This window comes from Notechis scutatus, chromosome 2 (genome assembly GCF_049901735.1).
Source record: "Notechis scutatus isolate UNSWTSFEM ecotype Mainland chromosome 2, rNotScu1.2, whole genome shotgun sequence".
Classification (NCBI taxonomy): Eukaryota; Metazoa; Chordata; class Lepidosauria; order Squamata; family Elapidae; genus Notechis; species Notechis scutatus.
The window spans coordinates 101,516,263-101,629,725 of record NC_142010.1 but is presented as its reverse complement, the minus strand read 5'-3'; the positions used below and the strand labels follow the sequence as shown (position 1 = coordinate 101,629,725).

The 113,463-nt window shown below is 38.9% G+C and overlaps 1 protein-coding gene across 4 annotated transcripts; it reads left to right on the top strand.

The window, feature by feature from the left end:
* The first annotated feature begins 18,859 nt into the window (after positions 1 to 18,859).
* Positions 18,860 to 102,852, top strand: PKN1 (protein kinase N1). Of its 4 annotated transcripts, none has more exons than XM_087955603.1 (22): positions 18,860 to 19,451; positions 66,689 to 66,989; positions 81,055 to 81,200; positions 83,101 to 83,230; positions 83,876 to 84,021; positions 85,005 to 85,218; positions 85,580 to 85,780; positions 85,956 to 86,065; positions 86,464 to 86,607; positions 89,377 to 89,452; positions 90,312 to 90,468; positions 91,267 to 91,363; positions 91,449 to 91,531; positions 92,444 to 92,519; positions 94,845 to 94,936; positions 95,165 to 95,341; positions 95,616 to 95,678; positions 96,361 to 96,437; positions 97,015 to 97,157; positions 97,744 to 97,851; positions 98,136 to 98,216; positions 98,913 to 102,852. In XM_087955603.1, exons 1-22 carry the CDS (start codon positions 19,431 to 19,433, stop codon positions 99,114 to 99,116), a joined length of 2,847 nt encoding a protein of 948 aa, XP_087811729.1. In that variant the 5' UTR covers positions 18,860 to 19,430; the 3' UTR covers positions 99,117 to 102,852. The 4 variants fall into 4 exon arrangements, with proteins under 4 accessions (XP_087811729.1, XP_026532716.2, XP_026532713.2 ...); XM_026676931.2 differs by having other exon boundaries at positions 18,863 to 19,451; positions 92,441 to 92,519; XM_026676928.2 differs by lacking the exon at positions 18,860 to 19,451 and adding an exon at positions 61,633 to 61,771 and having other exon boundaries at positions 92,441 to 92,519.
* The last annotated feature ends 10,611 nt before the right edge of the window (positions 102,853 to 113,463 follow it).

The window sequence follows — 113,463 nt, the reverse complement described above, 5'->3', positions numbered from 1 at the left end:
TCGCCCCTTGAGAGCCCATACAGTGCAGAAGACACATTTATATTTATTAGTTTAATTAAAGATGTACATTTAGTAATGGCCCATCAAAATTGAACACCTATAGAGTCACCGAATAGGTAATTCTAAATTTCTTGTACAGGTAGTTTTTTTTTTTTTTTAATTTAATTGGTTTTTAAAAACAAACATAAACAAACAAAACATAAAAACATCAAGCTATCTTCCATATGTGTACATACAGTGTGCCGGTTGGTTTACAAATTGTTTTGTGCTTCCATTTCGTAGTCTTCAATTATAATTACATTGCATATAATGTCATATTTTCAATCAAAAATTAAATACCTTAGTATTATTATTAATCATTTGACTATACTTTTATTCATTCATGTTTTACAAGATAATCATATTTTACTTAGTTTATTTTATAACAGTTCATATTATCATCCCAAATCTATCCTAAAATCATTTTGTAGATATAATAAGAAAAAAGTACATCTTTATATATTTATTATTTTCTAAAAGTCTACATATTTCATTACTGTATTTTATTGTCTAACCATTGATAGAAAAGATCCCGAAGTTTATAAAATTGTTTATCCTCTTGTTCTCTAATTTCAAATGTCAATCTACTCATTTCAGCACATTCCAATATTTTCTCAGTGATTTCCTCCTGTGATGGTATTTTCTCATTTTTCCAGTTTTTAGCAAATACAATCCTAGCCGCTGTTAATACATTTACAATCAGGTATTTCAAGTCTTTACTATATATTTCAGGTAAAATTCCCAATAAAAATATTTCTGGTTTCAAGTCTATATGTTTTTTTGTCATTTTTTCCAACCACATGTGGATTTTAGTCCAGTATTTTTTAGCATCCGCACAAGTCCACCACAAATGGTAATATGAGCCAGGTGTCTGATGACATTTCCAACATTTTTCGGATTTATTCTTGAACATTCTTGCTATTCTTGTCGGGGGGAAATGCCACCTGTAAAACATCTTATACAAATTTTCTTTATATGCTGTTGACATTGTCTTTTTATAATTTTGAGACCACAATTTTTGCCATTTCTCTAAATCAATCCCATATCCAAAATTCTTTCCCCAAGCAATCATAGTTTCTTTAACTTGTTCTTCTTCTAATTTAATTTCTAATAAATATCCATACAGTTTTTTAATCACCTTTTCATCAGTACCTGTCAAAATCTTATCTAAGTCAATTTATCATAGAATCCTTCTGTTTTGAGATCTTTATCATACCTTGAATGTATTTGCGCATATGAAAACCAATTCATCTTTATACCTTGTTCCTCTAGATTTTGCATCGATTTAAGTTCACCCCTTTCATTCAATATTTCCCCATATCTAGCTGTTTGTTCCTTCTTGTATATTATAGGATAAGAAAATGCTTCAATGGTCGATAACCAGACTGGAATTTTCAAATAACATTGTCTTTTAGTCTTCTCCCAATTTAACCACAAAGACTCCCGTATATGGTGTCTTCTAAAATATCCCTGTATTTTAGTTCCCTTGTACCATAAAAAAGCGTGCCACCCCAACAACAAATCATGTCCTTCTAATGTCAACAATCTAGTATTTCTTAGTGTTATCCATTCCTTAACCCACATCAGATTTGTAGCTTGATAGTACAACTCCCAATTAGGCAAACCAAATCCTCCTCTAATTCTAGCATCTTGCAAAAGTTTTAACTTTATTCTCGCTTTCTTACCTTGCCATATATATTTCAACACAATTTTATTTAAATCTTCCAAGTAATCTTTTCCAAGCCTAATTGGAATTGTTTGAAACAAATATAAAATTCTGGGTAATATATTCATCTTGATTGTTGAAATTCTCCCTATTAGTGAGAGTTGTAAATTTTCCCATTTCGCCAGATCTAGCGCTATCTGCTGTTTAAGTTTGATATAATTATTCTCTTTTAATGTACTACATCTTGCTGTCAAATATCCCCAAGTACTTGATCTTATTCGTGACCTGAATTTTCAATAGGTCTGCCAGTTCTTCCTTTTGTCTTAATAGCATATTCTTTGTCAAGATCTTTGTCTTATCTTTATTTATTTTCAAACCAGCCACCTTTCCATTTGTCTCTATCTTTTCTATCAATTTTGATGCTGTTTCTAAAGGGTCTTCTAAGATGAAAACAAGATCATCTGCAAATGCTTGCAGCTTAAATTCTTCCTTTTTGATTTTCATTCCTTTTATATTCTTTTCATCTCTAATACTTCTGTTTAGCATTTCCAAAGTTAACACAAACAACAAAGGTGATAGTGGGCATCCTTGTCTTGTTCATTTTCTTATATTGATAGAGTCTGTCAGTTCTCCCTCTATCATTACCTTTGCCGTTTGCTTATAGTATATAGCTTCTATTGCTTGAATAAATTTTCTAGCAAAACCCATCTGTTCCAACAGTAATAACATGAATCGCCAATTCACATTATCAAATGCTTTCTGTGCATCTAGAAATATCAGAGCCATTTGTTTTTCAGGATGTGCCTCGTAGTATTCCAAGGTGTCCAAGATTACTCTCATATTGTCTTTAATTTGTCTCTTTGGCAGAAATCCATTTTGATCAGGATGGATAAAATTATTTAAATATTTTTTAAGTCTTTCTGCCAATATTGAAGCAAAAATTTTATAATCTGCATTTTGCAGAGAAATGGGTCTATAGTTCTTAATTTGTAATGGATCGGCCTCCTCTTTTGGAATAAATGTAATATAGGCTTCTGACCATGATTTAGGTATCTTCTTCTTTAACATAACTTCATTCATAACTTCTAGCAATGGAAGATTCAATGATTCTTGTAATGTTTTATAAAATTCTGCCGGAAGTCCATCTGGGCCTGGTGCCTTTCCATTATTTTGCTTCTTGAGTGCTTCAGTTAACTCCATCATAGTTATGTTGCTTTCTAACATTGTTTCAATCTCGAGACTTCTATGGGAAATTATATATGCAAGAGAATATTGATGAGGAAAGAGTTAAACAGTACTTACAGAATGCTAATTTACCTCAGATACCTAAAGAGATTGTACAGGTAGTTCTTGACTTATGACCCCAAATTGAGCCCCAAATTTTTGTTGCTAAGTTGAGACAGCTGTTACGTGAATTTTGCCCCATTTCACAACCTTTCTTGTCATAGTTGTTAAGTGAATCACTGTAGATGTTAAGTTAGTAACATGGTTGTTAAGTGAATCTGGCTTCCCCATTGACTTTGCTTGTCAGAAGGTTGCAAAAGGTGATCACATGACCCCAGGATACTGCAACCATCATAACTATGAGTCAGTTGCCAAGCATCTGAAATTTGATCACATGACCATAGGGATGTTGCAACAGTCGAAATGTGAAAAATAGACTGTTGAGGTAATTCCCCATTAGAAGAATGAGTGCACACAGGGAGATGTAGTGAGAGTAGTGAAGAATAACACACACACAGCACACAGCCACACTGTATAGTAAAATGTAGGTTTTTACTTCCAGTAAAACGGTTAAGCAAAGTTCAATAAAACAGTCCAAGTCATTCACGGTTAAAGCTGTCAGTTTTCAGTCCAGGGATAATCCAATAACAAAGTCCAATATCATAAACAGTTCAGTAACAGACTTACATTAAATCCAAGAATAACGATGATCAATAACAGTCAATAGGAACACTCAGCAACAACAGAACCGAACAAACCAGGTTTCTGGCTCCATCTTATGGCCGTTTGGGGAACCACACCCAATTATAATTTTAGCATTCCCTTAAAGAGACAGTATTACAGTGTCTATCCTGGTTTATATATTTTCCAACCCAACTGTTAGGTGACTTACATTCCTAACATTCTCCCCTTTGGGTAGGACAATATATACAACCTTACATTCTAAGTCTATAATCCTCACAGCAAGCCTTATGCTTTACAGAGCTTTGGGCTTTTCTAAAGTGATCTGTGATATTGTTTTCTGACATACAGTATTCTAGCTTAATCATCTTACTTTGCACACATTCTCTCACATTTAAATATCTTAAATCTGTGTGTTTTGATCTTGTCTTAACAGCAATATTTGAAGCCATTTGTATGGCTGATTGGTTGTCTTCATAAACAACAATAGAATCTGTTACATCAATTCCCATATCAATTAATAGTTGCTTATTACAAATTAAATCTGTACATAATAAAGATAAACATGAGAATTCAGCCTTCATTGTTGACAAACTTAAATGTTTCTGTCGAATAGACCTCCATCCAATCAACACTTTTCCTAATAATACTACAGTACCCGATGTAGATTTACGTGTATTTATGTCTGTAGCGAAACTTGCATCGGCATATGCAGTTAGACTTAGTTCATTTTTAGGCTCCAAATACAATTTATAATGCATTGTTTGTTTCAGATATCTTAACACGCTAAGCTGTCAGTTAAGCAGCTTGCCAGTGCCTTTCAGTCAGCTCAGCATCAAACCTCGCTAATGGGTTAACACTGTATGCTATATCTGGCCTTGACCAATTACTGAGATAAGATAAACTACCAATCAAGGACTGATAAATGTTCTTATCAAAAATAGGACTTTGAACATCACTGTGGTTAAACTCCTGGCTCATTGGTGTCTTAGCCAGCTTACAAAGTTCCATTTTAAAACTTTTTAGTAATTGGTTAATTTTATCTGCCTGTGAGATTTTGTATCCTCCCCTAGTTCTATCTATCTTTAATCCAAGATATTGTTTAATTTCTCCTAACTGTTTTATTTTAAATTTCTTCTCTAACAGTGACATTATGTTAATAGATTCTTGTTCAATTTTGGTGATTAATGCTATGTCATCAGTAAACAATAGCAACAATGACACTATACCATCACTTTCCTTTTTAAACAAACATGGATCAGCCATGCCAGCTACAAAACCTATCTTAGTTAATTCCTTAACTATACACTGGTTCCACTCATATCCTGATTGCTTTAAGCCATGAAGACTCTTTTTCAATCTCCATCAATCAGTTGTATTATCAGTTTTTATACCTAAAGTTTTCTTCAAATAAATAGTGTGTTGCAACAGTGCATGCAAATATGCTGTTTCTACATCCAAATGATTTATAATGTATTTCTCTTAGCTGCCCACACTAATGCTGCCCTTAATGTAGTAGCCTTCAGACTAGGTGCAAACACCTCATCATAGTCGTTTGCTGTCTGATTGAACCCTTGTTCTACTAACCTGGCTTTATAGGTAACAGTCCAATCCACACAAGTCTTTAGTTTATAAATCCATTTACACCCTATGGCATGTTTACCTGGTGGTAACCTGACATTTTCGTATACCTCCAACTTTTTTAATGATTCCAGTTCATTATCCATTGCTTCCTGCAAAGCAGCCTGATCCTTAGCAGGATACAGTTTCAGTTCATTATAGTTACCAGGAACTATATTCACTCGGCATACAACACTAGCCTGATATCTATCAGGTGGTCGTGTTACTCGGATTGAACGTCTTGGTAATACAGGGCTTACTGGTGGACTCACCTGTTCCACCTGCTCCTGTTTTTCTACCTCCTCCTGTGCCTGTTCTCCTACTTCCTCCTGTTCTTCCTCTTTTATGGCTATTCATGATTTACTTAATTCATCTTTAGGGACTATTTGGGTGTCAATAATAATATCATTGCTGGATTCCTGTTCCAGTTTATGCCACCCAATGTGCTCAAGAAATTTAGCTCTAGTGCTACAATAAACATGAGCTGTTCCTGGATCCCAGAATCTAAACAATCTATGGTTGGCCTCGTAACCTACGAAAAATAATTTCCTAGCTCTACGTTGCCCTTTCAATCTTACTTGTGAGGGAATATGCACCCATGCTGGAGCTCCAAATGTGTGTAAATAGCTTAAATTTGGTTTTCTGCCATGCCAACGAGTGAATGGCAATTCTCCAGTTGTTGTGTTCACTACATTGTTCAACACATGATTACTACGCATTATGGCCTCACCCCACAGTGTTTCAGGCAAACCTGAATCAGATAACATAGTGCGAGCCATGGCTTGTAATGTTTGCCCTCTTCATTCTACGAACGAGTTATGTTGTGGTCTGTAAGGTGCAGAACATTTATGCTCGACACCAGCCAATTTCAGCATTGTTTGGCATATCTTGTTAATAAACTCAGTCCCATTATCAGTAACTAAAGTAATTATTTTACTCCTCATTTTTCTTTCTGCAAACCTTAGCCAATTAAAGAAATGTTGGAATGTTTCTGTTTTGTTTTTCATGAGATAGCAGAAACCGTACCATGAGTAATGGTCCATTATACTCAAAACATAGCAGGCACCTCCCAAACTAGGTTTCTTAGGACCAATTATGTCAGCAAACACAACCTCTAAAGGTTCTTTGGTCTTAAACCCATTTAGTCTGTTTGCTGGAATAACCTTGCTCTTTTCTCGGCTACAGCCATTACAGTTTAAATACTTGCTACAGGGTTTCAATTTTACTCCCTCTGACAATTCAACAGTTTGTTTCAACTTTTTGAAATTAATGTGCCCCAGACGTCTATGTAGTAAATTCATCATGTGGCTTAACATTGTTATAAACCGAGTTAGCCATCTGCAACTGGTCATCATGTATCAGATATGAATCGTTCTCTAAATTAGCAGTAACACTTTTACCCTCTTTCTCTGTTATACAGTTATCTCCCCTAAAGGTTACTACATAACCAATATTAACTAAAGCCCTTACTGATAACAAATTAAATTTCAGTTTAGGTACATATAACATAAGTTAAATGCTCATTTACACAAGAACAATATGCAGTATCTTCACCAGATGCTTTCATTTTCCATCCATTTGCCAATGATACATGTTGCTTAATCATAGACATCTTTACAAACCTCTCTCTATCTTTAGTAATGCACTGCGATGCTCCACTATCAACAACCCATAAATCATGGTTTACAGTTGAATTGCTAGACATAGCTAAACTAACATTCTTCTTAGCCTTCTGATTATTACCAGTATTCTGTCGTTTTCCCTTCTTACAGAATCTAGCTATATGTCCCCTAGCCCCACAAGAAAAACATTTTCTAACAGTGTAGGCAATTGAACACAAATCCTCTTTTTGTGGTTGTTTCTTCCTCAGTTGGTCCCTATCCAGTTGTCTTCTTGCTTCTTCTAACAACCTTCCAGTTATGTCAGTCAATGTCAGTTTATCTCTGGGCAGGACTTCCAGTGAAGATACATAATCATCATAACTTTCATCCAATGAGGAAAGAATGATGTAAACTTGATGCAGCTCTGAAAATATCAGTTCCTTTTCATGTAGCTCTTGAAAAGTTATTTTCATGAAGTTCAAATGAGCTAACATATCTCCACCTTTCAGAACATGTGCTCTAAACAGTTTACGTGTAAGATGTATGTGTGCACCTACACTGTCACGAACATAAATCCTTTTCAAATTCTCCCAACACCTAGCAGCAGACTCTTCTCCATGGATATGGATTAGCTCCTGGTCACTCAGTGTTTGTCCAATTATACAAAGAGCTCGTTCGTTGTTCCGTTTAAAGTCAGCAAGCTTCTTGGCATCATCCTCATTATCTGGATTTACACTCGGTGGATTCTGAACTGCATTCCATAACCCTTCTCTATGCAGAAGTAGACTGCACTTCATAGACCAGGAAACATAGTTTGTTCCATCCAATCGGGTTATCAGTGATAGACTTGTTGACGTGTCTTGTGCCATCTTTACCAGGATAGTAACCCACAGTTAAACCATAAACAGCTGTCTGTATACAGTACTGTTTATTCACACCAACTCTCAGTTATCTGACCCTGGTATGGCCTGGGCCCATAACCAGTGTTGAGGTAATTCCCCGTTAGGAGAATAAGCGCACACAGGGAGACGTAGTGAGAGTAGTGAAGAATAACACACACACAGCACACAGCCACACTGTATAGTAAAATGTAGGTTTTTACTTCCAGTAAAACGGTTAAGCAAAGTTCAACAAAACAGTCCAAGTCATTCACGGTTAAAGCAGTCAGTTTTCAGTCCAGGGATAATCCAATAACAAAGTCCAGTATCATAACAGTTCAGTAACAGACTTACATCAAATCCAAGAATAACGATGATCAATAACAGTCAATAGAAACACTCTCAGCAACAACAGAACCGAACAAACCAGGTTTCTGGCTCCATCTTATGGCCGTTTGGGGAACCACACCCAATTATAATTTTAGCATTCCCTTAAAGAGACAGTATTAAAGTGTCTATCCTGGTTTATATATTTTCCAACCCAACTGTTTATATATTTTCCAACCCCGTTCCTAACATAGACACCTCACTTTTTTCAGTGCTTTTGTAACTTTGAACAGACATTAAACTAATGGTTGAAAATCAAGGACTACCTGCATAAGCAATACTAATTTGAATCTGGATCTATCGTGCTATCTTTGACATTGAGTCTACCATTTCTAACTGCCACTGTGTATAGGATTAGCAATATGCACTGTTGGAACTTAGATTTCTTCCAATTCTTTATGTACCGAAATCTAGGTCACTATTAAAATTGATTTTTTATCAATTGAGATTAAATGAGATTAAATGTGTCCTACATTTAAAATGAGATTAAATGTGTCCTACTTCATTTTGTACGCTGTTTTAGAATTCTAATAGATGACTTTTATTTTTAGTCTGATTTACATTACCATGTTTTTGGACACAGTTCTTTCTTTGATCCTCTTCTGCTTTCATTAATTGATTTCATTTTTAATGCAAATAATAGGCTACTGTTAGAATTAGCCTACCGTGTATGTTTTGAACTCATCCTTAAAGTAGAATTGCAGCTTTAAATTACAGGATGTAGCTCTTGCTTTCTGATTTAATTATAATAGCAAATGCAAGTTTTTACTAAAGAGGAGGCAAAATAATAAATTGAAATTGCAAAAGTTAAGGCTATTATGATTGATTTAAATATGACCTTTTCCTTATATTTTCACAGAGGTCATAGAGAAATGGAAATGGGAATCTCATTCCATTTCTATAAAATTTAAGCATTTTCTATTCTTCGAAGTCTATAGTAGGGTAATGTAGCCATTAGAGGGTGCCACCTAACAGGAAACAAAAGAAGCTGTAACAGTACATTTGGTTTTGGATTTTATCTAGCATTGCGAGAAAGTTTGCCTTTGTCATTTTCTAAGAATTCTTTCACGCTTTGATTGAATTCACATACCTCGTGAAGTCATTAAGATCCTTTGGCATTTTTTTTTACTGTGATATACAGGTAGTCTTTAACCATTCATTCAAAACTGTCTGAACAATGCTGAACGAGTGGTGGTTACAAGTGGTCCTTGAAGTTCTGGCTGTCTCTGTACTCCTGTAGGTTTTTTTCAATTGTTCTATTCTTTTAAATGTTTTAACAATTGCAAACTGCCCAGAGTCACTGGGAGTCGGGTGGCATATAAATTTTATAAAATATTGATCACAGTTAGCCAGATGTTTAGACTGGTTTTGGCATTTTAGTTCACCTATCAAGTCTTTGCCAGATGTTGTTTAATAATATTAAAGGTATTGCAGGATGTAAGCTATGCTAAGTATAACTACCTTTTGCAATTGACTGATGATTTTGTCAAGGCCAATGGTTTTTAAGTGGTGCTCCAGATGTTTTGGAATTGCATTGAAGACACCTATTACTATCAAAATTATCTTTGCTTCATTTTTATTTATTTTAATACTCAAACTGGAAAGGAACAAGGATTAAAAGGGTTTTTGTCCCTTAGACTTTCCCCAACTCTAAAAATTAGACAGAAAACGATCAAAATATACACATCCATTTACTCTGGAACGGATGTAGTGACTGCAAAAGGATACTAATGAGAGACATGAAGCTCTTAGGCTAGATTGCACTCCTCTCTTAAGCTATGGTTTGTTAAACATTGTTGGTTGACCAAGACACAATTGGATGCATTCACATACAAATGGTTATATATCCTAGTGATTAGGTTTGAACATTCTTCTACCAACAAAACACTTCATTGCTTAGTAAGATGTTTGAAACCAGCACATGTGAAACAAAGAGTGAAAAATGTAAAAGATGTAAATTTTATTGGAAATGTGAATTTTTCTTTGTTCTTCCTTGGCCCAATTTGTGCATTTTTATTGATAGGGCTAAAACACAGTGAGAATATTGCATTTATTACCATGGTCTGTTATTTCACTGATGTATACGGTATAAAATGAAAGTGTTTTGGGTTGGCTTTTTATTTCCCTAGGAATTGAACATAGAAAAACATATGTTTGCAACTTTGCATCTCTTAAATATGTTACTGATACTTCATGCTACTTAAGCTAAAATTATATATGACTGGATCAGCAATGAACTAAAGAAATTGTTTGAAACCGCATACTGTATTTTCAGTGGGACATGCATCTAAAATACACTGCTCAAAAAATAAAGGGGACACTTAAACAACACAATGTAACTCCAAGTCAATCACACTTCTGTGAAATCAAACTGTCCACTTAGGTAGCAACACTGATTGACAATCAATTTCACATGCTGTTGTGCAAATGGAATAGACAACAGATGGAAAGCATAGGCAGTTAGCAAGACATCCCCAATAAAGGAGTGGTTCTGCAGGTGATGACCACAGACCACTTCTCAGTTCCTATGCTTTCTGGCTGATGGTTTGGTCACTTTTGAATGTGGCGGTGCTTTCACTCTAGTGGTAGCATGAGACGGAGTCTACAACCCACACAAGTGTCTCAGGTAGTGCAGCTCATCCAGGATGGCACATCAATGCGAGCTGTGGCAAGAAGGTTTGCTGTGTCTGTCAGCGTAGTGTCCAGAGCACGGAGGTGCTACCAGGAGACAGGCCAATACATCAGAAGACGTGGAGGAGGCCGTAGGAGGGCAACAACCCAGCATCAGGACCACTACCATGCCTTTGTGCAAGGAGGGACAGGAGGACCACTGCCAGAGCCCTGCAAAATGACCTCCAGCAGGCCACAAATGTGCATGTGCTCAAATGTGCTCAAACGGTCAGAAACAGACTCCATGAGGGTGGTATGAGGGCTTGACGTCCACAGGTGGGGGTTGTGCTTACAGCCCAACACCGTGCAGGACATTAGGCATTTGCCAGAGAACACCAAGATTGGCAAATTCGCCACTGGCGCCCTGTGCTCTTCACAGATGAAAGCAGGTTCACACTGAGCACATGTGACAGTGACAGGGTCTGGAGACACCGTGGAGAACGTTCTGCTGCCTGCAACATCCTCCAGCATGACCGGTTTGGCAATGGGTCGGTAATGTTGTGGGGTGGCATTTCTTTAGGGGGCCGCACAGCCCTCCATATGCTTGCCAGAAGTAGCCTGACTGCCATTAGGTACTGAGATGAGATCCCTTGTGAGACCATATGCTGGTGTGGTTGGCCCTGGGTTCCTCCTAATGCATGACATTGCTCGACCTCATGCGGCTGGAGTGTGTCAGCAGTACCTGCAAGACGAAGGCATTGATGCTATGGACTGGCCCGCCTGTTCCCCAGACCTGAATCCAATTGAGCACATCTGGGACATCATGTCTTGCTCCATCCACCAAAGCCACGTTGCACCACAGACTGTCCAGGAGTTGGGGGATGCTTTAGTCCAGGTGTGGGAGGAGATCCCTCAGGAGACCATCCGCCACCTCATCAGGAGCATGCCCAGGTGTTGTAGGGAGGGCATACAGGCACATGGAGGCCACACACATAGCCGAGCCTCATTTTGACTTGTTTTAAGGACATTACATCAAAGTTGGATCAGCCTGTAGTGTTTTTTTTCCACTTTAATTTTGAGTGTAACTCCAAATCCAGGCCTTCATGGGTTGCTAAATTTGATTTCCATTGATAATTTTTGTGTGATTTTGTTGTCAGCACATTCAACTATGTAATGAACAAAGTATTTAATAAGAATATCATTCATTCAGATCTAGGATGTCTTTTTTTTGTGTTCCCTTTATTTTTTTGAGCAGTTTATATCCTGGAATTGGCCATGGGGGTCCTTGCCACATTCCTGATATGACAAATTTACTTTGTCACCACCACAACATTCCTGAATTCATACATCACATTAAATCATAAGGACTGGTTTGTGAACCACCATGGCTGGGTCCATACAGGTAGTCCTCAAGTCACAACTGTAATTAGACTGAAATGTCCATTGCTAAGCAATACAGCCATAACGCTTGTTGTCACATGACTACATCACAGGAGAGACACAGGTACAATAATGGCAAAGGAGAGCAGGCAGGCAGGCAGGCAGGCAGGCAGGCAGGCAGGCAGGAAGGAAGGAAGGAAGGAAGGAAGGAAAAGGGACATCAATCTTCCTCTCTAGAAGCCTGGATGAAGAACTAGATCTTTAAGGTGCTTTAAAATCTCAGTTAGGATAGGAGCCATTTGAATTTCACGAGTAATTCCAGAATGCGGCAGAGAAGGCACACTTCAGGGATCCCAGCAGGATGGCCTGGAATTGACTGGTGGAACCTGGATGGGCAGATTCTAGTTCTTGCCATGTCGTGCAAAGTCTGGCTTCCTGAACCCTTCACAGATCTGAATCTTTGTGCTATATAGGTGGTTCTCGACTTACAACCACAATGAGCCCGACATTTCCATTTCTAAGACAGTTGTTAAGTGAGTTTTGCTCCATTCTTGCCACAGTTGTTAAGTGAACCATTGCAGTTATTCAGTAACACAGTTGTTAAAGGGATCCCAGCTTCCCTATTGACTTTTGCTTGTCAGAAGGTCACAAAAGGTTATCACGTGACCCCGGGACATTGCAGCTGTCGTGAATACATGCCAGTTGCCAAGTGTCCGGATTTTGATCACATGACCATGGGGATGCTGCAAAAGGTGGTGTGAAAAGGGGTCTTAAGTCACTTTTTTTCAGTTCCATTACAACTTCAAATGGTCATCAGACAAATGGTTGCAAATTGAGGACTACTTGTACATGCCTAACAAGGTCTATTTATACCTTTATTTGATCACATATACAGATTTTGGGAGAAATGATTCTGAAGTAGCAGGACATAGATCCTTGTATTTCTATCTATATCTGCTTTATTTGATTCTAACATGCCTTGATGTGATTATTGGTAATATTTAATGAAAAGATAGATCGACCTTTGTGCCATTTAACCTACTTAGAGGTAAACTTGGTGTTACACTTATTAGATTGCTTTATAAAGAATGACTGCCTACAACCTTTTTATAAATAAAATGCTGAAAATATTTGGTACTTGGCAACTGAATGCAATAGATTAGTATCTATTAAAACTAACGTGTTAAAGTATGTAACATTAAAGGAAGGGAAATATGCAAATTATCTGCAAGGGAGGGCTTAAATAACGTATGATCTCTATCACCTGTTGATTGCTGTTGGCAATATTCTTCAAATCTAAAGTGAGAACTTGCTTTCACAAACGTAGTTATTCAGGGACATTATGAACAATCAAAACTATTTTTATAACGAAACAAGGGCAATATTCTAGCTACTTTTATCACAAAAGTGAGACTTTTAATCAATATTCTATTCTGAAATAATGTATCATCAAAAATATCACTTCAGATTAACTACTACATTTTATATATTCATTTTATTCAGAAATCGAATCTATTACATCCAGTTGTACTGTCCTCTCTCCCTTCCTAAAAGCCATTCAACTCAAAATTATTCTAGGTGGTACACTTTGAAGACTTATAATAAAAATAAAGGTGATAGCTAAGGAACCAACATACCTCAATAATCATAATATACATAACATTAAAGGGATACTTATTCTAGCTAAGTCAGTGTCTGGAGGAAACAGCCAAGTCTTTAAGATCTATTTAAGCAAATTTTAAGGGATAACAGAAAGGGACTCACCATGCTGGATGAGGATGGTGGGGGCATGTCATTCAACATACACAAAGACAGAAAAAAAAATCTTTAAATCTATGTCTGTTGCTATAACAATCATTTGCAGCTGTACCTATACTCTTTTGTCCCTTCCTAAGACACGTGCTGTCACTAATCTTCAAAGAGCAGAGAAATTTCAGATATTTTTTTTCCAGCACTTCTTTAGCTTTCCTATATTCTGGACTGTGGTAGTTTGCAAATAATTTGGATTGATTTTGAGTAAACAATTGAAATATTATTCTACATAAGAGGGCTACTATTGATTGGGACAATTGATTAACTGGGTGGAGGCATGTATTTTAATATATGTTCCACAATTGTTGTCTGTTGAGGTAATTCCGTTAGGAGAATGAGTGCACACAGGGAGACGTAGTGAGAGTGATGTTGAATAACACACGACCAGCACACATACACTGAATAGTAAAATGTAGGTTTTACTTCCAGTAAACGATGAAGCAAATTCCAACAACCAGTCCAAGTCATACAAGGTTAAAGTAGTCAGTTTTCAGTCCAGGGATAATCCAAATAACAAAGTCTAGTATCATACACAGTTCAGTAACAGATTTACAGCAATCCAAGAACGACGATCAGCAACAGTCAAAATGCAGGAACCAAGAACATTGACAATCAGAACATCTAGCAACTAGCAACTAACAACAACAGAACTATCAACCCAGGTTTCTGGCTCCATCTTATGGCCGTTTGAGGAACCACACCCAATTACAATTTTAGCATTCCCTTAGAGACAGTATTAAATGTCCATCCTGGGTTATATATTTCCAACCCAACTGTTAGGCGACTATCAATTCCTAACACTGTCTCCTTAAAGCAGTATGCTTGGAGTACAGCTTGAGATACGCCGGAATTTGGCTTCATTCTCTATACGTTATCAAGGGCCTCTGCTGTTTTTTTCTGACACAATTAAAACTGCAATAGAACATTATAGTTACCTTTCTCGGAGTTATTGTTATATTTCTAATGTGCTCCTGAACAGTTCAGAAATTTTGAGTCAGAACGCTATGCATACAGTTGTGTTTATTTTACACATTTCCCTTCCTGCTTTCAGTCCCAAGATAATTTGTAAAGAAATGGAAATTAAAGCAGCAAAATAAGACAGACAAAAAGAATTGGATTAGTTTAAAAAATACATCAGATCAGAAAGATTATAAAACAGTTTAAGATCAGGGAAATCATTTTATTTTGCCACTCGCAACAGGACGGAAGCAATTAAACTTTTGGAAGTGTTCCATGAACATACTACTGAGCAGTTTGCTTCTGTATCTCAAGTATACTTTCAGAGGTAAAAGAGAAAGACATAGTTGATGAATGAAATACATGTAGAAGAAAGTGAGATAAAATTATTTCAAGTGGCCTAGAACTTTCAAGGCAATTACTAGTTTTAATTGTAGGGATAAGAGCTGTTACTTAACCTGAAAACTATGTGAAGATAGCACAAAAGAGATGAGATATAAACACAATGAAATAAATGTATTTATTTATCCACACAATGTGGATGTGTTATTTCTGTCCATATTTGAAATGTTGATGTAAACAATTTTTCAGTAAGCCCTTTGAGATGTTGTATGTTATCGAACATCTTTACAGCTATTTTATTCTGCAGCTATTGCACTTATTTTTTGCTATAAAATAGTGCTATACTCTGCTTTACTGTAAGCTACAATACTGCATTTTACTACTTTACTACAAGTCAAATTGTGACCATACAGAAATATATCAAGATAAAAATAAATTTTACAAGTAGATATGATACAATGTGGATTTGATTTGTGGTAATGGATATATGACTGGTTCAGTATACTAAAATAACATATCTAGAAAAGTACATATTTTAGATTGTTTACATATATATAGTACGTTGCGGACTCCATATAATTCATTTGTTTTCTAATAGTTCAGATAAAATACAGTGTTGAAACTTCTACTGAAATGAGGGTGACTTTTCAAAAGTCTTGAAACCTTCATGGTATGCGTGTAGCAAAATAATTCATAGCAAATGTGTTGCCTCAGTTGTCTATTTATAGAAAATCCTGAAGATCAGCAGTTTTGAGACAGTGTAGTAAGAAACTTAGTTCTGTACTTATGACAAAGGTTTTGATAACTTCCTTATGCTTCTTTCAAGTTGAACTTAATGACTCAGTGGATACATCCATGCAGTTTTCTTGGCAACAGTATATTAGTAGTTTGCCATTACTTTCTGCTGGAAAGTTTTTCAATTTCTTAAGCTAGACCACAACCTTGGTAATTATCAACTTTCCTTTTAAAATGAGGAGGCCTTTATATACAATTATGAGTGAACTGATTTTGACAGTTAATAGCATATAAGAAATTATATAATCTTAAATATATTCTTGTATCATACACTACATTTCTATGACAATAAATATGGGCAAATACACTGATATAAATGCTTTTAGGCAAATCTTAGTTCAAATCTACATTAGTGGTTAATGTAGATTTGCCTCAGATTTTTGGATCAGCCCTCTTTCAAATGTTGAATCAATCAGTTCACCAAGGAGATAGAACAATGTATTCCCCCCAACTGTATTTTATATAGTTTTTTTTTTAATTGATGGTGACAAAGACAAGAGGTGATAAGAAATTACATTTTGCCATTTTCTTACCCACAAGATATTCATCCATAATAAAAGCCTCATCTGATTTAAGCAAAGACCCTCCTGTAACTGGTCATTGTAATTAAAAGAAGCAAACGAAAATTGTTAATCATCTGTTAATCACAGAGGTGGGAGCTATGGCCCCTTTATGACTTGTGGATTTCAACCTGAAGTCCACATGTCATAAAAGGGCCATAGTTCCCAACCCCTGATCTAACACATTAGCCTTGCATATATTTGTAAAGTGTTCAGTATGATTACTTTAAATATGAATCATAAAACCAGAATGCAAAATGAAGAATAAACTTGTTTGTGGATTAGGAATTTGTTTCCTGGCAGCCTGTCCTTTTGAGTCAAATATAACCTCTGCTTTTTGTTTTCAAGGTAGGATGTTGATTAATGAAAGGATCAGAATGTATAGTGTTATGCAGAAATTAAACATATTTATTATATGTGCAGGTTGTAATCCTACAAATATGTGTTGACTGAATGCAAGTTATTTTAATAGCTTGATTACAGTTCATGAACCCGTGTACTTGGCTAAATCATGCAATCAAAGTTGATTAGTTTTGCTTCATGTTAAACTGATTACTTTATATTTTAGAGCCTTTTCCCATTTAGGTTCTATTCCTGGAATCATCTCCTTTAAATAAGGGCTCATCCCTTGAAGTTTAATACACACATACCTCAATTTTTGCAGGAATTCTGTGAAGGTAGAAAAGCCTTCTTTTTTCCATTATACTCTATAATTTATAGCAAACCTCCCCCCCCAACCCCTGGGCTGCAGAATGGTACTGGCCTGTAGCCTGTAAGGAACTGGGCTGTGCAAATGCAAGTGAACCTTCATCTGCACATGCAAAGGATCTAGGTTGCACATGAAACCACCACCCCCTTCCCTCCCCAGTCTAAGGAAAAATTATCTTCCATGAAACTTCCCTGGTGCCAGAAAGACTGGGGACTACTGATTTATAATATAGATCATTAGGAACTATTTATAATGAAATACGTACATTATTGTGTTACTGTTTACTGTTGTACATAATTTTAATCTACCTTTACTGCACTTGTTATAAGCACACACTAAGTATAATTATCATTATTACTACCCCTAGGGGGAAAAAATGGACCTGGAGAAGTTTGAAAGATTTGGGATTATTTGGGCCAAGGATCCAATGTTTTGAAAGACAAGGAGACAATGGAGCACTTACTACAAATAGCCATGGCCTAGCCAGTTATTACTATTATTTAGTGTATGATGAGTACATGACAAAAGAAAAATAAACACATATACACAATCCACATAATTATAAGTAAAACTTCTATGGGGGTATGGCAGTGGCCTCATAAATGTTTGTCCAATTCAGCTATCTAGGCAATTGCCTCCGAGTTGCTTCATTGTAGATCTTCTAGAACTAGGGAACCAGAGAACACACTTCATGGCCAATCTTGCACAATATGTTTAATAGTTTGCATATCAATAGTTTGCAAACATTGGGGAGGGGAGCTGAGGTATGACTGGGCTAAAATTGGGAGAAATCAGGGGTGGCCTAATGGTTCAAATAAAACAGCACTCCAGGCACAATGTTATTTTCCAGCTGCATTTTGCACTACTGTATATATCCTTGAGTTACTCTGAGAGGCATTTGATTAATAAAGTGCAACCAAAGAATTCGATAAAGGAAGTGGAACGGTGTTCCAAAAAAAATGGGTGGCAACTCCTCTGTTATGGATCTGTAGAAAGAAGAAAAACTGTTAGGAGTAGCAGCGACATTGAAATGTAGCTCCCCAAATACTGCACCGCCGCCCACATCTAGCAGCACCTGATCCACCAGGGCTTCTCGCGTAAGAGAACTTTCTAGGGCAGAAAAGTCCGTAACTGCTTTTCTTACCAAAAAATACATTTAAACAGAATTTGAGGTATTTTTAAAATCACTCTTCAAATAGCTCTTTTATTCTTCTTCCTCCTAATGGTAGGTCCAGGTTTCAACTCTTGGGCTGGCGAGCAGGCAGCGGAGAGAAAAGGCGGCTTGCAGCGGGGAGGGGAGGGGGGGAGAGAGAGCCTCTAAACGGAAGCCCAGGCCTCCCTCTCCAAAACCCAATGTCCAAAGCAGCCTCGCCCTGTCCTTAGAGGAGAGAAAAGAGCTGCCCCCAGCCCAGTCTCTGCGAAGCACAAGCGAAGGAAAATAATGGGGTCCAGTTTCCTCCTTTTAGCCCTTCCTCCCTCTTGCTCTCCTTTCCGAAAAAGGAAAGAAGGCGGCCTAGAAAGCGCGCGGCTGCCGCTCTTGCAGCTGCGGCGCAAGCAAGCCGCAAAGCTGTAGCCCCCTGCAGCCGTCTAGGTCAGCTCCCACCCGAAGCTCGCCGCAGCCACAATCGCCTCTCCGCCTCGTCCTCGCCCCACCGCTTCTACCGACTCGACTCCGCTCGCAACTCCCCCGCTCACGTGACCAGCCCGGCAAGTTGGGCGCTGGGAGGGAGCGAGCCAGCGCGGCCGACGCCGCAGCAACAATAAGAGCGAGTGGCACATACTGTACTCGGGTCAGGAGAAGGGAGGGCATTTCTGTGCCACTCAAGCACTCCGGCCGAAGGGAGACGGAGCCTCTGCCGCTGCTGTTCCTGCAGCCATCGCCGCCACTGAAGACAGCTGCCCGCCCGCCGGAGCAAAAGCTGCAGCTTTAAGTGAAGCTTTCGTAGTCCTCCTTCCTTTGGTCCGCTCGGGCTCCGCTTGTTTGTGGGTGGGTGGACCGCCCCCTTGTGGGGCTCAACGGCTCCCTATACGCCCCGCCAACCAGCGGCGGAGGAGAGGATGGCGGATCGGCTGGAGCTGTAAGGGCGCTCCGGGGATCAGCCGCTTCCCCAGGAACAACGCGAAAGAGGAGGAAGCCAGCTGAGACTTGGCGGGAAACGAGAGGCGGAGATGGCTAACGAGTCGCTTCAGGTAAGAAGCCAGGCTCCTCGCCCCTGCCTGTATCTCGGCCGGAGAGCCGGCACACGGAGATTGTGAAGGAGTCGAAAAGGGCCGCCGACCTCATGCCTCCTTTGGAGCAGCAACAGATGCGAACGGCTGCGGGACGCCTTCTTGCACCCGGTTCGGACTTCGCTCGGTGCCCTTCTCGCTCCTCCTGCCAGCTGGCGGGAGCGGTGGCGAACGGGGGCTGCTGACCATTCCCCGCATTCGGGCTGGCTCTGCGCGAGCGGCCCGATCCTGGTACTGTCCTCACCCCGCGGCTTGCTTATGTTTATCCTTCCGTAACCAGGAGGAAACGGGGGTGGGGGGACTTATGGATTCAAAGACTTAGACTGCTTTTGCTGCTTGTTAGTGTGTGTGTGTGTGTGGGGGGTCTCTGTTTCATAAACACGAACATTTTGCTGTATTGATAAGGGAAACTGGTTAGTAGCATCTTTTGCCCGTGGAAGCCCATTAACAGATACATTATATCTGTGGGTATATGTGTCTATGTCCTCCTGACTTGGGTGGAAGATTGAGAGGAGACTGTGTAGAGAAGACAGTCAACTTACTGAGTGCCTGCCTGCTACCTCTGGCCCTCTGTTACTACTTTCTGTCAGAGGGACAGAAACAAGCCTGGTTTTAGATGGGATGATAGCAAATTAAAGACTTCATTTCTTTTGATCTGTTGAAGTAGACATTTCACAGGAGAGTAATCAAGTTCGCCAGGTTTTGTTAACTTGACTAACTTATTTTGGATAGTTAAACGAAAAAGAGACCCACCCACCCCAAAAAAAAGACCTTGGAAAGGAGAACAAGCAGGTTCTGTGTAAGTAAGAACACGTACAAGAGATTGGCCAAACCATTCGTGTTTCACTAGCTGGGGGGCAAGAATGTCCATCTGATCAGGAAGGAAATCTTGAGCCTGTGGCAAAAACATTGATCCAATGTATGGCTTCTGCGAAAGAGTGAATTCCCCACTATGTATGTAAGGATCGTTGGAAAAGGAACTGAAAATGCTGCAATGTCTTTGTCTACTCCTGTCGCTGTGACCATACTTGGAATGCTGCTTATACTTCTGGTCCTGACATTTAAGAGGATATTGTGGAATTAGAGCAGTCAAAAGGCTCAGTGATTGACCCCAGTGAAAAAAAGCTACACCATTTTAGATTTTAAGCAAAAGGAGACTTGATAGCACATATGAAGTTAGGCACGGTACAAAGAGATTTAATAGGGATTGTTGTTGTTCTCCTAATATTAGAATTCTCCCCACCCTGAAACTGAATACTTTGAGATTCAGACAGAAAAAGAAATTGCTTGAAGGAGTGTGCAGTTAAACTACAGAATTCTCTACCACAAACCGTGGGAGATGGGGGATCCCAGTTGGAAAAACTTTAAAAAAGAAAACCAATTAAAAAGGTCCATGGATAATGATGATGACTGTGTATTATGAGGCCCTGTGTCTCTCAATAGGTATCAATAGGTAGAAACCTCAATTGGAGGGTGCTAGCGCATCATAATCCTGTTGTGGATTTCCCTTTAGTATGGACCTGATTGGGAGGGTGGGCATATCAGAATGCTTGATCCGAAGGGCATTTGGCCTGATTCAGCCTGGCTATTCTTACCTGCTTCTGAGTCTGAATCTGTCAGTGCCATTAGCCTTGGGAATTCTATTCCTTCTTCCCCAGAATGGTAAAATTGAATGGGATCTTTCTTTAACTTCAGAAGTTCCACTTTAGGGCAGGCAAAGTAAGTGGAATAGAATATAATTCCCGTTGATTTTTGCTAGGATATATGATACATTTCCTTCCCTCTGAATAATATTGAAAGAGATATAATAACCTATCTTTACATATATGTTTGCTTTCTTTCTTATGATTGTTGCTGTCAGTTCAAGTTATTTTCCTGTCATAAAGCTATTTTCATTTGTTTGGATTTATTTTCTTTCTTTCTGTGGTATCTGGGGAGTTCTCTTGAAAAAGGAGTTTAAAGTGCTGATGTAAGATTTTTAATCAGGGAGACATGCACAGACCATTTCCTGAAATAAAGCATTTGCTAGGCAAATGTCATTGAGGCATTGTTATGTGGAATGGGCCTGCAATGGGGTTTTAAGGATTCAGCATATAAGGCTACCTGTTGATTGGAATATTTAAAGACTTTCTGGAACTGCTGGATGGAGATTTCTGCTTTGTGGCCAAGTTTTTTGGCCATTAGTCTGCTTTGGAAAGAATGGGCATCAGACCGTTCTCTTTACAGTAAACTGCAAGATAAGAATTATGGCTGGTATATGATTTGTTGCTTGCTTGTTTAAATGATCATTGCTAGCTTAAAAATCGATGTGCTAAAACCATTCTTACTTGTCTGTAGAGCTAACAACATTTCAATTATTAAAGATACGGTGCTGATAATCAAATCCATTACTGTCAGCCCTTACCTTGTACTGTCAACAGTCTATTGAGCTAAAAGGGACAAAACATCGGATTAAGCTTTATCCTGACATTGCATTTTATATTGTTTAGCTTGGATGTTTAAAATGAAGAACAATATTTTTAGACAAAGTACTTCAAAATATTGCAAAAATTACAACTATAAAACAAAGAGCGAGAGAACAGTTTTGAGCTGCGAACTGGATTTCAGTCTCTTCAGATTATGAATACATGCAAGGGTATATGAGAATGTGCTAAATTGAAGGCATTAAATTGAATGCATTCATATCTTTTTTTAAAAAAAAATAGACTTAGAATTGTGCAGTTGGCTGCAGAGGAATAGAAAGTAGAAGTACTTCAAAGAAGTTTTATAACGTTCTTTAAACTTTAAATGTACTTTTACTTTCTGAATGACAATACAGTTTTTCAGTAAAAGTTTACATGTTTAAATGTTTTTATATCTTTTATTGTCTGAAAGCTTTATTATTAAGGTTAGATCTTTGAAAAGTAGACTTTCAGTATATTGAATAAATTTAAAAATGTGATGTAAAATCTTGATATTTTATGAGTGAGACTGGGAAAAAACAAGCACTCACATTTCTTACCTCCAGATTGTGATATTTAAGATTTGTTTTTCATTTGGAAAAAAATAGCCATTTACTCATGAGGATGTGTAACATTTAGTTTAGATCTTTGTCTTTAAATGAGACAAATAGAAAAAAAAGGTAGCTCCCTTTTCACAGTTTGATACCAGTGCCTTCTAGACTTGTAAGTAAAAAATGTGAAAACCTAATCTAATTTTATTTTGTAGCAAATTTTTCCATTCTTCAGTTGGATAAAGTACTATTTCTTTCCTGCGGGTAGTTTGTCCAAGCATTTTTAATGTAATGATTGTGTTCACACGATACATTTACGAATGGCTTATTGAAACACTTCGTTTATTTCATTAACCCTATTTTCTATATTTGTATGATGTAATGGAACCATTAGCTAATCATATCAGCTGGGTTCACATGACAAATCAGGCTAAAATAAGATTGGTTACTTTGTGATTCAGAATACTGTAGAGCCATCTATTGTAAAGCATTATAGGTAAGATGTTACTATATTAGTTTACAACTAAGTTAGAATCAAATCAAGTTTTGTTTTTCTGCATTCATTTTTTCCCCTTCTTGTCTTAATTTAATGTATAAAAAATCCCAGGCTTAGGACAATTGCTAAAGGATTAATGTTTTAGGTATATTTGTAATAATTTAGCATTGCTTAACTTTATTTATAGAAATGTATATACAATTGGTTAAAGATAGATCAATATATGATTTAACAACAAGACAGCAAGACATAAGACTAAATTCACAAATCAGAGTAAAGGTTTGATAAAGTTGTAACTGGTCTGACTGATGTTGTCAATAGTCCGTGAAAAAGTAAAAACAGAGAAGCAGAAACACCTGGAATTTTTTAAAAATAGAATCTATATTTGCTTATTATCCACATTTGAGGAAGTTCTTCTGATTGACCCCCCTCATGTAAGTTAAGTTGGGAGACTTTGAATATCAGGTTTTGACTAACAGCTAAAAATCATGTCTTCTAATAGCCAGTTAAGGTATATATGGGGAAAATATCTATCAAACATAGAGGGCCACTGGGCAGTGTATAATATTAAAAATGGGAAATAATTTTAAAAAGTAGCCACATTGGTTCCAAAAGGAAATCCACTATCCACCCAAATCTAAGACATGGGAGGAAAACTGATTTTAAAGACTGATTAAAAAAAAACCAATATGGATTTCTTCAGGAATGCTCTTCCAGAGAGTAAACTTCCTAGATCAGAGGTCTCCAAACGTGGCAACTTTAAGACTTGTGGCTGGCTGGAGAATTCTGGGAGTTGAAGTCCACAAGTCTTAAAGTTGCCAAGTTTGGGGACCCCTGTCCTAGATGATCCTCAGATGACCTTGCTTAATTGATGGACCCAAAGCATGCCAATTTTGTCCAATCATACAAACGTAGAAATTATTGGAAATAGGCAATCCCTCAGATAGCCAGGCTCTAAGTCTTGAAGGATTTTTGTAAATGGTAACCAGCACATTGAATTGCCCTGAGAAGCTAATTGGCAACCAATGCATTTCATGGAATAGGGTATTACCTGGGCATATATTGTGACACTATTACTGTTTGCATTGCCACATTCTGGACTATAGATTCCAGGTGGTCTTGTAGAGCACATGGTTATTGTTCAAACATGAAGTGACTAGGGTGACTGACCATCGGGAGAGCCTCCCCAATCTAGAAGTGAGGACAACTGGTGCAACAGAAGAAACTGTGCAAAGACCTTCCTTCCCTTAAAGCTAAGGCTCTGACAATCCAGGAAAATTCCTAAGCTACATACACATCTCAAATGAGGAAATACTACTCATCTAGGACTAAAGATGAAAATTTCTGGGACAAGAAGTTAAAGTATCCCCATCCTCTCTCAGTCTTGCTGGGGTTGAATTTAAGTCTGTTCTGTATCATTCAGAGCCCTGAAGTCTCCAGATTCCAGAATCACTAGGATGGCCTGGAATTAAGACATAAAACTGGTATCACCAGCATATTATTGATATTTGATTCAGATTATTAGATGGCCTCACCCAATAGCTTCATGTAGAAATTAAATAGAAGTGATGACAGTATTGATGCTTGAGGCACATCACAGGTTAAGAGCCTTAGCTTTGATGTCTCCTTCACTGTTGATATCAGTTGGGTCTATCCACATAGAAAAGAGCAGAACTACCATGGAACAGTTCCCACCTTCACCCCTACTCCCAATAGGCAATCCAGATCAATAGTATCAAAAATCCCTGAGGCATCAAGGAGAACCAAGACAATAGCACTAACCCTATTCTAGTTCTGGCAGAAGTGTTCCACGAGAATGATCAATGCTACCTCTGTACTGTGTCCTAGCCTGAAACTCAACTGAAGAAGGTCTATATCAGGGGTGTCCAACCTTGACAACTTTAAGACTTGTGGACTTCAACTCCCAGAATTCTGGGAGTTGAAGTCCACAAGTCTTAAAGTTGCCAAGGTTGGACACTCCTGGTCTATATCATCTGTCTCCATCATGGCCACCTGGAGTAGCAGTTGAGTCACCTTCTGAATAACCTTTCCCATAAAGTCTGATATGAAATTAATAGCTAGAAGGTCCCTGTGTCTAGATTTCTTTAAACATTTCATCAAATGCTAGAGAAAAAGTTTAAGAGAGAGCAATACTTACTTTGTTTTCTTCAGTCTTACCTTTTTTGTAGAATTAATGTGTCATTATTGAACTGTAATGTACAGGTTACGCAGTGTGCAGCAGATGCAAAGAGCGATATATCTCACAGTGGGATGAACGGCATTCATTTTTCATTTTTTATGCAGTGTTATTCTCATGATAGGTGAATAGTTTTGTCTAAATCTTTGTATTGATTTTATGACTAGCAAAATTTGACAGAGGCAGTTTACATTTCTATCTATAATATCTATAATATGATGGTAAAATATTATCTATCATATAATGGTAAAATTCATGAATTTATTCTCTTTGCACAGAGCCATAAGAATAGAAGAGGCTGATGTCCAGCATTTTATTCCTAGAGCAGCCAGTAAATGCCTTTGAGATTTGCACAAGCAATACAAAAATGCGGTTGTACTAGGAATTAGGAATTAGAAATTAGGAATTTCTGCCTAAATTCTTTGTGCTGTCTCCAATCTTGGAAATAATGTGTAATCATCATGCTTAATAGCATACAGTACTCACTTTTATGGTACAGTAGTCATAATACTCTTTTAATACTCTTTAAATCCAAGCAATTTGGTGGCCATCTCTACATCTTGCAGCAATGAATTTCACAGTTTAGGTTTGTAAACTAGAATTCTCTATCACATACTGGCAATATGAACAGTGACAACTCTTCTGTCTTGAACCTCTCATTGTACAAGTTTATGTAATGATCTGGGATTTGGATATCAAATTGAATGAACTTTTCCCCACGTATTCAAGCACAATTTAACATAACATTTTTGAGATGCAACCAGAACTGTATTACTTATTCAAAGTGTGGTTGCATCTAGCACTTGTTTATAACATCACAATATGAACATTTTAATTTTTAATGGCCTTCTTTCCAACAGTTGTGCATTGAATGAGTATTTTATTGAGCTATCTATAGGAATGGCAAGATCTGAACAGTCACTACCAGGTTCAATCACAAGTTAGATTTTTTGTGCTTCCAATTGTACTTGTTTATATGTTTGCCATTTTATGCTTATTTATTTTAAATTCTTCCAATGTGGAGAGATCATTTGGGAATTGTTGTTGTCTCATTAATCATCCTACATTAATTGGTGTTAGAAAATATAGCTTCTGCTTACCTTGAATTGCAAATCATTTATGAACAATTAAGGAGCACTGGGGAACTCTATTGTCCATTTATTTTACACTTTGCATTCTTACTGGTTACTAATTATTGATCCAATTAAAAAATCTTTCATAATTGAAATAAGTTTGCTCAGGAGATTTTCATTTATTTTGTCAAAATGCTTGTAATGGCTGGCTAAGAGACTGTGAAAGAGGATAGGAAAAGAATATTACAAGTAGAAATTATCTGTATGTTCTTCCTGTATCACGAGCACAGGTAGATATTTTCCCAGTGCATAACAGGTCATCAAAGAGAATGTCAAGAAATGAATTTAAAGATAATTTGGGTGCTAAATAAATATATCCAGTTGCCAGTATTTCTGTAATCTAATTCCCTTTTCCACTTTAATAAATCTGGTAATAGTAGACTCTGAAAATTTTGATTTGTGGCTGTAAGTAGCTGTTAAGAGCTTTACATTCTTGGTAATTTGTCTGTTCTCCTTACAAGGGAAGCTGCCTAGTTCTGCCTTCTTGACCTAGATGGTGGCAACCCATCCAAAAAAAAGGTTGTTAACAACTGAAAGTTTCCCTTGTCTGTTTTTCACACGCCATTCAGATTTTCTGTCCTGGTCAATGGATTGCAAACCACCATCTTTTTTCTCATGCCTTGAAGATCCCTTTGCAATCATATTCATCAACCTCAAAATCAATTTGCCCCGTTTTCATATATAGTATTTCATTCCTGAAAATGTTTCCTAGTCTTCTGCACAAAGATACATTTGAGGCATTAACTTTTCATTTAAGCTATTTCTTAGATCTATTTTGAGTCTTATATCATCCAGCTTTCCAATGTTCTTAGTAATTTTTCTGTTAATTTATTTAAATAACTCATTGTTGATCTTAATGTTATTAATGTTAGGTTCCTTCAAAGCATCATTTGCATCCCTTATTGTTTGCTTTCATTTCTTTTCTGCAGTCTCATACAGTATTCTTTGCGGTGCCATTTCTGTATTCAGATGAAAGCTCTCTTTTAATAGCTTTAATGGTGCTGATCCTCTGGAGCCACTCCTATAGCATGTGGAAGCTGAAAAACAGAATTTGTCCAAAAGGAATATGCTGTTGCATCATGATCAGACTTACTGTTTCAATAGCAAAATAGAATATGTTTCTATGCTTTGAGTTCCCATATAATTCTGTACATTAGATGCTGCACAATAGCCAACTGGATAGTTGTATCTTTCAGAGGAATAGAATAGAATAAAATAGAATTCTTTATTGGCCAAGTGTGATTGGACACACAAGGAATTTGTCTTGGTGCAAATGCTCTCAGTATACATAAAAGAAAAGGTACATTCATCAAGAGTCAAAAGGTACAACACTTAATGATAGTCATAGGGTACAATAAGCAATCAAATCATATTAGGAAACAGTCAATATAAATCATAAGGATACAAGTGACAAAGTTACAGTCATACAGTCACAAGTGGGAGGGGATGGGTGATAAGGAGTGATGAAAAGATTAACAGTAATAGTAGTGCAGACTTTGTAAATAGTTGTACAGTGTTGAGGGAATTATTTGTTCAGCAGAGTGATGGCTTTCGGGAAAAAACTGTCCTTGTGTCTAGTTGTTCTGGTGTGCAATGCTCTATAGCGGGGTCGCCAACCTTTTGGACCTCAGGGACTATCAAACTCATAATTTTAAATCCCGCAGACCAGAGACCCTGGGAAAATCCCCAAAAAGTCTGCAGGAAAATTCCCCACTCCATTTTCCTACCAATCAATCATTCTTTATTTGGGATTGCAGGATACCGTCTCCAGCTTCATTCTCAGGGTAAGAGAGAGAGAGAGAGACTTTTGGCTTCATGCAAGGAAAGCAGCAGAAGCAGCAGAAGTCTTTCTTTCCCCCCCCCAAACTCTGCCAGAAATGAGTCTTTGTGAGACTTGTCACACTGGCGCAGCCTCTTGGAGCAGGATGCCTTGCAGGGTCCCAAAGACTCATTTCTGGCAAAGTTTGGAGGAGAGAAAGAAAGACTTTTATTGCTTTCCTTGTGTGCAGCCCAAAGCAGAACAAGAAAGAAGCAGCCTGGAGGCAAGTTCCCCCCCTCCGCCCTTTCGTCCCTCCCCTCACTACCTTGTGTTGTTCGCAATGCAAGTGATGCAAGACTTGTGTTCCCACGGGCCATGTGGGCGGCACAGCCTTGTCTTCCTGCGCAGCCTGGATTAATTGCTTTGGGGGGGGTGCTTTGGGGGTGACATTGCTCTGCACAGGCCACAGTGGTCCCTGGCTTACTAGTTGCCGACCACTGCTCTATAGCATCATTTTGAGGGAAGGAGTTGAAACATTTTATGTCCAGGATGTGAGGGGTCTGTAAATATTTTCACAGCCCTCTTTTTGTCTCATGCAGTATACAGGTCCTCGATTGAAGGCAGGTTGGTAGTAATTGTCTTTTCTGCAGTCCTAATTATCCTCTGAAGTCTGTGTCTGTTCTGTTGGGTTGCAGAACCAAACCAAACAGTTATAGAGGTGCAGATGATAGACTCAATAATTCCTCTGTAGAACTGTTATCAGCAGCCCCTTGGGCAGTTTGAGCTTTCTGAGTTGGTGCAGAAAGAACATTCTTTGTTGTGCTTTTTTGATGACATTTTTGGTGTTAGGTGCCATTTTAGGTCATGTGATATAATGGAACCTAGAAATTTAAAGGTCTCTATTGTTGATACTGTGTTGTCTAGTATTGTAAGAGGTGGTAGTATGGGAGGGTTTATTCTAAAGTCTAGCACCATTTTTACGGTTTTGAGTGTGTTCAGTTCCAGATTGTTCTGGTTACACCACAAGGCAAGTTGTACAACCTCCTGTCTGTATGCGGAATCGTTTTGTGTACCTCTGAACATTATGCTTCTCCCCTTCCCTCAAAGTGGTTAACTAATACTAAGAGAGTTCAGAGTTCTTATTTTCTTTATGTGAAAGATAAATGATTCCAACTCTTTGCATTCCTTGGATTTGCTACTTTAGGGCTTGTGTATATGTTTCTCCATATGAACTAAATGTAAGACTGTTGGCCTGGTTCACTGGAGCCAAACCTTTTCTTGATTTGGAGGGAAAGTCAAATTATTGCGTTCTTTATTTTGTTGGTTGAACAATCTGAAGTGATGACTACCAAGCGTGTACTAGTGTTACAGTTACATGGTGATTGTGCTATGGATGGAAGCTGTTCCTGTCTGGAACTTTCTCCAAAGGAGCCTGATAGCAGTAGTTTGTAACCGCTGGTTTGAACAAGGCTTGAATCTATTTTATTCATTGAGGAGAAAAGCTTTTCTTTTTATATAAACAACTCAGGTTAAGTTAATGGAAAGATTCAAATGTTCCTCTTTGGAGTTGCAAGGCTGTTGGCTTTTGCTTCTCCAAATCTGTTCCCCAAATTAGGAAAAAGAAAGTGCATGTGGAAAAAACTTATATGGCATAGAGAAAAAAAGTGCATGTGAAAATATTTGAAGCATCAGAATCAAAATGGGGAGGGAAAAGAGGGTGTTCTGTCGATAGTCAGAAAGTCTCTGACAGTCCATCTGAAAGGAGAAATCCTGCAAATGATGTTAATTTATCTCCTTTTCTGATCAAGTTCCCAGAGAAACCTTGAACAGCTCAGTTAATATGTTTCTATATCAATATTAAACTTGATTCTAAGTAGTTTCATTGTTTTAATTTCTGTCCAGCAACTCCCAGAAATTGTTATGATGGGGAAGAACTAAGAGTTCTTTGCTATGTTTATAGTTTATTCTATAGATGCCTAGGATCCCTTAGCTGAAAGCCATTACTTTTTGGCTGGCCAGCTTAGAAGCTGCCTTGTAGATATTGGCTGTGTCATGCATAAAAATAAGCCACAAAATGATTTGTTTGGCTTGGATAATATGATGTATGAAGCCCCTACTTTAATATAGATTTATATGGGAACCAAGTCATTACAGCTTGTTCAACAAATAATCGTTTTAAAGCCCTGTTCTGGGAGTATGTTGACTGTTGATTGCAGTTCTACCTTTAATTTACTGTTTACTGCTGTAAACATGATAGCCCTACCTTCGTTGAATTACCATTAATATCCAGGAAGTGCCTAGATTACACCAAGTTTCATTTGATTTTGTTTTCTTTTTAAAAAAACACTGCCTGGCATTAATGCCATTTCTTCTTTTTTAATTTAACGCCAAGGCTTAGGTTTGGAAACTATCTTAATATTTATATAGACAGGGATCTGCCATGCACTTTTCTTTTTGTCTGAATTAATAGTAAATAGTAAACTATTAAAGATATGTGCATATTGTATAAACATGTAAATCCGAAACATGGAATTGAACTATTGGCCAAAGCAGATAAGATGCATTTTATTTATTAGATTTATTTGCTGCCAATCTCATTTTGATGCTATCTGAAGGCTTAAGTCACTGTCTATAAATATTTTAGAGTAAGGTTTTCTGCGTGGTTATAAAGAACAGTGTCCCTTCTTCATCCTAGATTGATACTAAGTGTGGCTAGCAATTATCTGTTTATTTTCTATTCAAAATCAAAAGTATTTTGGAAACTTGGTAATGCATTGAACGGTAATGCATTTCCTTCACTTCAACAGTGGACTGCCTATCTGAACCAAGGATGTAAGTATTGAGATGGTCTGAAAATCCATGCAGTTATCACAATTCATGTGCTGTTTTTAATGAAATCATTCCATTCAATAAATTTTTAGTAGAATGACAAAGAACATCTAATGTTGCTTTTAACATTCAAATCATACTGCTTCATGGTGCTGTTAAGGATAATACATTTTTACTTTTAGACTTTTTTCTTCCTATAAATGAGGAGATTTTAAGTAGCATTGCTCAAAACTAAATTTCTAGTATTACAGCTGTTTTTTTAAAATAAATGACTTGTTGATCTCAGACCTTTTTAAGTTGACCTATACATCTAAGTGGCAGCAATTTTGGAGAAGTTAGTAGTAAATACCATAGAATTCAGTGAGAATTGTTTCAGCTCTTAAGTATAATTCCAAACAGAGACACTAGGATATATATTGATGTCATCTACATAGATGCTGGTGAGCCCAGAGGCAAAAGAACATTCAGTATTGCAAAGGTATATCTACTGCTGGTATATAGAATGTTAGAACCATAATGTCAGGGTTCCAGAAAAACCCAACTCCAATTAAAAACACAGAGACAAGCATTTTCTCAAAGTTTCTTTTTATTAGAGTAGTTATACTGGCACATCTGGGAAAACCAAAGCTGACACATGAATCAAGATTCAGAATCAATGTCAAGGGAATTAGTAAACTTAAATGGAGTAAAATGAGTCACAGAGGAGCTTCTTCTACTGAAAACAAAACAGAGTTGCCTTCATTATTTTAAAAAGGAATATCAAAGACAATGCTTAAAAATATCCCCAAAATGATGTAATCAAATTCAAGGCAAACCAATGAATATTAGTGTGACCCTAACCTATGTTTCAACAGCAGATACAGAGCATATACAGTTGGTACAGTTGTAACAATTTGCAGCATCTTGTAGATACAACACTGGAGAAATATATCTTACTAATTATAGGAGACTGGAATAATAAAATCGAAGTAAAGTAACATCTGAAATAATGAGAAAATGATGCCTTTATGGAATGAAGCAGGAAACAGATTAATAACAGTTCTGCCAGGCATATTAAATGTTTATAGCAATTACATTTTTTCAACCACCTAGAAGAGGACTCTACATGTGGACATTGACAGATGGAGATTACCAGAATGAAATCGACTACATACTTTATAAGCAAAGATGGAAATTCTTTTTTGTAGTGGTTTTTAAGTCAACAAGCAAATCAGGTGATACCTCAGCGAAACTAAAAATCCAAATGTTGTTAACCACCATTTCTGTAAAAATAATAGCAGGACCTGCTTGCTATAAAGAGTCTTTCCCTTTTTAAAAGAGTAGCTTTTAGTTTCCTGTACACATTTGACTGACAAATGATGGAACAACTCATTTGTCTTCTGTAGACTAAATTGTATCTAAATTTTAAAACCTCTGCACGTCATCAGGCTACACATGCACAAGGATTGTGGAATACACATAAGTTCCAAATGTTGAAATGTAGCCTATAAAGTAGAACAGTAGCCTGCATAAGAAGGAAATTATTGATAAGCCTGCTTGGTTATGTTGTGATAAATTATGGAATTAATACCAATCATGCTCGGTTTGGTCTGTAGCAGGTTTGATTTTACCATATAGTTTGAGGATTTATGATGCCTACCTAATTATATATAGTTAATCAATTTTGGATTAGTGTCTAGATTAATAACTACAAGACAACTAACAAAGGAAAATGACAGGATATTTGGCATCTATAGTTTGCAGTTAAAATAATTTCAGTATTTTGCCAAGGACAGTTGCTGAATGTGGACATTATTTTTCGGTTATAGACTTTGTTCTCCCTACAGTTACATCAGTAACAAAAAAACTACATGTAAAAGACACAAACCACAGGCAGACTCAGATGACAACTTTGCTCCTATCATAATTTATTTAATCAACAGTGCTTAATATTTTTCCCTTAATAGCACAGTTAGGTCAATTTCCACAAATCTGAGAAATCAATGTCAAAAATCTTGACAACTACTTAGGGAGTGAAACATACTTTAATTTTTGTACTTTTGGGCAACTAATGGCTGCAGCAAGTGAAGCAATGTCATTATATATATAAGTGGGACTAGGATTTTCAGAGATTGTGATTTGGGAAAAAAAACTTTTCATGTGTGATAAGCCTTTCTACTGACCTCTTTTTGCTTCTACCAAAATTATGTTTGTATTTTGGGGCATTAAATTTCACAGCAAAATTTCTGCAGGCTACCAAAAAGTGGTCAGGTTTGGACTATTGGTTATTTATCTTTATAGGAAAGGACTATTTCAATCTATTGAGTTATTGGCATCCCATGGGGGAGGGAGTGGGGAGAATTTTAGAAGGAAATTCAATCCTGAAATTATATATACTTTGTCAAGAAATTCAGGGACTTCTGGTTTGAGTTCCTTCGCCGACAGACCGAAACTGCGATCGTGCACAGTTTCGATCCTTGCTCGCCGCCGGAGCGCCCCGAGCCGGCTGGTTTTGGGGCTAAGCCACCCGTAGAGGTGGTGAAGAAGGGGGAGACTGCCAGCAGGGTTGAGGAGAGATGCATCTCTCCTCCTCAGCTGGCCATTACTCCCTTTCCTGAAGGCGGTTGCAGCGGTGGTCAGAAATGGCCACCTCAAAGAAGAACTCGACCGGAAAAAAATGTGCAGGAGGAAGATAAGAAGAGAAAGTTTTGGTTGACCGGGTTAAACTGCAAAAGCAACAACGTAAGGTACCCTGGAATTTAAACTATTAAAAAAAATAACATTGTTCCCAAAGAAGATTTTGAAGCAGAGAAGGAGAGAGGGAAGGGAAAGGATTTGGTTTTTTTTTATCCCCTTCCCTATACTGACAGCCAAGAGACTTGAGCAAGAAATTGGAAAAAAAAATCCACTTTGACATCAATAGGCATTTAAGCTGAAAATAAAATGTCAAAGGGATAATAAAGATTTCTGGATAGTTAAAAGCTTTTAAAAGCAGGAAAGGAGAGAAAAAGAATCAAAGGGCAGGATCTGGAAAAATGGAGGAGACTGCCTGGAACTAAAAGGAATTTACAGTGAAACCTCAACAAGATTCCTAAAAGATACATTTTAACTGAAACTTGGCAACAAAATATTAGAACCCCAGGAAGAGAAAGTGGAAAAAAGCAAGAAGAAACAGCTTTGGATTATTTGGTGATCTTTGGATTTTTGGTTATTGCATTTAAATGACTAAAATCAATTGGGTGGTTGTTTAAAAGTGTTTAAAATGGCACCACTTTTAGAAGAACTGAAAATGGAACTTAAAAAGTACAAAGAAGATGCACAAGAAGGGAGAGGTTCTTTTGGCTTCGTATTTCAACTCTTAGAAATGAAAATCTGGAACTATGAGAAACAACAAGAAACACTTGCAAAACAAGAAGATTGGGACAAAGAAGAAGCCATCTTTAATGATCAAGTAATTTTATGTTGAGGAAAAAAAGGAAAGGGGGGAAAGAGAATGAAAAGTTTAAGATTTGAATAAACAACCAAAAAAGAAGAAGAATAGTTTGAAAAATAAGTATAATATTAGAAAGCAACAGAAGAGGGGATTACAGAAGAGAGAATTAGAAGTAGAGAGACAAGGGGCTAAAAAGGGGAGGGAGAAGAAGAGGGGGAAGAAGGAAAGGAAAAGAAGTTATAAAGGACAGAAACAAGATATAGAGAAACAGGGAAAAGGTATAAGAATTGAAAGTATAAGCCTGTTTTGAGATAATGGGTGAAAACTTAATTGTAAAAGGGATTCTGCAAAGGTACATAAGATAGTATTGTTATATTACAAATAGATATTATTTTAGAAAATATGATTAAAATGATGGATACAATATTTATCGTAATCTAGTGGAATGTTTGTTAATAAATAAATGAAATAAAGTGAATGAGAGAATTAAATTAGGAAAGGATGGAAACATTTTAATTATTATGAATGATTTATAAAATATAAATGAAGAGAAATATGGGGGAAAAAATAATTAATTATGGAAAGTTTACAAGTGTTCCCAAGGAAGTATGATATTTAATTGAAAAGAAATGTTAAAGATGTTAAGATTTTAATGAATATTAATGATAGAATTGAATTGGAATTGAATGAGTGCTTCATTTACATATATATATAATCTTTTTTTAAGAATATAGTGTGTATTTTAAGAATGTACCAAGCAGAATTCAATTGGAAGTTATGTATTATATTGAATGTTATAATCTTAAAGGTATACATTGAAGCTTAAATAAGAGTTGAATGGATAAAATTAAAAGATATAAAGGTGTCATACTCCAGTTAGTAACTACAGGGGAAAATTTGCTTAATGAGACAAGATAATATGAAATTGAAACAGGACAGACAAAAGTATAAATATAATGATTTGAATTGAGATGAGATAATCAAAATGAAGTTGAGAAAATTCAAAGAGGGGGAAAACTATGTAGAAAATGTAAAATAGTAATAAGATATTGAATAGAACACAAAAATGAGCATGAAATTGAGTTTGTGTCTGTATGAAGAAGTGATAACCCGGGACCATGCTATTTTCAAAAAAAGATGTTTTATTTGTATTATGTTTTTTTTGGTGAAAAAATAAAAAGAAAAAAGAAAGAAATGCAGTATTGTCATTACCTGAATTGAAATCACGGGTGCTTTTTAAAATTAAGTGATACATATTCAGTAAAAGCCAGGATATTTGTATTATCACTTAACACTGCCTTTTAAATGACTGCTGCAAGTATTTTAACTGTATGTAATTTTCATTGCCTGATTTGTTTTATTTTCTTTCAATATCGCTGCCTGTATCATCCTCCCAAACAGATCTATCTATCTATCTATCTATCTATCTATCTATCTATCTATCTATCTATCTATCTATCTATCTTTTCATGGCTACTTTTGATTAATTTATTACATCCAGACTCTGGTTCAGCCATGATAAATTAGATTTTACAGATGCAATGTTATTTGACTTATTTTTTTCTCTAACAGAATAATGCAAATACTTCTTTGGAAATGTTTATGCAGTTCTTGCTGCTCATGTCCCAGGAGCCTCAAATTACTTCCTTAGTAACGGATTCAAGCTGTCTTTCTCTGTGTCTAAATAGAAGAAAATGAAGAGTTTTTAAAATGGAGCAAAACCTAAAATGCAATTTATCATAGGCACATTTACCTGATGTGAATAATTTTTAAATTACAAAGAGCCAGCCACAGATCCATCTAAGTTTATTACATTTGTTTTCATCTGAGAAAACCTACAAGACTCTAGACATATGTATACAGTTTTGCAAGGACATGTAGATTCACACAATGACATGTCTAGAATTGGGAGTTTCTGGTCACAGTGGCTACTGTCTAGATTGGGTTCATACATATTTATATTGTTAACTTCCTTTGATAAACTTCCAGTAGTACATCCCAGCCCGAACTGTGAGACACCTTGCCACTCAACAATTCGTGGACAGCATTAAGTGTATGAATGTATGTTTTATAGGTAGTGCTCAACTTATGACTGTAATGGAGCCTGTCCATCATGATTGTAAGTCATGACGGTTGTAAGTCGGATCATCCATGCAATTCACCCTTTTTACGACCTTTTTTGTGGTGATCACTTAGTGAAGACAGCCATCATAAAGCAAATGACACAGTTGTTAAGCGAACCAATGATTCCCTATGGGCCGGTTTTGCCAAAAACCAGAAATAAACATTGATTTTCAGCAAAACCATTATAAAATGTGGTCATATGACTGTGGCATGCTGCAGTCATAAGTGCGGGCCAGTTTCTGAGCAGCCACCATGTGGTCACATGACTGCACAGGTGGGGACTAGATGGACTTCAGAATTGGGTCATAGTTACCTCCAGAGGGATCCGTCATAACTTTGAACAGTTGCTAAAGAACCAAGAACTGCTTATATTTTGTTGTATTGGCTTGAAATTGTGGGGCACGACAATTTAATAGCTGTAGAATAGACAAATGTGACCTGCATTATTCTATATGTTTTTGAACTAGAACTCAAGGCATCCTTCATGATTTGTACAGTTATTAGGAGTTGCAATTCAGAAATGTAGGCTGCTTGGCTCTGCAAATATAAATTTTTTCAGCCTCTTGCCTGGGGATTGACTTGCTTTTCACAAAATGGAACTGAAACCAGAAACTGATGCCCTGTAATGCTATATTGATCAGGGTGGGGTGGGGAGGCAAAAAAGGGCTTCGTGTTGGGTGCTTGAGAAGCAAAAATGAGAGCTCGTGTGTCTGCCAAGGCTCTTGTGTGCCTGTTTACTATTTCCATATTCATCTGGGATACAGAATATTTTCTGGAAGAACATAGAAGAACCACTTGTATCTCTCAATGCTGAAAGCTTTGAATCCTTTCTGTGATGGAGGTGAGAGAAGCAATGGGATTGTTTTTGTGTGTGTGTGTGTGTGTGTGTGTGTGAGAGAGAGAGAGAGAGAGAGAGAGAGAGAGATTCTTCTTTGAATACAAAATGCCTCTGATTGTTACTACTGCCTGCTTTTGATTTTGAGAAGCTGTTCTAGTGGCTTCACTGCAAAACTTACGCTACAACTTTTCTGAATGGCTGCTGTTGTTCAAGCAGGCAGTTTGCTATGGATACTCATTTCTTCTAATATGTTTGCTATATATTGGCTCTGATTAGCAATTGGCTAATGATGACAATTGGCTAATGATTTATTTTCATAAGTTGTCCATTCTTGCAACTCTTTGTGTTTAAGTAGCTGCAAGTGAATGATGTATTGGGAGGTATGGGGAATCTACCGTTTTCCATTACACTTTAGGGATGCCACTTGGAACAAACAGTATGATTATAGTCCTTGGTCCCTGGATTTGGATTTGTCTGTACACATTTAGGAAATACTATTTCAGAATAGTACAAAATAATTAGAGACGTTCTATTTCAAGATATGCTGTTACTGGTATTAAAGAACAACAAAACAGTGAAGAAACCTGGAGGTACAACTTTGATATCCTTGGTTATCATAATGTAATAAATCAGTTATGAGGCCTGAATGAGCAAAAGTTCGCAAATTTTCAAACTAAATCAAAAGTACGTGGATTAAGAAAGCAATGGATTAGAAAACTGAGCAAAGTAAAACTGAGCAAATAAAAAAGACTGTTTGGAAATCTAGTTCATGTGTACTATCTTTCAATAGCTAATTCAAGAATAGAAATCTTTTATATTTTGAAGAAAGGTTGATATATTTAATCCTCTTTCCCTGAACAATAATCCCTTCTTATCTCTGGCTTCATATTATATTTCACTGTACTATGTTCAAAATACCTGTAAAATGCTTTGTGGATTCAGGCATATGACTCCTACAAAGAGGAGGAAGAGGCAAACAAGAAATCAGTGTTGTTCATAAATAAAATTAGGCTGGTCAAGCTAGTAAGGTCAGCCAACATTTGTGGCTTCCTAATGAAAAATAGTTTGAAAAGCGTGTCTTAAAATTTATTATATATGTGTTAGAATGGAATGATCTTATATTTTGAGAAGGGAAATAGACGTTTGTGGAGTGCATTAAGCAAAGCTGTGTGGAGATATCGGTAATGATCAATACTGTTTCTTCGATGTTACTGTCCAAAACTAGAACTTTGTATTTTTGTCAATTCATGTTCTATACAATTTTTTTTAAAGCCAAACTTCATTTCTCTTTAAATTTTTTTCTTGTGTAATTAATTGAGGTAGGAAATACTTCTCATTGCATATGTATTCTAAAATATCCCAGTTTCATTTCCTTGATAACATTTGCAATTTTCCAATCACTTTTCTTTCTTTGAAGGATTCATTCAAGTGATGATACTTTAAGTTATCTTTTGTAAATTCGCGTTTCAAAGGCTTCTGTTCTCCTGATTGCCACTGAGGTCATTGCCTGCTCTTCCACTTCATACAAAAGGAAGGACAAGACATACCAGCATACAAATTGCTAACCGAGTTCCAATTTTAGGTCTCAACAGCAAACAAGCTGACTGTTTTTTTTTGAAAAGCTACCTTCATCTGTTTAATCCTACCCCTTGCTAAAACAGGAGCAAACACCCTATTTAGATTCCCTTGGCTGCTATTATTTAATTTGGATGTGATAGGAGGGAATTTAAACGGGACGATTGAATGCAAATTAGTTTTCAACTAATTAGCAAATGCTTTATAATTTGTCTACCACATAGAAACATTGGTATGATTTCCTTAACTTTGCTTTAATGTGCTGTTTAGAATCTTAGGGCACATCTAGATACTACTAAAATTCTTGTTGTCATGATCTTTAACTGGATGAAATCATAGGCACAATTTTTGAACCAAGGTACTCCAAATGGGCTGATTTACAGAATGTATCCATGTGTCTGGGATCCATGACTCCCAAGGGATGAATTTTGGGAAAGTTGTGGGTGCTTCATTGTTACTGGTTGCTGTTGCTGTTGTCACCGCGTAATGTCCATTTTCAACATCATTTATTAAAAGTGCAGCAGGTGTTCATATTTTCACAGATTATATTTGATTTCCAACACTTATATTAGGTCAGGAAGCAGACTTGATAACTTTAAATTTACTTTTACCTCATAGCTACTATCAATGCCGCTCAAGTGCAACAGTGATGTAAATATCAAGCTGCTGCTACTGCAGCTGGGAACAGTGAAGCACAGCGATGAAGGCTTCCTTGTTTCTCTCGTTGTTATCTCAGACACCTCGTGACCTTAGCTATGTTTTGATTAAACAACCGTTTGTCTGCTGCTGTGTCAAGCAGTTCTAAAATGCACATTGTTTTCCGTACTTCCCCCTTAGCAAAGCAGTAGTGCATCCTTAAGCTTCTTTTATTTATTTATGAATTTTAGACCACTTTTACTTCAGAAAACTAAGTGATTTACAAAGCTTTCCCATAATTCTTTTCTCTAGACTTCTAGCTCTTTAGTTTAGAATGAGTGACTGGAGTATTTCTCCTTCTGTGACTAAATCAGATTGCATTCAAGAGATGCCATCCATTAATGCTGAAAAGTCAGAGGTGTCCTTGGCAGAAGCCAGCCCTGTTTGACCTAACAGAATTCAATACAGCGTAATGCACATGCAGCCCCAGACATCTAAGGGCATCACAGACCTGTTATTGCTCAATCTCAGGTGGCTAAACTCCTTTTGTCCCTCTAAGAAGTTGGACGCTGACCACTGGGGGGGTCGCATAACTACTTGTACATGGGGAATAAGTGCAATCCCGGTCCTCATCATGAATGGTGTTAGCTGCACCTGTTGGCGTAGGGTAGACACACTCTGAGCTGGACAGTATGTCCATAGGTGTAAAAAATTGCTAAACTGTTTTTTTTTTAAAAACCCAGGTCAGTATTCATATACTTTCCATCCCCTTTCTATTGTAAAATTGATACAGTACTGAAAAAATCGGCCACACAGTAATGGCAGGGTTTAATTAAATACAACGTAGGATTGCAAAATTGAGTATGTCCATATGGCCTACTTTGTGAAACAGTTTTTCTCTAGGGAGGACAACACTTATATTAGGATAGACATAGTCAAGAGAAATGACTACACTTCACTAATAGACAGGCTATTGTTACTCTTTGTCATAAAGCAAATATCTTGCAACCCCTAGCAAGCAGGACTCCCAAGTATGATGATTTCTGGAGAACTACCGTATGTTCCCAACTTATATGATTCACTTATATGATGTGATCTTGATCTAATGATGGGAAGAAGAATTTATTTTTATTTTTTCAATGACTTGTCCAATTTTATACCTTTCTTTTCTAAGCAAAGAAGCTTAAATTTGGCAATTTTTTTCCATAGGAAAATGACTTAATTACTTCTTTATTTTTGTTTGCTCAACATCACTCTCCATAGTATTCCAAATATGACATTTTTTAAAAGAAATATTTTCTCAAGATGAAAAGTGCCTTTACCAGAATAGCCTAATTAAAGTTTTCATCAAGCTTTCATCCCTACCCCAAGATCTCTTTCCTAGTCAGTCTCTCCCTAGACTATTTGCTATTAGTATAAGGGTGAATTTTGGCTTTTAAAAATTATGATTACTGTGCTATAATGTGCATCATTCAGTACTACCACTACTTTAAACCTTATCTAGAGTTGGAAGGAATTATCAAGATAATCTCCTGTGGAGTGCAGAAATCTAAATTGAAGCACTCCTGACACAGTATTATTAAGCCTATGCTTGAACACACCAAGCGGAAAAGAGTTGAGCACCTTATGCCTGATTCTCTTGTTTGGAGAAATCTATTTAAAGTTCTTTATAGTCCTTTTCCATCTTAAACCTCACTAAATAATTTGGTAGTGTCTTTCTAGTCTTCCATAATTAGATAATTTAAGGATGAGTTAAAAATCAGCTGGTTCTCTTCCATTCTTTGTAGAGGAAGAGCTCTTTCTATTACCCGCCATTCACAATTGTAACTGCTGATAATTATTGGGTGGGCATCCTATGTTCCAGAATTCAAATTATTATATTTGAATATAGTATCATATTGGAGATTGCTATAATTTCTGTAAAACAACCAAAGGGAGTAATCTACAAATGCAATCGAATCATGTACAAAAAAGCCATTTTACCTGTTAATTTTGTCTTGTTTTCCCCCCTTCGTCCATGAAGGCAGAATGAAGGACACCAAACCTCTCATTCATGTTGTAATCACTAGTTGACAACATGTTCCACAGATCACAGCTCATAGGTACTGTTCCAGGAACAATGTCTTGCATCAGAACATTTTTTTCCAGACAGCCCTGTATTATAAACTTTTTGTGCCTCATGTAATTGGCTTACTTTTCCCCAAAGAAACCTAGGAATTGTAGTTCGGCAGGAGTGCTGATCATTCATTTAGAAATTTATAATCTCATCTATCAGGATTCCCTAGAGAGGATGATGAAATGCCCAGAATCTCTAGTTCGAGAGATAATACCAGGCATTGCAAGCTGTGATGCTTGCTCTCATTTAACGAATGTGCTTTTAATTCATGCACTAATCCCTGTTCCAACCGTTGATAGATGTAATTCTAGTTCCACTAAGTGGTACTAAATGCATCCCACTATAATCAGTTCCACTAAATGGGTGGGTTGAGTGATGGGTTCAGATGGCCTAGTGGGAAATCTTCTCACTCATGCTTATCTTATTGTAACATGGACACAGCCTGCTTCATTTGCCTGTAATGTTTTTCATGTGCCAGTTAAGTTCCTGATACTTTGGCGTGGGTTCTTGGGAGGGATGAATCAACTGTATGACCAGTTCTCTTCTCCTACACAGTTGCAAATCTTTTGAAGGTCCCTTTGGACAAAAGGCAACAAATTCCCCTGGTTCCCAGCATCTGAGTCAGTTTCTCTCATCTGGCTTTTGTCCAAGACAAGAGTTGGAAAGAGGGGTGGAAGAAAGCACAGCCTGCTTCATTAACCTAAAATGAATTTGTTCAGGCAAATAACATTTCTTGGTTTTTCAAAATCAAGGCAGTTTTTGTTCAAGTGACATCCTCTCTCCCCCTTCCCCATTTTGCTTATGGACGGTAACAGAAACAATGTCTTCCTGCGAAGTTTCTCATAATCCGTACTAAACTCTAGCGACCTACACAAAGGGAGTTTGCTAGCAGGAAATTGAATGACTTGCTTACCATCACACCTTTGCTAAACTTCTAAATTCCACTGTGTTAGTAGGGCAGAACCTTCTCTAGCCACTTGTCCTTCAGCACATGGGATGGCTTTGGCTTTGATCTGCATCTCTGTGTCTTTTTCAGCAAATAGTTTAGGTTCCTTATGGCCCCATATGTTAGCTCCCCTGAATTATACACAAAAAGCAGGCTAACAGGGAGCTTTTATAGAGGAGCCAGGTAGGTCAAACAGAGAGGTTCTTATGTTTCTGTAGCAATCTTTGAGAGTCTGCTGAATAAGGTTGGTCCTCTGAGAGAATTTTCTCTAAACTGGCAGGTCAAATCTAAAGGCCCCTGAAAAAGAGGATGTGTGCTAAGGTAAGAAAAAGGTGCCAATTCCTCCATTTGTTGTTAACGTATCAGCCACTCTATCAGCCAACCAGAATTCTGAGTAAGCAATGATCAGTTAAGAATAAAAACTGTCTCACTATTTGGCTTAGCAGTTGGTTTTAACACTCTCCCTGCCATCACAGCACCTGAGCTATGAGTGGCAGAGAATTTTCTAGTATTTTTCCATATGTGATTTAGAAATTCTGCTCCCTGTAGTGATGATTAGTATTGAATGTGAGGATGGGGGTGTCTTACAGGGAAGAAATCCTACGGTGGGGGGAGGGGACCCTCCTCTAGTTCCACATAAAAATTTTGTAAAAACCAACAACAACCCAGGTATAATTGAAAGTTTTATTTTTGTAAACAAAATATTCATAGGAAAAGCCAAAGCAAGTGGAAGTAGATGAAGAGTTGTCGTTTTGCTTGTTTTTCATCACTGGAAAATAGAGGGACACATTTTTCCATTCTTTGCAGTAGGAAGGTTACAGTTTCTGAATAGGAAGAATCCTGTAAAGAATGTATTATCTGGGATTTTGAGACAAATGTATTGGTGCAAGTTATTTTTCCTGCCCTCCCAACTCTCTTTTAAATGCATGTTATACCTGGCATCTTAGAAGGATTGTAATAAGCAGTGTGTTTATTGCTATTTGCAAAGGGGTTGTCCGAGAAACAGTAATTATAAAATAGTTTTTAAAAATAAATATTAATAGATGTAGAATAGATAAAATGTTTTGATAATTTTAACATGTACAATATAGTTGACATTCAGTTTATAAGAAAGCAAGAAAACAACCTTCATAGGCTAGCATTTTCTTAAAATCCTTTCCCCTCCTATTTTCTGTGATCTGGTATGCTTTGGGCTTTGTTGTCTTTCTTGTAACAATTAGTCATCAGATATTTTATTGTTAGAAAGAAAGGAAGGCCATCAGGAAATCTAGATTTACCAGGTTTCCTTTTATTTGCAACTGTCATTCAATAGTTCCTTTGCCAGATGTCAGAGGGAAAAACTAAAATCCTTACCAAATTAAAAATAAGACCCCTTATCTTTGTTTTCACTTTTCCTTCCATCTTTTTTCTTGTTCTATCTTTAAAATGAGGACTGCAGTTGTGCTTTTTTATCGATCTGGTATAAGGGCAGGCTATAAAAACAAAAGGTCAGTAGTAAAATTTACCTTGTGCTGTATCATGGCATTAAGCATTTCCCTGCATTTAGATCCACAGCATTAGCTTATATGGAGGCTAAAACTGGCAAGAGGGAAACCAGCAGTTGTTAGGCTAGAAAGAATTGCTGTGTAAATATGGAACAGATGTTCTGAATCTCAGGGTTCAGAAGAGAGTGGCCAAAAGTCTTTTGGCTCAAAACAGAGGGAGGAAAAAGCCCTGATGTTTTTCCTCCTCCCCTCCCTCACATGCAGCTTAACTCCTTCTTTATGCAGCAGGTTGATTTTCTATGTGTGCATAATTCCTTGCTGGCAATAACTTATCTAGCCATAAGTTAAGTTTGAAAAGCTCATTCTGTTAGCTAGCTACTGAAATGCAGAATTTAATTTCCAAAGTGGAGAGATTTATTACCATGACTAGTGTGAATGCTTCTAGTATGGTGAGGTAAAATGCAGAAAGCTTTGAATCATGGCTCATGTCAAGATATCTATGTGTTGTTCTGGTGTGTTTGAGCCCAGTATTTATCCTTATAGTAAATGAAACAAACAAAATGTTAAAAAGTTATGATATTTATGTAGTTACTTACCAAGCACATCTACCGTAAATTATATTAAAGTAACCAAAATATCTTTACAATCCTTGAGGCAGGTCAATTTTGAGCACCCCTAATGTTTGGAAATTGAAAGTTGAAAAATTGGACATGCACTAATGGTGGATGCTAGAGATTTGGGTTACAGTATTTAGAAGATTACTTGCAGAAAATCAAACTATGTTAATCCTAAAGTCTTTCATAGATGATGCTAACTGTAGCAGGAATTCTTCCTCCCCCCCACCATTACTCCAGTTGCTGAATGCACAAGTCCTGCCAGTAAAGTTAAGATCTTTATGCCCATTGCTTTGTGTCGGCTGTTTGCCAAGTTGCATGAATTATTTATCACGCTGCTGTATCGGCACTTGGTTAATGCCCTGCAGGATACATTAGAAAATTGCCAGTGTCCCAATGTCTCAAAAACCGAGATACACTACTAAGGGAATGCTGCACAGTACAGTAATGTTTTAGTTCCTGTTCTAAAATTCTGCAAAATCATCCAGTACTACAATAACAAGTTCAACCACTGTTCTTATAAGATGTTTGTGATATTGGAGGATAATTGGTATTTGTGGGGAAAAGAATGCTGAGAATTAGAAGCAGCATTATACCTAAATAATTTTTTGAACGTTCAGTCCTTTTGGTTTATTGGTTGGACTTTGTAGCCAAGTACTATGACCACTGGTTTCCTTTTCGCTTTGGAAGCAAAGCGGGAAAAAGACAAGAGAATTTCACTCTCTCCCCAACTCTCAGTTGGGTAGCTCTTTCCTGGCAAAGTTGATGCACAACTTTGGGATGCACTTCTCCTGCTTGAGAATCAGGTAGGTGGCTGCTGTTGCTAGGTGGTGCCTTTGCCCAAATCCATTGTATGCCCATTCATAGACCAAGAGGCCTTGCTCACAATCACTCATGGCCTTTCCACTTCCCAGTGATGGGAACACTACAGTGCACTCTACATGGGGCTTCCTTTGATGAGCTTCAGGAAATACCAGTACCAATTGGTCCAGAATGCAGCAGGTGCACAATATCAGTGCCATTTGGTTTGCAGCACTGCTGCAGAAGCTATCCTAGCTTCCAATTTTTCTGATATTGGTGATCAGCTTTGAAGCCCTGAATGACATGGTGCTAGCCTATTTGTGGGATTGCCTTTCTGTGAGGGTTTCTGCTTATCTCACCAGATAGATAAGATGAGCATGCTCCAAGTTCCTTCTGCAAAAAAATGTAGTATACCTCCTCAGTATACCTCCTTATCTTGTGGAACAAACAGACACACACACACACAGAGTAGGCCTTCAAAAATGGCTCTTCTTCCAAGCATTGGGATTGGGTGAAGCTGGAGCCCAGTGATTGTTGTTATTGGGAAGTGTTAAGGATGCCAAGACCATGCCATGTTTGTTTTAGGTTTTTTTTTACATGGTTTTATTGTAGTTGCTGTAAGCTGTCCAGAATTATGGTATATAAGATGGACAGCTATATATGTTTTCTAATAAGTGACTAAAGAGGATGATCTGTTTAAAAAAAATCTTCATTTCAACTTTAAAAATCACAAAAAATGCTGTTTTATATCAAATAATCTAAGCCGCTATCATCTACTCTGTGTTTCAGTCTTTCGGAACAAAGGTATTTGTGATCACCTGCAACTTAATCTTTTTTAATTCAAGCTTCTATGAATGGATACTGGGGCCTTCAGCACACAAAGCTTCTACCCTAAAACAAAGCTGTTTATTAAGAACAAGGTTAAATCTATTGCCTTGTAATAGAGGATTTTTTCCTTGTTTGGTTAATACTGTAGCTGCATTAAAAGTTCTCTTGTGGAAGAATAAATAAGAGTCTGTTCTTTCTGGATTGCCTGAAATAAACTTATCTGCCATTGCCAATTAATCTTCATCTTATGAGATGTTAAGAAGCCAAGGCAAGCAACACTTGAAGTTGATTGAACTCATCTGTGAAAACTGCATCCTGAAACACAATTGAACTAAGCCTTTGGTAAAATCTTACCAGCAGTATCAACAGTAACATTTGTAGTCCTTTAGTTATTTTGAAATAAATATTAACAGGTATTTTAGTTTTGAGATTAAAACTCTTATTGTTGGCATTTCACATTTTAATAATTTACTACTATAATTTTTAACTATGAAAATGTCTAATCAGCCAGCAGGGTTGTTCTGGTTTCTCTCTCTAGCCAAAGATAATTTATCTGGGTGATGAAAAGTTTTTTGACCAAACTCAGGTAGAAATGGATCTAGAAAATAATATACTTTGAACAGTCCTCGAGTTGGTCACCAACTATTTGTTCAAGCACCTAATATTGTATAAGAAAGATATGTAAACAAACAGTCTAGAGTTGCCTGCTTCTAAGCCTAAATTAGATTTTTAAAATAGTGTCATTAGTGCTGCAATTGCTCTGTCACTCAAGGAGGCATCATAAAGTCCTACAGCTAGCTGTCTCTTCTTTCCTTATCATCTGTTAAGAAGCCAAATTAATTAATAATTAAATTAATTAATAATTAAATTAATTAATAATTAATTAATTAAAGAAGAAAGCTGAATGCAGCTTTCCAGAGGGCAGCAAGGAAGATAATGAAGTTTGCTGGGATGAGCAATACAAACAGCTTGAAGTGGCCTATGGAAAGGGTCTCACACCAGGAATGCATTTATGCAAATCAGAAATATATGAATACCATTTATTGCTTGTAAAGATATTAAAAACAAGGCAAAGAATTGTCTAACAAGACACCAAGAACAGATGGCAAGAATATACAGAAGAGCTGTATGCAGGTAGCAAAGGGGCCCAGCCTCAGGACAGGGAGGAAAGACAAGCCGAAATAGAACCAGCCATCCTTGAGGAAGAGATCATATGGACAATGAACCAACTCCCAAACAACAAGACTCCAGGTGTTGACACTATCCCTACAGAATTATTGAGACCAGTCCTACCCAGAGTCATTAGAGACCTGTGCCAGAAAATCTGGGAAGATAACACATGACCACAAGATTGGAACTGCCAGAAAAAGGTGACTCTAAAGATTGTTACAATTATTGTACAATTGCTCTCATCCCCCACATAAGCAAGATTCTGCTTAACATTGTACAACAATGTCTACTACCAACCATCAAAAGGGAATTACCAAATGTCCAAACTGGCTTCCAAAGGGGTCATGGCACCTATGATCATATTGCAAATCTGCGCTAGATCATGGAAAAATCTAATGAATGTGAAAGGATCATTTAGATAGATTTCATTGACTACAAGAAAGCCTTTGATTGTGTTGATCATGAAAAGCTATGGAGAGCCTTCAAGATCTGGGGTTACCAGCACATCTAGGTCAAGTTGGTGCAGTCACTGTACACAAATCAGAAAGCCACTGTGCAAATACTGTATGGAGACACTGATTGGTTTAAGACAGAGAAAGGAGTGTGACAAGGTTGCATTCTCTCCCTTTCTTATTCAATCTGTTGATATGCTGACAATACAATTCTCATCTCAGAAGCCAGAGAAGTCCTGGAACTTCTGATCAGGAAAATCAAAGAAGAAAATGAGAATTTTGGTCTCTTCCTAAACATCAAAACGACCTAACTCATGACCATTACAAGGAACAGAAACATCAAACTAGTAATTGATAGTGAAGAATGGAATATGTGGAAAAATTCACTTTCCTAGGATTGCAGATAGCTCAAAGCAATGAATGCAGCACAGAAATAAATGTCAGATTGCACTGGGTCTCACAGCAAAGATGAACATGAGCTGAATATGGAAAAGCAAGGACATCAACCTGGCAACAAAATGTAAATTATTTTGCTGTGTTGTGTTCCTGGTAGCTATCCATGGTTGTGAAAGTTGACTTTAAAAAAGCAAGAGAGGAAGACTTGTTTGAATTGTGGTGCTGGGGAAGGCGCCTGTGTATTCCTTGGAAAGCAAAGGTGACTAGCAAGCAAGTACTGAAACACATAACACCAGACATGTCCTAGAAGGCAAGATCATGAAATTGCATCTCACTTACTTTGGCCATATCATGCTGGGGAATTTATTGGAGAAAGCAATTGTGTTGGAAGAGTTAGTGGTAGAAGGAAACCAGACCATCCAAGAACACAGTGGCTGGACACTATCAAAACTGGCACCAGCCAGAACACAGAAAAACTCAAAGAAATAGTGCAAGATTGCGCTAGTGTGGAGAGATCTGGCCCATAGAATCGCCAAGAGTTGGATTCAACTGAGCAGGATAACGTCATCATTAAGAAACCAAACTGGGAAAAAGATAAACAATTTGTCAAACCTGCCCTAAGAATTTGTCTGCATCATTGGATATCAGTGAACTGGAACAGTATAAAACTAGTTTTGTTTACCAGTATTAGATGATTAAAATCAGTATTGATACATAATATTTTAAGCTGGCAATGCCAGTGTGGTATAGTTTCCAAAGTTTCAGAAGCACATAATTGTCCTTTCCGCTGTATTACTTAAAGGACTCTGTGGCAAGCATAAAATCTAAACTGGCACATTATTTTTTCCTTCATTGAGTGTCTTTATAAAGAAGACAAAAACAGCTTCTGATTGTGGATAATTTTCGAAGAGTCTCCTTCTGTCCACCATGCAAATATTTCAAGATATGTGAATGAAGCATCTGGGCCAGAATACATTGAAGCAATTCAGTGAAAGGAAATGTCTTTATATGTGTAGCAATATATGTTTCCAAATTTATCCAGAATCTACCCCAAAGGGCATTAGTTTCTTTAAAGCCAACTTACAAGGAATTAATTTATAGCAGTAGTGGCCATATGACTTTGTGACCTGTCTACAGTTTTCAGATTATGCTATCAAATTTATTGACAAAATATGAAAATTCAGGAATGTTATTTTTAATGAAATTAGAAGAAAAGAGAGTGTTTTCTATCTCCACAGGGCCTAAAATGCTTACTTCTTAAGAAACTTCACAAGACACCCCACCCACCCCAAATTCGTTGGGAATATCATATCAGAATATCAAACCAAAGAAAGAATAAAAGTTTTTTCTCCCATGGAGTTTTGCTGTCCAGAGTTCCAGGAGTACCTGTTTTAGCTGACACTGGGACGGTCGGTCAGCTTTCCTGGATTGTGCAGTTTACTCTTCTTCCAAGTAACTGGAAAGCTACAGGCAGGTGGTGATGTGTGACATTTTTGGAAAATGCATAGGTGGTTTTTCAATACTGCAAATACTTTTCAAAATCAAATTCAGTTGCAAAATTGTCAGATATCACTGGCGTGATTTGGGTCCTGGGAGAGTGTGTTTTAAGGGCAGAAATGCACTCCCACTCCAACCCTTATTTTAAGCTGGGGTGGGCTACAATTTGATAGTATGGTGTTATTATGCAGCCGATGCACTATGTGCCTGAGGTAATTGGTTGGCTTCCCCAAATAAATGGTCAACTGTCCATTTGCTTCAAAAGGTTTATGTAATGCCGGCCGTGGACATATTAAGTTGCATTGCAGGTTTTTACTGTAAGTCTTGGTTTCCAGTCAGAGCAATTTCTCCAGCCAGTTCCCTTTTAAAATAAAAAAGGATGTCTGAAACCTGCTAGCTCTTTGATGGCTTAAGTCCAATTCATGTTCAGCTGTCTCCTGCTTGTAATCCTTTAAATTCCTGATTTTTGTTTCACTTGTTTTGGGTTTTTGTTTTGTTTATTTTGAGCTTTTGTTTTGTATCCTACATATGAATTAGGAGTACTTTCTCAGTGGTTGGTTTACCACTGGCATCCATTCATCCAACTAATGAGATTCTACAAAATATTATTATGTAACAATAGTATCTCTGGAAATCTTTGTTATGTCAAGGTTACATGACTCACTGCATTGCATCTTTAGGTTTTCAGTACTTCTGCTACTTAAAGTTCAGAACTATTTTATTAAAAAAAATAAGTATGCGGGTATTTGTGACCAGTAGTTAGCAGGAGAATTAGATGTTTTGGAGCTTTTGCTGCTATCTAGTAGTTGTGCTGAGCTGTGGGAGTTCAAGTGTTTGTTTGTGTGTGTGTATACACATTGAGAGAAAGCTTGCTGACTACCGAGACTCAGAATTTTGCTTCATGAAACAAAATATAGCACTTCATTAACAATTGGGAATTCTTTTTCTCAGTTTTTTGTGCTCTCTTCAGTGATGGTACATAAGTACTTGCTATCTTATTTTGTCACGTTTCTTGTCATTTCAAGTTGGTTCCACACAAGATTGTTCTGCCTAAAATATGTGTATGTATTGATTACATAGTGTATTCATCCTGCTGGGGATAAGGATTATATAGTCATGCTACAATCAGTAAATTTTGAAAGTTGAGAGCAGCATACCAGCAACCCGTATCAGAAATGGAAATACTGTAGGCTGAATGAATCACATGATCCACATCAAGGGAGAAACTAATTTATTTCAATACAATAGAGCTCAGTTCTCTGATGTCTTATGAAGACTATGCTCTTTCAGCTTTGAAGGCCAGAAGTAAAGAATTAGGCTACCTGAGATACATTTTCCTTCACCTCAGTCACCTCACTGTTGCTGATTCTCTTTGCTTGATGGGTTTGGAGAAGGTTAATGCAAACTCTGCACATAAGGCAAATGTTTTCCTTCAGCCTAATTACTGTGTTTATTCACCTGCAGGGCTATACTCATGATTTAGGAAGGACAGGAAGGGTGAAAGGAAGAAAATATATTTTTGTTGCCACTTAGTAGAAAACTGGATGTTAGCGACACTAGTAAAAATCCCCAGGTATTGTCTTTTCCTGGAAAACAAAACCATGTGCGCATCTGCCTATATTTGATTTGAAGGTGTACAATGTGCATAATCCAATAGTAGTTTCTTCATCAAGTGGATGGTAGAAAATCAGTTCTAACTGGATATATCTGCTGAATGACAAAACACTATGAAAGGTAGTTGCTTACACAAGGGATCTTTCATTTACCATGACCATAAAAAGTGTAATATGTTTTATGAATCTGTAGACACTATTTAACACTATATGCATAAGAAAGATTGATTGCAAGCTCAGATCTGATACAGTCCTATTATACTGGGAATGAGCAATTCTGGGTCCCAGAAAACCTCCAGTTTATACTGTTGAAATGTGGCAGCAAACCTACCATTTGCTCATATTTTCTGAATAATTTTGGTTTGTCATAAATTAGACTGTTGATATATGACAATATGGCATAAGAGGGAGGTAAAACTGAGGTAAACCAGCACATTCTGGATATTGTGGCATGCCCATGAATTATTGATTATAAGTACCCAGAACTCAAGTTGAAAGTCTCCTTCAAAATAAACATGTCTCTTTGATTTGACACAAAATCCCATAATAATTTTTAGAAAATAAAAAATAGTAAGTAGATATAGCCCAGTACTTCCCTTGGAACTATACCCACCTGTCCAGTAAAAAAAAGATAAAAGTGATAGAGGGTAAGATGATTCTGGGGCCTTTGAGAAGATGGCAGATTAGCAACCTTGGCAATTTACTTTCTGATATATGGACATGTAATGGTTGGCCATATTGCTATTGCAGCTATAGAGCGCAGTGGTGCAGTGGTTAGAATGCAGTACTGCAGGCTACTTCTGCTGACTGCAATTTGGCAGTTTGAATCTCATCAGGCTCAAGTTTGACTCATCCTTCCGAGATGGGTAAAATGAGGACCCAGATTGTTAGGGGCAATATGCTGACTCTGCAAACCACTCAGGGCTGTAAAGCGGTATATAAGTCTAAATGCTATTGTTATTGCTATTTAGTAATAGCACCCAAAGCATCTGTCAGAATTGTGGCTGCAGAGCCCCCCAGTGTCATATTCACTTCAATTAGCAGGATAGGATCTAATCCTTGATTATTATGAGCATTAAAATAAAATGCGATCCTAATGACTTGTACCCAATTTACACATTGCCATTTTAATTCATTAAAAGTTAGAAGAGAGAGGTTGTTCTGTCCTAGGCTCCAATGAAAAAGGATTGAGTCTGATTTAAAACAAAATAAAATGAACAAAAAGGCAAATCTAATTGCTGCAAGGGCAAAACATAATTTTGTGGCAGCTTCTGGCATCTATTGAAAAAGAACAAGGGAGGATATTATCTCCATGTTTCCTCTCATCCTCTGTGAAAGCCATAGTCAGTCTAAAATAAGGCTAGAAAAAAAGATATTTTTTAAAAATTCCTGCTGCCTAGATTTCTTAGGCCTTCGGGGCTTTCTTCAAGCTATTTTGTGCAGAAATAGTTGCTTTCCTTTTATAGCTGTGCTGAGTGCTGGTCCCAAGGGGGCCCCTATCACTGAGTAAAACTGGAGCAGAGCATCATATTCTCTATAGAATCCCCGACTTCTCTCAAGTTTGGATTTAAGGTAGCTTTTTGAGACAGAGCTCTGTAACAGATTTGAGTCTTAATCCATTGTATTACAGATAAAAATATTTTACCCCATACTATTCAGGAAAGTATGTTCCTTTGCTCTTCTCTTTTCATTTTGTAGGGATGTACAGTTACTCAGATTGGAAGCAACAAAGGTGTATTGGATATAGCATGGCCATGTGCCCGATACTGGTTACCAGTTCCTTAACAAAATCACCTCTTTTCCTGGGCTTGAATGGTAGGTGCACCAGGCCTGGGAATGGCTGCATTTGAATAAAGGTGGTCATAGGCCGTGATAACTTGTAACCAACTCTTCAACACTTTCTTAAACATATATTCCTGACACCGCAGATGAAGGCCCAAGAAAAGGCATGCTTTTAAAAAAAAGTCATTCCCAACAGCTACAGCCACTGTGTTCATCCCTGATCCAAAACACCTGTTATACTTCAGACCTTAACAATTACACTATATGAAAAACCATATTCTGTGCTTATTTACATGTGTGTTAAAAATTATGATTGGTATAACTTTCTAGTGAAGCCAATGTCTACTGATCGTTTTTGTAGTGAATTAGAAGAGAAGCAGCTGGCTTCTTTGGTGGAATATACTCAAGCAGAAGTTGAACGTACATGTGTTAGAAATGCAAAGCGCAGTGATAGCAAATGTAAGCACTGTTTTTGCAGGCTGAATCTGACTTGCTAAATCAGCCAAAGAAATGAGCTCAGCAAAGAATTAACAGTAACAGAACCAGTTAAGCAACACAACTCATGAACAATATAATTGCATAAATACATTTCTTTAGCTATTGGGTTGAGGTTTCTACCTGATGTTTATGCACAGTGTATATTGTGCATTTGGCAATCTGTGTTTTTTTTAAAAGAAAACTACACACACAAAGTACATGGGGGAAAACAACATCTAAATCCAGGAATTCCAGGATAGGGAATAGGGTTCCTGATCTGAATCCTGATACCAACAATTTTAAAAGCACTACTGAATTTTCATAGTAGGCAGGCAGCATTATTTTTCTTCGGTCTGAAATGGAGCTTCTGAGACTTGGAACATGTGCTTAACTGATGCTCCCTCGTCCTCACTGAGACTTCCAAATGATTCCAGCCAATGGTAATAGAGATGGAACACGTAATGCATGCTTTATTTGGTAATGTGTCCTTTTCAACTCTCAATGGCTGTCTGGTGGGTTGTTGTTTTTTAAAGCCAGCTGTGGGACATTAGGACTCTCAGAATAATGTAAGAAGAAACCAGCTGGGAATTTTAAAAATATTTTTTTCTGAGTTTTGAAAATTTCAAGCTCCCATATCAGATATTATAGCCTATCTTGCTTTTAATTGTGATCAAAATTATACCAAGCAGAGACCAGCATTTGGAGTGCTACAAACTTTTAAAACTTTTTAAATTAAAATATTCTATTTACTCCCTTAAAATGCTAAGAAAATAACATAAGTTGATCAATAAACTAGAGCAAAATAGATAACATAATATCTGATATTTCGTACAACTGGACTGAAGCAGACTTACCTGGAGGTAAAAAATTGGAGGAAACATAGTTGGTGCAATTATTACAATCAATGCATCCTTTTTCCAAGGACAAATAGAATAGTATAATATGTCAGAGTTACTTACTCACCTGATGTGTGAAGTGACCTGAATAAAGCAAGAACAACATAATTTGTTACAATGGGTGAGAAATATACACGTGAGAGCATACTGTCTGTATAATTTAGTTAAGCCAGAATTTTCAAATACCACTGTATATCCTAGGAAATATAGTCAGTCTATAAAAACTATAGAATATTATACTTAAAAATAATTTTCAGAAGATTACTAAATCTGTGTTTGATTCCCCATCTAATATCTGCATTAAACATGTTATAAATTTAGAGAGAATTCCAGTTCAAGTGTATGCGAAGGATTGATAACTAGCAAATCTGGAATAAATACTGGAAAGAGAAAAGCATATGCAATTTCACAAGCTGTACTAATGTCCATGGGCAACATAATAATAAACACCAGTACATTTAATATGTAGAATAGTACATATTAATATCTAACAAATGCATCACAGATGGAATTCTGGATTTATTTTGTTTTGTTTTTCTATGCTAGTGTTTGACTGAATGTATTTCAACAGCCGGGAATCAGCTGCTTCACCTTTAGATATAAAGTGGATATATACATTATAACATTGTACAATTATTTTTAATTCCTTCCAATGCTGTATGCAGTGAGTCCATTAGCTTGCATATTTCATTGGAGCAGGGTATCTTTTGCTATTCCCTATGCTACAACAACAAATGCTAGCTTGAATTATCTATATAGCCCATTGTCTTTTCCTGACAGCTGGCTCATGACACAAGCCTGTTTGAGGGTTCTAAGCATCTGCACATCTAAAATTACTTATCTCATTTCTGTGTCATCTGGATTATATGTATATGCACAGCATAATTATATGCCCTCTTTTCTTGAGAAAAACTTTTGTAGTCTGTAATCTTCAACAACACAAGGAAGATAAGTTGACTGACATGAAAATCCAGCTTGATGGGTCAAAAGGCAAGCTGTACATGAATTAGCTTTTGGAGGTCTGTTGGCTGACAGGATCAGATGTCTTTTGGGCATAGGTTTTTCTACAGTTGTAAAAATGGTTAACACTTCGTATCTCATAGTGTAGAGCCCTGGGCATCATAATACATTGAACTGAAGTTTTCTTGCTTGTTTTAGTTAATAGCATTTACCTTATTCCTACAGCAGAGCCAGAACATCCTCTACTGGATATCCTTGTTCCATTCACTCCAGACACAGGGCTAGAGGGAATTCTAATGTAGATTTTCATAGGAAAGGATACCTCTTTTCTCAGTTTCTGCCCAGCTTTGCTCCAGAGAGGATATGAGCTAGCTGGCTTCACAAACCATTCATGAAATGCAGACTCCCTCTTCATAGTTACTTCTTTCTTTATTTTGTTTCCTCCCCCCCCTTTTCAGTTTAGTAATTTAGATGCACGGCCAGCGGCCAGCGGAGTCACAGATTGCAATGAGATTGAGGTCTGCTCCCAGATAGCATGACAGTATACTTTGTTGTTTGACTACCAACCAGGGGTTCCGCTGCTGAGGGAGACATAGGTTGCATTGCAGATGAACCAAGGAAAGGGAATTTCTCTAAATATTCAACCCACTTCCTTACTTTCCACAATCCTTACTCTCCTTATGCATGGGCCATCTGCAACCAAGCATCCCTTCTCAGCCCTCAAACTGGAGAATAAATAAGCATCATGTGGCCCATCTATACATTAAGAGAATCTTAAATTGGCTTCCTTATTAAGACCATCCAACACCCATTAGTTTTCATCAGGTAATATTAAACTCTAACCTGAGCCTCATTCAGCCCTTGTGCAAGTTATCTTACTGGAAGGTAGCTATAAGGTAGGAGATGACTAGGCTGAGCCTGAGGGAGTGGTCAAGTGTGTCACTAGTCTTGAGTCCCTTTGCGTCTGCAAGAGATATAAGTCTAGCACATCTTGAATTCCATTGATTCTTTATTGCCAATTTGCCTTGATCAATAGCGGTTCAGATTCTTGTAGAGAGTGTTAGCATGCCATAAACGTGTATTAATTTGAACTGCCTTGACTAGTGATTTCCTGCACTTGATATATAACCTTTGTTGGGCATATGTCAAAAATAAGTGAGCTTTCTGCCAAAAAGCAGTTCTACATCATCCAGTGAGTGCTTTCACTTTGTGCCTAGATATAGCCTTTCATAACCAAGATCAATTCAGTCTTTCACAAGGATTAGGACATGATTCATTCAACTTTCTGCCCCCTCCTCAGGACAAAGCTAGAGAAGAACTACTACAAACCAGGTAGCAGCCAAGACCTCAAAATGTACTTGAGTAAGGAAAGTGGATTTCAGAATCTCAGATAGCCCCTCCAGATTTTCTTTCAACAGTGTCACCAGACTGTTAATGTTTTATTGAATATGATCTTCACATGAGTGAAATTTATTTCAAATTAGTCTGTAAGTCTCAGAATAAACTCTCCTCATTGAGAATTCTGACTCACTTTTAAGAATGCAACAATCTTCATCACCGTTGACTTTTACAGAGGCATTTCTAGTGTTGCCCCTTCTGAAGGTTCTCTCTAAAGATGGCTATAGCACGTTGCATTATAGTATAGAATGTCTTCTTTCAGATGGAGGAAAATAATACATGAGATTTAACCATTAAGGTTCTCTTTTCACCTTAATGATGCATCCTCCCACAAAGATATTACTATAGTACAAAATAAGGAGAAATACATATTAGGCGGCCCATCAATATGTGGAACCGGTGTATAGTATATAGTTTAACCATGTCTCCTTTATTCCTAATTTTCTCAAGTATTCTTTTGTGGGCTTTCTTTCTGGTTTGTCATTCTGAAACTGCAAAAAGAAACTATCTCCTCTCACAGGAAGCTGCATCAGAACTCTTTCTAGGCTAACATTGTCTTGGGAGTGATAAGGAGATTCTGTAGAATTTCCTGTATCCTAAGAGAGCTTTCATGGTAAGTCCAATATATCATTCCAGGCTCTTTTTCCTATTATGAAAACTCATTTTTATATATTTGGAGGTATCCCTGTATAGCTTCATGTTCTATTTTTACTCTGAAGAATTCAGTCTCAGATCTTTAGGATAAATATTGTAGGAAATGTGTGGTAGACATGGAACAGCTTGTTTATTTGACTTCCATTAGATATATTTGCACCTCACGGTTGACATACATGACTTTTGAACTTTTCCCATACTTGCGCAGCTTTGCCTTCTGTGTCCAGAATGCAGGAAAAAGTCCTAAAAGTAAATGGAGTTTTGTCCCGTATAGAATCATGCTGGCCTTAGTTTCTCTGGCCTAACATTAGCTAAAGAGCTTTCCTCCCTCTTGCCTTGACCTTTGCATTGCAGTGTCTGCTACGCTGTGTTAAGGTCAGCTCTGATTCTGAAGGAAGTGTGGTGAGTCAGCAGCAACTTCATTTCCTGCATTGCATCAGAAGGTTCCAGAGCAGGCACAGAGGATGTTCAGAGCATGACTTGGCCTGAGTCCCACTCAAGGCTGAGAGAGAGCCAGTAAGACACACATGTCAAGAAATTCAGTCTAAGCCTGCAAGTGCCATTTCGGTGAGATTCATCTTCACAGCCATACTATCAGATTCCTTTTGTTTTCACATCCTGACAGGACAGTGACCTTCCAGAAGGCATTGGCCATATCTATACTTTTGGGTGACTTGCTCTGTAATATGGGCTTTGTTCCTTCTGGCTGCTTGCTTCCTCAGTACAAACAGTATGGCATTTTATGCAAAATGATTTAATAGTTTTGTGAATCATAGCCACTGGGACTGATATAAATTCACAAATTACATTTTGAATTTATGGAATATTTTCTAATCCAAGACTGATCATACGGAGAAACATAACAAAAGGGTTGCAGAAAATTTTTGAAAATCCAACGCATTTCTGTGCTAAAGTAATGAACCCTCAGTGATGATATTAATGAGAGATTAGTTACTCCTGCAGAATTGCTTGTTTTATCTGATCAATGTTAGAAGGATATACTTGTCATAGTAGATTTGTTTCTGATGTACCAGTTAAGTATTGATAGATAGATTTTTTGATATATTGACTTTTTTACTGTTCATTGGGTTGGGAGTGACCTTAATTTATTGTTTTAATTACCGTGTTTCTCCAACAATACGGCCTCCACCATTAGGAAGGCCCAGCATGATTTCTAGGCATGAGGTGAAATTAAGCCCCACCCCCAAAATTTAGGCCTATTTAAACCATGCATTTCCCCACCATTTCTCACATCATTCGTTAGAACTACACGAGGTGAAGAGAAATGGGAATGGAAGGGGGGGAGAAAACTTGCCTTTAAGAGCGCCATGCAGGTAGCCTAGGCTAGAATACCCTGATCTACTACTGATAGAACATCAGCCGATGGAAGCTCCCCAAAGGCAGAGTGACCAGCTGCTTCTATCGGCCGGTAGAAGCAGCTGCCAACTCTGACTTTGGGGAGCTTCCATCGGCCGATAGAAATGGCCTCGTGAGGGGAGCTCGCATTAGTTGTCTTTGAATCTACCAGCGGGGCAGGAGAGAAAGCACACGCGCATCTGTGTCTGGATGAAAATTGTGAGATTGCGACAGAGGGAATGGGAGAAAATGCCTTAGCCCAAATGTATTCTTGTTTTGCTTTCTTGCCCATTCTCTGATCAATCTCTCCAGGGCAGCTTTTAGCCTAAAATCGCCCAGGTCTCCCTCAGCTAAAAGAGAGGGGAGGTCTCCAAAGACCATCCCGAATCTCCGCCATTTGAGAGGACCAAACTCATTGCTTCTCAAAGTTAGACCCACAAGTTTTTCAAAAGTTCTTCTGAACGCCTCCGATGTACGATGAAATCAAGAAATGTCTTGTGATTGAACTCAATAAAAAAAAAAAGAACCTGCACCTCGTCGCCAAGTCCCTGGTTTTACGGCTCCTCTCTCGTCCCGAATTGTGCCGAAATAAGAGATTCCGAGGCTGGCGTTGGTTAATTGGTTAATGACGGGCGCTCTTTCAGGCGCTCAGAGAGAGAGAGAGAGAGAGAGAGAAAAGGAGGCGTCGCTGAAGTTATCAGACTCCCCCCAACTGTTAGCAACGCCACCCATGAGCTGTGGCAGGATTGCCTCGGATCATGTGCAGAGTGCCTTCGCCATTCAGCTCCCCCCACCACGACTCAAGGTTCATACTAAAATTAGGCCTTTCCAACCAGCCGCTGCAAATATTCGGCCCTCACCAGAGCAATAGAAAGGATGGTTTAGCTTCTTTCCTGCCCTTCTTTGCTCCAGCTCCCTCCCGCCCTCCTGTGCCACGGCGGCGACCCTTTCACACTCATCCCGCTTCCCTGCCGCATTCCTACAAGGACCGCTCCCGTGTCTCCTTTCAGGAGCCCACCCGATCTCCCTTCTAAGGGTAGCCGAGCTCTGCTGCCTCCTCTTCCCTCCCTGGCGCCCCCCTTCGCTCCTCAAACCAGCAGGTAAAGGGAGGTTGGCTGCCCTGGGACTTTGGCAGGGTCCCCGGAAAAGGTCTGGCCTGGGGAGGGGAGGGCAGCAGTGAGAATCCCGCAGATGCTGAGACATTCCCTCGCCAGAAGGGCTTGGTTGACCCGGTGCAGGGATGAGGGCTAGTAGGGGTGGTGTGTGTGTGTGTGTGTGTGTGTGTGTGTGTGTGTGAGAGAGAGAGAGAGAGAGAGAGAGAGAGACTCAGCTTGCTTCCCTTCTGCTAAGAAAAGTTTGCAGCCGCTCTCTCATGCTCACTCCCCTCGCCATGAAGCCGTTTCTATTGGCCGATGGAAGTAGCTGGTGACTCTGCCTTTTGGGAGCTTCCATCGGCCGATAGAAACAGCCTCGAGAGTGTGCGTGGGGCGCTCTTCTCAGGAGCGCCCTGTGGGCAGCCACGCCTCACCCCAAAGCGGCTGGTGACTCTGCCTTTGAGGAGCTTCCATCGGCTGATAGAAACGGCTTTGTGGCGAGGTGTGTGCGCGTGGGTGCTTGTCCCGAGGCCGCTTCTACCAGCCGATAGAAGCGGCTGGTGACTCTACCTTTGGGGAACTTCCAGTGGCAGCCTCATGGAGAGGTGAGTGCGCATGGGGCACTCTAGGTGGAGGTGTGCGTGCGGGAAGAAATTAAGTCACCCCCCAAAAGATGTCCTAGCTGTTTTTTCGGGGCTCAAAAAAAAAATACCGGCCTTATTTTATGAGAAACACAGTATTAGCTTTGTAGCCAGTAGAAAAAAATACTGCAATCCTCCTTCTTAGTTGCATTCTATCAATATGGAAGTAAACCAAATCATTATATAAAGATAATATATTTTCTATAGGTGAGAAAATAGCTATTCTCTGTTAGTTTGCTCTTCACAGCAGTCTTGTTGAAATTACTTTGCATCCAAAATAGCCTTAATTTGTTCAGATCAGTCTACCACCTTTTGCCGTTTGTGCTTTATGCTCTCCACTGTTTTTCTTAGTTTGAAGAAAATGCTGAGGAATGTAAACACTTTCTCACTGTTTTGTTACCTATGTGTAAGTTGGGCGACTATATAAATGTGTTTGTTAAAAAAAATCAAGTAAATTAGCAATTTTAATTGAGCCATATAAAGAAGTTACCCTAGCTGTAATTTTGGAATCCTCCTACCCTTCGAAATTTCACTCTCAAATATAGGAAGATAAAGTAAAGAATTGAGAGAAAGGGGAAGACTGAGAATATTGTGGTTAGAGGGGGTTGAAAAAAGAGGATACAAAGAGCGAGAAATTGGGTATGGATGTGATGGAAGGAAGTTTGCAAAATTGGAAAGATATGAAGTAAATGTAGGGAATGGTCGCTAGATTTATTTATATTGATTATATTATTTATATTTGTTTTGCTTTTCTATCTTAAATTTATTTTACTTATTTTAGTTCCCCTCTTCATGTAATAACAGTGCTTAATTGCATAAAGAATAACATGATAGATATGTATTTATGTGAAATTAACTCACAAAGAAAATGAATACGCGAGCCTCGTTTTCATTCCTCCAGTTGGCCTCTGTTTTGGCGTTACTAGCAAATGCAGGAACTGTATTAGGAAGTGGTTTATTTGCACACAAACTGGAAGAGCCGTTTGAGTCAATATGCAGGAAGTGAGGGTGCAGTCAGCACACAGTAGCAAGCAAACCAGTGGCCTGCTGTTTTATCCTCTGGCTCTCGGATGTCCCTTTCGGAACCAGACACAAGCTCTGAGCATGACCTGGAGGTACTAGCTTGAAAGGGAGCTTGGGGTGGTTGGGAAATCCTCTTCTTTTTTCTTGCGTTTTTCTTGAGAGGGAGGCTGTTGTGCCAGCCTTATAACAGCATGAATATGGACGTTAAACGGGATGAGGAATTTCAGATTAAGTGAGGAATTAGTCTGGAGAAACATTGTGGCATAAATATAGAGACATGGGTGTGTATCCTGTATCATAAAGTGTGTTCCTGGTTTGAGATCCATGGTGATTTGCCCACAAATGACCTGGAAGTTTGAATTCTTAATCTGCTCTGCATTGGATGTGCATAGCAGATTGGTGTCTGATCTAAAATATCTCTGAATATTACAGAATATAAAGACTTAAAGAAGTTTAATTTTATATGGAAGGAGAGCCTTGTGCAAGACTGGGTAAGGGGGTGCATATCCACAGGTTTAATCAGGCCAAATATTTACTATCACCTCACCCTGTGAGGACAGGGTGCTTGCTATTAGCCTTTCTTTTCTATGCAATACATTCTCTCTCCCTCCCTCCCTCCCTCTCTCTCTTATAATCACTTTGTGTAAGTTGTTGAGGAGTGGTGGTAAGAGTGGTGTGTTTGGTGATCTCGGTGGATTGCAGGATAATATTGAGGGCCATGTGTGAAGCAGGAATGATGGCAAACAGGAGCAATAGAGTTATGAGTTTGTTGAGAGGAGCACAAATACTGTGTATTAAGAAAGAGAAAGACTACAATATTTTACAGTAGAATATACCGGTATTTGATATCCTAAAGTCTTTATATATTGGCTAGAATTATTTTTTAAAACATTAGTCTTATCAGAGAGCAAATCCATGCAGGTTTTTGTTCATTTAGAGAATTCTGTCTTGCATCATGCCTTGCTCCAAACATTTAATGCACCTTCTTTCTCTCTTTCCCCCTTCCCATTCACTTTAGTGTAATATTTTAGCTATTCTCAATACTATCTTCTCTGATTCTTTAGGTTTACCCTATGTTGGGAAATGACAATTAATGCATAGGAAGAAAAAAAAAACCTTCCCCCACAAATGTTTGGAGCATTGTTTCTTGTTTCATGAAACATGAGAAGACAGCAGCTGCCTGTTGTATTTTCTAGCCCACTTCTTAAATTCCCGTCAGGAGGGTTCTCACATGTTATTATGTTATTGAATGAGCTGCAAGGAATGTTATTTGACTACACAACTGATTATTTTGGGGTTGTAGTCTGCAGTTGGAATATTGTAATTGCTTCTGACTTCCGGGACCAGAAGAATCTACTGGCCTATATTTCCCATTCCAAGTTGGCACCAATTTGTCCATTATCAGTGACTAAGTGTTTTTAATTTTTACTCAATTCCTATCCTTAATTTTGACTTGGAGGTCCTCCTGGATTTGTGGCTTCTGCCTAAGGAGCGGATGACACAGCAAGGCTAGGGAGATTTTACCGACAGGCATTTTGTGTGCCGGCTACACCCATTACTGAACCAGGAGATATTACGCAGAACAGTAATCTAGCCCTGGTCACTTCCTAGCTGGATTACTGCGATTTCCTCTGTAAGGATGATTCAGGAGGTCAATCTGGAAATTATAACTGGTCCCAAAATGCAGCAACTGGGGCTAGTTTTGGACATCTATATTTTACGCATATTACATCAATATGTATGAGCTTCTCTGAGTCCCAGGGGTTTTGTTGGGAGAGATACAATTCAAGGCTATTGGTGGCTATTACCCTTGAAGCCATGGATAGCTTGGATCCAGGTTACTTAGGCGGCTGTCTTTCCTTGAGTGTACCTATCCATCACATCCAGTTACAGGTAGTCCTCGACTTACAACAGTTTATTTAGTGACTGTTCAAAGTTACAATGGCACTGAAAAAAGTGACCTATGACCATTTTGCAGTTACAACCTTTGCACCATCCTCATGGTCACATGATCAAAATCCAGATGCTTGGCAACTGGTTCATACTTACAACCATTGCAGTGTCCCGGGGTCATGTGATCCCCATTTGTGACCTTCTGACAAGCAAAGTCGATGAGGGGAGCCAGATTCACAGATTTCAGTTTACTAACTTAATCAACTGCAGTGATTTACTTAACAACTGCGGCAAGAAATACCATAAAATGGGGCAAAACTCGCTTAACAAATTCTCACTTCACAACAGAAATTTTGGGCTCAATTTTGGTCATAGGTCGAGGACTGCCTGTAGATGGATGGGTGAGCTTCAATACTTTTCTGTTAAATGCTGTCATCTAATGGGATCTAAGACTTTCTTGCCTTCTGGAAGTGCTCGAAAACCTGGCTCTTCCACAGATATTGGGGTAGGATGAGGTTGGAACCTAACAAGATGGCACATTGATGTGTAGGAGAGTGTTGCCTTGGGATGCCATGTGTTTTTATTGCAATTAATTGGGTTTTTTTCTGTTTTGTGTGTGTGGTTACTATATGGGTGATTTTATTAGTATTTTAAATAAATAAAAAGTAACTACAGTATATTGGCAGAATCAAAAAGAATTTGATTATTATGAAATATTGTTTGTTTGATACAGACCAGCACCATACAATAAGTTTTCTTTTTATAATAAATCCTACTAAATGTTAAGCAGAGTTAGGGAGTTGAATGATACCACAAGTTGCGGTTAACTCAAATTGGAAATGAAAGTGTTCGAATTTGTAGCTGTGATGAAGAGAGAGGGGGAGATGTGATAAATAAAAGAAACATGATGTAACATACATTGTTACTAAACTTTTCATGTATTAAATAACATATTTCTCAGAGTCAACTACAGGTATATGCGCAAAATACAACCTGGTGTTTATTGCACTTGTTTATTGTTTTGTAGATTGCTGTAAGCTCCTTTAAGAGGAAGAGTGATAGTAATACTTCTTATCTCAGTGAACAGATGGTAGAAACCTTGTGTTGTTGAAAAAAAAATATCACAAGGGTTCCACCATCTTTAAAAACAAAACAGTATTTTAAACACAGTGACTAATAAAACGCTGAAGGTAAAAAAAAATAAAACAGCAATGGAACAAAGTGGAAAAAAAGAAGAAAAGAAACAACACAAAAAGCAAACAAAATATAAATGTATTTGGAACTTTAAGGATGAATATAAAAATGTTACCATCCCTATTAAGTACTTGCATTCACAAATTATATAGACATAAATCTTGAGATAATTCCTATTTCAGCATAATTAAAATACCACACTGATCAGCTAAGATATCAATATAGGCTGACTTGTTCCGTGTAAGCTATTTTTGGTTTTTACCCTACAGCACGGGTGTCAAATGCGATCGTGTCACGTGACGTATCATGATGTATCGTGACTTTTTTGCCTTTGCAGAGCTGGAGTGAGCATGGCCTGCATGTGATGCAACTAGCCCGCGGGCTGCCACTTTGACAGGCCTGCACAATGTTTGCAAACATCACAGGTCTACCAAATCTCCAAACTGGTGCCCATTAGGAGTTCTGTAGCCTTAATGTATAAGTCTAAGCAGGGGAATTATTGACTTTGTTTGCCAAGTGAAACAAGATTGCAGTTCAGGGAGGTTGGCAGTAGTTGCTAACATGACCATCAAAAGATAGGCAGTGTAGAGCTTCTAGGGGAAGGAAGGTACATTTGGAAAGGGTGATGAGAGGGAATGTAATTGGCATGGGCTTCAAATTAGATTCTAGTTCTGAGGAGAAAATGAGGTTACAATAAAAAAATAGAATAGGGATTAAGTAGAGTCAAATGTTATCCTTGATCCATTTTTATTTTTCAGTCCTGCAGCTAATGCAATTGTATATATGTTTCTACTGTTTCTTATTTTCCTAGCATGAATTCACTATTAATACAATACAATATATAAGTTAATGAATTATTTGGAGTTTTTTGTTTATTAAAATGTAACTGAACTTGGCTCATGAATTCTCCTTGCTTCCTTCAGGCATGACTGCTGGGAAATTAGAATATTTGTTATAACCAAACCCTACCTGTGATTAATCTTGACAGAGTTTCTTTAAGGGAGGGCCAGCATCATACTATTACCTGAATTTAGTGTGCTTCAGTAAACCATATAATTTTCCAGCTTCCTGCTTTTGATAAATGGCAGAATAAGGGAGGAGTAAGAGGAATACATGCATACAAAGGCCATTTATATACCTTTAATAATATATCATCATTAGGCTTATGTTTGTGTTAATTTAGTTTAATAAAAAATAAATGCTAACTTTTACAAATTTGGATTAGATTTAGATTTAGTTTTCAACAACTAAGAGGTTGTTTTAAAAAACAAGTTTATACATTTAAATCAGGGCTGTCAAACTCGCAGCATGCGGGCTCAATTCCTCACATGCTGGCCACGCCCACACCTGGTTTAGCGAAGGGGGAAAAAGATCACGATACGTCACGTGACAACGCTGTAATGATGCAAGTTTGATACCCCTGAATTAAACGAACTGCAGGTAGCCCTTGACTTACAGCCACAATTGAGCCCAAAATTTGACAAACAAAGACAATTGGGGAAGTTGGGTTTGTTTAATGGCCATGTGACACATTAACAAACATGATGATTCATTTAACAACTGCAATTAAAGTCAGGTTTTGTCACATGATAACTTGTTTAATGACCACATTGCTTAGCAACTGAAATTCCACTCCCAATTGTGATTGTAAGTTAAAGACTACCTATATTGCATTATAGTTGCTGCTTATTTAGAGACCTTGGTGCTACTTGTTGCAGTTATAATATTTTTAGGAAAGGGCTAAAATTGTTGAAAGGGTTTAACCTGCAATATTTTTTTTCTTCCTTTTGCCTAGTTTACAGCACCAGGATATTTTCAAGGCTTTTGCAATTTCAGAAAGGAATCAAAGGGACAGAGACAAAGATTAATGTTGGTAGTCTAATGACCTCACATGTAACTTTTTTGTCATGCTTGCTTTGCAGAGTGACCGAGGCAGCTGGTCAGTCCTGGACCACCTGGGTCTGGACCAGAGCTCAGATTTTTCAGACACCAGTGTGCAACAGAAATTGGATGAAGAGAAAGAGAAAATTAAACGTGAGATCCGCAAAGAACTGAAAATAAAGGAGGGAGCAGAAAATTTGCGCAAGGCTACCACCGACCGTAAGAATCTCTCCAATGTGGAAAACTTGCTCAAGAACTCCAACCGCAAACTGGAGACGTTGCATCACCAGCTTCAGGATCTCAATGCACATATTGTCGTCAAGGACCCTGAAGAGCTGGGGGGTGAGTGTGCTAAATTTTGGAAGTAGGAAAGCATGGATTAGATACTACAGGTGCAGAGAGAAGCAGTGATATAGAAAAAGAACTAAAACAAAATTACACAAATTGTTGTCAGCTCTCAGTGGAAGAGGCACAATAAATTTCCCTAGAAGAGTTTTATGGCATTCTTAATCTGAGTTTTTAGTGGTTTCTTTGGTTAGGAACGAAACAACCAGCAACACCTTTTTGAAAACTGTTGGCTGATAGGAAAATTAGGCAATACCCTGGTAATGTTTGTGTTTGTCTCTGATATAACGGCTGATAGGAAAATTAGGCAATACTCTGGTAATGTTTGTGTTTGTCTCTGATATAACGGCTGGCACTTCAAAAGAAGCAATTACTTTGTCAAAAATTGTGCATTACTTATTTAACAGGATCTGATAGCGTCTCCATATATTCTCCAGGGATTTCCTAGTACATTTTTTGTGTGTGTGGTATATTGTATGTGTGAGAGCCAGTTTGGTCTAGTGGTTAAGGCACCAAGCTAGAATGAGACTGTGACTTCTAAGCCTGCATAAAAGTTGGCTGGGTGATTTTGGCCCAGTCCTCTCTCTCAACTCGCAATGTCAGGCTCAGGCAACAAAGCCAGTCAGTCAATTCCTGTTGCAACTAAGTGTTGATCCCCCTCTCCAAAATGTAGACCCTGCACTTGTGGGGAAACACTAGGAAGGAAAAAAATGGTAGTAACCTGTGTATGCATGAGTATATGGAACTTGGAAATTTATCTTATCTCTGTAGACTTTCCAACACTGAAAGTAAAGGCACTTATTTGAAACCAAATACTTTGAGATTGATAAGAATGCAGCTCTGATTTGTAATACATGTCTCATAATAATAAATTCTCCCTGCGTGAGTAATAATTCATTTGAATTATTGTTCAAGTTCTTTAACAAATTGAATTTAGTTACAGATAGGTTGATGTGTCTAGCCTATTATTTATTTATTGGTGTATTCTTTCATTTTAGCTTACTTACTAGATTTATATCCTGCCTTTCTTTCAAGAGCAACAAATGATGTGTGTAGCATCCCCTTTTCCTGTTTTTCCCCACAGTAGCAATCTCCCTTTGACATAGGTTGGATCAGTGTTTCTTAACCTTTGCAGTTTGAAGATGTGTGGACTTACACACACATCTGTCCCAAAGAGTCCACTTGAGCTTTCATGACTTGGAACCTGAGGTACAACATTTCTGACCATTCAGATAATCAGATAATCAAAAGAGCTAGCAGAAGAAAAAAAATCATTAAAATGCATGTATATAGATTAAAAAATATTCAAAGTGCTTTCCATCCCTCTGCTCCAATCTACAGCATTTGTCTTCCCTCTAAAATTTTGGGCTGACTAGTTTCCTCCTCTTTGTTTTAGTTATTATGGATTGTGACAGTGGCTCATTTTATATGGTAGATTATGGGGATTGTAGCCGGATAATCCAGGAGTAGTAGCTGTTGAAAAATCAACATATTACTGTCAGAATCAATTTATTTTTATTTATTTATTAAACAAATTCATATAGCCGCCCAATTCATACATAGGTGACTCCAGACAACTTATAACATCCATCCTTCCATCACCTATCTCAAAATCAATATACTTTTATTATTATGCATGCATTTTTATATTTTTGTTAGTTTTCACATTTATATTTCTATGAATGAGATCTGTCAGCCACTTTTAGTATTTTAAAAAAATACAAAGTATTAACAATCATTTATTAAGTAAAAATATCACTTGGGTTGTGCTAAACTTAGGTGTAATATCAGTATTTTTAACTATATTTTCTATCTGGTTCTATATTTTAGAAAAGCACATGAAAAGAATTAATGTTAATAATCCAGATTCAGTTTGCTTCATCTGTTACAGATAACACACAGTTTCAAAACTAAATGATTTCCTTATGTTATAGTTAGCATTATGAAACTTTAATAGAAGTTGTTTAGTTGCCAAGGATTCTTTCTAAAAGCTCTTTGTATAAATCTACACTCCAGTTAGTTGGCAAGTGAAGCCTGAGAGTTCAGAAGGGCAGCAGACTTGATGAATGTTTTTTCCACCCTTGCTTAGGGCTACCCAATCTGGGATGCGAACCACCAGATTTGGATAGTAGCACAGTGATACAGAATAATCTAACTTTGAAATCTGGTGGTCATCTGAAACAGATCAGGTGGCTCTACTGTTTCATTGTCCAGTTTTTATTCCAGCCATTTCAGAGATGTGGGTAACAGAAAGATAAGCTCTTGATCTTCTCAGGCAGGAATTAATCTTATGGGACAAAAAGCAGCAGAAGGAACATGCCATCTCCTATTGATATTGTAGAGATTAAGCGAAATCAAGATGGTGCCCCTGAATTTTTTGTGTAGACCTGCCTGTGTTTCTGCTCTTATCTTTCTTGTGGAATCTTGGCCCTGCATCTTTTAGTAGAAGGTTCAGGAAGGCAAGAACTATGCTGTACACAACTAGGACTGCATCATATGTGGAAGCTGCTGAGACTTTATCAAAGAGGAAGTGGCTGCTATTGTACCTGACTCCACTCTAAAATACATGCCACAAAATGGAGGAGGAGAGAAGTTCAGAGAGTAAACAGCTGGATTAGAAATAGTTTGGTACATGGGTGTGGCGATTTCCTCTTCACTGGTGGAAGTAATGATTTTGGGCCCAGAATTCAGAACTCCTGCAAACAAAAACAAGAAATGCTACACTGAACTTTATAAGCTTTGGAGAATTGCTACTGTGATGTATTCTGTGCACCTACAGCCGCTACTGATGAGAGGAGAGAATTTTAACTAGATTAATGCTAGACCCTGACTCCATTTAGTCCTACAAATTTTGGTATGACGTGTTGACAACACTATGCATATTCTGTGGGATTACCCATTCTAAAATCATCCCATGATGCCCTGTCTTAAAAGATATGAGTTGGTCCTTTTCTTTAATCAAGACTCTGGTAGCACTTTTTTGAATAACACGTTTTATTGAAAGTCATAAGTTTTTGGGAGCTACTGTTCACATGAACAGCTCATTAGTGAAATGAGCTATATCCCCGCCCCCAAGTCTTTTTTAAAGCATTTTTATCCTTCCCTTATTAATTTATAAGTAACTCAAGGTGGTGAATATACATAATATTGTACTGCTTCCTTTCTCCGTAGAAATGCTACGAGCATCCATGGAATGGGAGGTGCTCTAGTCTCGCGTTACACAGGCTGAGCTGTAATTGAGGGAACGCCCTCCTCCTCCACGTGACTCCTCCTTGCATTCCCCCCCAGTTTAGCTCAGCCTTCGACTAGACAGGCAGCTAATTTTGTTCCTTGGCCGTTTCAGGTTCCTTTTCTTGCTTGCTATCAGGTTTGCCCTAATTTCTTTAAATCCTTGTTTCTTGTGCGTATTTGGGTTTCTAAATTATTGTTTTAGCGAGGTTTCTCGCTCTCAGGGGAGAGCTAGGGGGAGTTGGAGCTTTGCCCCCCCACCCCCTCCTTTCTCTGCCGCTCCGAGGCTGCGTTCCTTGGAGCCAGCCGTTTTTTTCTGCTGTGCTTATCTTTCCGATCGTTGCGTCTTCCCCCCACCAACGCTATCGGAGGAAGCGTCGCTTCTTCTCCTGGCCCTTCTGAGTTTTGCTCTTTCTTTTTTTGAGTTTAAGGGCTGGTGTGTCTCTGGGCTGCTGGCGCCATTGCGGGCGGCCATTTTAGGCGCGCCTCGTGATCGGCGCCATTTTAGAAAGGCCCAAAGTTGCGTGGTTGAATTTGAGTCCTTAGCGTGATTACTAGGCTGCGTGGGCTCCGTATTGCAGAGAATACCGTGGCTCCGTGCCCAGTTATTCTCCCTTGCCTTTTTTCCTTTGACTCAGTTAGTGCTGCTGTGTTATTGCCTGCAACTCACCCAGAGACCCTGGCAGATACCTTCCAAGTTCGCTGGGAGGCTGCCCTTGGAGGCCTCTCCTCACACACCTTTTTTTGCTTTCGTTTGTGCAAGTGATCCTTCCCTTTGTATATAGAAGGATTAAAAAAAAATTTCTGTGCACTGGCCTCAGCGTTGTATTTGGCTTCTCTTGTACAGTTTATAGTTAGTTAGTCTTGCAGTAGGTTTTCATTTCATATTTTACTACCTTGGGGCCCGCCCCTTTTAAAAAAAAAATTAAAAAATTAAAAAATTAATAAAATAAAATTAAATTAAAATTAGACATTAAAATAAAACAAATTTTTTGCCTTTATTAGGTCAGCCTTTGGCTACACCTTTCCTTAAAGATTCTTTTGACTATTTTTAGCAGATAGTTATTTAGGAGAAATTCTCCTTTTTCCTTCCAAAAGGGGGACGTGACCCAACTTAGGAAAACCGGCCTAGGTGATAGGCCGAACTCCTCGGCACACCAACCGCCTCTCCTTTTTTCCTTTTGGTATCATGGCAGAGCGCAATCCTAGTGGGCCTTCCTTAAAGGCCAAATCCAAAACCCACTACCTGCACGCAAGGGACAAGGATTCCTCCAGTGCCTCCCAAAGGGACGCCTTGCGTCGTCATAAGGCTCTGGAGAAGGAATTCAGCAAACGCTCCAAAGGCTCGCCTTCTGTAGCCATTGCCCCTCCCTCTCTTACTGTTCAGGCCCCCCCGCCGGGGCAGTCTTCCCCATCCAGGTGCAGTTCTACCCGAAGTCTTCAGTCTCCTCATGTCCCTGAAGCAACCTTCACGCCCACTGCAGCGGGCCTACGAAGTGAAGACCCGGTCTCTTCTGTCATTCCTGACAGCATCAAGGAGTGGATGCAGCTCGCCATCCGGCAGGGGATTGCTGAAGGCATGCAGCAACTGTCAAGGCCGGAGGCTCAGGGAGCGGCGCCTGGACATACACCCATGCCCACCAGACTCATCACTGGATCGACATCTCCACAGGGTCAGGTACCTCTCCAATTGGACGCTCCGTGCCTGGAGGGTGAGGAGGCCCTGGTGGAAGAGGAAGGGGACTTTCATTCCTTCGGGGATGAAGAAGGCTCCGATAGGGGGTCATTTCAGTATTCTGAACCCATATTTGAGGGGGATCCCATGGAGGGGGAAATGTCAGAAGACGAGGGCATTTCCCCCGAACAACCAACCATAGTGGGTCTGTTCAAGCCTCAGTTATTTAAATCTTTGTTGTTCAAAGCCAAAAATGTCTCAGGGATTCTTCCTCAATCCACCTCTGAGCCGCCTCCTGCTACCCCGGGGGGTCATGAAGACGCCATTTTCAGTCATCCCATCGTTGAGACTGAAGTGATCCCCACCCCCCCGATATTCGCCGACCTAGTAGCTAGACAGCTGGCGTCGACAGGTCCTTCCCCTGCCCCCTCTAATCAGGACAAGAGGTTGTTCAATCTCGACCCGGAATTTTCAGCAATGCTGGCTACTCCGGAGGTTGACGACCCTATCATCAGATTGGCTTCTTCTTCTTCCAATCCCACTGACTCCGTAGAGGCACTTAAACTGGAGGATAAACGAGCAGAGCTGGCGCTTCGGCAAGCGCACCAATCAGACGCCTGGGCCATAAGATCAGCCACAGCGGCCTCCTTTTTTACCCGCTCCTCTATAAGGTGGCTTAAGCAACTCAAGCAACATGTCCCGGCCTCTAACACAAGAGCCCAGCAGGACATCGCCAAGCTTACGGCCGCGGCGGAATTTGCAGCTGACGCTACTTTCCATTCAGTGAAGTTCTCAGCCCGGGCCATTTCCTCTCACGTGGCTGCTCGTCGGCTACTCTGGCTCCGGCAATGGCACGCCGATGTGAAAAATAAGTCAAAGCTGGCATCAGCACCCATTTTGGGGGTAAACTCTTTGGCCCTGCCCTAGAACCATTGCTCTTGGAAACGCGCAATAAAAGAAGTTTCTCCCATCCATCTTGCGTAGACCAGATGCCAGAGGGTCCCATCCCTTTCGGAGGGGCTCCTTTCGCCCCTCTTTCCAGCAGTCCTTCACTCCCAGGTATCAGGCCTCGCAGTCCTTTCGACCAGCCTATCAGGATAGGGGGGACTCAAGTGACAGGGGCAGGAGAGGGGGAAATTACAGGAGGCCCTTCAGGGGTTCAGGAAACAGGGCGCCCCGAAGACCCAGATAGCCCTTTCGGCTCTTTTCCCATTGGCGGTCGCCTTAGGCACTTTGCTAACCAATGGGTAGCATCCACCTCGGATTCTTGGGTCAGAGACACTGTTAGATTTGGTCTCTGCCTTCAATTTCATTCTTCTCTCCCAAATCATTTTATGGTTTCTCCCCTATCCAGAGACCCGGCTAAGCGGGTGCTTATGTCCTCAGCTATCCAGCATTTAACTGACATTAGGGCTATCCAGCCCGTACCTGCCTCGGAGCGGGGACAGGGGTTCTATTCCCTTCTTTTTTTAGTCCCTAAGCATTCGGGAGGCTGGAGGCCCATTCTGGATTTAAAAAGACTCAATCGTTTTATTATTAGACACAAATTTAAAATGCACACCCTCCAATCCATCTTGCAGGGTATCAGAAAGGGAGACTGGATGACCTCAATAGATCTGTCCGAGGCCTACCTCCATGTTCCTATTCTTCCCGCACACTCCAAATTCTTGAGATTTTGTTATAATCATCAGCATTTTCAATATGTAGCTCTCCCCTTTGGGTTGGTTTCGGCCCCAAGGACCTTTACTAAGGTGCTAGCAGCTCTAGCAGCTCACCTCAGGCACGTCCCAATCCGAATTCATTGTTATCTTGATGATATTTTAGTGGTGTCGCCCAATCAATCAGGCCTCACGTGACACTAACACCACCCTTTCGGTGTTTCAGGCCCACGGTTTCCTGGTAAACTGGGAAAAGAGTCAACTTACTCCTTCCACTCGGATAGCCCATTTGGGAGCCATCATCGATTCGGTTAGGGAAAAGGTTTTCCTTTCCCAAGATAGGTTCATCAGCATCCAAACCTCCATCAGGGTCATTAGGCAGTCTACTAGGGTCTCCTTGCTTGATTTATCCAAGCTATTGGGTAAACTCGTTTCCTGCATTTCCATTATTCCTTGGGCACGTTTGCATTCTAGGTCATTGCAGTGGTTCCTTCTGCCATACCAACGTTCCGGGCGAAGCAACTCCAACATCAGGGTGCGGGTCCCTCCACGAGTGCTCACCTCCCTTCTATGGTGGACAAGACCTTCCATCAACAAGGGCCATCTGTTCAAGGATCCTCCAAGAGTCACGCTCACTACGGATGCCAGTCTTTTAGGATGGGGAGCGCACCTTCACTCCCTCTCGGCTCAGGGCGTTTGGTCCGCCACCGAACAGCGTTGCAGCATCAATTGGTTGGAGCTTCACGCGGTGTATTTGGCTCTGAAGGCCTTCCTACCTCAGGTACAACAAAGCCATGTGTTGATTCTCACCGACAACACCACAACCAAGGCACATGTCAACCGCCAAGGGGGCACTCACTCTCTTCGCCTGATGAGGGAAGCCGAACGTCTTTGTCGCTGGGCAGAAAAACATCTTCTATCCATCAAGGCGGAATACATCTCGGGAGCCTCGAACATGCACGTGGATTGGCTCAGCAGAACCGTGCTGGACCACGCGGAATGGCGCCTTCATCCTCTTCTATTCAAGAAGGCAACGACTATTTTCGGCCAGCCTCTGGTAGACCTCTTTGCGTCTCCGCGCAACGCTCAGACGCCAAGGTTTTTCTCCCGCTACCCAACCAACGGAGCAGAGAATTTCGATGCCCTCCGTTGCCCCTGGCCTTCCGGCCTTCTCTATGCCTTCCCTCCTCTTCCGTTAATCCCCAAAGTGGTTCGGAAACTGGTTCTGGAAAAGGCGGAGATTCTCCTAGTAGCACCATATTGGCCCAGGAGACCGTGGTTTGCGGACCTTCGCAACCTGTCGGTGGCCCCTCCATGGAGGATTCCGGCGGACAAAGTCTCTCTGTCTCAGGGCCCTCTCCTCCATCCAGATCCACAGTGGCTTCAGCTAGCCGTTTGGAGGTTGAGCGGGAAAAGCTAAAGGCAGAGGGTTTTTCGCCTCAAGTCATCGCTACCATCTTGGCGGCTAGGCGCCCTTCCACCACTCGCATTTATAATGCAACCTGGAACAGTTTCTCCAAATGGTGCCGCTTATCTTCTATCAATCCGCTCTCTCCTTCCGTGGCGCAGGTTCTAGCCTTCCTGCAAGACGGTCTAGACAAGGGTCTTTCTCCAAACACTCTGAGACGACAGGTCTCGGCTCTTTCAACGGTGATACCTGGTGACTCGTCTGCGCCGCTTTCCCACCATCCTCGTATCAGGGCCTTTCTCAGGGGAGCCTCCAATCTGCGCCCCCCAATGGTTCACAGATACCCGACCTGGGACCTTAATAAGGTTTTGTTGGCGTTAACCAAACCTCCCTTCGAGCCTCTCAGGGAGACCTCGCTCCAGTTCCTCACCTTTAAAGTGGTGTTCCTAGTGGCCATTACCTCTGCAAGAAGGATATCTGAAATTGCAGCTCTATCCGTCAGAAAGGACCTGTGCATTTTCCATCCGGATCGGGTGATCCTAAGACCTGACCCTGTATTTATGCCAAAGGTTAATTCGGCCTTTCACAGAGCACAAGAATTGGTCCTGCCTAACTTTTGCCCGAAGCCTGTACGGGAGAGGGAACGGCAATGGCACACCCTTGATGTGCGCAGAGCCCTCCATATATACATCCATCGAACTCAGCCCATCAGAAAGTCTGAGTCGCTTTTCATTTCCTTTCAGCCGAAGACGCTGGGTTGCAAAGTCTCCCCGTCTACTGTAGGCCGATGGATCAGGGCTACCATATCTAAGGCCTATTTAACTCAAGCTTTACCGGTCCCTCGTGGAATCACTGCTCACTCTACCAGGAGTGTGGCTACTTCGGTAGCCTGGGCCACTCAGGCTTCCATCCATGACATATGTAGGGCGGCCACCTGGGCTTCCCCATCTCCCTTTATAAGGCACTATAGAATTGACACTTCCGCTGAGGCATCTTTTGGTAGGCGAGTCCTTCAGCAGGTGGCGAGAGAGTCAGAAGAGATTCCGACCCAGACGGACTCCCGCCCGTAGGACACACATGCTTTGGTATGTCCCATTCCATGGATGCTCGTAGCATTTCTACGGAGAATGGGCGTTGGTTCTTACCTGATACGCTTCTTCTCGTAGAAATGCGTAGAGCATCCATCCCCACCCTTCTATCTCCGTCTGGTAGGGAATCCTGTTTCGGCCAATGATCTTATTATTATTATTGTTCAGAGTTGAATTTCTTAATTGAGTTAGAGGCTTAGTTTTGTCCTCTTGTTTCGCTAAACTGGGGGGGAACGCAAGGAGGAGTCACGTGGAGGAGGAGGGCGTTCCCTCAATTACAGCTCAGCCTGTGTAACGCGAGACTAGAGCACCTCCCATTCCATGGATGCTCTACGCATTTCTACGAGAAGAAGCATATCAGGTAAGAACCAACGCCCAATTTCCCCCACAACAACAATCCTCAGAGGTGGATTGGGTTGAGAGACAGAGACTGGCCCAAAGTCATTCAGCTGGCTTTTATGCCTAAAGAAGAACTAGAATTCACAACCTTCTAATTTCTAGCCCAGCACCTTAACAATTATACCACATTTACACCACATTTACACCTTTTAATAAAATGTGTTAATTGGAAAAAGCACTACCAGATTCCCTTTGGTTTTTTTTTTCTACCAGAGGCTACCATGATTTTATTCCTCTAAGGTATATAACAGGAAGCTACTTTTCTTTAAAAGTTTTGTTCTAGTTGGCTTCCTTTACTGTACAGCAAGTAACCTAATTACCAAGCAGTAAATACCAAGCCATTCTATCAGTCTTTCTTAAGAATAAGCATCTAATTTCATAGTTACATTTTTTTCCCTCAGGAAATCAAAAGGAGAGAAAACATTAGTTCCGAAATTTATGATCTTACTACCATCTAATGCTGGATCCATGATATTTTGTGGATCTGGCATTAGACGGTAGTAAGGTCATAAATTTCCAATTAATTTCCAATTAATATCATCTAGGACCCAAAATGTACAGAGATAGAATATAAATTATATAAATGCTCTAATAGAGTAGCAGCGTCCACAGAATGTAGATAATATATGTATTATAAAAAAAAACCTCCTTCATGGTTTTATTTATTAATTACAGGTGAAACTCAAAAAATTAGAATATCGTGCAAAAGTTCATTTATTTCAGTAATGCAACTTAAAAGGTGAAACTAATATATGAGATAGACTCATTACATGCAAAGCAAGATAGTTCAAGCCGTGATTTTTCATAATTGTGATTATTATGGCTTATAGCTCATGAAAACCCCAAATCCATAATCTCAGAAAATTAGAATATTACATGCAATCAATAAAACAAGGATTGTACATAGACCAATATCGGACCTCTGAAAAGTATAAGCGTGCATATGTATTCAGTACTTGGTTTGGGCCCCTTTTGCAGCAATTACTGCCTCAATGCAGCGTGGCATGGAAGCTATCAGCCTGTGGCACGGCTGAGGTGTTATGGAAGACCAGGTTGCTTCAATAGCGGCCTTCAGCTCTTCTGCATTGTTCGGTCTCATGTCTCTCATCTTTCTCTTGGCAATGCCCCATAGATTCTCTATGGGGTTCAGGTCAGGCGAGTTTGCTGGCCAATCAAGCACAGTAATCCCACGGTCATTGAACCAGGTTTTGGTGCTGTTGGCAGTGGAAAATGCTGAAAAATGAAGTCAGCATCCCCATAAAGCTTGTCTGCGGAAGGAAGCATGAAGTGCTCCAAAATCTCCTGGTAGACGGCTGCATTGACTCTGGACTTAATGAAGCACAGTGGACCAACACCAGTAGATGACATGGCTCCCCAAATCAACACAGACTGTGGAAACCTCACACTGGACTTCAAGCATCTTGCAGTGTGTGCCTCTCCATTCTTCCTCCGGACTCTGGGTCCTTGGTTTCCAAATGAGATGCAAAAGTTGCTCTCATCAGAAAAGAGGACTTTGGACCACTAAGCAACAGACCAGTTCTGTTTTTCTTTAGCCCTGGTGAGATGCTTCTGACGTTGTTTGTTGCTTAGGAGCGGCTAGACAAGAGGAATATGTCATTTGAAGCCCATGTCCAGGATCCGTCTGTGTGTGGTGGCTCTTGATGCACTGACTCCAGCCTCAGTCCACTCCTTGTGAAAGTTCCCAACACTTTTGAATGCCCTTTTCCTGACAATCCTCTCCAGGCTGCGGTCATCCCTGCTGCTTGTGCACCTTTTTCTTCCACACTTTTCTCTTCCACATAACTTTCTATTAATATGCTTTGATACAGCACTTTGGGAACATCCAACTTCTTTTGCAATTACCTTTTGAAGCTTTCCCTCCTTAGGGAGGGTGTTAGTGATGGTTTTCTGCACAACTGTCAGGTCAGTCTTTTCCATGATTGTGATTCCTACTGAACCAGACTGAGAGACCATTTAAAGGCTCAGGAACTCTTTGCAGATGTTATGGCTGATTAGAGCGGGACACTTTGAGCCTACAATATTGAACCTTTTCACAATATTCTAATTTTCTGAGATTGTGGATTTGAGGTTTTCATGAGCTGTAAGCCATAATCATCTCAATTATGACAAATCACGGCTTGAACTATCTTGCTTTGCATGTAATGAGTCTATCTCATACATTAGTTTCACCTTTTAAGTTGCGTTACTGAAATAAATGAACTTTTCCATGATATTCTAATTTTTTGAGTTTCACCTGTATTTATTAATCCAATTTATATTGCTGCCTATCTGCCCGAGAAACATGTATGGCAGACAGAGTAAAAACTTAGAATTCTATTAACCCTCAAAAAACAAAACAACAACTCTAAGTTGACTGAATCTTACCATTTTTTCTTGTGGCCTCATTGGAAATGTGTTCTTCAGTTGAGAAAATAGTGTGATAAATCCTATTGCTACATTTGACATACAGTATTTCCATTGTTTAACCTTTTACACTTAATGAAATAATAACATGTTCCGTTTGTCTCTCAGTTCATCACTTTCAAGTAAAATATGTCCTGCGTTAAGTCCTTTTCATTCAGATAGGGCTCTTTCTCTGCACTAATAAGATGCAGCTGCTTTGTAACTGGCATTACCTGTTTTATGGGATTATATTTGCAAAGGCCTGTGATTTAAACCAGGATATTTGCTTTTATGAGTTTGGCATAGTTATTAAATATACCAAGCTAGAAAAGCAGGGAGATTATAAGTTCTAGTCCTCCCTAAGGTAGGAAGTCAGTGGGATGGTTTGGGGCCAATTTTTCACTTTCGGCCCTAGGAGGAAGGCAGCGTCAAAGCACTTCTAAAAATGTTGCCAATAGTGTTGCATGGACTTGTTCATTCAGACTGACTCCAGGCACAGAAACACAAAATCCTTTAATATGTGATACTAGTATATTAGTCACAAGGTAGACTACACTAAGAAATCTGACCATTATTTGTAGCAGCTCTTCCTTCTTCCTTTCAAGGCTACTCCCTATGTCCTCCACACATATTTTAATTTTGTGCCCTATAATTCATGAGGTTATCAAGGTATCTAAAATACCACTTAAAGTAATATTTTAAAAATAAGGCATAAAACAGTAATTAGCGGTAAAAATAAATGAAAAAAATAAGAGTACCAAAATCTGTTTTCCTAGACTAGTATTCCCAATCGGACTGGTTAACTACCACTTTTATTATCTATAGTAGCTGAGGAATGATAGGCATTGTAATCCTACACATTTAATTCTGTGGCTGTGAAAGAACATAAAAACACTTTCTACATTTTAGACATAAAAATCATTTTAAAATTTGTTTACAACAGACGTCTATTGACAAGTCTTCAGGAGAACATTTGAAAATTGGATTACTAGTACTGCAAAGGTCCTCTCCCAACCTTAACAAAGTAAAGTATTTGACTGTTGATTACTGGGAGTAAGTAGATACGCCTGTTGTGATCTTTGAAAGTCAAAGAAAATTTAAAATGTGCACTTTGAATTATGGTTAAGCAGAAAAGCTAGAAACTGGGAGCATGAGTTCTAGCTCTGCCTTAAACATGGAAAACCAGCTGGTTGATTTTGAACCAATCACTTCTCTCAACCTCATCTCACAGGGTTGTTGTTGTGAGGAAAATAGGAGTAAAGTTAACCCTTGACTTAACAACCACTTGTTTCGTGACTGTTCAAAGTTGCAACAGCACAGACAAAAGTGACTTATGACCATTTTTTATACTTACAACCCCATGATCATGTGATCAGTTTTCAGACACTTGGCAACTAGATCATATTTATGATGTTTGCAGTGTCCCAGGGTCATGTGATCACCTTTTGTGAAATTTTGACAAGCAAAGTCAATGGGGAAACCAGATTCATTTAACGACTGGGTTACTAACTTAACAACTGCAGTGCTTCACTTAATAGCTGTGGTAGGAAAAGTTGTAAAATGTGGCAAAACTCACTTAACAATTGTCTTGCTTAGCAACAGAAATTTTGGGCTCAATTGTAGTCATAAGTTGAGGACTACCTGTATTAGGTATGTTGAGTTATTCATCAAAATAATAAAGGCAGATTATAAAATAATAAGTGAGCAAGAGACTAGAGTATTTTGAAAATATATTACATTATTTCTCCAAATAAATTGGGTAGACTTCTTCTTTTAAGTTATTGTGTTTACTTACATTTCTTTCCTACCTAGTTGAGTTATTGACCTGCCCAAAACTTTGTAGAGGTTAGACCATTTCTTGGTGGACATTCTGGCATTCAAACCCAAGATAGCAAAATCCAGAATATTGGGGTGGAAAGGTAGGATGATCAAGTAAGAGATCGACTAGAAAGTGTTAATGGGGAAAGGAGAAAAAGAAGGAATGAAAAGAAAGTTTTTAAAAAACCCCACAATGTGGAAGAGAATCGGAGAAGGGAAGGATGAATGTTTCTTTCCCATATGTCAAATGACCTCAGCACAGCGAACCTTCCATTCTTCTAGGCTTGTGACACTCTCTCTTTACTTTCTGTTCAGAAATTCAGATGGTTCTTTTTTAGGATGTGCGTCCTGCTCATATTAATGTCTATGATTGATCCCATTTTAGATGCCCCACAATCACCAGGCAGCCTCAGCCGATCAACAGCTACTAAAAGTCGTATTGCTGGTCTGGAAAAGCAGCTCAACATTGAGTTGAAGGTGAAGCAGGGAGCAGAGAACATGATCCAGATGTATGCCAATGGTGCTGCTAAAGTATGTTTGTTTTCTTGCCACTTATTCTCATGCAATATTTCTGCCCATACAAAATAAATATCTGCATCACTGCCCTCAGCCTGATAAAGAATCTGATTACCTATCTAAGCCAGCGTTTCCTGTTTTGGTGGGCCCGTTTTCTTAAAAATGTTAATAAGTTTTTTCCCAAACCAAAGTAACCAAAAAAACGTTTCAGTGAGAATTCATATCAGCATCCCTGGTTGCCCTTAGATTTTTTTTTTCCTGCAAAGTAACAAACCAATGTGCTGATTTCCAAACTTTCTTAGAGATAAGTACATAATTATCTCTGTGTTGATGCTCAACATATCTGCCATTAGAAACCTTTGGAATACACTGTTCTAAAATGTTTAAACAGTTTATAGCACAAGAGCAAGCAGCTTCTGATAACTGCTACTTCAAGGGATTCAAGTTACCTTGAAGTAGTACATTCCCTTGCTTTGCAAATAGAAACAAAAACATCTCAACATTCTCTTGGGAAAGGGAAAAAAAACCTCATTTGGGGATTAAGCTCATTTGGGGGTTAACCCTCTATGGTTAAGCTGGAAGAAGCTTAGCAGGCCAACTTCTTCCTGTGAACCATCCTCAGTTCAAAAAGATCTGGAAAAATGCTTTTTAAAATAGCAAGTGAAATGGTGTAGCCCATGACTTTGCAACTTGTGGTCTAAATTTCATATATAATTAATCCTATTCCGTATGCTGATCTTTATGATCCAGAAGATAAATATTGATTGAATTGATCTCAATGCTGCATTTTAGCATCCACGAACTTTGACAGAGGCCGATTCTTCTGGGAATCCTGTTTTAGTTGCTTTGGCACCAGGAATGCTTGCATTTTGCAGTTATGGTTTCTCTCAATTTGAGAACTCTGAATTTTAGAGTGTTCTTTAAAAAAAGAATTAATTTGGAAACAATTTTGGCTGGAAAAAGTAGACAGTTCTTGTAATTAAGTGAAAACCCAATAAAATTCCTGCATTCCCGCTCCATTAGCAACATGTGGAGGATAACAGTATGAGTCCCCAGGTTTGGGAAGTGATTATTTATTTATTTATTTATTTATTTAATCAATTTATATAAGCAATAGCACTTAGACTTATATACTGCTTTATAGTGCTTTACAGCCCTCTCTAAGCGGTTTACGGAGTCAGCATATTGCCCCCAACAATCTGGGTTCTCATTTTACCCACCTCGGAAGAATGGAAGGCTGAGTCAACCTTGAGCCTGGTGAGATTCAATCTGCCAAACTGTAGGCAGCTGGCTGCAGCAGAAGTAGCTTGCAGTACTGCACTCTAATCACTGCACCACCGAGGCTCTGTATATATAACCATACATTTGTCACACGACTCAGGATGGTGTACATCATTAAAGAACAATGATACATTCAATAACACTATGTAATAAAACAGACAAAAAAACCCAGAATATGTTATATACTGTAGACACATAAAGTGCCGGGGGGGGGATCATCCAATGGGTCATACTGGTCACAGACCCAATGCTGAAGTGGGGAAAAACAGGTTCTTTAATGCCTTCTCAAAGGCAGCATGGTTAAGGTCAGTTAGATCTCAGTCAGAATGCCGTTCCAATGGCTAGGAGCAACAACAGAGAAGGCATATCTCCTGGGTCCTGTCAGATTGATTGATTGATTACATTTTGGAAGACTGCCCAACTCTTGCTGGATGGGCAGAGTTAATGAGATATAATTATTGGAGATAATAATTGTTAATACTCTGGAAGGCAATCCAATTTGTTCTGTGTGTATTCTTATAGTGTCTGTCTGTCTGTCTCAAACCTATTGCCAGCTACATTGGTTTTGTTGTGATTTTCAATACTTTTCTTCTATTGGAGAGAATTCAATCCAACCCTTTGGTCTTCCATCTAGGATCGGAAGTTGCTGCAGACAGCCCAGCAAATGCTACAAGATAGCAAAACCAAAATAAATATTATCCGCATGCAGATTCGCAAGGCTGTGCAAGCTGATGAGGTGCAGCTGACTTTGGAAGATGGGCAAGGTGAAGGAAAGGATGAAGAAGAAACCCCTGTTTGCTGCAAGCTCTGTTTATGCTATAGCCAGGCTATAACTTCAGAAAGGCCAATGTCCCTGTTTCCCTCTCAAACCCTTCAGGAACTGCGAAATGATTTTTTTTTTTAATGATTTAAAGTCCCGTCTTTTCCCCACCTGATGTGAAACCCCTATTTCTGGGTCTGGATACAGGTCTTTGGGTTTTCCTCTGGAGCTAAGTACATATTAGGCACAAAGGGATCTGTCATTCTTTTAAGCCAGGGATCCCTTTTTGGATAAAATTTAAGAGCATGTCAAAGAGACAAAATGGCTGCTGTGGTAGGTAGGCAGTCACACTACATCCATTTATGTTTATATCCTATCAGTGAGGCTGTTCTCTATATTTCTTCTGGTTCCCTCCAACTCTGGAGGTTCCTTTGCTATTATTTGTAAGCAAATAGTCTTACTTCCAATAGACCACTGGACTATATTCTTCCATCGTGTTTATTTTCTAAGAATATCTTTGGAATGTACATATTCTGGGAAGTACATAGCTAAGGGTGGCAGTGAACTAGGGAAATTGTAGGTGCCATATCAGGGCCCTGGTACTAAGCATATAAATGGAGATAGACTGACTTTTTCATGTTCCTTGCAGGAAACACAGATCTAAGCGCCATAGAATTGAGAATTGAGGAGCTTCGCCATCACTTCCAAGTAGAATATGCTATATCTGAGGGTGCCAAAAACGTACTGCGCATTCTGAGCTCCAGCAAAGTTCAGGATCGTCATGCTATTTCTGAGGTAATGGTGCATTTCCCTTGGTTGGTATTGTATAATAAAGATACATAAAATGGTTGAAGAAATGAAGTAGTAAGCAATTCAGTGCTGCTGTAAATTATGTGAGTTTGAAATTAACCTAAACTTCTTTTTTTCAATTATGCCATTCTATGACATATATTTGCAACTTTTGTATCAACTGTTCCCTGACTGGTATTTCTAGATGTTTTTAGCATTACATGTAAGCATTCTCAGTCGGTGTGCATATTGTTTAAACACAACTTTGTGTGCTAGATAGGCTCAGTCGTCTTTAGACTAAGCACTGTGTCTGACTTTTGGATGGAGTCTTAAAAATCTCAATTTAGACAAAAGATGCATTTGACTAAATTAAATTAATATGACTTTCTGATTATATTTAATATCCCACTTCTGGCATATTAAAAATTCCAGTTCAAAGACAACGTTTGTGTCTGTCCTGGGTCATGGGAAGTCTAAACAAACAAACGTTTGAAGTGGGTCACAGTTGACATTTTGGGAGGCCACTGTTGCTCTGAAGCCTCACTTTGTATGCCCCTCGTCAATTAATCCCTCAAAGAAAAAAAAAGCAATTAGTTTTTGCCAAAGAAGTTGTGACAGGTTTATTCATTGTCAGAACATTTTCATCTAAGTTCTAATAATTGCTGGAGAAGAGTTAAAAAACAAGACCATCCCATCGCATACTTTGCTCTTATAAATTTCCTATAACCTTTACCATGGGCACAGGGAATACTGCACTTTGATTTCCCACTTACAAGCTCTGTAGCTGTGTTACAACCTAGAACCCAACAGCCCACCTGCTAAAGAATTAAGGATTGTGTGCCACAGGGTGCTGAGTCTATATATCATTGTTAATATGTCAGGCAGACTGTCTTACTTTGGAAGCAGTGTGGAAATGGAAGAAGAATATAAAATGGGTTGTTGCTAGGCTGAGCCAAATTGGTATCTGATGATCTGGACCTTTGCTGTAGGCACAGACCAAGCTGAGCGAATCAAGCCAGAAGTTGGATCTTTTGCGATATTCTCTGGAACAACGTCTGGCTGAACTGCCTGAAGATCATCCAAAGGCCTGCATCATCAAGGAGGAACTCATCTTGGCCTCCTCTCCTGCCTTCAGTGCCCGCAATACCACTTCCTACCAGCATAACCAGTATAATACCCTATCAAAGCCATCTCCACTCACAGGTGACCGCACTCCCCCTCCCCGTGGGCATAGGTTGGGTCAATCTATTGCCAGGATGTTTCAGTTTAGTTTTTGACTATGTTTAATTCTACCTGAGCCCTTTAAGAAAGTGATATAAAAATGAAATTGCAATCATAATTGTTAATAACAGCAACAATCAGGTCATTCCACTTAATCAATATCCCCCATTTCATACAATAATTGTTTTGTCTACTTTCTAATCCATTCTTAATGTATCCAAGTGAGATAATAGGATTTTTTTTTTGGCCCAATCTCTTGCTCACTCTCTTAAGGCTCAAAGAAAGTATTGTTTTTGTTTCAAAACTTTCCAGACTTTGGTTCTTAGCAGTTTCTCGTTGGCAGGGACCCTGGAAGTGCAGTTGTTGGGCTGCAGTGGATTGTTGGAGGTTGTCCCAGGACGTACCCGTGGCTCCACTGTCTGCCTGCCTTGCAACAGTCCTGGGGAAGCACGGCCTTCGTTCATGAGCCGCAGCGGGCGAGGGCTGTACAATCGCAGTGGTAGTGTAAGCGGCAGGACCACCATCAAATCGGAAGATACCAGCAGTAAGTAGTCTTGAGGGTGATCGGCACTAAAATGAGAGAGTGAATAAGAGGGATGTAGATATGTTTTAGTGCTGTATTGGTGTTAATGCAGTTAAGTCAGCATGAAATGAAATCCTTTTATTCAGCTCTCAATCTTATTTGCTCTTTCTCAACATTCCAATTGTTCCTCTTGTAGATGAAGTAAGTGCTGTATTGAAGCTGGACAATGGAGTTGTAGGCCAGACCGCTTGGAAATCCATTGGCCTACAAGCTTGGAACCAGGTTTTCACAGTCGAATTAGAAAGGGTACGTGTGGAGATGGTGCCTTTTTAATGGGCTTCAGATAACCAGATCTTTGCTGTATAAACATCTCTCTACTCATATCTCTGTGGCAAAGAAGTCACGTTAGTCCTTCAATTTAATCCATGGTCACATGAGTAATAACTGCTGGGAGAGGAGTTATTATAGAAATTATTTCATTTTGCATTCTAATTAATATATTTCATATTTATTAAACTGCATCTGTTCATAATGATCTTGGTACTTTTGCGTAGACCACCATTCTTCAGATAAATACGGTGAAGCACCTGTTAACTGATTATTAGGAAATGATTTGAATTTCACTGTAGGAGTGGTGGATGTGTTGTAGAGACAATGTCCACTTGCTGCTGATCTTTTTAATGAGTCCCTTTTCTCCATATCAGTCAAGAGAGCTGGAGATTGGTGTCTATTGGCGTGACTACCGCAGTCTCTGTGCCCTGAAATACCTCAAGCTGGAAGATTTTCTTGATAATGAACGCCATGAAATTCACCTGGAGTTGGAGCCACAGGGCACTCTGTTAGCAGAGGTAACAAAACAAAACAAAAAAGATTAGCATCAAGCTGGGTGGGAAACAACTGACATTCTAGTATTTAGATTATTTTAGTTGAGTGAATGGATAGAAATCGTTGAAATCCAAAAAGAGGACGCGGTGGCTCAATGGCTAAGACGCTGAGCTTGTTGATCAGAAAGGTTGGCAGTTCGGCTGTTTGAATCCCTAGCGCCGCATAATGGAGTGAGCTCCCATTCCTTGTCCCAGCTTCTGCCAACCTAGCAGTTTGAAAGCCTGTAAAAATGCAAGTAGAATAATAGGGACCACTTTGGTGGGAAGGTAACAGCATTCCGTGCACCTTGGCGTTTAGTCATGCCGGCCACATGACCACGGAGACGTCTTTGGACAGCACTGGCTCTTCGGCTTTTTAACAGAGATGAGCACCACCCCCTAGAGCCAGAAACGGCTAGCATGTATGTGCGAGGGGAACCTTTACCTTTACCTAGCAACAATATATCCCAAATATTGTCCTGCAATACTTTTATACAGTGAATGGATTTAAACAATGGTGACTTTTATATGTGTTATCTGTACATATTACTGTTGTAGAGAGAATGAAGGGAGAACATTATTATCTACATGCTACTGAAAAAGTATTCAGGCATCTTATTTTCCTGTTTCCAGATCTTGCGTGTGATAATTCCACCATTAATCCATGCGTGCTGTATGTTTAGAAAACCACATACTTAGATATGTTATTACACAAGTTTTCCTCCCCCCCCCAAAGGGAGTAAAGTGGGGAAGACATGTGGGCCATTAGATGTCCCACCAGTCTGGCCAATGACCAGGCATAAATGGAGCTATAGTAGAGAATAATGTCTTATGGATCCTAGGATCCCATCTCTACTCAGCTGCTTCATTATGGAATCGGGCATTTGCTTCTTAGTTTATTCAGCCTGGAGAGAAAGTCTATCCCTTATCCCGTATTGATACTGCACTGTATTGGAGTTAAAAGGATTCTTTATATTAAAACTGTTGTGTGAGATTCTTCGGTTTGTTCACTCAGCCGGTTTGCATCATGCCTTATCAGCAATGAAGTGAAGTGGGAGTCAGGTGAAAAGAAACAGACAAAGCTTTTTTATTTGAATTTATTAGCTGCTCAATTCCAAGGGATTCACCTTATTCCCAGAAGTCAGCAATTTTTCATGAGTGTTAAAATCCCAAGTACTTTGAGACAGCAAATGGTTCTTCAGGGAACTGTTAACCAGTGTGACAATAAGACACACACCCCTCTCACAGTTTGTCATCAGTAACTCAAGAAGGACAAAACATTATATTTCTCTCTCTCTCTCTCTCTCTCTCTCTCTCTCTCTCTCTCTCTCTCTCTTTTTGAACAGACATGGCACTATTTTCTGTTGTGAAAATTTAGTTTTTACAAATACGTTTTGAAATAATGTTATTACTTTTAATCAATTATTTTGATACTGAGCTCTGTTGCAATATGCTATTTGTGTACTGCCATTTAAAAAAAAAGGGACAAATAATTATCAATGCTATTCCCATCTCACATCTTTCTATTTGCAAAAATCCCCCATATTTTAATCAACCTAGTTTTTTTCTTTATGTGCACCCCCCATGTTTAATATTGGATAAGATATTCCCTGATTATCTTTGAAAAATGAAGTTGCAATTTTCAGCAATCAAATCACAATATGATAATGGAATATTTTAGCTCTAGATCGGAACTAAATTGCACTAAAACTATCTGTGGAATATCTCGATGTATAATTTATTACAGTTTACGGAAAAGATAAGTGAAAATGTCCCTGTAATAAAAGCTCAGCCTTAAAAAATGAACATATAACTGCGGAATTACTGAGCAAAATTGTCAAATAGTCTGGAACAACATTATTATTTTTTGAGGTCCTACACATTACATAATGATAAATTTCAAATCATTGCAAAATAATGGATTGTAATGGATAAATATTTCATCCTTTTAATATTGGTCAGTTATAATGGAACCTTTTATTTTATGGAAAATTTTGCCGTCACAAACAATTCACATTACACATAATTAACACTATCCTTGAAATGCTAAGTGAAGTAAAAATATTTTAGTTTCATTTTGCTTCACTAATTAGGTTAAAGGTTCTTATCCTGTCCAGTTGTGACTCTCCAGAAGCCATACGAGTCATGCTTGCTTGTAGACTCTCGAGGCGTTAGCATGGGATTGGATCCCATACTTTGTATTCTCAGACATACTGCTAAGATTTTATTATAATATATTCTTATTATTCCAAGCTTTCATTTTTTTAAAGATCTTTCTCTATGGCATTAATCATTTTGGGATTGTGTTTATTTTATACTTCAGCCAGGTGGAATTCACTTAGAATTTATTAAAGATAAAGAGTAGAAGGAAAGTCTTCATAAATTAACATTTGTGATTTCTGGTTATAGGTTTGTATTTTAATGTAGTGGGTAGGGGTTTGACCCTCCAGCTAGTGTAGAAAGTGGGGAAGTAGAACTGAGGGTGGGAGCCTTGCACTCTGAGGGCTGATGTTTGATGAAATGCTGATGATGGCTGATGAGCAAGAGGAGGAGAAGGACTGAATTTCTCCTTTTAGATGGAGGCTCCTCAGCCCCAGTCAGCCAGAGGTTGCTGTTTGCATCTGGGTCAATTGAACTTGCTGAACAGCCTCAGAGCTTCAAGGCTGCTTTTCACTGCAGCAGTGTTGCAGCAGGAGCTGTTTCTCAGGATGCACTGCACCTTTGCCTGGCTTACAGTACACTCTCTTTCTGCAGGTTATCTTTTTTAACCCTGTCATTGAGCGCATACCCAAGCTCCAGCGACAGAAGAAGGTCTTTTCCAAGCAGCAAGGTAAGGAATCAGATCACAGTTTGAATCTTGATCAGCCAGTTTTGCCTGGTCTGCTTGGATGCTTCCTTAGTCTACAATATTGAAGGACCGAGTCACACTGGTTTCCAGCTTGGTTAGCTTTGACAGAGAAATGGCATTGGAAATAAGTGATGGAGTATCACATTGGCATATTTTTCTTGTGGAAGATCTGTTGTTGCTGTTGCATACCATGCATGGTTGTTCACATTATTCTCATTGTGTGAATGAGGAAGGATGAGGATGAGCAGGCCAGGGATGAGCTTCTCCATTTTTTTTTCTCCAAGGCAACATTTCCTGCTAGGATCTTGAGCAGAAAAGTAACCTATTGGCCTCGCCAATGAAATTTAGTCTTGTAACATACTCAGCTATTTTTTTGCTGCATTTAAATACTACATTTCATAAGTTGAACACATCATTTTCATAAAATGGCTTCAGTAGTTGTTTTCATTAAATGTTCAATACTTGTATCGTTTATGAGAAAAATACACATGCATGGATATCTAGAAACACACATAGCATACTTTAAATATTAAGAGTACCTAAATACCTTTAATTTCCTTACAAAAGATCCTTTACCATAACTGCTTTATTATAATTCATACTTGGGGATAGGTTGAATGAGTTTAACGAGGATTGGGGTCCAATAACATTTGGAAGCCTTCAGGTTTCCTAGTCCATGTTGGATGGAGCTAGAAGTAAAAGGATAATAGCTTACATTGGATATACAACAGTGGTCTGGCAGAAGGGGCATGTTACAGACCCCGTCAATTAAGGAATCTTAATTTGTATGCTTGCCATCACTTGCAAAATTCCAGCTGTTCTTCATCTGTTTCTTTCCTAGGGAAAGCTTTCTTGCGTGCTCGTCAGATGAACATTGATATTGCCACATGGGTACGTCTCCTGCGACGCATCATTCCCACTGCCAGTACTACAGGCACTTATAGCCCCTCAACGCAGATGACTCCAACATCTGGCTCAGAAAGTAGGCAGGGCTCTGGGTAGGTGTTTCTTATACTTGAAGGTGGGGGATGAACAGCTAAAAATCTAAAAATAGCTGCTGCAGCATTTAAAAACCATGTTTTCTTATTTCATATTGTACGTCTTTTACTTTGTTGCTGTTGGCTGATGAAAGAAAGCTAAGGTTTGGATATTTCTGAATACATATATTTGAGGAAAGAAAGGAGTCCCTGCAGATTTTACTCTGCTAGTCATAACTGACTTAAGGGGTGGTGCTCATCTCCTTTCCAAAGGCCATTGAGCCAATGCTGTCCAAAGATATTTTTGCGGTTGTGTGGCCAGCTTGATGTCATGGAACACTCTCTTCTTCCCACCCAAGTGGTACCTAATTAACTACGCACATTTGCATGCTTTCAAACTGTTAGATTGGCAGGAGCTAGGCCAAGACAGGAGCTCATCCCATCGAGCAATGCTTGTATCTTGAACCCGTGCTGTCCGCTTTCAACTGACAAGCCTAGCGTCTTAACTGCTGAGCCATCGCTCTGCCTGTATTTGAGGGGCTAATGTAAAATTCCTTGGGCCACAAGATGTCCTGCTAAATCACCTCAGGATTATAGGCCTATAGTAAAAGTTATCCCCATGTTTAGTTTACCACATCCCTTACTGTTGACCATGAAGGCTAGGGCTGCTTGTAGTTCAGAAACTTTTGGAAAGCCATCAGTGTTTCAACCCCTTGATGTTCTGAAGTAAATACCTGAATTATCCCAACTTCTCCTCAGGTTGTATTTCTGTAGTAATTTTCCATGTAATTCTTAAGATTGGCATTTCCCCCCATCCAGGGACATTGCCATTGAGAAGTTGAACTTGGACGGGGATAGAGTTCAAATTGGGCATTTGGGCCAGGATGATCCTGAGCTTCCTGGGAAGGTTTTACTGGTAAGTGTCTCCTTTTCAGTTTGTCAGCAGTGAAGCTGCTGTTTTCTAGCAGTTACTTCTTTTTTATATTTCTATTTCTTTACAGACTTCACAAGCTGGGGAGGAGGTCTTTCAGATGGAGTTAGGTTCAGGAGGTGAGACTAGGGGATCTGAAAGTACTTTTCACAGGTAGGTAACAGTTTTCTCCTCTGTTTTCTACCATCATAGACTCTTTAATGGTTTTATCTTGCTCTCAATTACCCTTTCCTGTGAAATGGTATTCCTTATATCTCTAATTCCTTGCTCTGTCAGCATATTCTAAACAGTCTGTATTGCAAATAAATGCATAGTTGTTGATACGCTGATTTTTCTACCTAGGATTTTCTTCATTAAATGTGCACAGTGCATAGTGGTTCAAAAACACTAATGCATATAGTGATGTCTGAAATGAGGATATAAGTGTCACCAGTACAATGTCTGATAATAAATGATTTAATTCCCCATCATGGCAAAATATCCACAGTGTGCTGTGCTCACCTTGCAAGCAGTGAATTCTAATGGGAATTGAGTTAATATATCTCTAGGCAAAACACTGTTAATTTCCTTGTCTTCAGATGTTTCTTTGCTTCCTCTCCCTCTCCTTGACCTACATCTCATATGTGCTTTCTGATAAAATTATGTCAGTTAAATCTGGTGGTATGCCATCAATTACATCTGCATTTATCCCATATCAGTCCTTTATTCATGTGATGTACAAGATACAATTATTTTAATAAATCCCTATATAAAGAAATAGGGGTGGGTTGTTTTGCTAATTTCAATCCTACTTCTTTACCTAGTAGATGAATAATGCTTGTCTGAAACTTATTTCTTAAGCTGTTTAGATATAGTTCCCAGAATTATCTTCAGTGGTCATTGTGGCTAAGGAATTCTAAAGTCCACAAATTGGGAAGGTGATATTCATAGGAAAAAAGAATGCCCAGAGCTAAATTGTTGACTTTCTTTAACAACTTTATTTCTGTATAAGGATTTGTGTATGTGTGTTGTGGTAGAGGTGGCGGTAAGGAGCCATCCCTGACTTGCTCTTTTATTTCATAGCAGCCATCTGAGAAAAAAACCTCTCACTATGGATGACTTCAATTTTGTAGCTGTGCTAGGTCGTGGGCACTTTGGCAAAGTGAGTATTGCATGCCCCCCTCGCAGTTTTTCCCAGTATCTCTCTTTCTGAGTAAAAAAAATCTGCCTCCATCTTGATGGAAGCAGAAGCATCAATTAGTAGCAGAGTGAGAGTAAACACAGGGTGGAATGCTGCAGTCCTGGTTCCTTTCATTGTTAATACATGTTATTGTTAAGAAACAAAATAAAAGAGAGATAGAATGAAACAACTCAATTTTTAAACTTAGCATTAAACCTTGACCACACAGAAAAATTAATTAATCTTTCCATTATATCAAAAAAGAACAAATTCCTAAACAGAGAGCAACCAACTAATACCAGCTCAAGATTATGAATCCAGATACTACATTTGATCTTAGTCAAAAATTCTTGGAAGCACTGTCTTTTTCTATCATAAATGAGTAATACACACACACACACACACACACACACACACACACACACACACACACTGATAAAGCACAGGACAGTTAAAGCCCCTATTATTATACTTTTTTACATTAAGAAGATTTAATGCATGGTTCTTATAAAAAACATTCTTAATAATTTATCATGTTGTTAAGCAGAAAGTGGAGGAGGCTATGGGAGGCCCCAAGGAATGGGGGAAGCTTTGGGAGGCCCAGGGCCCATTGGCACACAGAAACCTTCTGTGGGCTAGGAGGCATCGGGCAGTCCAGGGACTATAGTGCATATGAAGCTACCACAGTCCTGCAGGCCTTCAAATTGTTCTCCACCCAGCCGTGCGTGGGAGCCCTTAGCCATTTCCAGGGCTACTGGGACGTATAAAGCTGCTGTAGCCCTGGACCTGCTCCCCTTCTAACAGTGTGTGGGAGCCTCAGCTGGCTCTTGGGGCTACCAGCACACATGAAGCTGCCACTGCCCTAGAGGCCTTGCCCTGCTCTCCATCCAGTCACCCAGCACTCAACTTAACCTTTCATTTTTCAGAAGCTTTTGACAGACACACCAGCCAATGGGAGGGATGGGTCTTCCTACAGAGGCGGCCTCATGCCATTCTATAAATGGGTGCTATTCTTGTAAACCTTTGGGACTCAAATCAGGGATCTCCAACCATGGCAACTTTAAGATTTGTGGACTTCAATTCCCAGAATTCCCCAGCCAGTCATGCTTGCCTGGAAATTCGGGAGTTGAAGTCCACAAGTCTTAAAGTTGCCATGGTTGGAAACCTCTGCATTAGGAGGCTCTCTCTTAAGGAGGATTAAGTATCATCAGAATAGTGCCCATTTTGTGTGCTGCTTGAAGCCAGGACTCTCAGTGCTGAGAATTTTTACGCACCATGACTCAGTTGTCAGCATGCCACTTTATATTGCAAAGGTCATAAACGTGTGTTACCATTTTGCTTTAAAGGTCATAAAAATGTCAGTTTGAAGTGAATTGTATTATGAGGCTTTCATGTTTTTTGAAAATTACTTCAAGAGGTTCTCCAGGCTACAAAAATGATCTACATCGGGGTGTCAAATCTGCTCGCATCACGGGCCATATCATGACATATCGTGATGTTTTTTGCCTTCGTGGAGCTGGGGTGGGCGTGGCCTGCCTGGACTGTATCTGCCCTGTGGGCTGCCAGTTTGACAGGCCTGATCTACATAAACCATCTAATTCTGTATATATTCTTCCAGTGTAACCTCAGCATTACAAACTTGAGAGTATATTTTTAAAAACAGTTTATTAGATCAGAATCATATACTTTGTTCTGGACATTCTAATGGTAGAATTGATGCTCTTTGGTTGTTGTCATTTAATGAACATTGTGTATCAAATGCATAAAAGGAGTTAAGTTCCAATTTAATTGGCATAATAGATTTATGCAGTTCCAATATAGGTTCTCTTACATATGTTCTAAAAGCTCCTAAACTTTATTTTCCAACTATTTTAGGTGTTTTATTTTTTCCTGAAGCATGTTCAGTCATATGGCTCCAAATATATGCCTTAAATATAGCCAAATCAACCATTATGTTTTTAGAATGTTTATTTTTTAAAAAAATTAAGTCATATTTTATTGGTTTTCAGTTAATCCTTTCATAATATATACTGTATGTATCCTGGAAAAATAGGATGACATCATTTTTTTTACAATAAATGTTGGTGTTACCAAAATAAGATCAATTATTGTAGTAGAACTTATATTACATTTATATGCCTGCTCAAAATCAAAATACTAAAAAACAATCAAGCTGGGAACAAACCTGATGCAGAGCTGAAAGGTATTTTTTTCTCTGTGAGCCTCCTTTGCATTTCCTGACCACTATTCCTAGTCATCGATCAACATCATAACTAACAACTTTGCTTCTCTTCATCTTTTATATAGGTGTTGTTATCTGAGTTACGCCGAACAAAAGAACTGTTCGCTATTAAGGCCTTAAAGAAAGGGGATATTGTTGCAAGAGACGAAGTAGAGAGGTGAGTTAACTGGGAGTTAGAAATGGAAAAGGTAAAGGTAAATATGCCCAAACAAATATATAATCATAATATAAACTGCTCATGTGTGCAAGTCTGTCAAGTTCTGTTCTTTTGAATGATATGTAGTTGTGCACCATGGCAATTAGGAAAGTGATAGTTAACATGGCTGAGGATTGAATTGCACATGGCTGTCTCCCATCCTGATAATAGTTTTCCCCTTCTTCCTAGCCTGATGTGTGAGAAGCGGATTTTTGAGATTGTGACCCAAGCACGGCATCCTTTCCTAGTGAACCTTTTTGCCTGTTTCCAGACACCTCAGCATGTCTGTTTTGTCATGGAGTACACAGCAGGTGGTGACCTCATGATGCACATACACACCGATGTTTTCTCAGAGCCACGTGCAACGTAAGTGCCACATCAGAGAGAAGACAGACCTTACAGTAGAAAAATGCAGCTAAAGAGTTCCTGAAAGGATCTTGTTGGGTGCCATTTTAAATGTTGCTATCCTTCCAATATACTGAGAGCAGATTTAGGTTTTGGTTTTCAGTCCTATTTATTTGTTATATCATAATTAACTCTTAGATCACAGCTCCCACAAATGGGAATCATTGTTGGCTACCAGAATAGAGCTGGCATTACCTGTGCTGGCAGCGTTTTCACAATCTGCTGTCACCTTCAGGTTTTATGCTGCTTGTGTTGTCCTGGGGCTGCAGTTTCTTCATGACCACAAGATAGTTTATAGGTAAGTATCACTATTAAAGCAGTTCCATATATTCTCTTTCTTTCCTAGTTTTTTTTTTTTTTTTTTGCATCCTGCTACTGACAGAGTTGGAAAGTAAAATGTCATATGATTGCAATAACTTATGATGTCTGCAGTCATTAAGCAAATCACCTGTTGTTATTAAACATGATGTCATGTTATTGTTTTGTGACTTCCTGCCAGCTTTCCTATTGACTTTGCTTTTTGGAAGCTAACTGTGAAGGTCATCAGTGGCCATCAATGATTCCAAGACACTTTAATTATTGTAAATATGCACTGATTGTCAAATGCCCAAATTACAATCACATGACTCCGGGTACATTGTGATAGCTACAAGCATGAGGACTAGTCTCCTTTTTCAATGTGGTCATAACTTTGGTTGCTTAATGAGCAGTCAGTAAGGAAGAACAAATTACATATTAATTTCCAACTCTTTTCAAATGAGTAACTACATTCAGTTAGCAAGGATAAATGTTGTTCATACCATTTCTCCTAAGGATAACTTTTGAAATGTAGTAATGTCTTTAGATTCTGCCACAAAGAGCTAAGGTTATAATGGAGGATTCCGTGTAAAATGTTTGCCTTAGTAACTCCATTGTGGCAGTAGGTAATCATTCCTGCAAAATAAGTAGTTATTTTATTGAAAAGTTTCCTTATCCTTCAGGGATCTGAAGCTGGATAACTTACTATTGGACAAAGAAGGCTTTGTGAAAATTGCAGATTTTGGCCTCTGCAAAGAAGGTGATTTTGGGGATGGGATAATTGTCTCCAAAGTTGGCGTGAATGTTTTAAATAAAATGAAAACATAGTATGTCTCTCGGAATTATACTTTCTTGATTAGCAGAAGCTGATCTGCAGCTGCTCCCAAAAAACTTAGTTGTCAGTTGGGGAGAGCAGAGACTGCAAAAGAGGCGAGAGAAGCATCTATTTTGCCAAGATTTTTTGTACAGTCACCATGCATGTATGTGGTAGTCTTATGATATACAAAAATATAAAAGTTAGCAGTGAGTGTTGGGGAAAGTCCCTATTCAGGGGTGTTTCTAAGGGTTGTGTTCAATAACATTAAAAAATCTCAAATGTAACCAGGTGACTAAGTGCTGTACCATTTTACCTGTGTGTGAGATGCATTAAGGGGTGGGATGGGACTTCAGTTGCTAAGTTGTATTCACCGTTCACCCTCCTCCCCTTGTCTGTGGACAATCCTTTTCCTACTTCAGAACTTTCTATGAAGATTTCAAAATTCTTGTTCTTCTCTACACTTTTGTTGAAGATTGTTGCTGAAGTCATATTTTTAATACAGCTTTCCTTTGTTTGCCAGGAATGGGCTATGCTGACCGTACCAGCACATTCTGTGGGACACCAGAGTTTTTGGCTCCTGAAGTGCTTACAGACACCTCCTACACAAGAGCAGTCGATTGGTGGGGCTTGGGGGTCCTTATCTATGAGATGCTAGTAGGTGAGGTAAGTCACCCTTATATAATTATGGAAAACAGCAAGTGGGTCAGAAAGGGATTTTTGGACTAGATAGCAGTAGCAATAGCACTTAGACTTATATACTGCTTCACAGTGCTTTACAACCCTCTCTAAGCGGTTTACAGAATCAGCATATGGTCCCCAACAATCTGGTCCTCATTTTATCCACCTCGGAAGGATGGAATGCTGAGTCAACCTTGATGCTTGGAAGTGGAACTTTATATCCTGTTTGAAGTATGCTATTAAAACATTAAGGGAAAAATAAACTAAGTGGTGCGTTTTAAACGTGTGGCATTACAGGTAGAAATGTTTCACGGGGGGCTTGATATTGGAGGCTATAATATTTGTTATCTTGGGCAACTTCCAAGTGTGTGGTCTCCAGACTCTCAAAATTCCCCAGGAAGCATGGCTATTGCTTAAACTCAAGTCTGGAAACTATCCAGTTTGGGAGATACTGATCCAGTTTCTTAAGTTTTTCTGGGAATCCAGGATTGGTGAGGACGGATGGAATTGGTTCTGAGAATGATGGAGGAACCCAGACTGACATTGGATTCTGTCTCAATTGATGTTGTAGTCCCCATTCCCAGGAGATGATGAAGAAGAAGTATTTGACAGCATTGTCAATGACGAAGTGCGCTATCCCCGTTTTCTTTCCACAGAGGCAATTGGAATCATGCGCCGGGTGAGTGCCTCTTGCTTCAGCTGTAATTTCACCAGGACTAAAACTAGAGAGCAGATTCTTCTAATGGGGTTGCAGCATTAGGAGAATGCTGGGAGGGAGTCTTGAACAACATGGACATGGGTTTAGCTGCAATGTTTCTATCCCTGACATTAGGTTTGGGGTAGGCAGGAAAACTTAAAACACAAGATACTTAAAATACTGTTCTAGGCTAGGGGGAGAAAGTGGTGGATGAGAATCATTTTGTCTGCCCATGTTGATTTGATGTTGATAACCTCTTTATTCAGCTGCTGCGTCGGAATCCAGAAAGGCGCTTGGGGTCTAGTGAGCGCGATGCAGAGGATGTGAAGAAGCACCCATTTTTCAGAGTCAGTACTTTGTTCCTTTTCTATTCTTTCTTCAGATTGTTAGTTATGGACTCTTTCAAAGAAAGCTCTGCGCTGTCTTCTAGACTGAAACTATCCATTGTGACCATCCTTCACTAGGGCTATATTAGAGCAACCAAGACAGTGTTCCTTTGTGCCTTCTTAGAGAAGGACACTATGTTGTAGCATAAAAAGCAGGTCCCTTATGTCTGTTTTAAAAGGCAGAGAAATTTTAATCGATCAAAATTTCATATATCTGATCACACGGATGCCAGTTTGTGAATGCTTATGCTATATATAGTATATAAAAAAGCAGTCTTGTTGCACCCAAAACACTTTCAATGTCTGTGGACAGTTTCTCTTTTCCTAAAGTGGAAAATTCCCTGCACTATTTCTGCATCTAAAATCTATAGCTCAAATGAAGTACAGCTCAAATGAAGTACAGCACAAATGAATGGCCACCAAATACGGATTTTGAAAAGAAAGCTTCTTGCTCTGAAATGGGTGGTTTTTATTGTTAATTATTGCTGTAGGCTTCATATACTTCCAGCATCTTGTAGCTTATTTTGTGTACTCTTCTTGCTTCAGGTAAAGGACTTGTGGTGTGTTATTTATTTATATAATTTCCTTTTCTGGTTAATATTAACAATCATCTCAAAGAAGTCAGAGTTCTTACTTTTGTTTTTCCCCTGTACACAGAGCATTGAATGGGAAGCTTTGCTGGCTCGTAAGATCAAACCACCTTTTGTGCCAGTAATTAAGGGCCGTGAAGACATCAGCAACTTTGATGAGGAGTTTACCGCTGAAGCAGCTGTGCTGACACCACCCCGTGAATCACGGCCCCTCACCCAAAAGGAACAGGATGCCTTCAAAGATTTTGACTATGTCTCCAGTGTCTGCTAGCTCCAGAAGTGAGGGCAAGGAGATTTCCTCAACACTGGCAGCTCAGTGAGGCAGAATTCTGTTCCTCCATTGACTCAAAGACACTTCCTAATACTGCCTGCTAGCCCCAGAAGCGAAACTCAGAAAAAACCCAATCACATTGCTAACATAATGTGGAATGAGTAGTGTTCACCAATGTATGCCTGCTCTGGGATTAGAAGGGAAAATTCCAGTAATATTTCTGCATTGCGTGGAACGCAGTATAATTCATCCAGAAGGTTGGGCACCTGCTGGCTCAAAGGGAAGGGAAGAAAGAGAAAGAAAGAAAGACTGACAGTCAAATATAACTATGTCAGCCTGCATCTTCATGAAACTGTTATTTGTCTACAATGATTCCCAAACTTTCTAGTGGAACAAGCAAAACTATTATTAGGAATCTACCAGTACTGGAGATGCTGAAGTCAAAGGGCCATTCTGTGCCCTAACATACTGTTGTGAAGGATTTTTAAAAACCATATTGTGAAAAAAGTGGGGTTCCCTTTCTGATATTATTTGCTGAAATTTACTTCAAATTCTAACCCAGAAGGGAAAACTGAATCTCATTCTGCATCACAGCTTTCTGTCAGTATTTAGTTAGCTGTGCACAAACTCTCTTGGGTCAATTTTGAACCAATTCTGTAATTCTGGGCTTTCTTGACAACCATTTGCAAAAAGCTCTCTTGTTTTTTTCTCCCCTCAAGAATTAACTCCAGGTTCATAAGATAGACATATGTACCATTAGTGTATGTGTGTAAATTATTATCTTACCGTTCCTGGGAATTCACAGGCTTTGTACCCATCCCATAGTGGTGGCTAGGGCAGAAGGGTTCTTAAAAGTCCTAACTCCCATACTCTGAACTAAATTGTTTGGGTATTGGTGAACATCTAGGTCTAGATGGGAAATAATTGCATTAAAATAATTGCAAGAAACAATCAAGAAAATAGTGGCACCAAGTGAAAAAATACATGTGATTCTGGTCACCAAATTATAGTAATTTAATGAAAATTACATCGCACTTGAACAGTGTAAGAACCTATATACCTGCATCTGCACAGCTAGTTTTCAGTTAAGTGGCCAACAAAACATACATGCAAAGGCTCATTTAATATTTTAAACTGGAGAAGGATTTCTCAGGACAAAATACTTGATTCAGTGAGGGGATATACTTGATTATACAGCAAAATCATTGTGGATTTCAGAGCAAAATGAATTCAAATCCATCATTTGGAAATAATGATCCAATTGTTTTGTTTCCATTTTATATCCCAGTTTTCTTGGAGATCTGTATACTATTATTCCAAGAGAGAATATCGGATCTCAGGAGAAAAAGTGGTTGAGACTCTGGATGATTTCAGACAGATAACAGACCTTTACAATAAAAAAGTCTAGCTATTTTAGTTTATTTTTTGTAATAGATTTTTTGTAGTTAAAGAGAAGAAGAGAGATGAAGAGTTAGAAAACAGAGGAAAGTTATAAATGAACAGCAAGTACATCAGAGCATGAAATGAAATACACAAATAAGACAGAGGAATAGGTTTGTATAACTCTGTAGACTCTGTATTGCTAATTTTTTAGTTTTATCAACAATTTTGCCTCTAGTATTCCTAACTTTCACTAGTGACAATATACTTGTGCTTGCCCCAGTAAGAAGATATACTGTACAGGGCTAGATAGTTTTGAGTTATAGCTCTGGCAATTAAAATATTCATGAAGAAAGAGGCAATGAGAAAGGAGAAGGTCTTTGCGGTGTGTCTAATGAAAACACATTTTTTTCAAAATGCAACATCTTTTATTATAATTGTCCACATTAAAATAACTTCATTAGGTTCGTTCTGCATCAGGATCACTTGTCCTACAGAATGATTGGTTGCCTTTCTCCAGCCCGCATTGGGAAGTATTCTACTTTTTATTAATATGATTTACTTCCTTACAGATGACCTGAAATTTTGGAATGCAGATATAGAGGAGCATAAATGGCAATATCTCAAGTGCGGTACATTATCTTTTTTTTAAATAGTAAGTTGTGCCTAGTATTACAAGTTATGCCTGGGGTAAAAACATTTTTAGAGGTCACTGCTGTCACTTTGTGTAGAAGGATTGCAAAAATATGTCCTTTTAAAATACATTCAGTGAAGAGATTAGAACCAACCTGCCATTTTTAAGAAAGGCAAGTATTATTTGTTACATAAAATGGGACAGAACTTTTATATCTTTTTTCTCTCTCAAAGATGATTTTTAAGTCTCATTTAGTCCTGTACCAGAATTGAAATATTGGAACGGGCAATAATTTTCATTTAAAGAAAGCAACAAAGGTTCCTTCTAGACGTTAATCACTATTTCAGAAAAGTAGAAGCATGGATTTGCTACTTTATTTTACATGGCAAGGAAAAGGCACAGTTATCTATTTGGAAGGATTAAGAATGAGGCTTAGAAAGCATATTTGTGATTTATTTAAGGGGTTTAAGGTTTTAATTTTTGTTTGCTCCTTCTGTACCTGTGTTACATTACCAGAAGTGAATTGCACATATCTGGACAACCACTAGATAGCAGCAAAAAGATGCAGAAAACTTGATTGTAGCAGTCATCTGGATTTTTTGCAGCTCAAATATGGCAGACCACTAGTTGCTTTTTTTTTAATCACCAGAAAAGATGGATGCATTCATTATTTTTAATTGCAGCAAAGCCTGCTTTAAAATCAGAACTTCAGGTTTCAGTCCTCCATTATGGAGACAGTCCCGGTGCAATCTAGATCACAGAAATTGCACAGCATTGCAACATGAATTCTGAAGAACAGCCTTTATTAGCAGAAAGGGTTTTAACTTCCTGTGTGCCTCCTTTTCTGCCTTTTAGATCTTTTCCAAGGCATGTCCAATCTTAGTAGCTATGTGAATTTGTGCTAAGAGACACTATCATGCTAAAACTGTCTTGTTTATTAAGTTTCCTTTATTAATGTTACTACCTCTGTTGCCTGACCAGAACCGCACTGTGTTATAAAGCCTGAGTTTTAAACTGAGTTTTATACATTTCAATACAAATGTATTGACTTTATCAAAATATTGGAAAACATTGAAAAAAAAATCCTTTATCTGAACAATGCCATTCATCATTCAAGAGGTAGGGTATGTGCAGGGTATTCTATCCTTCCTTCAGATTAGATTCATAGTCCCCAGACCCACAGTCTTAGTTCACAGTCTTGGCGTTTTAAGTAAAGTTGGGCAGCAGAGGGGAAATTAACATGAGTTTCCGTAAGAAAGAATGTAGTCTGCTGGATGCAGAGTATAAGACCAAATTCCTAAGTTTTAAGACTAGAGAGTAAATGTGTGCATTACAATAAAGTGCAAATAGTTTTCCAGGAAAGTTGTTGAATTAGGTGCTCATTCTCCTTTATTGCCTTGTTACAAAATAAATACCTTGTTTATAATGCATATCCTTGTACTAGATGAACAGTGACTGCAAAAAGGTGACCTTATGACTCTAGACAGAGATCCAATTACTGTGAAATTACTTCATATTAGTCTGGATTGTCTTTTATATAACATTTGTTTTTGCAACATTGAAGCCAGTGGAACTAAATCATAAATTGTGGCAAGTTTGCCTTTTCCCACTAGATTTTGTAGCCTCATTACTACACTGTTAACTTAAAGATAAGTTTCCATAATGCCATTGGATGTATGGGGAATCTGCACGAAGAAATATAAATTCCCTATCAGTGCTTGATTGGATCCAGTTTGGCAGCACCAGTTAATTTGTCTTTCAAAACTAGGGAAATTATCTCTTTCTTATGGAGGGAGGAAAGACGTGGTTTTGGAGCAAAGATAAGATGACTGTTTCAACTACAGGGATAGATAAAGCATATCCCTGTATTAAGAAACTAGTACAAACCTTCCTCTGAAACACCAGCTCTTACTATGGAGGGATAACCAAAGTTGCTCTTGTGAAAGTTTTCATAATAGTTTCATATTCATTTCTTCTTCCACTTAATGTTCTGTATTCTTTACAATTTAAGTACAAGTAGTCTTTGTTGAGCTACCACAAGTGGCTGCTAAGTGAAACTGACTATACTGATGACTTCATTTCATCTTTTGTTTGCTTTACAGACCTCCAAGGATTGATTGTAAAATTACTTTTTCATCACAGTAGTAGCTGCAAACAATCACTAAACAAGGCAGTCACTACCTGTAGAGGGTAGCTGAAATAAATGCTGAATCCATAGACAGGTAGCTCAATTTACAACTGTTTGTTTGGTGATCCAAGTTACAATGACATTGAAAAAAATGACTTCTGACGGGTCCTTGCACTTATGACTCTCCCACCATCCCCATGGTGATCATAATTCAGGCACTCTGCAACTGGCATGTGTTTAGATGGCTGCAGCATGATGGGGTCATGTGATCACCATTTGTGACCTTCCCAGCTGGCTTCCAACAAGCAAAGTCAATGGGGGAAGCCAGATTTATTTAACATCCACCTTGCTTAGCAATAGAAATTATGGTCTTGAGTGTGGTTGTATATTGAGGGCTGCCTGTAGAGATTGATACCCAAGTTTGAAATAATAAATTAGTATTTCTCCACAGCAAAGACCTTTAATTTATTAATCCACACCCTCCTATATTGATACCTATATTGTATGACATTATGATGTGGCCGCTATCAGTAATAACTGCACAGCACCAATTATGAGTCTTTATTGCACCGGATTGTGATTTGTGAGAGGAATATACTATCTATATTTAGCTATTGGGAAGAGCTATTGAAATGTCTATGTAGATAAGTCTTTATCACCTTGCCTTTTACCGAAATGACCTCCAATCAAGAGATTGTGGTGGGGTTTATGCTGCAATTCAGAATGCATTTTCCTGAGTGTAAATCAGACTGAGTAGAGACATTGAAGATTAGATTTTTAGCAATCTACCCTATTTGGTTTAGCTTTCAATCTGCTTGAAGCGAGACAGCTAGCAAGATTCCTCCTCTACTTTTGCTGGCCCTTTTTATGTATGTATTGAGACTACAAAGCCAGCCATTAGTAAGACAGGAGGGGGAATCATTCAGCCCAATTGCGTCTTACCGCTTCTTACATTCATATCCCACCTTCAGTGGCTCACAAGGTCATAAAGAGACCACCTTTATTTTTTTCCAGAAACAAACCTGGGTTGGCCGGGGCTGAAACGAAAGGACTAGCCCTAAGTCACTCAGTGCGTTTTTCTGAGTTCCACACCTTAAACCAAATTGATCTTTTGAGGTATGACATGATAAAGTATTGTACACATCTGGCAATAAGGTAAGTTCCAGATAAAAGAATAAGCAGTAATGCTGAAAGCAATTACGGGGTGTGCATGTGCGTGTGTGTGTAAAAAACAAATGCTTTTGGTGTGAAACATTTGAGGGAGGCTTAGGAGGGCTGGTTGCAAGGAGCTGGAAAGCATCTCTAAAAGCAGGTTGTATTGAAAGCGGTCAGGAAGGAAAGAGGATTACTTGCCGCACCGCTTCACTTAAGAGCTATTTTTGATATATAATAAAATATATAGCTTCGATTCTCAATTTCGCCTGGCCCTTCCGGGAACATTGAGGCTCCCGGAAATTTACTGGCGGGAGTTTAAGAGCGATATTGCTGCAGCCCTAGATTGCGGCGAAGCTCGCCTCAACATCTTCCGGCCTGTGAAATTCAACGAGTCGTAGCTGACGAGACCTTCGTGGGAACGCACGTGCTTCTAAACCCTATGGAGGCGCTCACAGAAGCGGCACGTAGTACAAGGCGCACCATTTTTCCACCTTTTTACCGCTCAGCTGCTGCAACAAACAGCTGTAGCTTACCGCCACCTCTTGACCCTACAGCATTGCGGACCTGCCCTTCCTGCAAAGGTAACGCGCCCTCCCCTGGCGCTCCGCTGGTTCTCGAGGCGGGGCTCCCGACGGGTTTCCTTTCTGCTCAGGCGGGTACTTGTTTCGCGTTTTCGCCTTCCCGTCTGACCTACGGACTTAGCTACGCCTTTGCCTCTCAAGGACCCTAAACTGAGATGGCTGCAGCTGTATATAAATTATAATGGAACCGCTTCGGGGATTGTTGACAACGCCAGGAATTGGGCAGCTGCAGCATCACGTCGTCGAGACCGAAGTCCAGCGTTCAGTCCTAAATTTTCTGGTGTTAAGAAAATGGGAGGAGGAAGTTAAGAAATAAATTTAAATACCATCTAATCTGCAAAGCGCAATGCTTAGAGAATTATAATGAAAATTTATTGATCACATTTAGGAACCGCCCGCCTCCTTCACAGAGAGTCTCGTTGGGAGGGTGCAAATAAAATGTTACAAACGTGAGACCTAAATAAAAAATTAAAATAGAGGCAAAGATAAAGTTGACATTAAAAGTTAATTAAAAAGCAGAGGAGGGCTCTCCGGGCACAAATCAGCCCCACAGCTGCTGCTCTGAGCCCAAGTTGGAGGACAGAGCCAGGTTTTTAAGATATTTTCGAAAGGCCCAGGAGACCGAACTCTCCCTTAAGAGGAGAATGCTTCAAACAGCAGGAACAATGGCAGAGAAGGCTGTCTTCCTGGACCCTGCTAGTCAGAATGATTTAATTTAAGGGGTCTGCAACATATCTTCCATTCCTGACCAGATAGGATGCGTTGATGTGAAGACCGTTTTGTAGCTAGCCTGGTCCCATCCTGTGTAGGACTTTAAAGGTCATAACCAACATCTTGAATTGGACCCCAAAGCAGATCCATGCAGTTTGCATAGCAGAGGTGTTACAAGTGCAGTTCTTTGGGTGTCCAAGATTGCTTGCATGGACACATTTTCAAGGGCAGCCCCTTTGTAGAGCACATTGCAGTACTCCAGACAGAAGACCAGGGCATGAGTAAACCAAATGGAGAGCATCCCTATCCAGACCTGTTAAAGATCTATTAAATCTTTAACCAGCAACTTTGATGTTACAATAGAGATAGGAAGAAAATAAATAGATATTCAGTGATAAATTTCTAGGTGTTTTGCACTATTAGACCATATAGATCAGATATTTATTCATGTTAGCAACCATTCCCCACTCGCCATTGGCTGCTGAAAAGAACGAAGCATGATTAAGGAAGAAAAGTGGATACATACTGGGCTTGTGCTTTGAAATATCCTGTTTATTTTCAACTGATACCAAAAAAAAGTTCCAAAACTTAATCCAATTGAGATTTATATTTTAGAATGGGTGTGATTTTTCTCATATAACATAAATTACCAGTATCCAATAGAGTAATTCTTAACTTTTAAACACTGGCATTTGCAGTTGTAGAATCTAAGAAAATTAATAGATTCAAGATTGGAAATTTCTAATTAGAAATTAACATTCTGACTTTATCTTAAGTATGTTCATTTAGAATTAATTTAGAGAATATAAAGTTAGAAAATAAATAAGCAGGTCATAGGGTACCTAACTCATGAAGAGATTTTTCTATTATCTGTATCTTTATCTCCCTGGCAGTTTCAGTTTCTGCCAGTTTCAGTTTTTGCTAATAACAAAATACCCACATATGGGAATTTTTCTCCTGGAGTATTTAAGAGTTCCTTAAAAATGAAAAAGGAGTTCAACACTCAGTGGAAATGTTCACATTCATGTTTTTGCTACAAAATGCTAGCCCATCACACACCCTAAAGAGGCATCTGGAAAGACAAGAAAGAAAACATATATTGCATGGAAATTTCCTCAGAATATAATGATTGCTAAATTGCTGGGTGCTTTTTTTTTTTTAGTTCTTCAAAGAATTCTTCAGGTCATAAAGCTTTCAATAACATCTAAAATGTTACTGTTTTTCATTGTGGCCTTTGGAAAAAAATATCAGTGGCAGAAACTGAAACTGCCACTTAGGTGGCAGTAAATTCTTTCAGATTATTCAGATTATCTTGCTTACTAATTTGCATTGAATATTTTCAGTGACTGCATGACAGAATCTTAAATATTATTGTAAAAGCTCATTACGTAGAAGTATTTTTGAAGATAAGGTTAACCTTGGAGACAGATTCACATGTTATCTCCATCACTAGAAAAATCTGCACTAAGGGTGACTCACTCAACAGTAGCACAGTGCAAAACAGATATTCTGAAACTCAGTTCCCAGATAAAACCTTCACATTTTTCTATGAAGAAAGTTGAGAAGTGGCTGCTCAGCTTCCTTTCCCCCCCCTGAAAACAAAACAGGATGTCTGTTAGACTAACCTCCAGCTTTTACAGGTACTCCTTGACTTGTGACCACATTTAAGGCCAAAATGTTTGTTCCTAAGGAAGGCAGTTAAGTGAGTTTTACCCCATTTTATGACCTTTCTTGCCACAGTTGTTAAGGGAATCACTGCAGTTGTTAACTCAGTAACACGGTTATTAAGTGAATCCGGTTTCCCTATTGACTTTGCTTGTCAGAAGGTCACAAAACGGGATCTCCTATGAATCCAGGACACTGCGACCGTCATAAATATATGTCAGTTGCCAAGCAATCCGAATTTTGATCACATAACCACTGGAATGTTGCAGCTGTCATAAGAGTGAAAAAGGGCCATAAGTCCCCTTTTTTGGTTGTAACTTCAAACAATCACTAAATGAATGGTATTAAGTCAAGGGCTACCTATACTATGTTCCCTCACAAAACAAACAGAAGGTATAGAAGGAGATACATTTTGCCATAACATGTCTACCGATTCTTGCTTGGCTTGGTGCTCAAATGCTGAGTATACGTAGTATACTTAACCATTTGCTTTGTGACCAAAGTTACAATAGCACTGAAAAACGTGGCAAACGGTTCTTGCACTAATGACTATTGCAGCCCCTCCACTGTCACATGATCATAATTTGGGCACTTGGCAATCAGCATGTATTCACGACGGTTGCAGCATCCGGGGGTCATGTGATTGGCCATTGACCTCCCAGCTGGCTTCCAGCAAGCCAGATTTCCTTAACAACCAAGTCATTCATTTGACTGCAGTGATTTACTTAACAACTGTGGCAAAAAAAAAAAAAAAAGGTCATAAAATTGGGCGTGATTCACTTAACTGCCTTGCTTAGCAATGGAAATTCTGGTGGTGTTTGTGGTTGTAAGTCGAGGACTGCTTGTACCAGAACCATCCTGTTTAACATAAGACAAACACTGCATGCATAAGACTGTGCCTGCTAGAATATATGGTCAGAACAGCTCCTATTCTGCTGATATGGTCAAGGGCTCTTTCCAGAAATACTATCATTGTGGGATAGTCGGGCAATAAAAAGGAGCCTCTATACTGCTACTGTCCGTGCTGAGAGCCAATAGGCAAGGAGAAAGGCCCAGGGTAACTGCTGTCAGTTACCAACTACCTCATGCTACCATGAGAAAGAAAGTCTACATAAGTATAACAGGAAAGTAAGACTATTAATATTCTGTTGCTGGTAAATGTGGTCCCATGGCATCAGAGAGCCCAAGGAGCTGATTTGAAGTTCCATGCAGGCTGAACGCTTTGTTCCCTGATAGCCATTGTTCCAAATACTAATGTGGGTTTTTCCATATGACCATGGATCAGTGATGCCTTAGCAACCGTTATACAGGTGAAACTCGAAAAATTAGGATATCGTGCAAAAGTTCATTTATTTCAGTAATGCAACTTAAAAGGTGAAATTAATATGTGAGATAGATTCATTACATGCAAAACAAGATAGTTCAAGCCGTGATTTGTCATAATTGAGATGATTATAGCTCACAGCTCATGAAAACCCCAAATCCACAATCTCAGAAAATTAGAATATTGTGAAAAGGTTCAATATTCTAGGCTCAAAGTGTCCCACTCTAATCAGCTAATTAAGCCATAAGACCTGCAAAGGGTTCTTGAGCCTTTAAATGGTCTCTCAGTCTGGTTCAGTAGGAATCACAATCATGGGAAAAACTGCTGACCTGACAGTTGTGCAGAAAACCATCATTGACACCCTCCATAAGGAGGGAAAGCCTCAAAAGGTAATTGCAAAAGAAGTTGGATGTTCCCAAAGTGCTGTATCAAAGCACATTAATAGAAAGTTATGTGGAAGGGAAAAGTGTGGAAGAAAAAGGTGCACAAGCAGCAGGGATGACCGCAGCCTGGAGAGGATTGTCAGGAAAAGGCCATTGAGAAGTGTTGGGGACTTTCACATGGAGTAGACTGAGGCTGGAGTCAGTGCATCAAGAGCCACCACACACAGACGGATCCTGGACATGGGCTTCAAATGACGTATTCCTCTTGTCAAGCTGCTCCTGAACAACAAACAACGTCAGAAGTGTCTTACCTGGGCTAAAGAAAAACAGAACTGGTCTGTTACTCAGTGGTCCAAAGTCCTCTTTTCTGATGAGAGCAACTTTTGCATCTCATTTGGAAACCAAGGACCCAGAGTCTGGAGAAAGAATGGAGAGGCATACACTGCAAGATGCTTGAAGTCCAGTGTGAAGTTTCCACAATCTGTGTTGATTTGGGGAACCATGTCATCTGCTGGTGTTGGTCCACTGTACTTCATTAAGTCCAGAGTCAATGCAGCTGTCTACCAGGAGATTTTGGAGCACTTCATGCTTCCTTCTGCAGATGAGCTTTATGGGGATGCTGACTTCATTTTCCAGCAGGACTTGGCACCTGCCAAAAGCACCAAAACCTGGTTCAATGACTGTGGGATTACTGTGCTTGATTGGCCAGCAAACTCGCCTGACCTGAACCCCATAGAGAATCTGTGGGGCATTGCCAAGAGAAAGATGAGAGACATGAGACCGAACAATGCAGAAGAGCTGAAGGCCACTTGAAGCATCCTGGTCTTCCATAACACCTCAGCCGTGCCACAGGCTGATAGGTTCCATGCCACGCTGCATTGAGGCAGTAATTGCTGCAAAAGGGGCCCAAACCAAGTACTGAGTACATATGCATGCTTATACTTTTCAGAGGTCCAATATTGTTCTATGCACAATCCTTGTTTTATTGATTGCATGTAATATTCTAATTTTCTGATATTGTGGATTTGGGGTTTTCATGAGCTGTAAGCCATCATCATCACAATCATGACAAATCACGGCTTGAACTATCTTGCTTTGCATGTAATGAGTCTATCTCATATATTAGTTTCACCTTTTAAGTTGCATTACTGAAATAAATGAACTTTTGCATGATATTCTAATTTTTCGAGTTTCACCTGTACGTAGAGCATGAATAAGCAATGGCACTTAAACCCCCCCCCCCCCTAATTCCTCCCTAGGCATATTTTAATGTCCTTCTTCTAAAATGTTCTGCTGCTGCTTCTGGTACATTTCAAAAACAAATTCAACATTAGTATAAAGCACTTCACTGCTTTATACCTACTTAAGATTATGCCTTGAGAATTTATAGAGTAAGACAAAGTCCATCTTTATTTCTCAGATTTTGTGGAAGACCTTGACAAATGATTTTTCTCAGTCTGTTAACTTCATCTGTTACATAAGAAGATAATTGGAATACGATTGGATGTATCAATTTAAAGGGCCAGTGGACCAGAGAAATAGGTTTGCAACACAGGTACAAAAACTCTGATACACACCAAATGTCTATGGAAATTCTCAGTCATACAGGTCATGGTTGTCGCAAAGCTGCTTGTTTTCAAGTGGCAACTGGACTTTCTGTTTTTTTTCCTTGATTTAGCTTCTCACCCAAGAAGCTTCTTCAACTCTGACTGGGTGGTGGGGGAATGGAAGGACTTATACTTCTTTTAGTGAGTCGTTAAGTCACTTGGAGGTTTATCTGTCATCAGGGTTATCTGAGTGGTACAAATTGGTGTGGAGCTTTTTGGAACTGTTGAAAGGACTGTGTTGTAGATTGAAGATGGGTGATGTTGTATCCCTCCCCCTCTATTGAGAGAGGGCTACTCAATCTTGGCATAGATGGTCTCTTTAACAAACCAGTAGTCCTCTTTGTCCAAAATATGGACTTTGTTGTCTTCAAAAGAATGGCCCGTGTCTTTTAAATGCATGTGGACTGCTGAATCTAGTCCTGATGTGATACACACCGCACAAATCAGGCATAGCAAGTTTTCTAGGGCTATCTGAATATCTATTCAGGTATTAGCCCCTAATTATTTGGAACAGAGGAGGTAAAAACCTTTCCTACTGGACAGAACACGTGGTCAAGGCAAAATCTATTGGCTGGGAAGGAACCGTTATGATTCTCTGTTTAAACCTTAACAGTCACTGACTTCTAGAAAAGTCCAACCCTGCCAAGACTGAGCATCAGTGTTCCAACTGTAACAGTCCATGGATTGCTCTTCTGTCAAACCTACGTGGGTCTCTGTTTTTCCCCAAAGATCTCTTCACAGTGACATCTCCCTTGTTCCACAGTTTAGATCCTCTGAATTATGTTGAAGATTTTATCTTGGTTATCTATGGTTCCCATTGGGGCGATATCTTACTGTTTTTAAATATGAGCGAACAAAGCAATACAAGGAAGAAAATTGGTTACTGATGTAACGTAGTAAATTTTGTTATTTTTCAAAGTTTGGTTTCCAAATGGTACAAATCTTGCTGAACCTGTTGCCCAGGACTACTTTTTTCCGCCTTCATGTATTCCTGTCTGTATGTACTATCTTGAAGATATTGAATTATAATTTCCTGAGAGAGCAAAGTTTAAATAAACTAGTGTTTATCACTTTGAAAATAAAACACTATTATACATATCTTTGCCAAATCAAACTTTACTTTTATCTCAAGGCTTATTAGGAACTTTAATTCTGTCACATAATAAGCAACAGTATTACAGGTAGTCCTTTACTTATGACAACAGCTGAACCCAAAATTTATGTTGCTAAGTGAGACATTTGTTAAGTGAGCTTTGGCCCTGTTTATGATCTTTCTTGCCACAGATGTTTAGTGAATCCCTGCAGTTGTTAAGTTAATAACACGGTTGTTAAGTGAATCTGGCTTCCCTATTGACTTTGCTTGTCAGAAGGTGATCACATGATCCCAGGGCACTGCAACTGTCATATGAAACAGTTGCCAATAATTTGAACTTTGATCACATGACCATGGGGAAGCTGCAATGGTTGTGTGAAAAATGGTTATAAGTCACTTTTTTTTAGTTCCGTTGCAACTTCAAAAGGTCACTAAATGATCAGTTGTGAGTCAAATGTTACTTCTACTTGAATTTGCCATCCACGCTTCCACCGAAGCTTGTTGTCTTCTTATCTTCATATTGTCCTAATTGTGGGTCTGTGATTTGCAAAATACTGGAGTGCCTCACCTGTTGGATGCTCTACAGTAGCCCAAAACCACATATGTATTACAGCTTAATTTCATATGTATTACAATCCACTTTGCAAATCCTGTCTAGAGTTAAATCTGATTGTAATTAGTTTGAGTTGTTATTGTTGTTTGGTTACAGTGTTGTTTAAACAAATGTTTAAACATGCTTTATGTTTAATTTTGGCATTAGATGTTTTGGCATTTTTATCCACTTATTGAGTACTTCCCAAGAACTAATCCTAGAATAGATTGGGATTTTCGTTTGATGGCATTAAAGGTTATCATCAGGATGTAAACTGTTCCAAGTAAAGCTGCCTTTTGCAATTGATTGATGGTGATTTTGTCAGTGTTGTTGGTATTCAAGTGGCAGATGTTTTGAGATTGTACCTAAGGCACCTATTACTATTGGTATTATCTTGTTTCTTTTGCCAGTTATTCTACATATGTTTTCAGATCTTTGCATTTTATGATTGTCTCTACTTCTTTCTCTTTTATTCTGTCTTCTCCAAATACTGTAATATCCACAGTCCAGACTTTTTTCTTTCTTACCAAAAGTTAAGTCTGGGGTGTTATATGGCAGATGCTTGTCTATCTGAATTCTGAAGTCAGAGAACATTTTAGCTTCTTCCTTACTTTGACCTCACCAGTTCTTGCTTACAGGCAAATAGTATTTCTTGTAGTTATTCTAATGCACCATTATTGCTACTTTGTCATGCTGTTTTTATAGTCAGTCTGTGCAATCTTCTTGCAGCAGTGAACTAGGTGGTCCACTGTTTCTTTGCAGAAGTGGCATTTGCTGTCTGTTGCTATATCTCAATTCTAGTTTTGTATTTATTTGTTATTAAGGCTTGGCCTACTGCTGCCAGAATTAGCTCTTCTGTCACTTTTTTCATTTCCATACTCTTAGCCACTGCCAGATCTATCTACTTTGCCTATTTTTTAATGTACTCGTCATTTAATATTTTGCCTTGGCATGTCTTTTTTCTAATTTCATTTGGTTGGTCTTGTAGGCCAGTTTAATCTCTCCAGTACCCAGCAAGTCTTCATGATATAATAGGTGTAATGCATCTTCTTCACATCCTTCAGATATTCTTTCAATGCTCTTTTTTCTTTTTC

Excerpts from the sequence above, each read along its gene's own strand:
- PKN1 (XM_026676928.2), top strand. The coding sequence starts at position 61,727 with ATGTCCCTTTCGGAACCAGACACAAGCTCTGAGCATGACCTGGAG. Across the intron at positions 83,231-83,875 it reads GACTTTGGAAGATGGGCAAG|GAAACACAGATCTAAGCGCC; the intron begins GTGAAGGAAAGG and ends TGTTCCTTGCAG. Across the intron at positions 92,520-94,844 it reads GTCGTGGGCACTTTGGCAAA|GTGTTGTTATCTGAGTTACG; the intron begins GTGAGTATTGCA and ends TCTTTTATATAG.